Source organism: Adiantum capillus-veneris, chromosome 20, assembly GCF_014529385.1.
Source record: "Adiantum capillus-veneris isolate H3 chromosome 20, ASM1452938v2, whole genome shotgun sequence".
NCBI lineage: Eukaryota > Viridiplantae > Streptophyta > Polypodiopsida > Polypodiales > Pteridaceae > Adiantum > Adiantum capillus-veneris.
Genome location: NC_140950.1, coordinates 17119839 through 17264017, shown reverse-complemented (window position 1 = coordinate 17264017; position 144179 = coordinate 17119839). Strand labels below are relative to the sequence as shown.

At 42.6% G+C, this 144179-nt stretch overlaps 1 protein-coding gene across 2 annotated transcripts; it reads left to right on the top strand.

Moving 5' to 3' along the window:
- The first annotated feature begins 72592 nt into the window (after positions 1 to 72592).
- Positions 72593 to 122643, top strand: LOC147432174 (Transcriptional coactivator/pterin dehydratase). Of its 2 annotated transcripts, none has more exons than XM_086492162.1 (4): positions 72593 to 73057; positions 73654 to 73840; positions 74041 to 74133; positions 122625 to 122643. In XM_086492162.1, the coding sequence occupies exons 1-3, from the start codon at positions 72608 to 72610 to the stop codon at positions 74130 to 74132; spliced, it is 729 nt and encodes a 242-aa protein (XP_086348288.1). In that variant the 5' UTR covers positions 72593 to 72607; the 3' UTR covers position 74133; positions 122625 to 122643. The 2 variants fall into 2 exon arrangements, with proteins under 2 accessions (XP_086348288.1, XP_086348287.1); XM_086492161.1 differs by lacking the exon at positions 122625 to 122643 and adding an exon at positions 122190 to 122525.
- The last annotated feature ends 21536 nt before the right edge of the window (positions 122644 to 144179 follow it).

Sequence of the window (144179 nt, the reverse complement as noted above, 5' to 3'; positions counted from 1 at the left end):
TTATCGCGCTTGGAGAAGAAGTGAGATTTGTAGTTTGGGGCAATGTGTGTGGTGTAATGGTTGAAGCGAGAACCTCCGAATTTCTCCCAAGCCGTGATACATTGGCACTGTAAGAAGGCCTCATTAACTTGGGAGTCGATCGAGGCATCCTTCACCAAGTGACATGCATCCCATCTTCCAAACCATTTCTTGATGTCAAGCATCCACCCCGAACTTAGTATTTTGCTCTTGCATGTCTTTTGGACCTTTTGACTTGCTTTATATGCGATTCTAGGAAGTCGATACAAAGGGCTACGTTGTGTCTTAAGCATTGTTGAGCCAGCAGAGGATCACACCCACATTTTTTCTCACACTCATCATTTTGTAACCATTGATTGTAATAAATGTCTTTCCGACATTAATTTTGATTTGAGCCATTCATTAAGTAACGGGACTCAATTGAGTTTCCAGCTTGTAATCCCGAAGTAATTTCACTTGCTGATGTAATTAGTTAGAGATGTTCTCACCTCCAAGGCTGAGGTATATAAGCCAAAGTTTTTGTAATCTAAAGAGGAGATTATTAATCAAAGTGAGTTTTTGAGCGCCATGACTGTGTCTGAGAGAGAGAGAGAGAGAGAGAGAGAGAGAGAGAGAGAGAGTCAAAGAGAGTCTTATCTACTTGCTACGCGAGCTACGGAGCCGCCATTGGAGAAGCGACACCGCCATTGTGTTAGCAACGGCGAGAGCTACGCACAGATACCAAGAGTGCGCGCTATCGGCTTCTATGTGAGGTAAGTTCCTACGAGCTTCGGTGTGAGTTTTCTTCCAACTCGTGTGTCGGAATTGAGCGTGCAGCATATCTATAGAACCACAACGAGTAGAGCTACACATTAGTACCATCGGGGTCAAGTTTCGATCACCTGTATATTTCGGCCTGTCTTCGTTCGCGTTTACCGCATGGAGTGGTTATAGGTTGAGTTTGCAGTTCAAGTCTTTAGGGTGTTGTTCTTACCTAGTGTATAGACTTCCCCTTGAGTTTGAGATCGATTCAATGATTCTAGATCTTGTTTCGTATAGCATTCGTTCGTAGTACGGATTTCAGACACTTGCGTATTTTAGAACTTAGATTTGATTTCCTTAGTAGTGATTTTCATTAGAAGGTCGAGTAGGTGATTTGACACCCACCTAGTTGTTTCCATGCGCCTGTGGGTCAAGCTCCGTCCTCGTCTACAAATTCTGTTGTTGGTTGAGTTCTCGCTATTTAGCTTCCGCTAGCGGTGTAACTGCCTTAACAAGCATGTACTCCACAACCCTTTGCATGCGCAAGACCTCAATGGGAAGTGATCCGGATTCAAGAAGTAAGAGCATGTAGGGTGTTTGTGTCTTGACTTGGAGAAAGTTTGTCATAAAAACTAATATCTAACCAACCCAAATGATTTTCTCATATTAAACTGATCACTTAATGTGGGAGAATAAACGAAAACAAGGGTTAAGATATAGACATGAGCTTATAGATCTATCTTAACACGGGGCCAATGGTAAAGGAGCCCAAATGAGAGATGGTCTATCAAAGAGCAAGGCTAATCAATGGAGCATAAGACCTTAGGGTTAGCTTCATTGAAGACCTCCAATAATGTGTGTAAAAGTCCTTTGACCTTAGGTAAGCTAGGGCTGAGCTTGAGGCGCGGGAACCCGACCCAGCTCGAGGTGCTTGTCCTGCTTGATGACTAAGGTGCTTGAGGTGCTTGATGATTGAGGTGCTTGAGATGCTTGAGGTGCTTAAGGATTGAGATGCTTGAGGTGCTTGACATGCTTGAGATGTTAGGGTTGCACTTGAGGTGAGAATCCAGCCCAAGCTTAAAGTGCTTAAGGGCCAAGCTTGTGGTGGGAACTGGGCCTATGCATGAGGGGTTGAGGTGTCAAAAAGTCAAAGATTCAATCCCTACAAGGAGGGGGCGAGCCCTACATGAGGGGGGATAAGAGAGAACACCCACACACTCACACAAGGCATGCATGGTACAAAGAAAGCAAAAGGGACACTTTTCAGGTTCCTCCTCATGTTGCCCTCATGGTGTGCCTAAAACCTATTGGTTGGCCTCCCAAGGGGTCCAATGATAATTTAGGGGATTTAATTAATTGATTTAATTAGGGGATAGAAATCCTACCATGACCACTAATTTTTGATAGAGTCTCTATAAGAACTAGAGTAACCCTCTTATGTTGGCCTACTATTCCAACGGATGGCCAAAAGGAAAATCACAAAACTAATGATCCTTGATCTACTAAAAGCTTGTGATTCGAGGTAGATCAATGCTCAAAATGGGAGAAGTACTTACCCTAACAAGAGTATGTCTCTAATAACATGAACATACTTCTAAGGGGAAAGTACCTTTCGAGGCTAAAGACAGAAGATCCAAACGTCCCTTGTAGCTTAAGGTAGCTGGGAAGATCTTCATTGAAAAGGAGTATAGCCGAGATCAAAACGAATCTTTTTAGAAGATTAAACAGGCTATATCCATCTATTAGCTAGGGAAAAGAGGCTCCTGCCATTAGGCATAAAAGAGCCTTATCCTTTAAAGAAAAAGAAATCTTTCTTTGGGTCTTACTAAACAATTAAAGTTGCCCAACTATTGGCTCATATATATCATTTTTCATGAGAACCTATTCGAGCCTTATTAAGGAGAGCCACCAATAGAGGCTATAAATGTAGACCCATTAGAGATCGAGGATGAAGCAAACGAGCTCCAACCCAAGTTCATCCTTCGACAGGAACACAAGGTATTAAGAAATGGTAAGATTACTGACAGTATCTTATTTAAGTTAAGAATTATCCTTTCAAAGATGCTAAATGCATGCAAAGAACATAGCTTAAGGATAATATGAACCTTGTTAATGATGCTTACAATGACACAAAAGAGTAAGCAAATGTAAAAGAAATGCATTTTAAATAATCCATGTTTTTGTCTTATAAGACTCTCTTTTTATGTTTCGTGCACAAATTTTAAGAAGTATGAATACTTAGGATCATGTTTGTGGTCACTACGTCTCCCAAACACCAAGTAGAACTTGTCACTCTACTTTGGAAGTATGATATGGACTAAAAAGAGTAGATATGCTTGCGGCAGACAATGTCTCTCAATCACCAAGTGGATTAGTCATCCACTCTGGAATGATGTCGTAGGGTAAAAATGGATCCTCTACCCGCTAAGACCAATGGACTAACGGGTGAGACTTTACCATCTCTACCTCATAGTCGAGGACGACTATGATTTTAAGAGAGAGGTAATGTCATAAAAACTGATATCTAACCAACCCAAATGATTTTCTCATATTAAACTGATCACATAGTGTGGGAGAATAAACGGAAACAAGGGTTAAGATATAGACATGTGCTTATATATCTATCTCAACACTGGGCCAATGGTAAAGGAGCCCAAATGAGAGATGGTCTATCAAAGAGCAAGGCTAACCAATGGAGCATAAGACCTTAGGGTTAGCTTCATTGAAGACCTCCAATAATGTGTGTAAAAGTCCTTTGACCTTAGGTAAGCTAGGGCTGAGCTTGAGGCGCGGGAACCTGACCCAGCTCGAGGTGCTTGTTCTGCTTGATGATTGAGGTGCTTGATGATTGAGGTGCTTGAGGTGCTTAAGGATTGAGATGCTTGAGGTTCTTGATGATTGAGGTGCTTGAGGTGCTTAAGGATTGAGATGCTTGAGGTGCTTGACATGCTTGAGATGTTAGGGTTGCACTTGAGGTGAGAACCCAGCCCAAGCTTAAAGTGCTTAAGGGCCAAGCTTGTGGTGGGAACTGGGCCTATGCATGAGAGGTTGAGGTGTCAAAAAGTCAAAGATTCAATCCCTACAAGGAGGGGGCGAGCCCTACATGAGGGGGGATGAGAGAGAACACCCACACACTCACACAAGGCATGCATGGTACAAAGAAAGCAAAAGGGACACTTGTCAGGTTCCTCCTCATGTTGCCCTCATGGTGTGCCTAAAACCTATTGGTTGGCCACCCAAGGGGTCCAATGATAATTTAGGGGATTTAATTAATTGATTTTGCATTTATCAAGTCCTCTCTCTCAAAGGGGAAAGGGGGACACTTGTCTCAAGGCTACCCTTGCTGCTTGTAATGCCTCCTGCTTATGATTGGCTAGGCCTGGAGGGGTCCAATGAGCTTCAAGCATGAGCTACAAGGGGGGGTCAACCCAAGCAAGCTAGGGGGTTGCTTAGGGGGTATACTCACCCACACACACTCACAAACACTCTAATGGTGTGCTAGGCAAGGTGCAAGAGCTCCATCTCCTTCTCCAAGCTCCTTGAGAAGTTGAGAGCCTACACCAACACTCTTGGCTGTGGAATGCAAATCCAACCAAGAGCTATGATTCAATGCTTAAGCTTTCCATCTTCTCCATCTTCATTACTATGCTATCATGTATTCTAAGCAAGAAGAGTGATGATAAGTGAGGAATTATTTCTTTCTCCTATGGAATACTTCTTCTTCCTCTTCCCTACCCTCATTCCCTGCTAGCTCTCTCCACCTTCGAAGGTGTTTGAGGTCTTGGTACTGAGGCTTGGGATAGTTAATGCTTTCCACAAAGTGCATGTTATGCTTATTGCAAGAAGGCTAATGGTTTATTGCAAGTAGATTAGTTACTTAATGCAAGTAGATTAATTGTATTGCAAGGAAGATTAATTGTTGCTTTAGGTACAAGTTGATACATAAAAGTATACATCCTCATGCACTCAAATGATTTAGGGAACACAAAGACTAATGATGTTCACGAGTTCTTGATTGTTTTCAAGCTAAGATTGATTGTTGATATTATGCAAAAGCTTGGTGTATGAAGCTTCCATCTCCATACTGCCAAAGAGGTCTCAAGGAACACAAAGATTGTATTGTACCAAGTCTCTCTTAATGAGAGAATCTATAATACAAATGCCTTCTGGAGGGGGGACCGGCTCCACATAAATCCAGTCCTCAACTGTTGTCATATTCTCTAAAATCTCTCTCTCTCTCTCTCTCCCTCTTGCAAAGGTATTTCTCATGCCTAGTTAATTAAGTGTTATGATTAAGTTGCTACTACCAATTAAGTTCACCGTCTATGCTCTCAAAGTTGCTCACTCTAATTCTCTTAATTCCACTATTCTCTAAGTTCATAGGCCATTTCCATCACAAAGTTGGTGAGAAAACGCTTTTGGACATTCTCAAACTCTTTCCAAGTAGACTTCCCGATGCTACCACCCCACACCTCCACTCCATAAAGAAGCACCGGTGTCACCAATGTGTCAAAGAGGTACTTTTGAAGAGCCCAACACTTGATCTCTCTAGCATTGCACATGTTCTCAAATGCATAATAAGCCCTCTTTCTAGCTTCCAAGTGACGCATTGCGCAATCCTTCCATCTATGATTGGATGGAACCTCAAGGCCAAGGTACTTGAAGCTATCTACCACTTCAAGTTGCTCATTGTTGTATACAATGGATGGATTTTCATCATTGAGGGTCTTTACAAGCATAACCTTGGTTTTGGATCCATTCACGATCAGCCCGCTATGTAGGCAAAAGCGTTCCAAGACACTCATAAGCTTTTGTGCATCTTCTAAGGTATGTGCCAAGAGCACTACATCATCGGCATAAAGCAAAAGCATGATCACCGCATTTCCGATCTTAACCTCTTCTATGCCTTCTTGTTGCATAAAATCAAGAACCATGCATTCCAATTCATCAATGAGTAGCCCAAAGAGGGTTGGGGAAAGTGGGCATCCTTGTTTGACACCAATGGTGCTTGCAAAAAATTTTGAAATTCCATCTCCCGTACTTAGTCGACATATCACTTTCTCGTAGATGCGAAAGACTGCATGCATAAATTCTCTCGACACTTGAAGGCTTTGCATACGTTTCCAAATATTTCCTCGCGGTACCATGTCAAAAGCTTTCTTGAAATCTACAAAGTAACAATACAACTTTTTTCCTTTCAATCGAGATGCTTCCATAAGAACTCAAAGAGTGACAAGGTGATCAATAGTGCTATGACGCTTTCAAAAACCTGAACCAACCATTATAGTGCGATAGTTGTTCACATTGTATACATCTCCTCCTTTGTGCAAAGGTTTGATCCAATTTTCACTCTAATCATAAGGCATGCCATGCTGAAGTGCAAAGTTAAACATATCGCATATCCAATATCGTGTTTTCTTGCTTGTCCATTTAATCATTTCAGCCTTGACACCTTGAAGGTTCCCTGGCTTGCGGGTAGCAAGTTTCTCAAGCGTGCAACGTACATCTTCAATGGTAAAGAAGGGAGGCATAAACGGAAGGAAGCTACAACACTCCATCTTATCAACATTGGGTTGCTCATAGAGGTTCTTGCAATGCGTATACATATCCTCAAGAGTCAAGTCACCAAAGCTCTCAACACGCTTGCCTTTTAGATTTTGCCAAAACTTGCCACATGCATGTGCTTTCTCTTGCGCTAAAAGAAGTTTTTTTTTTGACTTCCCACCTTCTCCTCTTTTTTTGAACAAGTGCTTTGTATGTGTGTGAATGTTTCAAGTAACCTTCTTTGTCTTTGCTTGCATCCAACCTTAGCAAGTGTTTTCGGGCTTGACTACATTCCATGTCGAACCATTTCTTCTTGATGCTACCTTTCTTAGATCTTTTGCAAGACATGTGTTTCACCGAAAATCATTCCCTCGCACAAGAGCAAATTACTTCTTTGAAAACTTTCCACTTGCATTCTAATGTTGGGCTCTCTTGATTCTCTGTCATGCTTAACATTTGGTCCACCATATCAGCATATATAAGTGCTCGTTTGAAGTTTAGACGTGGTACGAATGATTCACATCATGATTGGAGGCTACATGCTCGCATCTTTTACCACACTTGAGGTCAATACATAGCATCCTATGATCCGATTTTGGATTCCATTCACCAAGTGTAAAGCTTTGTATGCATTCTAGAGTGGCTTCCGACAACAACATATAGTCGATCACACTATCACCATTGTGCTTTCTACATGTAAAGTCATTGGTGCCTTGCCATAAAGATATACCATTTGCAATGAGCATTTCGGTACTATTGCACAAATGTAGAAGTGACTTTCCATAGCGATCCAATTCTTTTGCATCATTAGAACTTCAATTATACATGTATGAGTCATCCATTCTTCTTGAGACATGCGGCATGTCAACTTGTTGTGTGCCATGTTGTAACGTATTTGTGCGAGTATTCATGTCTCCAAAGACAATGGCTTCACCTTGGTCCTTGTAAATGAGCAATATCTTCCTCTAGTTCAACAAAGGGAGAGAGAGAGAGAGGGTAAGGGGTTAGTGGAGGAGTGGGTAAAAGAGAGGGTAATAGGAGCAGGAGAGAGATAAAGAGAGAGAGAGAGAGAGAGAGAGAGAGAGAGAGAGAGAGAGAGGATTGGTGTGAAGTTGTTTTGTGGGTGGTGTTTCAAAGGCCGTTTGATTTCTTATAATTTTGTAAATGTGTACACTTCTAATTTGAATCATTGCTTGCTTTCAAAGTTGGCTAAAAAGGGAAGGATCCTTGCTAGAATCTTAGATAGATTAAGCTCCTTGGTGACTATGTTGATGTTCCTCAAGGGATTGATATCCCACCTCATGGAGATGTACTACACAGAGATATTGTTAAAGGGTAGAAAATCAACTAGTACCACATGGCATCTCGGCGACTAGTTTACTGATGATTGTTAAGTCATCTCTATCTTTCACTTGAGAGTTGTATATAATTTGTATACATGCAACCACGAATCACCTCTCCCAATGGAAGCTTGAGCATTGTCCTTGGTGGATCGATATGGATAGAGGTCAGGTTCTTGCAAGAGAGTGAGAGTTACATGATGCATAGTTTAGGGAGCGTCGTTTATAGACATCCCTTCGTCCATTCCTGTGTATGTCGTTGATTCAACTCTCACACTCTTGCATCTAGAAAACCTAAGTTGGCCTGTAAGTTTTGTTTACCCTTAAGAGGACAAGTAGTTGATTGATTTCTTTTAGTCTTTTTGACAATTGTTTTGTTTTTGAAGCAACAAGCTCTTTGGACAAGATCAAATAGATAGTTGTAGAGCATGTGATTGACAACATCGGTAACAAATGGTACAACAAGTAGTATGAAAATCTTTCTAATTCACAAATAACTTCATTAAGGACTCGCTTGCTTTTTTCAGACTAGGGGGGTGCAAACTAGGGATTGAGGTTAGACACAAGGATCTCACATACGTTAGGAGCATTAAGCCAAGATGATGGGTTTAGGAAGATGGGAAAGCTGAGGATCGGAAAGGAGGATCTTAGAAAGAGGATTGTTGATGGATTTGTCTAACCTAAGCATCAAGTGAGGAGTGAGAAAGGTATTTCTACAATAGAGGGGGAGGGCTTCAAAATTGTTTGCTTAAGAAGCACATATTTCTTGGAGCTATAAGAGACAAAGTTCAAGTAAGCCAAAAGGAGGGGTATGGGTAACCCTTTGGTTCTCAATCTAGATATTTGTCCATGCATTTTCTCACATCTTGGGCCTTGGATAAACCTGCCAAAACGTCATGCTCATGCGTGATGAGTTCCAACTACCAAGCTTCCATAGGTTTCGTTGACATGCTATACCCTTGCTATGCCACAATTTGATTCTATTTTGCTTCATTATTATGGTAATTGCTTGCATCGTTATTGCTAGGAAGAGATTTTATTTTGTCCAAGTTGTAATGACTGCATCGCTATAACAATTTACTTTACAATGGGTGTGTACCATATGGCTTGGATCCCCACTTATGAGAAAATGACTCACGCATGCTTTGATGGATCTTTGCGCATTCACGGAGGTAGGACCATTTTACACGTTAGTAACATCATCTCTCTGAATTTTCTCTTTGATAGATAACACTCCGCCTATTGCACATTCATGTTGGTAGGACCATTTTCTGATTTAATAACGTCATCTTTTTGAATTTTCTCTTTGATAGATAACACTCCACTATTGTGCCTCACTCGGACCTTTGCATAGAAGATCATGCTCAAGATGTCATCCATCTTGCGTACGCAACCTTGGGAGACTTTTGAATCTTGATGGCTCTTATTCATACCCTCTCTACAAAGATGACTCAAATACGTGTTCAAAACATGGAATGAAATGTAATTATGCAAAACATTAAGAGCGTGCATAACACAACATGGGTAGATGGCATTTAGATATTCGCTCGGGTTTTAGTTTGCTCGAGAAATCTCGCTGGGTCTATGGTAAGACTCTCACCAAACAACATAGAGGAACCCAAGGCAATGGAGTTTCATTTCTACCTACGTTGCTCAAATTATGTTAAAGCTCAAAATTTGCAGCATGTATTGCTTCTTTAAACTCAAATGCTCTCATGTACCTTCAAATTTCCAAGAAGTTTTGATAACATATCCTGACAAGCTGTAACATCTTCATTAATTGGAGATTCACCTCCGGCATTTGCCCATGCTATCATGTATACTTCTATTTCTCTATTATTGATCTCCTTGTCCGAGTTGACAACATCAATTACAAATTTGCATGATGCTCCTTCCTGCACTTTTGTTTTTTCTTTCGTTGCTTTGTCAAATTTCTTTGTTATCACTATAGGTGGAGAAGACATATCACTAACTTGTTTGCTCTTGGAGAGAGACACACTGGTAGATGGAGATATTTCTTGTGGTTCTTTCCTTGTTGTCTTGGTAACTCGCTATTAAACATACAATATAGCAAAGATCCTCTGGGGGTTCACCTCTTAGATATGTAAGTTACTATGTGAGTTCAAATGAACGAGTTATTTAATTGCCAAAACTCTAACATTTTAGCAAGATTATATTAACAAAAGGGGTTTTTAGTTTGATTTTAGGAAAGAAACCTATAAGATCTTGAAGAAAAAGGGGTCATTTTATTACCTTAAGCATGTAAATAAAGGGTTTTTTTTAATAACCTTTGAACGCACGTTATATGAATAGTTTCTTAAAGGTGCACCCCTCGAGCAATGATCATTCAACAAGTAAACTCACAATAGACATTTAACACTTTGCAATCAAAGAGAAACCAATTCAAAGCCTTTCTTGAAATGAACCCAAAAATCACTAGATCGCTTTTAGGCCAAGCAAGAAGACTTTTTTCCGCCAGCTTAAGAGTAGTCATTTCTTTGTTCGTGGAAGGAACATGAGGTAGAGCAGCGTCCTTGCCATCATCTACTTATAACACCGCAACAGAGAAGCATCCAAGTGGAAATCTACTCCCATGAAGCTTAGCCAAGTTTGATGTCTTGTCTATTTGACCTACACAGATCGCCTCTCCATTGTAATTGATCTCAACGTAAGTGCCAACATCAAGTCTGTTGGCCATCTTTAGTCTAAACTCGTGAATGCAAATCACAAATGTTATGATTGATCTACAAAAAAGAGGTAGAAAATTCATCCCTCTCTCTCTCTCTCTATCTCTCTCTATTTCTCTCCCTCTGACCCTTGCTCTAGCTCCCGTTATCTTCAACCCCATTCCGTCTCTCTATCCCCCCTCTCTTTTTGCTCTTTTTCCTCTATTTCTCCCCCCTATTCTCTAGTCCAACGCTTTATCGACTAGCTCCCTTTCTCTCTACCTCTCCCACCATCCCCCCCCCCCCCCCCCCCCCCCCCCTCTCTCTCTCTCTCTCTCTCTCTCTCTCTCTCTCTCTCTCTTCTTTCCTCATTCAAAAAACTTCTCCCTCTCACCCTCCCTTACTCTCTCCTTCATCCAACTATCTCTCTAAATTCTACTCCCTCGCTCTCTCTCACTTACTCTCTATCTTACTTCCCTCCCCCTCTCTCTCATGGCTCTTTCTTCCTCCACCTCTCTCTATTTCTCTCCCCCCCCGGATTTTCTCTCTATGCACCCTACCCCTTGACATTCTCTCTCTCTCTCTCTCTCTCTCTCTCTCTCTCTCTCTCTCTCTCTCTCTCTAAGGCCTATTATATTCATCCTGTTAAACATAACATCTTAAATTTGACAATATATTTTCCCTCCTTCTCTCTTGCTCTTCTCTTTCTCTCTCTCTCTCTCTCTCTCTCACGTAAATTTGAGCTCTCTCTCTCTCTCTCACGTAAATTTGAGAGAGAGAGACAGACAGAGAGAGAGAGAGGTTGAAATCAAAAGGGGATAATCTGATGGCCTTTTTTAGGTAATGTTTTTTTGGGTCATCTCTCTCTATCTATTGAACTAAGAGAGAGAGAGAGAGAGAGAGAGAGAGAGAGAGAGAGAGAGAGAGAGAGAGAGAGAGAGAGAGAGAGGTTGACAGTAAAAGTTGGTACAAATGGCTAGAAATCCAGAGAGGGAGCTTTCTTTAATGATATACCGCTTAAGCTTTGAGATAATTGTTACCATATACATGCGGTAGTGATGTGTGTGAACACACTTAGGACCGTTGGGGATTTTTTTCCCTCACTAGGAAATTTTTCCCTGATTCATTGTATTTACGCCCATCACTCTAGGGCTATCTTATCTTTCCATTGCACACTAAGTAATACTACTCTCTGTTGTGTGCCTTCCTTCATCTTCTCTAAGGTGTGTGTGTTTCCCTGTAACCCTATTTCCAATAATTGGTATCAGAGCCAGTTGCATCACATGCCTGCTCACTTTCTCAAAATTTAGTGAGTTTGGTGAGTATCAGCAAGTTGATAAATACTTCGGGCAAGCTTGTAGAGCTTGGTCTGCTCAAATGTTTGATTCAGACTCATTTTGACCTCCGTTTCCACTACAGGTAGTACTGTGTAGGCAATTTTGTCATTTGTACAGAATTTTTTATCAATGCCATTTTTTTTCATAACAAGTCCCTTATAGTTTTGTACGGGTTGTGCTATATAGCACGTGATAGTCCCCCTTTATTTCTCCTCTTTTTGGGCAGTTTTCACATATTAGGTGCAGGCATTCGCCATGGCTGACAACAACACAGATGTGTTCAAATTGTTTACTGCTGAGGATAAATTGGATGGGGACAATTACCCTATGTGGGCTTACACGATGCAACATGTCCTTTTGTCAAAGGGAATTTGGAATGTTGTGCAGGGAATTGATGTACGTCCTGGTTCTGAGGATGTCAACGATGTTGAAGATGTTGCAGATTTTGGTGGTGGCAGGGTTGTTGCCGCTAGAGCTGTTTTGCCTACGGCTAAGCAAGCTTGTTGGGATGTAAGAGATATGTATGTTCATGCATTGATTGTGTTGTTTGTGAAGCACACTATTACTCCTCACATTTGTTTAGCAAAATTTGCAAAACATGATTGGGATATTCTGGCTGGTCTTTATGCAAGTCGCAATGAGACTAAAATTCGATTGTTGCGTAAAGAGCTAGAATCAAAGATTATGCATGAGGAAAATGAAATGGAAACTTCTTGCTAGTATCAAGGATATAAATAGCAACTTATTTCTGCACGCAAAGTCATTTTTGAAAATTTCCTTGTGTAGACAGTTCTTGATGCATTGCTAAATTCTTACCAGACTTTTGATAGTACTTGGAGACTTATGGCCGTAAAAAACATGTAGTTGAATAGTCTTTTATTGATGCTCAAAGAAAAAATGGTAACAGCAATGTAGACACTTCTCATGGTCCTTCGACGAGTGGAAAATCACCTATTTCCAATGCTTCTACTAGCAACACCTCGTCTGGGAATTCTAGTGAAAAGGGCAAAAAGAAGATGCATTGACATGATTGTAAAGCTAATGATTACTTGATTGAGCAGTTTCCAAAATTGAAGGCAAAAGAGTCTAAGAAGAAAGAGTCTGGCTCCACTACAAATGCAGCTATTGTTGAGCCTTCTGTGAAAGGAGATTATGATGCCGATGTTGCTATAGAATGGGCTTTTAGTGCAAAATGCACTTATGATCCTTCTGTCCATGATGCATGTTTGTTAGTTGCTACAAATGCTCATGTGTGGTACTTTGACAGTGGTGCTACAAAGCACATCACCTCTCATTATGACTTGTTTACCCCTCTCGAGGATGTCCCTCATGGGAACTCAGTCACGTGTGCCAACAATGCCTCTTATCCGGTCAAGGGAGTTGGAAAGATTGTGCTAATTGTTGCAAATGGCAGTTCTTTCACACTTGTTGATGCACTTTATGTACCTAGGATCAAGAAGAACCTTTTGTCTATATCTAAACTTCCTAGACTTTGTCTTGCTGTGAACTTTGTGGATGACAGATGTACAGTTCACGATCACTTTGGTGATGGGATTGCTGCATCAGGCATTTTATGTCGTGGGATGTATAACTTGTATGACAAGTGTGGGCAGTTTTTGGAAAATGCAGTTGTGGATTCTTAGGCTATTTTAGATGCAAAAATTTGGCATGCACGTTTTGGGAATCTAAATTTTTCCAATTTGTTGCGTTTGCAGAAATCTAATATGGTTGCTTCTTTGCCGCCTCTTGAAGCACATGTTAAGCATATTTGTGAAGGTTGTATTTTGGGTAAGATGCAGCGTTCAAAGTTTCCAAAGGATGGTTCAGTTAGGGCTACATGCAACTTGCAACTTGTGCATAGTGATGTTGTGGGCCCATGAAAACTCCATCCTTGGGCAATTATGTGTACTTCGTGACTTTCATTGATTAATTACTCCAGGTATGCATGGGTATATCCGCTTAAAGCAAAGTCTGAAGTGTTTATGTGCTTCAAGAAATTTCAAGATATGGCTGAAAATGTCTCTAAATTATGGGCACCATCCGTTTTGATAAAGGGGGGGAGTATATGTCTCATGAATTTAATGCATTTCTGGCTAGTCGTGGGATAAAACACCAATGTAAAGTGTTGTATACACCTCAAGAAAAATGGTGGTGTTGAGAGTCAAAATAGGTCGCTTATGGAGATGGCACGATGTGTGGTCAAGAGTCAATCTTTGCCACATTCATTTTGGCTTGAGGCCATCATGTGTGCTATTTATGTACTTAACATGTATCCTACAAAAGCTTTGTAGTCTATAACTCCATATGAAGCATGGAATGATAGAAAGCCATCTATTGATCACATGCGCATTTTTGGCTGTTTGGCTTATGCTCTGGTGCCACAAACGCAACACAAAAAATTGGATGATAAGGCTATCAAGTGCACTTTTGTTGGTTATAGTGCTAAAAGCAAAGGTTACAAGTCATACCATCCTCACACAAAGTATATCTTGGTTTCACGGGATGTTGTGTTTGTGGAAGATTTTGTTCAGCCATTGTTGTCATGTACTAGAGACAATAACGTAAGCTCACAAGACATTTATGACAGTTTATTGCCTCTTTTCAGTGGTCGAAATTTGAATGTAAGTTCCAATGAGGCAAATGCACAACCTGTGAAGGTTTCTAAAAATGTTACAGATCATTTTGGTTGGGATGTACATCAACAAGACATTGTACCTACTTTCTTGAATGGTGACATATTTGAGGACGTTTATGTAATGCAGCCTTGCGGTTTTGTCAAGAAAAGACAAGAGGATAAAGTGTGCAAATGTAAGAAAGCTTTGTATGGGTTGAAGTAGTCTCCTCTTGCTTGGTATGAGAAAGCTGACACTCATTTGGTCAAATGAGGCTTTCATAGCAGTCCAACAAAAAGTACTTTGTATGTGAAGCGTGAAGGCGATGTACTTCTCATCGTTGTTCTATATGTGGATGATTTGCTGATCATTGGTCCGAATGAGGCACTGAATGCTAGTTTCAAGATGAAAGATTTGGGGCTATTGCATCACCACTTGGGCATACAATTTAAGCAGTGTGATGGTGGTATTGCCTTGTGTTAGACAAGTTATATAGAGACATTTCTATGTAAGTTTTGACTTGAGGATTGCAAACCTATTGGCACTCCCATGGAAACAAGTTTGAAATTGAGTCTTCATGATGCTGGTGATCTGTCGATGTCACTCTTTACCAAACTACTATTGGATGCCTTATTTATGTATGCAACACAAGGCCAAATATTCAATTTGCAGTCTCATAGCTCAGTAGATTTATGCATAGCCCAGGGTCTAAGCATTGGCAGACTGTTAAGCAGACCTTTTGCTACTTGATTGGCACTTTACATCTTGGGTTGTTTTATCCCAAGGGGGGACCATTGCTGTTAGATTTACATTCTTTTTTGGACTCAAATTGGGTTGGTTGTTTTGACATGCAAGTGTCCATGAGTGGCTTTTGTTTCTTGCTCATCCGTTCATGCATATCATGGTTGAGCAAGAAGCAACCTACTATGGCCACTTTTAGTTGTGAGGCTAAGTACATGGTAGTCTTCACAGCTATGGTTGAGGGTGTATGGCTCAGATGCCTAGTCAATGTGCATTGGTAGTTGCAAGGAATTCAGTTTTTCATGCTCGCACAAAGCACATTTAGGTGCATTATCATTATGTCAGAGAGAGGCTCTCAGCAGGAGAGATTAGCTTGGCTTATGTGCCAACACATGACAACCTTGCATACCGTTTCACAAAGGCATTGTCTCATGAGAAGTTTGAAGCTTTCTGCAATGCTTTATGCTTGCTACTGTCTGTGGACTAATCCTATCCTCAAGGCATGGCACTTCCGTATACTTTATGTGCCAGCTCTTGATCACGGCATCACTCCCAGGGGGTTGTTACCATATACATGTGGTAGTGATGTGTGTGAAGACACTTAGGACCATCGCGGCATTTTTTCCCTCACTAGGAGGTTTTTCCCCCATGTATTGTATATACACCCATCACTCTAGGGCTATCTTATCTTTCCATTGCACACTAAGTAATGATACTCTCCGTTGTGTGCCTTGAGCTTCCTTTGTCTTCTCCAAGTTGTGTGTGTTTTTCTGCAACCCTATTTCCAACAATAATGAAGGAAATCTTTTGATGCATGGGTGCCAGAAGCACCGAGGAATGTAGTTGTAGGAATTCAATGATTTTTGGTGGTAGTGGGAATCAAGGATACCCAAACTAGAAAAAGACTCCCCTTTGTAGATTTTTATATCAAGGATAGATGCTTTATGAGAGGAAACAGATGTGGTGATTTTAATGTGCTCCTATAGAGGATGCCCATACTTTGCAAGGAGATTGGTGAGGTCATTACGATAGCCCTGCTAGATACCAAAAGCATCATCCACATATCTTTTATAATATAGAAGAGGTGGAGTATCCAAAACATTGTTGCTATCTTCTAGATGACACAAAAATAGAGATGTGTAGACTGTCGCAAAACTAGAACCCATTGCAGCGCCTTTCACTTGGTGCCAACCTCTACCATTAAAAGATATGTAGTGGTGATTGCGGACAAGCAATGCCAAATCTAGGATGAGGTTGAGTTTGGGAGTGGGAAAGTGATTTTGGATGACACATTTTAGAGCAAAGAGACCCTTGGTGATAGAGATACAAGGACTCAACATCAAAAATAAAGAGGATGACACGAGATAAAAGGGAAGAGAGGAAATATCCACAATAAGGGATTGTGAATCCTTAAGGTGTTTCTTTTTGGATAAAAGGATAGGATAGAGTTGCATTCTCCATAACATAACCCTTATATGAGAAAATAGGGTGACCCTTTAGGTAAGACTTGTGGATCTTGGGAAGGAGGAAGAAAGGACAAGGCTTCAAGTTGATTTTGGGGGTGTTAAGATAAACTTCTTCTCATTCATGGGAAGGGTAGGGAATTGGGAAAGGATAAAGGAGAGGAGGGATTTCACAAACTTGAGGGTACCGAGGAGGTAGGGGTATAGTTAAGTGGGTCCGAGAGGTGGCAAGAAGCCTATTGTAGGTACCAATCCTTAGAGAGGATAATGGGTCCAAGATTCTTGTCTGCAAGTTCAATGATTTTTCTCTTATCGTGCTGCTCAAGTGATTGGAGATCTTTAGCCAAAGTGGGGTGGGTGAAAAAAGAGCTTGAGCCAGGAAAAAAAGGGAGGGACTCTAAGAGACAGAAATGGTTTTGAAAGATGTACCAAGAGCTAAGGATGGTGAAAGAGGGAACCAAGAGGGGTTAGGAATGTAAAGCTCTAGAGAAAAGATAGATTGTCTGCCCATTGCAAGGATCTTAAAAAGGTGAGGGTTGGCAAGTGAAAGCCAATATTTGGCTCTTCTTTTGGATCCATGAGAGAGGGGTATGGGGAGGAAGAGAGGCGAGTAGGAAGGAGGGGTCCAAATTTTAGGGAAAGAGATGCGGTGTAGTAAAGAGCAAGTGAACTCAAATCTGCATATATTACTCAACAACTCTTGCAACTACAAATACTAGGCACATTGCTCATGAATCTCCTTATATGAAACCCCTCAAATATAGCTTGGTCCCTACAAACTTTTTATAAGCTACCAACATTCATGCCTTAACCGTGTCGCATAACCCAACCTTTCCTTGCTCATTTCACAAAGCTATGCCATACAATGCAATGGTACCTCTTGGGACACTTCACTACATCTTTGACTTATTCTAGAGACTTTCTTTTCTAGAGAGGGGCTTTTGGACTCTCATAAATTTCAAGCAATAGAAGGCTTACAGGCCACTCTTTACCAAGGAGTTTGAAAACCCCCCAATCCTCCCAAGCCTAGTCATTTTTACCGAGTCATTTTTACCCAGTTCTTTGTTCGGCTAGATCCTTCATTCCTTCTTTGTTCGGCTAGATCCTTCATTCCTTCTATGTTGGGCCTTGACCAAAACACTTATTTCAAGGTGCACCCTCTCAAATGTGAGCCACTACATGTTTGATCCTACTTTTGAACTTGATTCACACCCACCCACCACATCTGAGTCTGAAACAATTTCCTCGGCAATTCCTTAAACCTTTTTGAACAATCCTATCTTAACATCCTAAATTTTTATCTTCCATTCTATATCTTTACAAAATCTAGGGGGGGCTCTAGGGACCCCTATGCTACTTGAGTATCTTTAGCATTGGGACTACCTATTAAGTCAGTTTGATTAGACTTCGTAGAACACCAATCCAAAAAGGATCTCAATCGCAACCCTAGTTATTCTTTGTTTTGTTTTTTTGGCAAAACTCACAATTGTGAGTGGATTATATTATCTCAACCGAAAAAATACAAATTTTTGCCATGCTCACGACGAGCCATGACAACTACAATGGGACATAACTACATCGGCTCATAAGGGAGCCACCCCAAGGAAAGGAACGAGTCCACCTCCTCACCCAAGCAAGTTAGTCATAGCTTTGTTCAAGGTCTTGTAGGCTGTTCTATTCAATAAATTTTGTTTGTTTCCCAATGGCGATGATCGCCCCCCTGCTTTCTTGGATTATCTCAGAGAATTCAGCTGTTATAATGGTGCTCTCAAAGATACAGCAATTCCTTGCCTTCCATACATGTTTGAAGTAGAAATATCTAACTATTTGAGTTACCATAAGAAGCGCTTGACTCTTAAATACTTTCCCTCCCAAGAAGAGATCGTTCTTGTAGAACCCAATTTTCCAAGTTTTTTGAACCCATTTGCAAATTTTCCAGCAAGGCCACTAATTGACGAGCAAAAACCCTAGTAATCCAAACACACACACACACACGCACCCCTCCCCCCCCCCATCTAAGTGAACCCTTATTTTTACCCAAGAACGTACTTTGATTTGGCTCCAAGCCATATTTTGTACTTGGCAGAAGGCTCTTTAGCCCTTTTATGCCTTGAAAAAACTAAAATTGCACCACCTCCTTTTTCACCATTTTGAGGGTAAGCTATTGATCCTCAAACAATTGTTTTCATGCTCATAAACATTTAAAACCTATCCTGCCCTCTTGTAGCCCCCCACCCTTTATCTTTTTCTTTTTTGTTTTTGTGAATCTCAAATTATGTGAGAGAATATACTATAGAAAGAAGGCTACAACTGCACCATACTCAATCTGAGCCATGACCTAAAAAAAAATACATCCAATTCATTGCCTTTTACAAGGAGGCATAGCCGACATAATTAACAAACACAAATATCGCACACGCCAAAATTGGGGAGGGCAATCCTGAGAAAAGGGAGTCATGGACCATAGCAAACAAGAAAGCATATTGGTCAATAGGGCGGGGCCCTAGTCCCCATCACTAGTAGGATTGTCTTGAGGTGTCACCATATAGTCACCTCTGCCACAACCAAACCACATGCCTAGAAAGGAGCTACAAATACTATTGAGCAAAGACCTCCGAGTACGATTATAAGATTTAAAAAAGCCAGCACTATCAGGACTAGCGGGGATTTCATCGACGTGATCATGATCATGATCATGTGATTACGTTAATAAATCTAGTAATTACACAAAAAAAACACGTGATCACGTTAATTGTTAATGTGACTTTGATTAATGACCTGCAAAAACCCATAGAGCTGGTCAGCCCGCCGGGTAAAAGAATATTCCCTGCGGGTCCTATCGGGGTTTTTTATTTTTTCGACGGGCTCGCTGTGCACTGCCTTTTACCTGGCGGGCCCGTCGGGAAAGTAAAAAATCCCAACGGGTGTAATTATATAAAGTATACAACATGCTTACTATGGTGCTTTGACTAGGCAAATCCCTGGGGAGTGTATCCGAGTGCCAGATATTGTCATCTCCTTGTGAATTGACCTAAGGTTACAGCGTCACATGTCATTTTTTTGGGCTGAACGTGATTCTTAATTTGGTAACCACTTCTAAAAATGTTTAATTCCTTTACCGAACATAAAGGTACGAAACCAAAACAAATAAAAATTTGGAGAGTCATGCTCATTGTGAGACGAAGCCATTGGTCCAAATGAGGATTGTAATTGGTTTTAGAAGATGAGCATATGCAAATAACGAGTCGATAGTCAAGGGTTGGATGCCCTGTGCTAGTGCATTGGGCATATAAAGATCCTTGAAGTCTTGCATTTTTCACCATTATAGATTTGAGTTGATATACATTGTCACTATACAATACAAGATCTAGAGTCCTTAATTAGGTGAAAATAGCTTTTATATATTGAATTTGTTGCATAAGGGGGCTACAATCCTTGGCTGGGTACAAGTAGTCCTCAATTGTGTGATTATATTGAAGATTTCTTTGCGTTATTTCATGCATTGGTTTACACAAAGAGTGCATTATGTATTATGAAAGATTATTAGTGTATGGCATGACCAGTCATAGATTTTTTTGCTTTCGTGTGTTTTTTGCAAACAATTGACATCGTTTAGTGTAGAAGTTGATTATTCTTTGTAGCATTTGAAATTAGATGTTTCTTATTGTTTGCAAATCAAAGAGGACGTATAAATAATCATCATAATAATAATTGCATTGAGAAATTCATAGCATCGTTGTATTTATTATGCCGTGCACAGAGTGCATTGCAATGTGTATGTCTGCTCACAACATAGGTGATCGATATGTGGATTGACTAGCGTGCATTGCAAATCTCATATTGTGTAGATTTGATTATTTTCCTAGTGAATGGTTCTTTAATATATATTTAAGAAAAGAAGAATGTTGTAAAACTAAACATCTAGTTCTTTTGTCTTCGGTTTTAATTTAAAAGCAATGGAGCAAAATGTTGGTACAAGTGGTACGAAGAAGCCAAAGAATAAAAAAGCTCCTGGCAAAGAGTGGGATTTTGCTCACAACATATGTTGTCGATATATGGAGTGGGACGGTGTAAAATTTGCTTCACACCAAAATCAGGCGGTGCACCACGTATTAGGGAACATTTTATGGGTAGCGTTAAAAAGAGTTGTAAGAAATGTGAACATCCTCAGGCACCTGCAATTGCAAAGCGTTTGAGAGAAGAGCTCGCCAAAAAAGGTGGCAAGAGGCAATAGATATATAGCTCTTTTATGGATGCAAGTCTTATGTCTTCAGTATTAAATTGAAAGCAATGGAGCAAAATGTAGCACAAGTGATACAAAGAAGGCAAAGAATAAAAAAGCCCGGAGCAAACATGGGTTTTGAATCTCAAATCAAAAAAATTATCTCTCAAATTTGGCATGGCAGACAGACGTAGTATTGGAATATAACTTGGCCTAAACAAGTTGAACGTTTAGCCACACAATTTCTATAGAAGCCTTACAAAGTTTTCATTGGTTTATAAGCTCTGAAAGCCAATCATTCAATTCTATAGATTGTAGAAGTTGTTTTTGAGAATGAGAAATACTCAAAATTGGCAGATTTACTGAAGCGAATGATGGATGGAAGTAAAGTGATCATATTTATGGAAACAAAAAGAGGTTGTGATCAAGTTACTAGACAACTTCGAATGGATGAATTTGCAGCTTTATCTATCCATGATGATAAGAGTCAAGCTGAACGAGATTGGCTTCTTTTTTAATTTAGATCTAGCAATAGCCCTATGTGAAGGACATAAAGCACAAGAAAGAAAAAAAACAACAAAGACCACACCGACATTGACAATGAGGTCATGTCAGGGACAAAATGAATTCGGAGGGGGGGAGTGTTGACCCATAGGTCAACAACACGAGATAACTCAATTTCAATACCAAAGTCTTATTTTTTGAGATTTATGAGATTATGGTTAAAAACATAATGTATAATGAGTAGTTATTCTAGTTGTAGAAGCCAGGGTGCAATGGAACTTCCAAATTGTAAATACAAATCCATTTGACCCCTTGAATTCTATTTTGATTTAGCCTATGGTAGCCTTAGTATATAAGGTACCTAGGTCATTCTGTAAACATAACTTAATCATAATCAAAGTTTTAACCTGTCATTGATCGTGTGTGAGAGAGAAAGAGAGAGAGTGTGAGCTTCATCCTTACGCTACTTCTTGCTCACTCATCGCATTGGAGATTCAACCACACCATCACAATTGGCTTGGAGAGAGCTACACAACAATGCCAAGCATTCCTCATGAACCGGAGCATGTGTGCTAATGCATCTACAAGCTATTTGTGGTTGTAAGTGTATCAAATGATGTCAGTTTTCTACGTGCAAGTAGTCATTACAATCTTGGCGACACTAGGTAGCTCTCGCAACAAAGGCATTCATTGATATATGAGTGTGTGTGTGTGTGTGTGTGTGTGTGTGTGTGGCTGAACAAAAAACACCCAGCGGGGCCGATTTGGGCCCTCTATATATTAAGCTGCATCCCACTGGTCTTTAGCGTTTTCTCGGCGGGCCTGCAGGTAAAATGCAAAAGCTTGCGGCCCCGTAGGGAAAACGCAAAGGCTTTTTGTGGGTTTTTAGGTCGCTGTGAACCGCCTTGTTTGTGATCATGTTAACTGTGATTATGTAAATATGTCAACAAGACCTTGTGATCACACAATTTTTTTGGTAATTACATAAATATTAAATCGGTGAGGACTAGAAATCTGCAGAAAACAACCATACCACCAACTATCCAATCAAGCCACACATAGACAAACTAGAAGTTGTCCCCATTGAAGTAGAACCATACTAAGAAGAGGGAGGGGTTGCCACCATGGGTCCCCCTACTGCCACCAGATGACCATGTGTCCATACTTATCTTTATCGTATTATAGTTCATAATATACAAGGTCATGCTTAGCTTTTGCTTAAAACCTATCCCCATCTATGCCTATCCCTTTGAAACAATCTTTGCTTATGCAGATGGAATTACGCATTGATTTGTCCCAACCATAATTTTTATAGGGTGCCTCCCCTCTATACAATATTGTTAACCCTCACGGCTCACGGACACCCATCACCTACGATGGACGCGTATTATGTATTTGGTAGAGTCAGGTACCGGGCTTGTCGGACCAATAGGGAAAGGTAGAGTGATCGCCGATGAGAGGCGCACTTTAACTTGGACATTCAAGGGATTAGTTGGTTAAGCATGGGCGCCCAAGTGTGAATGGGGTGAGCTCCTATAAAAGCCAACTAAACCTATTTTTTACTCATTCTCTCATTTGTGCAATAGAAGAGTGCTCTTGCTCCATCTCCATCTTCTTCTTCTTCACCTCCTTGTGTGTGTGTGTGTGAGAGAGAGAGAGAGAGGGAGAGTGTGTGTGCGATCGAGCATTACGAAGGCACGACGGCGGCGAAGCGGTTGAGCGCGGCACGACTGCAGTTTCTTCTTCATCGCGGCGAGGAATCCACCACGAAGGCGAGCGTAGAGCGGTGAGTGACACACCCTTTGTTCTCTTGAGCTTGCTAGTTTAGGCTTGTTGTGTGCTTGGAGCCGTTTGTGGCTCGCACACGGTGTATCGGCAAGTCCCTTGCTTCGACAGTGCGGCAAGGAGCGCACATTTTTGGCGCCGTTGCCGGGGATATGCCCTACACTAAGCTCGGTTAGCACTTTACGCTTCCTTGTGGTGCAATTTCTATCATAGGAAAGGCAGGGAAGGAGTGTGTGGAGATTTCTGTTTTTTGCGTTTTCTGCATTTTCTGTCAAGTTTCAATTTCTGCTATTGTCTGTGCTTTTTCAATTTTTTGCATATCTGCGTTTTTTCAATTTTCTGCATTTCTGCGATTTTTGCATATCTGCGTTTTTTCAATTTCTGCGTTTTAAATAAAATAAAAAACGTGACTCTTAAAACGGACGGGTTGGTTTGTATAAAAGATAGATCGGGATCGGGATCATTTTCCCAAGCCCAAGCCCAGGCCCAGGCCCAGGCCCAGGCCTCAGTCCTATGATATATACTAGACTCACTCTTATATATATACCCTACTCCCTCAAGAGAGAATGAGAGCATGTGGAACAAGTCCTCCACTCTCCTCCTTTCTCTTTCCACTTGCACCCTTAGACTTTCTAGTTTGGGCCTAGTTCCCTACTGGAAATTGACAGTTTTAGGAATTCCGAGGGCATAGAGTGACCAAACGGAGGGCTGTAAAGCACGGCACGACCCTCTGACCGATACGCTCGTTTCGAGCTATCACACGGCCCATTCCACGACACGCTCTAAAAAATCTAGCAAAAAAACAAACAAAAAACACGCTAAAAACTAGTCACAAGGCCTCCTAGAGCAGCTTTTTGACACCTTAGGGTATCAAAAGCACATGCACTTACGCTCTGGGCGGGTGCTAGAACACGAGCATATTGAGGGTGCCTCTGTTCATACGGACACCCATTACCCATCCACGATAAGCTCTAGACCCTCAGCGGGGACACAAGGTAGCACCACCCAAGACCCTAAAATAGCCGCTAGTGATTCCTCCTCCGACTCAGAAATCATGGAAGCATACCCTACCCAAAACACTGAGAGAGAAGGCCATGCACCTCCCGAAGCTCCACAGTCTAGTACTAGTATGTTTAGCCGTTTCATGGAAACATTAAGTAGAGCTACTCGCTCGGAACCTGATGCAAATGAAGCACACGAAGGGGGTGGGGAAGTGGACTCTCCTTTCACATCGCACGTGGACCCCACACCCCCAAAGAGTGTCCATGTGGATATCCTACCAACTTCTTACCAAGAAGGCCCTGTTGAGCTGCCTCCTTCAGAAGTTCCCTCTAGAGTACCGTTGGTGACAAGTAAAACCACGGGGAGCAACATTGCTTCTACCTCACAAGAAACCGTTAACACGTCGACTCTAGAAGGATTGTTCATTAATGATCATTGGACATACGACCTCCACACTGAAGTGTTGGCGGATCTACACTCTGGCCACGCCTACCATGTAGGATGGGTAGAGATTGTACAATCCACCTCTAGTGCCACGAGCATCGAAGATCAACAGAAAATGATCTGTAATGTTATCCATGGCATTATTCAATCAGAAAGGCAAAACCGAGGGGTAAATATACTCTCAACTGGCCCCATGAGATTTTTGGATACGAGTAAGGCTCAACAGCCTACTCTATCACAAATGGAGACTCCTCTAATGAGCCCCATGGACCCATCTTACGTCATTTCACCTGGGGTCTCTATGCAATCTGAGCCTCCGAGCGAAAACTTTAGCTTCCCTAACTTGGCTCAACCCTCTATTAAGGAAAACACAGTGCTCACTCCAGGGATAAGCCTGATAGAGAATGTACCGATGATATCTACGGTTAGCGCAGTGCCACTACCTAGTGTCGTAGTACCTAATATGAGGCCTCGACCATATGTGCCTCTAGCCCCTTATGCACACATGGCCCCCACACCTCCAATTGTACCACTTGCTTATGCTCCTCGAGTGCCGCTCCCTAGCTCTTATCCGAGTGGACCTATGCCCGGTTATGTTCCATATCCTGCATCATCCACACATATGCCAAGACCGGTACCCGTCCTTCTCCCACATATGATTCCAAGAGTACCTCCACCGGCCCTACCTCCTCACATAGGTGACTTGGCAGCGTTTGCTCAAACCATAGGTCGATCTATCGCGGAAAATATGCGTCATGCATCTGATAGAGAGCCTAGAAGTAAGGCAGTACAAATTGCCAAACTCACGCAAAAATTCAATGGGGACGAAGATGCTAGGAAACACATTGAAGTGTTTGAACAAGTATGTGATTTCTTAGGGGAACGCAACGAACTACATAAGTGCAATGCCTTAAGCTTGACATTAAGTGGGAAGGCTGGAGATTGGTATAGAACCCTAAGGGTGGACGAGAAAACAATCTACCCTACCCTTCGAAGGTTGTTTCTAAAGGAGTACATACGAGAAGGTGTACTTTGGGGTGTAGCATCTCAGCTACAGAAGGCCGAACGTAAGGAAGGAGAGTCGGTAAGGGACTTCATTAGTCGTCTAAAGCACTTAAACTCTCGTTGCCCTGTAAATGAGCGCTTCAACAATAACCAACTGCTTGATCGATTCATTCGAGGGTTGAGGAATGAAGGAATCTATAATGGACTAGTGATTAGAGGTATCACAACCTGGGAAGATGTCACTGCCAATGCAATCCAATTAGAGGACAACTTGATGATACCAGGCATGAGGGTGTCTACTGACACGAGATCCACTAGCTCACAAGCCATTGAGTATGAACCCATGACTGCAAAGCCCATTGCCAATGAGCCAAAGGTATTTGAGACATTCTTGACAGACCTCACCAAGGCAATCCAAGAGTCTCTTAAGGATAATCGACCCCCTCAAAATAGTCACATGTATCCAAGAAGGGAGCAACAATGGTGTTCCATTTGCTTAGGTCCACATAGCACTAGTGAGTGCCCTACGTTTAGAGTAAAATTTAATGGAACTTGCAACGCATGTGGTAGGTATGGTCACCAAGCTAAGGATTGTTTAATGATCAAACGTATGATGGCAAATAGACCACCTGTAGCCTGGACGGATGCGCCTCGAGCTCCTGTATTGATGCCTACTCCACCTGTTGAGCAACTACCGCAACACATGGTCCCTAGACCTCAAAATGTTGTACAAGCTACACCGCTACCACCTCCTGTGCTAGGACCGCAGCCCCCGCATCCAAGAGTCGCCCCTATGAACCAAGTGGGTTGCGAGCCATCAAATGCTTATCCAGATGGCTGTGAGGAGGAAATAGACACTAGTATTGCCTACGGACTTGATACATTGGAAGAGTGTCCTATATACTACATGGAAGATTGTTGGGGGCAAGTCAAGCCGGTTTATCAAGCTGCTGCTCTCGCATCCAGAGGTCAAAATATCAACACCCAGGCTAGGAGGCCACCTCTTCAATGCTACGAGTGTGGTGGACCACATCGGGCAGCGGAGTGCCCTATTAGGCTGCAAAAGAATGTTGCACAGATGCAAATGAATCAAGGGAGCACGTCTGCAATGCCAATGCTCACATGTAATCGTTGTGGCATAGATCACTTGATTGCCGAATGCCCCTATAACCCAAATGCGCCTAAAATCACACCCCTAAATTTGGTCGAAACTGTTAGTGTGACATCGCCAATACCACCCGTCGCACCCGCTTACGCGATTACACGGTCCATGCTTCAAGGGCCAGGACATATCCTCGAAGAGAGAGATACCGCGTCAGTTATCCAAGCAAAGAAAAAGAAGACACGAAGGAAGAAGTCGCAGAATACGGAAAATTCAAAGCCAAGTTCCAAAACAAACATAGGAACAGGAGATGACCCCGTGTATATGAATGACCTCGAGGATGATTCAGATTCAGTCGAGACAATGGAGACTAGAACCAATACCACAAAGGGAAAGACCGACAAAGAAAACCATAACATGGAACCAAATGAAAACCGAATAAGAGAAAACCATAAAGAGCCTCTGAAAACACCACAAGTGTTTCCAAATCCAATCCAAGACCCCCAAGATAAACCGCAGGGGCAAAAAGGGAAGAATCGTAAAAAGAAGATTGGGACGTACCCAAACCCTGTAGACGAGATTAAGCAGGTGAAACATCTAAGAGGTTTAGTGGAGGAGACTCAAAGGAAACTAGAACCAGAACCCATGCATATCAAAATTCATGACACAGTGTTTCCCACGCAAGTTCATCCACCCCACATGAACCATAGACCGTTAGCCATATCTAGTATCATCCAAGAAGGGAGTGAGGACAGGACATCAGAAAGTGAGCATACACCCTTCTTGTTGGAAAGGATGTTTAACAAAGGAATACCTGATCCCATTGAGGAATATGAGATTCCATCCTCACCAGTTCCTAGTCAAGGACCTACACCCTGCAAAACGCCAATGAATGTTGCCAAACTAATGGACTTCATGTCTTCTGAGGTTCGAACCACGATCATAGCAAAGCTGTATGGAGATCCTGAGTTATTCCTTGCACTTCGAGCATTCCTTAACAGAGAGCTACGAACGGGATTACCGCATTTTGCGCAACCAAATAGGCCTGACTCGATTATGATTGATGAGGAAAATCATGTGCAATCACTTGACTTAGATGGACACGAGTCTGTGATTGAGGTACCCATTAACGAATTAGGGCAGTATTTTGAAGGCGACGAGTCTAATGCGACCCTACCCATCACTACCAAGGGATTAACTATAAAGGGAATTCTTGATGGTGGTGCGGGAGTTAGCATCGTTACAAAAGATTGTTGGGAATCCATGGGAAAACCCCGCCTCAGTGTTACTAACATTGTGGTAAAGATGGCAAATGGTACCATAGCCAAACCTATGGGGATGCTCAAGGATCTTAAGATCAAAGTTCTAGGACACAAGGTACGACATACATTCATTGTAATGGATTTCTCTAAACACCTTATGTCATATGAAATGATTTTAGGACGACCATTCATGAGGGAAGCACAAATGGTTCATGATTGGTCTAAAAATCATGTCTATTTGCAATTCCAAGACTCTGTCCTTAGAGTGGATTTGGTGACTGGTAAGGTACACCCCTTAGGGAGTAAAACCATTATTGATCATCGCTCTGACACCACAGTTCACTCGGCCCCACTACAATATTGTTACACTTGTAAGAAGGATACAGACATTGGCCAAGATTCTCCTTACATGGATGTGTTACCGGGTATGACGGAATCAAACAATGTGGATTGGGTCCACCTAGCATCAACCATAGACACTTGGGGAAATAGGGGGACGACCTGGGTAACACCTGAGGGGGATGAAATGCCTATACCCTTAAATATGCTACAAGCAATGCGTATCGCTTCCGACAAGACTCATCCTAAGGTAACAAAGAAAACATACAAGTGGGTCCCTAAAGCTTCTTTAGTGACCATAGCTAGTGCTAAAAAACAGAAGCCTTGTAAGAAACGTACCACTCGCTCCAAGAAAAGTAAGAAAATGTTGCGATGGATCCCTAAACGACTATTGGAAGCCCAAGGCTACTATCAAGGAAATGATCAAATCTGGGTGCCAAAACGTAGATTGTGCTCTTACCTAACACCTGACCCAAGTGAGCCCAATCCCGTAGCTCCAAAACGAATCAATGATAGTGAAAAGAAAAAAATCAGAGAATGCTACACACCCGCTCCCGAGCTAGTTTGGGTACCAAAGAAAGAACGATTTGTTCCACCTAGCTCAGGAAGGGGGGAGTCCCATGAAGCTTCTAGCTCATCATGTAATACATCCATAGAGGTAAAAGCTTCTACACAGCCTCCATCTATAGTAGTGGACCTCCATGAAGCTACAAAAGAATCCACACCTCCCAGTGTTCAAGAATCACCTAATGAACCACTTCAAGTTCAATCCTGGGAGAGTACCTTACCACCCTTGCAGCTTGACAAGGCACCTAGGGTAATAGAAAACTACTGGCAAAAATCCTCACCTATTACCAACTGGAACAATTGGTTTCAAAGGGTGACAAGCTCATTTCAAACGGTATGATCTACCCAAGGAAGGGGGGAGTGTTTGCTGACAGTCATCATTCATTTGTTTCCCTCTCAACCTTTTTCCCTGACCTCTCAATTCCAATCTTAGGGAATGTACATATAAAGCTTTATACTCACAAAAAAAATAAAAATAAAGAGCAAGAGTAATTAGCAAACGAGTATGCACATTAAAGTCAAAACATTAACTCAGACCTACACATTCACATCTGGTACAGTGAAATAGAAACCTATGCCATAAAACACCTTCGATCCTCATCACTTGAGTGATGGAGGGTAAGGTAAGATTAGTACGATAGGAGTGTTTCTGTTTTAGAGTTGAGAGATTAGCGAAGTTCTCTTTTCCCACTGATGTGCCTCCTGGAGGTATTCCTTTTGTTTCCTAGTGTGTACAGGAGCGTGTTGCTATTGATAGGATTTGGACCTTCATGGAACCTTTCTCTCGTTCACACTTCAAATCAAGCGCGACCATCAACACAAACAGGTGTTTCTTGTCCATTAGCATTGCCCTTATCTTTTTTCATCCATGTTTGTCTGCTTTGATTGTGATTGGTAGCATAATATTCAGCGCATTGGCTTAGTATCAAACATTTAATTCAATGTAATGTTTTGTCATAATCACTTGTCTAGGTTTAAAAATCAAGCAGTCCGACTAAGCTAGTTTGACCAAGCTAGGTATTAAAAATCTTCTCTTAATACCATGGGGAATGCCTTCCTAATAAGAAATGGTTACTTAGGTTCTTAATCCGATTTAGGCAGCATTGTGTGAAATGTACTAGGGCTTTCTAGTGGGCTTAACCCTAGTGACCTTTAGCTTAAGTATTATAAAGGGAGTTTACTAATGTGATGAGCCTGGGGAGGGTAACAGTGTTATATGACCCCCCAAAGTTACAAAATTAAAATGCTGAAAATGAACAAACAAAAAATCAAAGTGCCACACTGTAAAATCTTAAGCTGGAAGAGAAATCTCGGCTTGATTTGGTACTTCACTCACATGTATTGCCTATGGTACTTGAGCCCTAGAGGTTCCCAGTGTGGGCGCTTTTCCTTGAAAAGCAAAAAACCCAAGGCATACAAAATAAGCACACACATCATAATTGAATCAATGTGAAAAGACTTTGGGGAGTCAAAGAAAAAGTAATCAGTCAGGCGATGATTTCATGAGAAATTCCTTTTATGGTAGCTTAACTACAAGGTTTTCTAGGTATAGCCTCTAGTCAGCCCTCGAACATGAATACTTGGCTCTCGCGATTAAACAACTTAATTGACCACAGAAAATTAAGAAGCTTACCCATGGTATTAATATTCGATCTCTAGTGCCTTTCGACCGTCAAATTAGCGACCCCAGACTTGTTTAATTTTCTACCTTTACATCTGTTTATGCATTTGATTACATTGCAATTTAATGTTCATTGCTACCAAATTGTTTGAAATTCTTTGACCAATCAATTTGTCTACCTAAAACTGCATATGCTTTTTAAGAGAATGCAATTACTGTGCCAATGTTGTTTGATTTTGCAGTGACTGAAGAAGGCTAAGGACATTCATCTCAAATGCTCTTCCACCTCGACGAACCAACTTCAACTCAATAGCTTCCGAGGACGAAATCTACATCAGGAAGGGGGGCATGTTAACCCTCACGGCTCACGGACACCCATCACCTACGATGGACGCGTATTATGTATTTGGTAGAGTCAGGTACCGGGCTTGTCGGACCAATAGGGAAAGGTAGAGTGATCGCCGATGAGAGGCGCACTTTAACTTGGACATTCAAGGGATTAGTTGGTTAAGCATGGGCACCCAAGTGTGAATGGGGTGAGCTCCTATAAAAGCCAACTAAACCTAATTTTTACTCATTCTCTCATTTGTGCAATAGAAGAGTGCTCTTGCTCCATCTCCATCTTCTTCTTCTTCACCTCCTTGTGTGTGTGTGTGTGTGAGAGAGAGAGAGAGGGAGAGTGTGTGTGCGATCGAGCATTACGAAGGCACGACAGCGGCGAAGCGGTTGAGCGCGGCACGACTGCAGCTTCTTTTTCATCGCGGCGAGGAATCCACCACGAAGGCGAGCGTAGAGCGGTGAGTGACACACCCTTTGTTCTCTTGAGCTTGCTAGTTTAGGCTTGTTGTGTGCTTGGAGCCGTTTGTGGCTCGCACACGGTGTATCGGCAAGTCCCTTGCTTTGACAGTGCGGCAAGGAGCGCACATTAGTGGGAAAAGAGATCTTTGCTAATCACTCAACTCTAAAACAGAAACACTCTATCGTACTAATCTTACCTACCCTCCATCACTCAAGTGATGAGGATCAAAGGTGTTTTATGGCATAGGTTTCTGTTTCACTGTACCAGATGTGACATGTGTTGGTCTGAGTCAATGTTTTGACTTTAATGTGCATACTCGTTTGCTAATTGCTCTTGCTCTTTATTTTTTTGTTTTTTGTGAGTATAAAGCTTTATATGTACATTCCCTAAGATCGGAGATATAGAGGTCAGGGAAAAAGGTTGAGAGGGAAGCAAGTGAATAATGGATGTCCACAAACACTCCCCCCTTCCTTGGGTAGATCATACCATTTGAAATGAGCTTGTCACCCTTTGGAACAAATCGTCAAAGAAAAAGTAATCAGTCAGGCGATGATTTCATGAGAAATTCCTTTTATGGTAGCTTAACTACAAGGTTTTCTAGATATAGCCTCTAGTGAGCCCTCGAACATGAATACTTGGCTCTCGCGATTAAACAACTTAATTGACCACAGATAATTAAGAAGCTTACCCATGGTATTAATATTCGATCTCTAGTGCTTTTCAACCGTTAAATTAGCGACCCCAGACTTGTTTAATTTTTTACCTTTACATCTGTTTATGCATTTGATTACATTGCAATTTAATGTTCATTGCTAACAAATTGTTTGAAATTCTTTGACCAATCAATGTGTCTACCTAAAACTGCATATGCTTTTTAAGAGAATGCAATTACTGTGCCAATGTTGTTTGATTTTGCAGTGACTGAAGAAGGCTAAGGACATTCATCTCAAATGCTCTTCCACCTCAACGACCCAGCTTCAACTCAATAGCTTCCGAGGACGGAATCTACATCAGGAAGGGGGGCATGTTAACCCTCACGGCTCAAGGACACCCCATCACCTACGATGGACGTGTATTATGTATTTGGTAGAGTCAGGTACCGGGCTTGTCGGACCAATAGGGAAAGGTAGAGTGATCGCCGATGAGAGGCGCACTTTAACTTGGACATTCAAGGGATTAGTTGGTTAAGCATGGGCGCCCAAGTGTGAATGGGGTGAGCTCCTATAAAAGCCAACTAAACCTATTTTTTACTCATTCTCTCATTTGTGCAATAGAAGAGTGCTCTTGCTCCATCTCCATCTTCTTCTTCTTCACCTCCTTGTGTGTGTGTGTGTGAGAGAGAGAGAGAGAGGGAGAGTGTGTGTGCGATCGAGCATTACGAAGGCACGACGGCGGCGAAGCGGTTGAGCGCGGCACGACTGCAGCTTCTTCTTCATCGCGGCGAGGAATCCACCACGAAGGCGAGCGTAGAGCGGTGAGTGACACACCCTTTGTTTTCTTGAGCTTGCTAGTTTAGGCTTGTTGTGTGCTTGGAGCCGTTTGTGGCTTGCATACGGTGTATTGGCAAGTCCCTTGCTTCGACAGTGCGGCAAGGAGCGCACATTTTTGGAAATCATTCACATTTCACACAATGCTGCCTAAATCGGATTAAGAACCTAAGTAACCATTTCTTATTAGGAAGGCATTACCCATGGTATTAATATTCGATCTCTAGTGATTTTCGACCGTCAAATTAGCGACCCCATACTTGTTTAATTTTCTACCTTTACATCTGTTTATGCATTTGATTACATTGCAATTTAATGTTCATTGCTATCAAATTGTTTGAAATTCTTTGACCAATCAATGTGTCTACCTAAAACTGCATATGCTTTTTAAGAGAATGCCATTACTGTGCCAATGTTGTTTGATTTTGCAGTGACTGAAGAAGGCTAAGGACATTCATCTCAAATGCTCTTCCACCTCGACGAACTAGCTTCAACTCAATAGCTTCCGAGGACGGAATCTACATCAGGAAGGGGGGCATGTTAACCCTCACGGCACACGGACACCCTATGATCTATAAACATTGTATTCTTTATTTAAGTAGAGTCAGGTACCGGGCTTGTCGGTCCAATAGGGAAAGGTAGAGTGATCGTCGATGAGAGGCGCACTTTAACTTGGACATTCAAGGGATTAGTTGGTTAAGCATGGGCGCCCAAGTGTGAATGGGGTGAGCTCCTATAAAAGCCAACTAAACCTAATTTTTACTCATTCTCTCATTTGTGCAATAGAAGAGTGCTCTTGCTCCATCTCCATCTTCTTCTTCTTCACCTCCTTGTGTGTGTGTGTGTGTGTGAGAGAGAGAGAGAGGGAGAGTGTGTGTGCGATCGAGCATTACGAAGGCACGATGGCGGCGAAGCGGTTGAGCGCGGCACGACTGCAGCTTCTTCTTCATCGCGGCGAGGAATCCACCACGAAGGCGAGCGTAGAGCGGTGAGTGACACACCCTTTGTTCTCTTGAGCTTGCTAGTTTAGGCTTGTTGTGTGCTTGGAGCCGTTTGTGGCTCGCACACGGTGTATCGGCAAGTCCCTTGCTTCGACAGTGCGGCAAGGAGCGCACAAATATTAAGCCTCACAATCCCCTCACCTTTTTGAATCACCCCACTCCCCCTTGGCCCTCTTGTATACCCCTTTGTGCCAACCTCTTGAAGTCAATCATCTTGGACCATATTCCTTTCTGAAAATGTATCAAGGTTCCACATGAGGGACTCCATGTTTTTGGGGCATCTAATTAAGTGTTGAACTCACTCTAAACCTAATAGATGCCCAATTCTAAGAGCATACCTCTCCATCGTAACCTAAAAAATCCTCCTCTTCTATGTATCCCCTATTAATATTATGGTCCCTAAGTTTCTCGTGGTATCCTCTCCTTTTTGTCCCTAACATGTGCCATAAAAAATCTAATCTTGGTGTACCTACAAACTCTCATCTAGGATTAAATTCCCTAAGAGTTTGTGCCCCACCCGTTGAGTGTGGATACCTCGCATATTCCATTGGTAAATTCCTATCCAACCTTGAAGTTTGAAAACTAGACGAGCTCAATCACCTATATAAGCAAGCTCGCTTAAAGAGAGAATGTATCAAGTGCCTTGATGAGACCCAATAAGGGTTGAAACCTGTTGGCCTCATTAATATATTTTCTCTTTGCAAAAGCTTCCCCCTCCCTTACCCCTATTTGTGGAATAGTTCGCTCATTGAAATTTTATTATGTGTTTACCTCACCTTATGTGCAATGTTCTATTGCTCTCCTAATGGTAAGGTTCACTCACTAGGTATTTCTTATGTTGCATGTAGGGTATTCTCTTTATGGAAAATCTTACAGGTTTTGGATAATTTTTTAACCAAGTTTCACTCTAAAAAATCATGACACTATGGATAGAGTGTGCAGTTTGTGCTAGCTTTTATGACTTGTGGGATCAAGTAGTCTTTCAAGTCTATATGAAGGACTACAAGGCAACATGGGCAAAGATCCTTGAAGTTTACATATGTAGATTTGAGAATTGTGCATGGCAATGCTATGAGGGAAAATACTCTTTTAGATATGTAAATATTTTCTTTTCTAGATTTACAAAGGTGAAAAATACCTTAACGACTACTTGATTACACTAACATAATGCCGCTACGGGCATGAGAGGGTTTGATCTGTGATGTTCACTGCCCATCCATGAGAAGAAAGAGGCTTGCCCCTCATTCCTGGGCCTTTTATAGTGTGGCCTACCTGTCCACATGGGTCTTGCCGCCTGGGCACTACGATGGGGCAGTCTCCCCCGAACCCTGCCTTCCCAACTCTACGATCCAAAGGTGGTCGATCGAGATGCAACCGTTACAAGCTAGTGACATTACCCCCTCTTATAAAAAGTTTTTATCCTAAAAAAAAACACAGGAAAATATCTTGGCAATCACACTTCGGTGTCACACTTCGACGTTCCCAAGTTGCAGTTTCCTCATCTAAGTCTATCCACTTCACTAGTACCTCTTGGTACACTTTATGATGTGTTTTATCTTGATACCCTAGAATCCTTTCCAGTTCATGCGGTACCTTTGGTGGCTCTATCAAGTCAACCAAAACCTCTGAAGAAACTATGTTCTGCAAATTGTGAGCTGATTTCTATTGTGGAAGACAGGGTGAATTTGAGAACTCTCGGATAACTCAAGTTTATGTACAACATCCCCAATTTTTTTAAGAACTTTAAAGGGACCATAATATCTAGCAGAAAATTTATCACACTTTCCCGTATTCGTGGTTTTTGACTTTGCAGGAACCTTAAGGAATACAAAGTCACATTTTGCAAAGGTAACCTTTCTTCATCCTTTATTAGTATATGCCTTAGGACGGTCCTGTGAACCACGAATGCTTTCCTTTGCTACTTTCAACATATCATTTTCATATCTTCAAGGAAATCCTTGACATATTGAATCTTTTCCTTCTCTATGCCTACAAGCATAGGAGATCTTGGTTGGAAACCATACATCAACATGAATGGTGTAAATCCAGTCGCTGCATGTTTGGAATTGCTATAAGAATATTCCAAATGGGTAAGTACTCTTCTCAATTAGATTGCTTCTTACTTACATAAGAGCGCAACATATCATTTGATTAACCCTTTCGATTTGATCATGAGACTGCAAATGATCTATTGTACTCATGCTCATAGTAGTATCTAGCTTTTTGAAGACCAAAAATGACTATTGAACTTCTTATCTCTATTAGACACTATATATGCGGGCAGGTCATATAGCTTGTAGAGATGTTCAGTAATTTTTTTTGCCAACTCTTGCATTTTAATCGTTTTCTTCGTGGCAATAAACTTTTCCATATTGGTTGACCTATCCAAGAACACTCTTGGGTAAATCGATAGTGAAATAAATATAGATGCTTTCTCATTTTCCTTGAGGAATCTCCAAAGGGTGGAGTAGCTCCCCAACCTTGAGAGGCTCATGTTTATTGACCTGACACTTATTGTATTCCAACACATAACTTTGGATGTCTCTAAAAAAAACTAGGAAAATAAAATTATCTTTTAACTAGTGCATAGGTCCTTTGAATCCGGTGATGATTGGAACTTGAACTATTCCAAATTTTTTTACGGATGCGAGCCCAAAAGTCATAAATAGCTGGTACACACACTCTACCCTTGTAGAGTAAGTACATGTCGTCAATGGAGTAGTTATCATATTTCTCCCCTCAATGAAGTTTATCACCCCCCTTTGAAGCTGAAGCTATCAAAGCTGATGAAGGGTCTACGTTAGAGTTCTCTCGGCCCAAACTATACTCAAAAGTCTTGGTTAGTCTCTCTGTAATAAGTCTCACTTCCCTACTTCTCGCACCTACGGTTGTCTCTTTGGACTAGCCCTACATGCCGATGAGGGAGGTGGTCGTGTCTATGAAGTAGTTCAATCGTGTACAATGTGCCAGACCTCTATAAAGGATGGATCATGCCCACATAAGCCACGTAGTGACTCCAAGAACCTTTTCTTAAAGACTATAAAGCTTAATTCATCATGCGACTAAGTGCATCTGCCATTACATTATACTTAGCTATGTGGTAACGTATTTGAATGTCAAACTCCTATAGGATCTCCATCCATCGAGCCTTTCTACCCTTCAATTCATTCTAACTTGAAAGCCAATGTAGACTTGGTCCATTTGGACCTCAAAAGTGGGACCATATCAATAGTGTCACCACTTTTTAAGTACATGTACTATAGCCAGTGACTCTCACTCATAGGCCACGTAGTTACACTGGGCACGATCTAACTTTTTGCTTTCAAATGCAGTCGTGCGTCCCCTTTGCATAAGCACGGTTCCTACAACCTGATTACTTGGGTCTGTCTCCAAGACAACGGCTCATTTGGATTTTCTATTGGGCTTCCCCCCAAATTATATTCTTGCTTTTTTATTTCAACTGGTCTATCAATGGGACTGCGATCTTTGCGTAGTCCTTTACATATTGTCAGTAGAAGCCCAACATACTGTTACCATATACATGTGGTAGTGATGTGTGTGAACACACTAGGACCGCTGCGGCATTTTTTCCCTCTTTTGGAGATTTTTCCCCCTGTGCATTGTATATATGCTCATCACTCTAGGGCTATCTATCTTTCCATTACACACCAAGTAACACACTCTCTATTGTGTGTGCCTTGAGTTTCCTTCGTCTTCTGTAGGCTGTGTGTGTTTTCGTGCAACCCTAATCCAACAATTGATATTAGAGCAGGTTACATCCTCCCGGGCTTAGTCGCCAGCTGCTCCAGCACATGCCTGCTCACTTTCTCCGATTTCAGTGAGTTTGGCATGCGTTCGCAGGTCGACAAATATTTTGGGAAAGCTCGTAGAGCTAAGTTTGCTCAGATTTCTGATTCGGGCATTTTGTGCAAATTTTTTGTCAGTGTCATTTTTTGCATAACAGGTGCCTTACAGTCTTCTACGGTTTGTACTATATAGAACATGTTGTTCCCGCTTTGTTTCTCCTCTTTTTGGTCAGTTTTCACATCAGGTGCAGCATTTACCATGGTTGACAATGACACAGATGTGTTTAAGATGTTTGCTGCTGAGGACGGGTTGGATGGGAAAATTACCCTATGAGGGCTTATATGATGCAACATGTTCTTGTGTCAAAAGGTGTCTGTAATATTGTGCAGGGCATTGATGTACGTCCTGGTTCTGAGGATGTAGGCGATGTTGAGGATGTTACAGGTCTTGCTGTAAGAATTACTGCTATTAGAGTTGTTTTGTCTATGCCAGAACAAGCTCGGTTGGATGTAAAGGATGCGCAGGCTCATGCATTGATTGCGTTGTCTATGAAGCGCACCATTACTCCTCACATTTGTTCAACGAAATCTACAAAGTGGCTTGGGATATTCTAGCAGATCTTTATGCAAGCCGCAATGAGGCTAAAATTGCTTTGCTGCATAAAGAGCTGGAATCGAAGATTATGCATGAGGAAGATGATATGGACACTTTCCTTGTTGGTGTCAAGGATATCAATGAAAAACTTATTTATGCAAGTGAAGTCATTTTAGAAAGTTCCCTTGTGCAGACTGTTTTTGATGCCTTACCAGAATTTTGCTAGTACTTGGAGACTTATGACCCAAGGAAATCCTGAAGTTGTCAAGTTTGATGCATTATGCACATTGCTGTTTCAAGAGTCACTTTCCAAAAAAAACAGGACTAGGCAGCGTGCAGTTCAACATGCTTTTATTGCTTCTCAAAGAAAGGGTGGTAACAGCAATGCAACCACTTCTTATGGTTTTGCTGCGAATGGCAAAATTTTTGTTCCTAATGCTTCTGCTCGCAGCAATTTGTCTAGAAATTCTGGTGATAAGGGCAAAATGAAGATGCGTTGCCACTATTGTAAAGCTAATGATCATTTGATCCAGCAGTGTCCTAAGTTGAAGGCCAAAGAGGCTAAAAAAAAAAGAGGGTGGTTCCACTACAAATGCTGGTTCCACTACAAATGCAGCCATTGTTGAGTCTTCTGTGAAAGGAGACTATGATGCTGATGTTGATGCAGAATGGGCTTTTAGTGCAGAGTGCACTTACAATCTTGTTGTCAATGATGCATCCATGTCAACTGCTGCAGATTCACATGTGTGGTATTTTGACAGTGGTGCTACAAAGCACATTATCTCACATCATGAATTGTTCACCTCTCTGGAGTCTGTCCCTCATGGAATACAGTCACTTGTGCCAACAATGCCTCTTATCCGATTCAGGGGGTTGGAAAGATTGTGCTTACTGCTGCAAATGGCAGTTCTTTCACACTTTTTGATGCACTTTATGTACCTGGGATCAAGAAGAATATTTTGTCTATATTTGCACTTGCTAGACTTGGACTTGTAGTCAAATTTGTGGATGACAGATGTACAGTTCATGATCTCAGTTTTGGTGATGAAATTGTTGCATATGTCCTTTTGTGCCGTGGCCTGTATAAGCTCACTTTGTATGACAAGTGTGGACAAAATTTTGCAAATGCAGAGCAAATTCAAGGGCTGTTTCAGATGCAAAATTGTGGCATGCATGTTTTGGGCATCTGAATTTTGCCAGTTTGCTATCTTTGCAGAAATCTGATATGGTTGCTTCTTTGTCATCTCTTGAAACACCTGTAAAACATGTTTGTGAAGGCTGTATTTTGGGTAAGATGCAGCGTTTGAAGTTTCCAAAGGATGGTTCAGTTAGGGCCACATGCAGGTTGTAGCTTGTGCATAGTGATGTTTGTGGGCCCATGCAAACTCTATCCTTGGGAAATTACCTTACTTCGTGACTTTGATTGATGATTACTCCAGGCATGCATGGGTATTTCCGCTTAAAGCGAAGTCTGAAGTTTTTATGTGCTTCAAACAATTTTTGGCTATGACTGAAAATGTATCACAATGTACTATGGACACCCTCTGTTCCAATCAACGCGGGAAGTATATGTCTCATGAATTTAATGCATTTCTGGCTAGTCATGGGATAAAACACCAATGTATAGTGCCTTATACACGTGAGCAAAATGGTGTTGCTGAGAGGAAAAACAAGTCACTTACGGAAATGGCACGATGTATGGTCAAAAGTCAAGCTTTGCCGCATTCTTTTTGGCATGAGGCCATTATGTGTGCCACTTATGTACTAAATAGGTGTCCTACGAAAGCTTTGTAGTCTATTACTCCATATGAAGCATGGCATGATAGAAAGCCTTCTATTGAGCACATGCGTGTTTTTGGCTATTTGGCATATACTTTGTTGCCACAAACACAACGTAGAAAGTTGGATGATAAGGCTGTCAAATGTATTTCTTTTGGTTATAATGCTGAAAGCAAAGGTTACAGGTTGTACATTTGCAAACAAAGCATATTCTGGTTTCAAGGGATGTAGTGTTTGTGGAAGATTCTGTTCAGCCCTTGTTGTCATGTACTAGAGACAATAATGTAAGCTCACAGGACTATGGGGGTTCGAACGTAAATTCCAATGAGGTAAATGTACAGCCTATGGGGGTTTCCAAAAATGTTACAGATCAGCCTATTACTGATGCTGATATACATGATGTACTTGATGAGGAAAGGGCTGAAAATGAGCAGGCTAGAGGTATGCCAAAAAGGCTGGTGCATACATTGCGTGACAGTGAATTGGATACACCTTTGTCTAGTCGTACTCGTTCAGGCTAGCCATGCATCTTATGCATCAAATTGTTATGCTTTGGCTGTGTCTAGCTTACATGATGTTGAGGAACCTCTGTCTTTTGATGAAGCACAGAATTCAAAAAATTGGATGGCTACCATGCAATCAGAATATGATGCACTTATAGAAGATGACACATGGACTTTATGTGATTTTCCTTATGGCAAAAAGGCCATTGGTACAAAGTGGGTTTACAAGTTGAAACGCAAGCCAGATGGTGAGGTTGATCGCCATAAGGCTCGACTTGTTTCAAAAGGCTATGCACAGCAAAAAGCCATAGATTATAAAGAAACTTTTGCTCCCACTTGTCGTATGACTACTGTTTGTTTTCTATGTGCATTGGCAACTCATTTTGGTTGGGATGTACATCAATCAGACATTGTTACTGCTTTCTTGAATGGTGACATATTTGAGGAAGTTTATGTAACGCACCCTCGCAGTTTTGTCGTGAAAGGACAAGAGGACAAAGTGTGCAGATGTAATAAGGCTTTGTATGGGTTGAAGCAATCTCCTCGTGCTTGGTATGAGAAAGCTGACACTCATTTGGTCAAACGAGGCTTTCATAACAGTCCAACAAAAAGCACATTGTATGTCAAGTGTGAGGGCGATGTACTTCTCATTGTTGTTCTTTATGTGGACGATTTTGCTGATTACTGGTCCCAATGAGGCACATACTGCTGAATCTAAGGTTGTTTTGAATGCTACTTTCAAGATGAAAGATTTGGGGCTGTTGCATCATTATTTGGGCATACAGTTTAAGCATTATGATGGTGGTATTGCCTCGTGTCAGAAAAGCTACATAGAAACATTGCTATGTAAGTTTGGACTTGAGGATTGCAAACCTATTGCCACTCCCATGGAAACAGGTTTGAAGTTGAGTCTACATGATGCTAGCGATCCTGCTGATGTCACTCTTTACCAAACTGTTGTTGGCTGCCTCATTTATGTATACAACATGAAGCCAGATATTCAGTTTGCAGTCTCACAGGTCAGCAGATTTATGCATAGCTGAGGGTCTAAGCATTGGCAGGCTGTCAAGAGGATTTTCCGCTACCTTAGGCACTTTACATCTTGGCTTGTTTTATCCCAAGGGGGGATCATTGCCGCCAGACTTACATGCTTTTTCGGACTTAGATTGGTATGGTTGTTTTGGCACGCGAGTGTCCACAAGTGGTTTTTGTTTCATGCTTGGCAGTTCATGTATATCATGGTTGAGAAAGAAGCAACCTACCGTGGCCACTTCTAGTTGTGAGGCTGAGAACAGGGCAGTCTTCACAGCTACGGTTGAGTGTGTATGGCTAAGACGCCTTATGGTTGATTTGGGTCTTGGACATGACACTGCCAACACTATCTACACTGACAGTAAGAGTGCATTGGCAGTTGCGAGGAACCAAGTTTTTCATGCTTGTACAAAGCACATTGAGGTGCATTACCACTATGTCAGGGAGAGGCTCTCAGCAGGAGAGATCAGCTTGGCTTATGTGCCAACACAGGAGGACAACCTTGCAGTTCTTTTCACAAAGGCATTGTCTCATGAAAAGCGCGAAGCTTTGCACAAAGCTTTGGGCTTACTACCCTTTGTGGACTGATCATGTCCTCAGGGCATGACACTTCCCTTTACTCATGTGCCAACTCTCGTTCACCTCATCACTCCAGGGGGAATTCGTTACCGTATACATGTGGTAGTGATGTGTGTGAACACACTACAATCGCCGGGGCATTTTTTCCCTCTTTAGGAGGTTTTTTTCCCTATGCATTGTATATATGCCCATCACTCTAGGGCTATCTATCTTTCCATTACACACAAGTAACACACTCTCTATTATGTGTGCCTTGAGCTTCCTTCGTCTTCTCCAAGCTCTGTATGTTTTCCTGCAACCCTAATTCCAACACATACGAAGAAAAAATTATAGTTCTTGGAGATATTTTGATGTTGGCCAAGTGAGAATAGCTTCCACTTTCTTAGGTTCCATTTGTGCTTCCTTTGTGGATATAATGTGAACCAAATAATGAATCTTGATCTCAAAGAAATCACATTTTCTTTCCTTCGCAAATAACTTATTTTTTCTCAATAACTCAAATACTAGATGCAGATGTTCTAAGCATTCTTTTTTTAGATTTACTATAGACTAGTATATCATCTAGGAAAACTACTATAAATTTTCCTAAGTATGAACGTAAAATGCTATCCATCAACATCATAAATGTTGCTGGTGCATTGGTTGGCCCAAATGGCATAACCAAGAACTCAAAATGGCCAAAACAAGTCCTAAATGTTGTCTTCACAACATCTTCTAGTCTAATTTTGACATGATGATAGTCAGATCTCATGTCAATTTTGAAAAAAATAATTTGACCCAAAGAGTTGATCAAACAACTCATCCAGACGCAACATCGGGTATTTTTTCTTAATCATTATCTTATTAAGAGCCCGATAATCTACTCACATTCTCATAGATCCGTCTTTCTTCTTTACCAGAAGAATAGGTGATGCCCATGGACTAGTACTAGGCGTAATGAAGCCTTTATTTAAATATTTCATTAACTATTTTTCCACCTCCTATGCTTCGGAGTGGCTTAGTCTATAAGCAAGTCTGCTTATAGGTTTTGACATTGGCATAACATCGATGCGATGGTCTACTTCTCGAGAGATGGCGGAAAACCATCCGATAAATCATCCAGGAAATACATCTTGGAACTCCTCTAATAAATTCATTAAAGCATCTAGGTACTTTTTCTTAAGTGTCTCTTTTGCCTTGTATTTTTTTGTTTTAGAATTGCATGCATGCCAAATAGGGTTCTCAAACAATGGGTCTCATCGAGGACCATGATTTTTATTGTGTTTGTCTATGCAAACATTATTGATAGTTTGAACTACGAAAACACTTTTATTAGTTTCACTTAAAATAATAGAATATAAAAGAGGGTAACAAGCATATACCTCTGCTATCTAGCCCCTAAGGACTGCTTTGTGAAGCTCCATGGAAGAGAGGGTATTCCATACCGTCTTATTATAACCATGGGCCAAGCCAACAATGTAGTCATGATCGCTCTCGCTGTCTCAGGCAACCTTAAGTTCTTGACCAACGAGTAGTTCAAGAAGTTATCGCTAGCTCCATCATCTATGAAAACAATGACTCTACGGCCACCTATGGTGCCATACATGCACACCATGTCATGCAGTCCTACGCTAGGCTACCAAGTAGTTGGTATCATCGAACAAGCATGGCGCTCGTCAAGTGGAACACTGTCACCTCCCTAAACTCTCTGAAACTGAGAGGAAGCGTCTGCATTGTGTGCAACTCCCTAAAGGAGTTACCGTCTCTCTTAGCCTCACTGCCACTCGTACTAGCTTTGAGCTTTGGGTGTTTGGCTTTGGTGTTCCTTACTTCATTGTAGCTAAAGCAACAATTTTCCTTTCGTGTCTTAAAACATCTCTCCTTTTTTTGCAATTGGGACTCTCATTTCTTTTTAAACGGCCGTGGTTTTTTCTTTCAACGACCATCCTAACTGCCCTAGCTAGTCCTCTCCCCTTGCCTCTCACTACGGAACCCCTTCCTTTTAGAGCTTGACCCCTTTTTCTCTTTTTTCCCATGTGGGAGAGGGATCCCAAAATTTCTTAGCTCCATATCCGTACGAATATTACATGATGCTTACGCATGTCTGTCAATTCCACGTAGCCTGTAATGGCTACATCTTGATTGACTGCCTTCTGATCGTAGAGTCCAGAAGGTAGGGTTCAAGGGGAGACCGCCCGATCGTAGTGCCCGAGCGGCCGGGCCAATAGGGACAAGCAAGCCACACTATAAAATGCCCGGCAATGAGGGGTAAGCTTCATTCTTCTCATGGATGGGCCTCATTCTAAACCCTGCCGTTGTGCACCCAAGGCCCGTCGTTCAGTATTTTTCTCACTCTCCGTAGTTCACTGATCAACCCACAAAGAGGCAGCATCGCCACTCGCTGGATAACTGTGGCAAGTTCGCCAACAAGCTTCTGCCGACCAATACTGCTCATGGCCAGCAGCAGAGCCGCATTCCATCGTGACGTTATCCAGTAAGGGGAGGGGTGCTCAGTCAATGCCTCTCTCCTCAGAATGCTATCCAGCAGGGAGAGGATCCACGGCTCCCGTCTGTGCTCTGTAACGCCACGACGCCACCCTCTCGCTTGCTCACCACCAACCGCCGCTGTTGTGAAGACTTCTGCCAGCTGCCCTCGTGCCATCTACTCGTCGTTGTGCTGCGGGCCTACTTTTTGCAGGTGTCCTCCGCGCTATAGCTTGCAGACACCGCCCACTACCCACAACACTGCCTGTTAAGCTTTCCATAGCCTGCTTACTCTACAGAGAGACAAAGATAAATTTATTTAAATAAATGGGCAATTGACAATGGAGGTTGTTCCCACAGGGTACAAAGGGATTTGATTGCAAAGGTGGTTCCCACTGAGCAGAATTTGAAGAAAAACAGCAAGTGTAATCTATCTCATTGACATCAACAAAACAACTACATGCTACGTGTTAATTATCGCTTGCTAAACATTCAAGCAACTATCTAAACGGTGTTCACAAGCGCAAGTAAAAGGGATTGTCCAAACTTTTAGAGGCCTCATTGGAAATTACTATGAGCTACCCAAAGTGGTTTTGAGTTTCATCGGATTGCACAATTTGCAGCATTCATCGCTACATCGGATTCGGTAATGACTACGAGCTTCATCAATTTTAGCACAACCAACTCTCGTAGTGGAACTTTTCGTCGTCAATTTCTACGCCGGTTTTTACTCTATCCTGTTTATTGCTTATTTCTTTTAGCATTTGTGTGCAAAAATTTTATTGTTTTTGAGTTTAGTGCATTTTGCTAAAACAAAAAAACAAAAGTTCTATTCGGTAGTGTGTCCCCACCACCTTCTACCTCTGTACGGTTTTCGGCCTTGTTGTCGATGGTTGTAGACTTAACCCTGACTGAACTATCTCGGCGTAGATGCTAGGTACTCTCCTCCTCTAAAGCGCTTTCATCGATTACTTCATATGATCCGTCAATGTGGTCATAGACCCTGCAGGCCTTTGGATCCAGTGCGCTCGTAGACGCTGCCGAACTTATTGACCCACATCTGGACGATGAGCCATAGTTTATAGAGATTGTCATCGTTGAGAGGGACGACAAGGAACACTTGGAGGATGATGATGACAAATATAACTTGGCCGATCTCGCCAATATCTTTATGAAGATGGAGCTCTCTAGTAAGATATTTCAAATATTTTAATGCAAAATTGACCACCTTAGAAAAATTACACGCTGATGTAGTCATGATGCTACAAAGCATCTCCACACGTCTAGATGCACTTACCGCCGCTTCAATGGCTTTTACTCTTCCTTGGAGTAGGAGGGCACCCGTAGCACGAGTGAGCGTAGCCTCGTCAGTGGTTACAGGGATTCAAGATGATGCACCTACAAGGCCGTCTGTGGAGACAACCTAGGCTTTGCTCAAGGATTTCATATTGTCGAGTTTTGGGGGTGAGCAAAGGGAGAGGAATAAAGATTGTGTTAACATGTTCTTAGCAAAGTGGTTGGATATCCATGCGCTACAGAAGCAGCTTAGCCATGTGCAACCCATAGATGCTAGTTTTCTATTGATTGGCAAGGCCTACAAGTGGTGGCAAACTATAGAGAGATAGTGCTTAAGGGGGATCGATGCATTCCAAACTTTGTGGGGCTTCAAGTGAGGCTTCACAAATGATTACCTTGAGTATGTTGAGCCTCTTCAGCCAAAGGACTTATCTGAGGGGATCAAGTATGCACATATATACGATCACATCACGCACCATGGTGCAAGAGATGGAGCATGTAGCCACAAATCACTCCATAGATTGCATTTCTTCTTAATGAGAACAACAATATTTATTACAGGAATTACTTTGGATGTGGAGAGTAATTGTACCTCTGGAGTGTCACATAGGGTGCAAAACTTCTGATTCGTACCACAAGTATGTGTCCCTAATTTTCAAAGCAGGTCTCATTAATAAGAATCTCTAGTGATGCTCCCTTTGGGAAGAGGCATGAAAGTTTTAAAAAAAAAGAAAGGCCTGGAGTCGGCACGTGGAGGGGGAGAGAGAGAGGGGGGGATTCCATGCGTACGCGAGATGCACGAGGAGTCGAGGACTGACGATATTTTTTTTTGTTGTTGTTCGTTCAAGAATCCTGGTTGTAGTGCAAGAGCGAAGGGCCAATGACTCTGAAGCATGCAAAGCCAAGACTGGAGCAAGAGCCTCTGCAAATGGAGACAGCAAATGGAGAGCAAGCCAGGGACGGTATCTCTGTCATCTGTGTGTCTCTCTCTCGGTTGAGCGCACATAGGTAGCACTCTCTGTGTGTGGGCATACTGCACGCATCAAGGATGGTGCAGACGGCAAAGCAAAGTCTGGGAGGTTTGTCTTATTTGAGAAGGGGAGTCTCTCTTCATTGCAAGTTTCTCTATGTCGTCTCAAGGACTGCAGGCAGGATTGCAGAGTAGGGTAGTGGCTTGAGCCGGTTCGATTGAAGAGCAGTCCCGAGAGAGTGGTTCTCTCTATTTTGGCAGGTGCAGAGGAATAGCACAGGCCTGTGTGTGTCTCTTTTCAAGTACGCACAAAAGGAAGATGGGAGCTTGTATGTAGGTGCTAGGGCGTTACAGGCAAGGGATGCTATCAGATTCCAAGTGGGAAGGAGAACAAAGCAAGCATGGAGGACCCTACAAGTCGGCGTAGGGCCAGACAAAGGCGTTCTTTACTCTGGGGAGTTTGTGTGTGTGTGTGTGTGTGTGTGTGAGAGTGTGTGAGTGTGAGAGAGAGAGAGAGAGAGTTCGATGAGCTGAACCAGGAGAGGTACGAGGTCAACGCCTTGCGGAGGGAGCGATGCGTGCAATGGCACATAGGCGCTAGTCATTCAAAAGATTATGGAAAAATTACCAAAATACCCCTCTAATTTGAGGAAATTCACAAATACCCCTCAAATTTCAAAAATTTCCGAAATACCGTTGTACCTATTTTGGTTGGATTGTTCAAGATTTTCTAATCTTCATTCGTTTTTGACAATTGAGATCTGTTTTTGAGTGCTCAGAATGTAATTTGTCACCAGTTACCATCGCAAAAAAGGCAATTATGCCTAAAAATAATGAAGCAATTCATCTCCAAAGCCTACATAACCAACTCAAATTTTAGTTTTAGCATCTTGTATGATAGACAATCACTCTTCTTGTGAAGGCCTACAAAAAAATTTATTTTTCGAGAAATTTACTCTCACAACTAGGGGTATTTTGGGAATTTTGGTAAATTTGAAGGGCATTTTGGGAATTTATGACAAAATATCGGGGGTATATTGGGAATTTCCTCAAATAAGAGGGGTATTTTGGTAATTTTCCCAAAGATTATTTACTAGTCAACGATCGGACTTGGTTTTGTTAGTTAGAATTTAGGTCAACCATTCCGTGTTTCAAGACAAAATTGCTTGGCACTTTAGATAATAGATCTTATTAAGATGATGGAGCACGTCAAAAGAGAATAGGCTTTTATATTCACATGATCTCATCCAAAAAAAAAGGCTCCAGAAAAGGAATCTCAAACGACATCTTTTTCTCGCAAAAAAACCATAAAAATGCGGAGTCTTTTGAAAGCGCTATCTTCTTTATAAAAACACCCTTGGTTTTTAAGGAGATAATGGTTTTTATTGATTTTAAAATTAGAATCACATCAAAAGTATTTGAAGGGCTTAAAAATCGGGTGATATGAGTCCTGCTCCTACTATCAGTCCTAAGGAGATAATGGTTTTTATTGATTCTAAAATTAGAATCACATCAAAAGTATTTGAAGGGCTTAAAAATCAGGTGATATTAGTCCTACTCTACTATTTGGCTCTACTTTCACTTTTTATTACACAGAATCTTGCCAAGATGCTTTTGGATCTCCAACCCACTCACAATTCAAAACCATTTCTAATTTCAACTCTAACTTTGTAGGATTTGACCTCATCACGTAGAGAATTAGGTTCAAGCTTAACCACTAGGCTACATACCTACGGTGTCCTTTGGGGTGCCTTTAACTATTAAAAAAAAACAATACTCCCGCACAAATTTATCATCCAATTTTCTATGTTGTTTCGAAGGCACTGAAGCATAAGGCAAGCAACCAAAGACATGCAAGCGACCATTAGCTAGCTTCTTGTCGTGCCAAGCCTCATACAAAGATATATATTGCAATGCTTTAGTGGGGCACCTATTTACTACATCTCCACAACACGCAACCTGAAGCAAAAACGAAGGTGTCAAGGTACATGGCATTGTAAATTCGTGTTGTATCCCATGACTTTCCAGGAATGCTTTGAACCGTTTATACATATGAGTGACACACCATCGCCTTCTTTGAGCTTACTAGTTTAGGCTTGTTGTGTGCTTGGAGCCATTTGTGGCTCGCATACGGTGTGTATCAGCAAGTTCCTTGCATTGACACGTGCGACATACGCGCACATTTTTGGCGCCGCTGTCGGGGAATGCCGTGCATTAAGCTCGAGTAGCACTCTGTGCTTCTCCGTGGTGCAATTTCAATTATAGGAAAGGTAGGGAAGGAGTGTGTGTGTGTTGAGAAGAGGGATTTGGTGTTATACTGTGTGTGTTTTTTGTTAATGGAGTTTTCAAAGGTACTGTGTTTATTCTGTGTGTATTAAGGTAGTTAGTTTTCTTTGTTAATGGAGATTTCAAAGGTACTGTGTTTATTCTCTGTGTATTAAGGTAGTTAGTTTTCTGTGTATAGTAAGTAGGAAGCAGATTAGTGAGAGTTAATAGAGTGTGTTAGTGTGTAACGAAAATGGCAAAAACGAGCTGCACACAGTCTTGAACCTGCTCCTGCTCCACTCTGCGTGATGCAATGTCCTCTCAATGCAAGCTCCAATGCAAGATCTCTGCCACAACAGCATCCAAGCACTCGAATGTCAAGCTCTCCTCCGCTGAGCACTTCTCTAACGAGCTCCACTGAGCTCAAAAGCTCCTCTCACCAAGGAAGCCGCAACCGCCTCCTCGACTAAGCTTGACCACACCAAGCTCCTAAGCTCCAAAGACAATGCTCCTCAAGCTAAAATTGCTCTCCGTGAAACTCCACGATCGAACTCCACCGTCGAGAGCGAGCGAGCTATCACCTCGAAGCTCTCAAAGCCGTCGTGCTCTCCGCGGTCACCATAGCTCTGATACCAATTGAAGGGGATCGGGGAGCACCACAGACGGAGAGTGAGAGAGAGAGAAGGAGACACACAACACGATGTGGGTGGGAAGACTCAAAAGAGTGAGCAGCCCCCTATACACTTATGCTATGTATAAGGTATACAAGTTAGTGGGCGCCCAGACTCTGGGCGGCCGGGCAAGGCACAGGCGCCTATACCCCAACACCATGGACCTCATTTGTTAGTAAAGCACCGCTACATGGTAGCTCAATGCCTGCAATAGTACCTACAAGTGTGTACCAATCGTTGCACCTATGGGTCATCGTACTCATGTAGTCTCTACTCCTCCCATTGTCTCAACTACCTATGCTCCACAACCACAACACCCAAGTTCTTATTTCCATGGGACTATACCGGCTAGCATTAGCATGTCACATCCGATGTCTGCTATGCCTAGGGCCACCCATATGAACTATGGACCACCACATGGCACAACATCGTACCCAACGTGGAACCCAAGGGCTTCCTATGCGCCAAGCCCGATGCCAATACCTACTCCACATGTAGTCTCTGGAGCGCCTTCACCCACGGTGCCTTCTCATTTAGGTGACTTGGCAACATTTGATCAAGCTATTGGTCGATCTATTGCTGAGAATATGCGTAACACGCCTGATAGAGAGCCTAGAAGTAAGGCAGTACAAATAGCCAAGCTCACACAAAAATTTAGTGGAGACGGGGATGTGAGAAAGCATATCGAAGTGTTTGAACAAATATGCGATTCTCTAGGAGAACACAATGACCTACATAAGAGCAATGCTTTAAGCCTAACCTTAAGTGGAAAGGCTGGGGATTGGTATAGAACCCTAAGGGTGGAAGAAAAAACGATTTACCCTACTCTTAGGAGACCGTTCTTAAAAGAATACATACGAGAGGGAGTGCTTTGGGGTGTAGCCTCTCAGCTCCAGAAAGCCCAACGAGAGGAAGGAGAGTCGGTAAGAGACTTTATAAGTCGCTTGAAGCATTTGAATTCTCGTGGTAATCCAAATGAGCGCTTCAACAATAACCAATTGCTTGATAGATTCATTAGGGGATTACGACATGAGGATATCTACAATGGCCTTGTCATTAGAGGTATCACCACTTGGGAAGCAGTCACCACCAATGCGATCCAATTGGAGGATAATTTAATGATTCAAGGAGAAAGAGTTTCTGTTGAGCCTAAATCTATTAGCTCACAAGCATCAGGGCATCAGCCAATGACCCTAAAGCCTATTGCTAAGGAGCCAAAGATATCTGAGATGACTTTAGCAGATCTCACCAAGGCTATTCAAGAGAGTCTTAGAGACAATCGTGCTCCGCAAAACAATCATATGTATCCAAGAAGGGAGGAACAATGGTACTCAGTATGCTATGGACCTCATAGTACCGGTGAATGCCCTACTTTTAGAGTAAAATTCAATGGGAACTGCAATGCATGTGGAAGGTATGGTCATCAAGCTAAGGATTGCATAGTATTTAAGCGTGCGATGGCCAATAGACCAACCTTAGCATGGACAGACACACCTCGAGTGCCTGCATTGATGCCAGCCCCACCTCTTGAACAAACAGCACAACACATGGTCCCTAGGGCCCAAAATGTTGTTCAAACAACACCCTTACCACCCCCAGTGCTAGGACCGCAACCACCACATCCGAGAATCACTTCTGTGAATCAAGTGGGTTGTGAGTCATCTATTTCTTGTTTGGAAGGCTATGAGGAAGATATAGATCCTAATATCGCCTATGGGATGGATGTGCTTGAAGAAAGTCCACAATACTACATGGAGGACTATTGGGGACCAGTCAAACCTGTATATCAAGTAGCTGCTCTTGCGGCAAGAGGCCAAAATATCAATTACACTGCTAAGAGACCACCTCTTCAATGCTATGAGTGTGGAGGTCCACATCGTGTAACCGAGTGTCCTATTAGGCTACAAAAGAACGCCACACTTATGCAAACCAATCAAGTGAGCACATCTACAATGCCGATACTCATGTGTAATCGGTGTGGCATAGATCATTTGATTGCCCAATGTCCAAATAATCCAACTGCACCGAAGATCACGCCATTAAACTTAATTGAAGTTACTGAGGAGCCATCACCAAGTACACCCGTGGTACCAGTAAACGTACTCACACGATCGATGCTCCAAAAACAAAATTATATTCTCGAGGAAAGAGACACGGCATCAATTGCCCAATCTTAGAAAAAGAAGAAAACACGAAGAAAGAGATCGCAAAAAGCAGCGACATCAGACCCCAGTTCAAAGACCAACATAGGGACTGGTGACGACCCCGTATATATGAACGACGCTGAAGAAGATTCTGATTCAGGTGAAACCATGGAGACCAAAATGACCACTAACATAGAAACCAACAAGGAAGACCCCAGTTCAAAGACAACATAGGGACTGGTGACGACCCCGTATATATGAACGACGCTGAAGAAGATTCTGATTCAGGTGAAACCATGGAGACCAAAATGACCACTAACATAGAAACCAACAAGGAAGATCTTCATGAGCCACAATGGCCAGGATCCAAAAAGAAGATAGGAACTTACCCAAACCCTATAGAGGAGATTGAGCGAGTCAAGCAATTAAGGAGTTTGGTAGAAGATACCCAAAGGGATCTAGAACCAACACCTAGGAAGATCTAGATTACAGACACCGTGTTCCCTACGCAACAACAACCTCACCAAGTCCATAGACCCTTGGACATACCTGAAGGGGATCGGGGAGCACCACAGACAGAGAGTGAGAGAGAGAGAGAGAAGGAGACACACACTATGTGGGTGGGGAGACTCAAAGAGTGAGCAGCCCCCTATACACTTATGCTATGTATAAGGTATACAAGTCAGTGGGCGCCCAGACTCTGGGCGGCCGGGCAAGGCACAGGCGCCTATACCCCAACAACCTCCCACTTAAAGGCGACTGTGCCTTTAAGCAAGGGAACCTAGTCTAAAGACTAAAAAAGGTGAGAGAAAACCGCTCTCAACCGATGCCCACTGGCTGGCTGTGATCGTGTGCATCCGGCTGTCCTGCTCCCGTGTAAGTCCATACACCACCAGACGTACCGCACACGTACTGCAAGTATGTACGCAATACCTGCATATCTCCCTCGTGCACTATGCCATCATCAGTCAACAAACGACTGACAACCCCAACTACATATGCTCCCACTGCAGCTGCGATATCCGGTCTCAAGATCAGCATCTCATACATGAGACCACCGAATGCCGATGCAATGCTAGCGGGCCCTGCTAGCTCTACGGAGCATGCATCAACATATATGTCCCTGGCAATAGGCATCTCTGACTGACAAGGCGTGTCAGCCACATGCATCTCCTGACTGTCCGCAAAAGACGCATCAACCTGTCGTGCAACCTCAGAGCAAACCAGCTGCTCTAGGTGTCTGCTGGAAGACATATCCTGCACAACTATATCCCCATGCTCACTGTCGAGCATAGAAAGGAATGACTGCATAATCGCTGACATCTCAGCCTCCTCTGCAATCATCCACTGCAAACATGACCACTCAATCTGCTGTGACTCACTAGAGCTCTCATGCTCTAACTCCGTATGCATAGACTCTTGCACAACGTCCTCCTGTCGTGACTCACTAGAGCAAGACCGCTCTACCTGTCTATCCTGCATAGAAGTATCTCGCACAACTGACTCTCTACTTTGCTCAGTCACTAGCAAAGCATGCGTGTCTGACTCTGTCACCTCTCTGTGTGACTGCTCAAGTCGTGCCCCAACTGTGTGCACAACGAGCTCACTACTCTGCACTCCATGCAAAGCATCCTGCAACCCACAAGCAAAAGAGACTCGCCTGCTCTCTCGCTCTCTACCTGGCTGCGTGATCACAGAGACAACACCGTCTCTCGCGTGATCCACATGCAATGGGTAACCTGTACCACTCCTGGCACCTCTCGCAATCACTAGCGAACCCAAATGCATCACAAAATCTCGCTCTCGTAGCGAAATCTGACATCCACAATCTCTAAGCTGACCAATCGAGATCAAACTCACTGTCAAATCTGGTACATAGCGCACATGTCGTAACAAGTAAGATGCACCACTCGGTAATGACAGTCTCACATCTCCTGCACCTGCTATCGCATGCACCGATCCATCGGTCAAACGTACACTGCCAAGCATCCCGCTAGAATAGCTACAAAACCATGCACGATGCGGCGTGACATGAAACATAGCATCTGCGTCTAGCAACCACTGCGAAGGGAGTGCACTATCCACATGTATAGCATCTCGTGCATAGCTCGAGGTAAAAGTGACATCCCCGTCACTAGTATACTCCGACACTACATGTGCCTCAACTGTCAAAGCAACTGAGTCCATGGCATCACTACATACATCTCTGAGACTGCCATGTCTCCTACGATGTCGCATACGACGAAAACAGCGCCGTCTAACGTGTCCAGAATGACCACAATACCAACATGTTACCTGTCGGCGTGCTCGTGAATGTACATGTCTCACACGAGTCCGTGATGACTCAGATCTATCATACATATCATGTAATCTGCGCCAAAGTGCTCTCGAAGTAGTCTCATACATAACAAGAGCATATACAGATTCCGCAAGGTGCAAAGAGAGCGTAGATAGTGCCATCTCCTCTAGCTCCTGCCACTGATCGTCAGACATGTTTGAAGGTCTACCTGCATCACCACTCAATGGTCGATGCAATCCTCGCTGTGTCAATGCATCAAGCATACACTCTCTCCATGCCGCAAAGTCTGACCCATCAAACACGCGCATCTGTGAGAGGTCACAATCTGATCGATCACCTGTCTCTGCCATGAGCACAATGTAGCAAACTAGAAAGCAAAACCACCTCACCAATAACACCTGGAAACTGTCTACCAATATGGCCAGAAACACAATGTAAAACCTGTGAGACACACTCCAAAATAGAGCTCCCGCAATGTCAATACAAGCCTCGCCTGCTCTAGTATCACACTGCAATCTGTGAGCTAATCACCAAGCCCACACTGTGCGGTATCGATGCATACACACGCACAAATCTCCCACCTGCAGAGAACACCGCACGCAAATGTTGAGTGCAACCCGCAATCTCTACCTAGATCGCATAAATGATGCGCATAAAACTCCTGGGAAAATTTCGCCAGAGTTTCGTCAGTAAAACGGCCACAAAAGCAGTAACCAAACTGACTGCACGCTCAAAACCATGAGCAACCAAAGCGCGTCAAATCACACTTCAAATGCATGCACCAATCTCCACATTTTGCATACATCATTGCAAACACCTGCAAATCTAGTACACAAATATCTGCTCTACCTGTGACTGCCAAAAAACATGCTCGAGGCATACATTGTCGAGCTCAAAATGCAATCACATTAGTCTCCCTGAGCATCAAACCACATAAGGCATACATCGTATCCTCCCACCTGTGAGGAAACTTGCAGCAAATATCACTCTCACATCTGAGAGCAAGCCATGTGTGAAATCCTCGACACACAATAAACAACTGCTGCTGCAGAAAATTCAACGTTCAGAATTTTAAAATTCTGATGTGACGAGCGCGTCGGGAGCATGCCAAAACCCCAAGGTAGACTCCTGGATCATATGTATTCGAGTTCGAGTGTGCAAAATATGCCAAAAACACTGTTTTCGGCCCAAAAACGCAGCAAAAACTTGCTGCTGCTGCAGAAATTTCAGAGGTCAAAATCAGCTCAAATGGACATCGCCATTGCGTCCGGAGCGTGCCAAAACCCCAGGTTACACCTTAACCTTGCATAAATCGCATTCCGTATGCAAAAGTTATGCAAAAAACACTGTTTTTGGGGCCCGAAAAATGACCTGCGGAAATGAGAATCTGCATTCTTCCTGCAAGTATGGCTGCAAATAACCATACACACTTGCAATACACTCTTCCCTCAACCTTGGGAATTCTCCTCAAGCTTCCATGAGCACAGATCTGGTGTTTGCTCACCGATCTCAAGCTTCCACCGAAAGCGAGCTCACCATAGCCGAAAGCTCACTTCTCTGTAGCACTCCATCTGTCGCGAAGCCAAAGCTCTGATACCAATTGAAGGGGATCGGGGAGCACCACAGACAGAGAGTGAGAGAGAGAGAGAGAAGGAGACACACACTATGTGGGTGGGGAGACTCAAAGAGTGAGCAGCCCCCTATACACTTATGCTATGTATAAGGTATACAAGTCAGTGGGCGCCCAGACTCTGGGCGGCCGGGCAAGGCACAGGCGCCTATACCCCAACAATACCTAGTGTCATCCAAGAAGAAAGTGACTTAAAGTCATGGGAAAGTGGGCGTACTCACTTCTTGATGGAAAGAATGTTTACAGAGGGACTACCTGATCCTATCGAAGAAATGGAGATCCCATCTTCCCCACGTCAAGGGACTCAAGGCCAAAAGGTGCCGTTAAACATTGCCAAACTGATGGATTTCATGTCTTCAGAAGTTAGAACCACCATTATGTCCAAACTATATAAAGACCCCGAGCTAGTCTCAGCTCTTCGAGCCTTCCTCAATGGAGAACTGAAGTTTGGGCTACCACAATTTGCACAGATGGATGGAGCTGGGGAGATGCCAATAGAGGAGGAACACATAGATCCACGACCCAACCTAGATGAGAACCTTGTTATAGAAATACCTGTTAACAAGTTGGGACAATACTTTGAGGGTGATGAATCCAATGCGACTATACCAATCACTACTAAGGGATTAACTGTGAAGGGAATCCTTGATGGTGGCGCTGGGGTTAGCATTGTGACTAAAAATTGATGGGAAACTATGGGAAGACCTCACCTTGCAACCACAACCATAGTAGTGAAGATGGCCAATGGGTCTATTGTTAAATCTATTGGGATGCTAGAAGATCTCAAGATCAAGGTCTTTGGACATAAAATAAGGGTTACCTTCATTGTTATGGATTTCTCCAAACACACTATGGCATTGGAGATGATCTTAGGACGTCCTTTCATGAGAGAAGCAAAAATGGTGCATGACTGGTCCAAAAACCATGTCTACCTGCAGTTCCAAGATTCTATCATTCGAGTGGATCTTGTGACGGGTCGAGCACATCCTCTAGGAAACATGTTTATAATTGATCATAGATGTGACACCACAGTTCACTCGGCCCCATTGCAGTATTGTTGGGGAAGATTCTCCTTATATGGATGTACTACCTGGGATGACTGAGTCAGACAATGTGGATTGGGTCCACCTAGCAACAACCATAGACACTTGGGGAAATAGGGGGACAACCTGGGTAACACCTGAGGGGGATGAAATGCCCGTACCCTTAAATATGCTACAAGCAATGCATATAGCTTATGACAAGACTCATCCTAATGTAACGAAGAAAACATATAAGTGGGTCCCTAAAGCTTCTTTAGCAACCATAGCTAGCGCTAAAAAACAGAAGCCTTGTAAGAAATGTCCCACTCGCTCCAAAAAATGTAAGGAAACGTGGCGTTGGATTCTTAAACAACTATTGGAAGCCCAAGGCTACTATCAAGGAAATGATCAAATCTAGGTGCCAAAACGTAGATTGTGTTCTTATCTATCACCTGACCCATGTGAGCCCAATCCTGTAGCTCCAAAACGAATCAATGATCGCGGAAAGAAAAAATGACAGAATGCTACACACCCGCTCCATAGCTAGTTTGGGTACTAAAGAAAGAACGATTTGTTCCACCTAGCTCAGGAAGGGAGGAGTCCCATGAAGCTTCTAGCTCCTCATGTAAGGCATCCATAGAGGTAAAAGCTTCTCCACCTACAATAGTGGACCTCCATGAAGATACAAAGGAATCCACACCTCCCAGTATTCAAGAATCACCTGATGGACCACTTCAAGTTCAATCCTAGGAGAGTACCTTACCACCCTTGCAACTCGACGAGGCACCTAAGGTAATAGAAAACTACTGGCAAAAATCCCCACCTATTACCAACTGGAACAATTGGCTTCAAAGGGTGACGAGCTCATTTCAAACGATATGATCTACCCAAGGAAGGGGGGAGTGTTTGCTGACAGTCATCATTCACTCATTTCTCTCTCAAGCTTCCTCCCTGACCTCTCAATCTCCCAATCGTAGGGAATGTACATATAAAGCTTTATACTCACAAAAAACAAAAAAAAAAAGAGCAAGAGCAATTAGCAAACGAGTATGCACAATAAAAGTCAAAACATTGACTCAGACCTACACATTCGCATCCGGTACACTGAAACAAAAACCTATGCCATAAAACACCTTTGATCCTCATCACTCGAGTGATGGAGGGTAGGTAGAATTAGTACGATAGGAGTGTTTCTGTTTGAGAGTTTAGTGATTAGCAAAGTTTCTTTTTCTCACTGATGTGCCTCCTAGAGGTATTCCTTGTGTTTCTTAGTGTGTACAGGAACATGTTGCTGTTTTTAGGATTTGGACCTTCATGGGATCTTTCTCTCATTCACACTTCAAATCAAGCGCGACCATCAACACAAACAGGTGTTTCTTGTCCATGAGTATTGGCCCTTATCTTTTTGCATCCACGTTTGTCTGCTTTGATTGTGATTGGTAGCATAATATTCAACGCATTTGCTTAGTACCAAACATTAAATTCGATGTAATTTTTTGTCATAATCACTTGTTTAGGTTTAAATATCAAGCAGTCCGACTAAGCTAGTTTGACTAAGCTAGGCGTTAGAGATCTTCTCTTAATACCATGGGGAATGCCTTCCTAATAATCAATGGTTACTTAGGTTCTTAATCCGATTTAGGCAGCATTGTGTGAAATGTACTAGGGCTTTCTAGTGGGCTTGACCCTATTGACCTTTAGCTTAAGTATTATAAAGGGAGTTTACTTGTGTGATAAGCCTGGGGAGGTGTATCAGTGTTATATGACCCCCCAAAGTTACAAAATTAAAATGCTGAAAATGAACAAACAAAAAATCAAAGTGCCACATTGTAAAATCTTAAGCTGGAAGAGAAATCTCAGCTTGATTGGGTACTTCACTCACATGTATCGCCTATGGTACTAGAGCCCTAGAGGTTCCCAGTGTGGGCGCTTTTCCTTGAAAAGCAAAAAACCCAAGCCATACAAAATAAGCACACACATCGAAATTGAATCACTGTGAAAAGACTTTGGGGGGTCAAAGAAAAGGTAATCAATCAGGCGACGATTTCATGAGAGATTCCTTTTATCGTAGCTTAACTACAAGGTCTTCTAGGTATAGCCTCTAGTCAGCCCTCGAACATGAAATACTTGGCTCTCGCGATTAAACAACTTAATGGACCAGAGAAAATTAAGAAGCTTACCCATGGTATTAATAGTCGATCTCTAGTGCCTTTCGACCGTTAAATTAGCGACCCCAGACTTGTTTAATTTTTTACCTTTACATCTGTTTATGCATTTGATTATATTGAAATTTAATGTTTATTGCTGACAAATTGTTTAAAATTCTGTTACCAATCAAATTGTCTGCTTACAACTGCATATGCTTTTTAATTGCTTATGAGAATGCAATTACTGTGCCAATGTTGTTTGCTTTTGCAGTGACTGAAGGAGGCTAAGGACATTCATCTCAGATGCTCTTCCACCTCGACGAACAAGCTTCAACTCAATAGCTTCCGAGGACGGAATCTACATCAGGAAGGGGGGGATGTTAACCCTCACGGCTCATGGACACCCTATCACCTACAACGGACGTTGTAACCTACGGCGGACATTGTATTATTTATTTGGTAGAGTCAGGTATCGGGCTTGTTGGTCCAATAGGAAAAGGGTAAGAGTGATCGCCGATGAGAGGCGCACTCTAACTGGAACATTCAAGGGATTAGTTGGCTAAGCATGGGCGCCCAAGTGTGAATGGGGCGAGCTCATATAAAAGTCAACTAAACCTAAAATTCACTTATTCTCTCATTTGTGCAATTGAAGAGTGCTCTTGCTCCATCTCCATCTTCTTCTTCTTCATCTCCTTGTGTGTGTGTATGTGTGAGAGAGTGAGAGAGGGAAAGAGAGGGAGTGTGTGCGCGATCGAGCATTACGAAGGCACGATGGCGGCGAAGCGATTGAGCGCAGCGTAGCGGCGTCTCCCTCTTCTTCGCGGCGAGGAATCCTCCATGAAGCAAGCGTAGAGCGGTGAGTGACACACCATCGCCTTCTTTGAGGTTACTAGGCTTGTTGTGTGCTTGGAGCCATTTGTGGCTCGCACATGGTGTATCGGCAAGTTCCTTGCATTGACACGTGCGACATACGCGCACAACTAGAAAAATACATTTTCTCCAACCGAAGAAAATAAGGACAAACTTGAAATTCTACCCGTTTTTAGGTCAAAATTTGAAGCTTTTACTGGCGATTACACTAAAACTTGTGTAAATTTGTCAATTTTCTTCAAGGCAAGCTCAAAATCTATCCAAGATTTTATGATTTTAGCCTATTAAAATACATTGTACCCTGGTTTTTTTATAACACTGGCCATGGCACTACCATATGAAACCGATCCCAGACTATGTAGAGAAGACGAGCATCAGGACAAAACCATTAAATATTTTGATGATAATGGGGATTGGGTATTCCCTATTGTAAGCCATTTCTCCACTAAAAACAAAATAAAGAAGTACGTTTATGCTTGATTTTCGTACAAAAAAGGGATAAAACTAATGAGGGTTCGCTCTCTAGTTTGGAAATTAAATGTTTTCAATTTATTGAAAGGTATAAGGATTGTTTCATGAACACTCTTTCGGGTAAGCTACCTCTGGAACGTCTAGAAGATCATCGCATTGATCTCGTACTGGGTAGCTCTCCTCCAAACCATTCCCCTTACAATGTAAGTCTTTCTCAGCAAGAGGAAATTTTGAAGCAAGTCAACGATCTTCTGGAAAAAGGTCTTACTACTCTCCAATTTTATTGATGCAAAAGAAAGATGACACTTTTGAATGTGCATAGACTACCGATCTTTAAACAAGATCACTATCAAGAATTGTTTCTTGATTCCTTGGATTGTTGATATTCTCAAGATAAGTTTCATGGTGCAAGAATCTTTAGTCGCATTGAATCAAAGAGCATGTATCACTAGATACACATAGCCTCTGAGGATGTCCATAATATTGCCTTTCACACTATCTTTGGTCTTTATGAATTTTTGGTAATGCCTTTTGGCTTCACCAATGCTCTTGCCACATTCAATTGAATGATGGATCAAATTTTCAGCCCACACCGAGTTTTCATATGAGTCTTCTTTGATGACAAACTCGTCTTTTCAAAGACAGAGAAGGAACATCGGAAGCACTTGGACATAGTGTTTTAGGAACTGCACAAGTATGAATTGCATGTAAATGCAACGAAAAGTGAATTCTTTCTCACAGAGATAAACTATCTCAGCCATATAGTCTCTCGCAACCAAGTGAGTATGGATCTTGCCAAGGTCCAGGTAATACAAGACTGGCAACTCCCACTATGGTACATGATGTACGTAGCTTTTGGGTTTTGTATCCCTATTATCGGAGGCTTTTCTCATGTAGCAAGACCACTTCAAAACCTAACAAGAAAGAAGGAGCATTTGATAACATGTATCCCTTTCAAATGGCGATTGAGATAACAAGGAGCGTTTGATAGGCTCAAGTATTTATCAAGCCATGGTCCTATCTTGATAGTGCCAAGAAACCATTCAAGGTTCACAGTGATGCTTTAGGTGATTGCATCGGTGTAGTGCTCAACCAAGAAGCCCATGCAATGGCATATGAAAGCAGACGACTTAAGGATGCAGAATTGTATGCCTCAATCTACAAGAAGGAACTTACGGCTGTGATTCATGTCTTGTCTACCTGGAAGTATTATCTTCTAGGAGTGGATCTTGTGATAAAAAACAATCAATAGAGTTTGCGGTATTTTCTCATGCAATGAAAACGATCTAAGAAGTAGATGAGATGGGACAAATTTTTTTTCCATGTTTCACTTCTAGATCCTTCATACACTTGGGAGTAAGAACATGGCTGCGGACACATTATCTAGACGGCCTAGGGTGAATGCAATTACTTCTATATATCATCAAGAACTAGAACCACTTCCGGATTTGTATCTAAATGACCATTTGAACCAAGTTACAGAATAAAGAAATTGAATATCCCTATTCCATTAAGGATGGTTACCTCTACCACCACTAAGTAATTTACATGGCCGGGCCATTGAGGAAGAAAATAATGGATGAAGCACATGCTTCACCTTATGTGGGTCACTAGGGTATTCTCCCTACGACTTTAGCATTGGAAAGATATTTCTTTTGGCCAAGCCTTAAACCATACAACAATCAGTATGTTAGGGAATGTTTGGTTTGCCAAAAAGTCAAGTGCAATCAGCATAAGACGCCTAGGTTACTCGAACCTTTGCTTGTGCCTGATCAACCTTGGGTGACTATTGCCATGGATTTATTATGGATCTCCCAAAGAATTAAATTGCAAATGATGCGATCTAAGCCATTGTGGAAAAATTTAGCAAGCAAAGCCCACTTTATTCTAGTCAGGAAAACGGTCCAAGTGGATCATATGGCTATGATTTTTCTAGCACACATTTTTAAGCATCATGGGATGCCAAGTCTATTGTGAGTGATTGAGATCCTCGCATGAAAGGAAATTTTGGCAATTATGGAATGTCTAAGATAATTGACCGCGTGAACGATGTGACATTTCAATTAGAGCTACCGCCTAATTGGAGGATCCATAATGCTTTCGATGTTAGTTTACTCCAGCCATATGTGGGTATGCCTCCAAGCCAGCCTATTGCTGAGGAACCTCCCGAGGTTGAGGAAACAAAAGAAATACTCCAATGGGAGCAGCTCATTCATCATCAGCAACGGCCACTAAAGTTCAAAAAGATTATCCGAAAGTATTGGGTAAAGTTCGAGAATTATTTTACTTTAGATGTTCACTGGATGACCGAGCAGGTATTAGCATCTTATCTTGAGATTCGGGAAGAGTATATACAAGCACTTTAGTTGGAGACGACTGTTTGGAAGCTAGTGGGATGTTGCTAAATGGACTATTTTCTTAGTTTTTGAGTGATTTCAATTTATTAAAATTAGGATATTTAAATGTGTACACTTGGAACTGTAAAGATTAAGAACTGTAGATCTACCAGAATTGATAAAAGCCATCAGGAACGAACAACTCTGATGTATCATATGATGAGTGACATTAAACATCACGAAGGAGTTGTACCGTTAGTTTGGTGGGAGAGATCGAGAAGTGGATTTTTTTGATGCGTCACATGATGGGTGACATGAGCATCTGAAAGAGAATATTCCATTGGTATGGTAAGAAATCCGAACTGAAAAAAGGAATATGTTACCATATACATGTGGTAGGGATGTGTGTGAACACACTAGGACCACCGGGGCATTTTTTCCCTCTTTAGGAGTTTTTTTCTCCCCGAGCATTGTATATACGTCCATCACTCTAGGGCTATCTATCTTTCCATTGCACACTAAGTGACACACTCTCTATTGTGTGCCTTGAGCTTCCTTCGTCTTCTCCAACTTGTGTGCGTTTCTCTGCAACCCTAATTCCAACAATTGGTATCACACCAGATTGCGTCCTCCCGAGTTTAGTCACCAGCATCTCCAGCACACGCCTGCTTACTTTCTCGAATTTTAGTGAGCTTTGGTGAGCGTTCGCAGGTCGACAAAATTTTTGGGTCAACTCGTAGAGTTGAATCTGCTCAGATTTCTGATTTGGGCTCGTTTCGGCCTCTGGTTCCACTACATGCAGCAATGCACAGGCTATTTTGTCATTTTGTGCAAAATTTTTGTCAGTGCCGTTTTCTGCATAACAAGTGCCTTACAATCTTCTACGGTTTGTGCTATAGAGTACGTGCTGTTCGCGCTTTGTTTCTCCTCTTTTCGGGCAGTTTTCACATCAGGTGCAACATTTACCATGGCTGACAACAACACAGATGTGTTCAAGATGTTTGCTGCTGAGGACAGGTTGGATCGGGACAATTCCCCTATGTGGGCTTACATGATGCAACATGTTCTTGTGTCAAAGGGTGTTTGGAATATTGTGCAGGGCATTGATGTACGTTCTAGTTCTGAGGATGTAGGCAATGTTCAGGATGTTGCGGGTCTTGCTGCAAGGATTGATGCTATTAGAGTTGTTTTGCCTACGACAGAACAAGCTCGTTGGGATATAAAGGATGCACAAGCTCATGCATTGATTGTGTTGTCTGTGAAGCACACCATTGTTCCTCACATTCGTTCAGCAAAATCTGCAAAACTGGCTCGGGATATTATAGCAGGTCTATGCAAGCCGCAATGAGGCTAAAATTGCTTTGCTGCGTAAAGAGCTGGAATCGAAGATTATGCATGAGGAAGATGATATAGACATTTTCCTTGCTTGTGTCAAGGATATCAATGAGCAACTTATTTCTGCAGGTGAAGTCATTTCAGACAGTTCCCTTGTGCAGACTGTTCTTGATGCCTTACCAGATTCATACCATACTTTTGCTAGTACTTGGAGAGTAATGACCCAAGGAAATCCTGAAGTTGTCAAGTTTGATGCATTATGCACATTGCTGTTGCAAGAGTCACTTTCCAGAAAAAATAGGACTAGGCAGCGTGCAGATGAACACGCTTTTATTGATTCTCAAAGAAAGGGTGGTAACAACAATGCAGCCACTTCTTATGGTTCTGTTGCGAGTGGCAAAACTTTTGTTCCTAATGCTTCTGCTGGCAACAATTCGTCTAGAAATTCTGGTGATAAGGGAAAAAACAAGATGCATTGCCATTATAGAGCTAATGATCATTTGATCAAGCAGTGTCCTAAGTTGAAGGCCAAAGAGGCTAAGAAGAAAGAGGGTGGTTCCACTGTAAATGCTGGTTCCACTACAAATGCAGCCATTGTTGAGTCTTTTGTGAAAGGAGACTGTGATGCTGATGTTGATGCAGAATGGGCTTTTAGCGCAGAGTGCACTTACAATCATGCTGTCCATGATTCATGCTTGTCAGTTGCTGCAGATTCACATGTGTGGTATTTCGACAGTGGTGCTACAAAGCACATTACCTCACATCGTGAATTGTTTACCTCTCTCGAGTCTGTCCCTCATGGGAATTCAGTCACTTGTGTCAAAAATGCCTCTTATCTTGTTCAGGGAGTTGGAAAGATTGTGCTTACTGCTGCAAATGGCAGTTCCTTTACACTTGTTGATGCACTTTATGTACCTGGGATCAAGAAGAATCTCTTGTCTGTATCCGCACTTGCTAGACTTGGACTTGTAATCAAATTTGTGGATGACAGATGTACAGTTCATGATCTCAGTTTTGGTGATGAAATTGTTGCATCTGGCCTTTTGTGCCATGGGCTGTATAAGCTCACTTTGGATGACAAGTGTGGATGAAATCTTACAAATGCAGTTGTAGATTTTCAAGGGCAGTTTCAGATGCAAAAATTTGGCATGCACATTTTGGTCATTTGAATTTTGCCAATTTGCTGCATTTGCAGAAATCTGATATGGTTGCTTCTTTGTAGCCTCTTGAAGCACCTGTCAAACATGTTTGTGAAGGTTGTATTTTGTGTAAAATGCAAGGTTCTAAGTTTCCAAAGGATGGTTGAGTTAGGGCCACATGCAAGTTGCAGCTTGTGCATAATGATGTTTGTGGACCCATGCAAACTCCGTCCTTGGGCAATTACCTATACTTCATGACTTTCATTGGTGATTACTCTAGGCATGCATGGGTATTTCCGCTTAAAGCAAAGTTCGAAGTTTTTATGTGCTCCGAACAATTTCTGGCTATGGATGAAAATGTCTCGAAATGTACTATGGGCACCCTCCATTCCGATCGAGGGGGGGAGTATATGTCTCATGAGTTTAATGCATTTCTGGCTAGTCGTGGGATAAAACACCAATGTACAGTGCCTTACACACCTCAGCAAAATGGTGTTACTGAGAGGAAAAACAGGTCACTTATGGAGATGGCACGATGTATGGGCAAAAGTCAAGCTTTGCTGCATTCTTTTTGGCTTGAGGCCATCATGTGTGCCACTTATGTACTAAATAGGTGTCCTACGAAAGCTTTGCAGTCTATTACTCCATATGAAGCATGGCATGATAGAAAGCCTTATATTGAGCACATGCGTGTGTTTGGCTGTTTGGCATATGCTTTGGTGCCACAAATACAGCACAGAAAATTGGATGATAGGGCTGTCATATGTATTTTTGTTGGTTATAGTGCTGAAAGCAAAGGTTACAGGTTGTATCATCCGCAAACAAAGCGTATTCTGGTTTCACGGGATGTAGTGTTTGTGGAAGGTTCTGTTCAACCCTTGTTGTCATGTACTAGAGACAGTAATGTAAGCTCACAGGACATTTATGACACTTTGTTGCCTCTTTTCAGTGGTGGAAGTTCGAATGTAAATTACAATGAGGCAAATGTACAGCCTACGGGGGTTTCCAAAAATGTTATAGATCAGCCTATTACTGATGCAGATGTACATGATGTACTTGATGAGGAAAGGTCTGAAAATGAGGAGGCTAGAGGTATGCCAAAATGACTGGTGCACACATTGTGTGACAGTAAATTGGATGCACTTTTGTCTAGTCGTACTCGTTCAGGCTCTCACCATGCATCTTATGCATCACATTGTTATGCTTTGGCTGTGTCTAGCTTACATGATGTTGAGGAACCTCTATCTTTTGATGAAGCACAAAATTCAGAAAATTGGATGGCTGCCATGCAATCAGAATATGATGCACTTATAGAAAATGACACATGGACTTTATGTGATAGCCTCCTGGCAAAAAGGCCATTGGTACGAAGTGGGTTTACAAGTTGAAACGTAAGCCGGATGGTGAGATGGATTGCCATAAGGCTCGACTTGTTGCAAAGGGTCATGCACAGCAAAAAGACATAGATTATGAAGAGACTTTTGCTCCCACTTGTCGTATGATTACTGTGCGATTTCTATGTGCATTGGCAACTCATTTTGGTTGGGATGTACATCAATCAGACATTGCTACTGCTTTCTTGAATGGTGACATATTTGAGGAAGTTTATGTAACGCAGCCTCGCGGTTTTGTCAAAAAAGGAGAAGAGAACAAAGTGTGCAAATGTAACAAGGCTTTGTATGGGTTGAAGCAATCTCCTCGTGCTTGGTATGAGAAAGCTGGCACTCATTTGGTCAAACAAGGATTTCTTAATAGTCCAACAGAAAGCACATTGTATGTAAAGCGTGGGGGTGATGTACTTCTCATTGTGGTTCTTTATGTAGATGATTTGCTGATCACTGGACCAAATGAGAGACATATTGCTGCATTTAAGGCTGATTTGAATGCTACTTTCAAGATGAAAGATTTGGGGCTGTTGCATCATTACTTGGCAATACAATTTAAGCAGTGCAATGATGGTATTGCCTTGTGTCAAAAAAGTTACATAGAGACATTGCTATGTAAGTTTGGACTTGAGGATTGCAAACCTATTGCCACTCGCATGGGAACAAGTTTGAAATTGAGTCTACATGATGCTGGTGATCCTGCAGATGTCACTCTTTACCAAATTGCTGTTGGATACCTCATTTATGTACGCAACACGAGGCCATATATTAAGTTTGCAACCTCACAGGTCATCAGATTTATGTATAGCCCAGGGTCTAAGCATTGGCAGGCTGTCAAGAGGATCTTTCGCTACCTTAGTGGCACTTTAAATCTTGGCTTGTTTTATCCCAAGGGGGGATCATTGCCGCCAAACTTACATGCTTTTTTGGACTCAGATTGGGCTGGTTGTTTTGACACGCGAGTGTCCACAAGTAGTTTTTGTATCATGCCTGGTAGTTCATGTATATCATGGTTGAGCAAGAAGCAACCTACTGTGGCCACTTCAAGTTGTGAGGATGAGGACAGGGCAGTCTTCACGGCTACGGTTGAGTATGTATGGCTCAGATGCCTTATGGCTGATTTAGGTGTTGGATAGGACACTGCCAATACTATCTACAGTGACAGTCAGAGCGCATTGGCAGTTACAAGGAACCCAGTTTTTCATGCTCTCACAAAGCACATTGAGGTGCATTACCACTATGTCAGGGAGAGGCTCTCAGCAGGAGAGATCAGCTTGGCTTATGTGCCAACACAGGACAACCTTGCAGATCTTTTCACAAAGGCATTGTCTCGTGAGAAGCTTGAAGTTTTTCGCAATGCTTTGGGCTTAATCCCCTTTGTGGACTGATCATGTCCTTAGGGCATGGAACTTTCCTTTAATCATGTGCCAGCTCTCATTCACCGCATCACTCCAGGGAGGATTTGTTACCATATACATGCGGTAGTGATGTGTGTGAACACATTAGGACTGCCGGGGCAATTTTTCCCTCTTTAGGACGTTTTTCCCCCCGAGCATTGTATATACGCCCATCACTCTAGGGCTATCTATCTTTCCATTGCACACTCAGTAACACACTCTCTATTGTGTGCCTTGAGCTTCCTTCATCTTCTCCAAGCTATGTGCGTTTCTCTGCAACCCTAATTCCAACAGAATATACGTAAAGATGCATGCACAAGAATGAAGATGGATTCTAAGAAGCTATTTTTAAACAGTGAAATATTTCTAAGCGCTTTTCTAGAAAAACAGATGCTTTATTGCGAGGAATCTATGTCTACATAGCATCTCTACCTGAGAACTATACTCTGGGGGGTCACTTAATAATTATGCGAGTATCATGTGAGTGCAACAAAAGGGCTTATTAAATATCACTTTTTCTCTCATTTTCACATAAAGAAGAGTCCCTAAAATGGAATTGAGAAAAAAAATTGCAGATTGAATTGGAAAATGATGTATTTTATTTGTAAAAAATTTAGAGTTAAGGAGTTTTAGAAATAGTCCTTGAACGCACACGATATACACAATTTATACATAGTGACTCCCTCAAGGAACTGTATCTAGGGACTCTTGGGAAGTGTTATGTAGCATCAGTTTTTAACTCACTGAGTTTTATTGAGTTTTTGAATTACTTTACATATTGTATTAAGTGAACGGCCGTCCACTTAATAAGTGTGCATCCACTTAATTAAAAATAAAGCAATGCTTCTAATTAAAAAAATCAGTGCTATCTCTTGGGCTGAAATTTCGCATGCAATCTCTCTCTCTCTCTCTCTCTCTCTCTCTCTCTCTCTCTCTCTCTCTCTCTCTCTCTCTCTCTCTCTCTCTCTCTCTCGCTGTGCCAAATTTGCTGCCTGTTCTCCTCTCCTCTAGCGTCCCCGCTATGGCTATTGTTGTCGGCACTGTATCGGCTATTCTTGCCAGTTCCAAGTGCTTATGAAATCAGTTGGCACCTCCTTCTCTGCTCTGAGAAACTGTCAGCGCTAGCAATTCGAAGCTTTGACTTCGAGAATCTGCAGGTGATCCTACGAAGGTCACTTTTTCATACTTGATGGACAATTATCGATTGTGAATACGCTCTATGAGTTGTTGTTTCGAATTTGTGTTTTTTGCAGGTACTCCATCACAGGGAAGGAGCGAGGAGGCCTTGGCCTAGCTCGAGAATTCAAAAAACAAAATCAGGAACATATTGTGAAGCTTCACGCGCCAAGCACAGATGGAAACAGAATTAAGAGCTCGCCTCTCATAATTTTCCGTATGAGAAGGAATTGACCATCGAGTCTAAGATTTAGAACGAAAGAGTTACTTCAATACTTGAGCTTTTAAAAAGATTCTCCCTAATAAACATTCTCTTTAAGGGGGAGACCAATCCATCTTCTGATCCCTAATACTTTGTCAATTTTCTCCCTCGTCTCTTTTGGTTGAAAGTTTATTCATTTTCAGCTTGTTGATTATTCGTGTGCTGACACGAATAATATCAAAATAAATGCGTGTCTAATTAAGATACACAAACGTTGATTGAAGATCGAGTGTATACTATTAAAAATAACATGTAGGTAAACTAAATTAAAGAAAGCACTGTGAAATTCTAAAACAAGCAAATACATAAAGCATGGATGGACTGTAATAAGAAATGAAGTGAATTACTGACCAGGCAATCGTATAGAGGTGTTTTCTAATTAAGCAAGGTATAAGGTGATGTTTATATCAAGCTACAAAAAGCAATGTGAATTATTAAAACATTTCGTCTTGATAGTTAGACAGAAAGTAAAAATACTAAATAGACAGTGAACGTCATGTAGAAGTGCCATACAAAAGTATGGAGAAGAGTTTGCATTGTGGTCTCTCCATAAATTATAAGAAATAAAAGTTGTGCCGTGCCCCATAGGCTTTATGTGTTAACCAAACAAATGCATTTGCATGCATTTGCCGTGCCCCGTAGGCTTTATGTGCTGACCAAGCATATGCATAAGCATGCATGGAGAATTGAATGCAGATATCGAACCTTCCACTGTTGTCGAGCTAGAGTCGTGATTGTGTAGTCAAAACATCCATTGTTGTGAATATATGTGCTTTCTGTGACACACAAAATAGGAGTCAATACAAATACAAAAGAAGTAAGAGACAAATTTAGCTTAAAGAGAAGCACATGTAAGTTTATATTCTACATCATAGATGGTGTAGGGTTTATACTAGTGATGAGTTCTCACCTCATAAACACCGATGCAATCACTACAGTAGAATGTCTCAATTAGTAGGCTACGTATACTGAGCTGGGAGGCAACTCATTTTGTTGATAACTTGTTTGGACTCTACACTATACTGTTTAAATAAAAAACTCAAATCGTTTTAAGCAATATTAACTTTGTATTCTACTAAAATCTATTAAACTAAGGCAAATGTGACAGTGGATTTGCTTGTAAGCAGTGGTAAGGTATCCTCACTTCTTTGCAAGCTAAATTTCTAGCTGCTTGTATTTACGGATCTTTAGTACAAGCTCTTTCAGTTGTCCCCTACATTTCTTTACCTGATATCTCATTATGCTCATAAGCATGATATCCCTTGTGGTGCTCCAGGTAGAGACCTAAGGCAGGTTTAACGGTCTTGCAAGGTCAAAACGCTCGAGCCTTGGGCAATATAGTTGAGGATGTATATTATTGAAGTCACACTCCCTCCCATCCTCCTATCATTGCTTTTCTCGACATCTCTATTTGTAGGCAAGATCAATTTCCTTGTTACAGGAATCAAGAAGTGGGAGAGTTATTTTGGAGATGGCTCGACTAGGTGACTAAAGAAGCTACCCGTTCACTAGTTTTGTCACATCTCAACAATAGCAGCAACAACAATTTCTCTCTGATGCATCCATGAAGTTCTCATATGGGGAACATGCACGAAGTACTCAACATTCTAGTACGGGCAGTGCCTTATAGCTCTGTCCAATCAAATTCAACTTCAGGCCCTCCTCGCGAGGGACAGAGGGCTCAACTTGGCATGATAGGCATGAACACCACCTTGATGGCCATTAGTGATTCTACACCAAATTGGATAAGCAGTCCAAGGTTGTCATTACCGTTGTCCAATGTCAAGTTCTCGAGGTTAGGGACAACCATGGAGATGACAATATATGAGTTTACAGCAAACAATGCATAACAAGATTTACATTCACATAGGTTGTCCTTGCTCAATTGAACTTGTAGAGATTGCACAGGGTTGAGAGAGAGAGAGAGAGAGAGAGAGAGAGAGAGAGAGAGAGAGAGAGAGAGAGAGAGAGAGAGATACCTATTGCACGATGCTTGTTGAGAAGCTGGTGCAGAGCGTAGCGAGGATGATAGGTTGACGGTTGACAAACATGCAAAAAACGTGCTATACTTACGGCTCTTTATTTTCAACGTTGTTTGCTTTTCAACGACGTTATCTTTGTTTTATTCATTGGCCTTGGTCATAACTACTGGCTTTTCAACTACGGCAACACCGTTTGCTTTTCAATGTGCTGTGCTTTCCAACGACGATTGTTTTTCAGCGCTGTTTGGCGATGTTAGATTGGGAGTAGCTTGGTTATGATTGACCTCAATTGCTGGCCGTGCGATTAGAATGAAGGGCAATGATCTAGATCATGCCAAGTAGCCACCTCCCGGCTCTAGAATGCAAAAAACCACATTAGGCTCACCAAGCGAACATCAAATCCTACCTCAATGAACATTGAATAGCTAAAGTTCTTATAGTTCATGCTTTTTTGAAAAGCTAGGGTTTCTATAATCTCGATCCCTCCTCCTGCAGTTTCAGTGTTCATCTCACCATCAATGCTAGAATATCTATTGTATCTAGCCTTGCGATCATCGATATCATGCTCTCTAAGAATCCTTTGATCACCATCCTTGTGTCTACAATCCCTTTTATATTCATCCTTTTTGTCATGGTCTCTTCATCTTTCATACCTTCTCTCATATTGATCATGTATATCACAATCTTCATCATCATGTTGATCATGTCTATTGCAATCTCCATCATCATCTCTAGTGAGGCCTGTAATATTACGTTGATTGTTGCGGTCACTTCAGCTATCATGGCTACCATGCTCCTCTTCTTTCAACTTAGCCTCATGCGCAAGTTCTTTTCTGAGATCATTACCTTGTTCATTCTCTCTGTTCTTTTTCTTCTGCTTTTTGTCAGTGTTGTGGTTATTTCTGGTCCTTGCACGCTCCCCTTTCTTCTCTCGCATTTGTCTAAAACTGATGAGTAGCGGCTTTATTTCTAGCGTCGTCCAAAAGTAGCAGCAACACTTTCTCTCGTGTTCACGTGATGTTCTGTCATGGTCTTTTCGTCTTTCATACCTTCTCTCACGTCGATCACGTCTACTGAGATCTCCATCATCATGTCAATGATGTTTATTGTGTCTCTATCTATCATCGTGCCAACTGTTGTGTTCATGTCGGCTATAATGGTCTTCTGTCAACTCAGCCTTATGCTCAAGCTCCTTTTCCGGATCGTTACCTTGTTCATTCTCCCGAGTCCCTCTCCTTCTGCGTTCCTCTGCTTCTCTGGTAATTATTTGTAGGCCGGTACACGCTCCCCGCTCCCCTGCCTTCTCTTGCGTCCATTGTAAAACTGACCAACAGCGCATCTCCAAAATCATCACGTTTTATTACTCGTTGACGTCCAAAAGCAGCAGCCGTAGACTCCACGTCGACGTCCAAAAGCAGCTCTCTCTCGTGCTCACGTGACGTGGAACGTTCATGTTCCATATTCTTTACAAAAGCATTCTAGTTAACTCACCTTATCCGAGTGAATACAGCAGTCCCAGCTCAAGAAAAGAAATGATGGCTGCGGCCCACAGCGTGGGAGGCTACACAGCCAGTAGAGCCTTCACAGAGAAGGCGTGCTCTCCATGGAGGATGTCGGGAAGCACGTGGGTGTGGATGAGCAAGAAGAGGTGGAGGTGCATGCATGATAGAAGGATAGTAGGAGCCAGAGCTGCAGGGGCAGAAATTGGTGCCCGCGACCCATTTCCTCAAGAGATTGAGAGCAACTTTGCAGATAAGGTTCTTGGTCACGGGGACACAGAGCATGTCATCCTTGTACCGAATTCCCCTGCTCTCAGCCTCGCCCAACGCTCTTGCGTCTTCCCTGTACCCCCTGGCACCTCCCCTTTTTCGCTTGACGAGGCCAAGGCTCTCCTTCGCAAGGTGTGGTTTCCTCCTGCTAATTTTCATCATCATGTGATTCTCATCGTGCTCATGCCATATGACCACGTGCATGTGTGTCTGCATCCTCTCAGTGTATGCTTGACACACAGAGAGAGAGAGAGAGAGAGAGAGAGAGAGAGAGAGAGAGAGAGAGAGAGAGGAGAGGAGAGGAGAAGAAGAAGAAGAGAGTTTTAACGTCATAGGAAACTATCCCAAGAGAGAGAGAGAGACTACCTCCCATAGACCATAGTTTCCCTAGTGTCCTTTTTCCACTTATCTGAGGAGTTATCTGTAAACTCTGTATGTAGTTTACTGTTAAGGATGGTTGTGTGGATGCATGTGCGTGTGCTGTGCATGTGAGCTTATTGTTGCAAACAGATGACAATGAGCCCTACCTTCTCTTTTGTTAGCACTGTTAGTCTTTTAGACAGCTTTTGCTTGCACCAAAGAATGAATATGCTACTTCTGCTTTCATGCTGCCTTATTGAAACATTTTCTCTGGCTATTTTCATATTCCTCTTTGATGGGGCAAAGCTTTTCCGCATTTCCAAAGTTTGCGAACATAAGTCTCATATGCTTTGAATTGGCTCCGACAGATAGTTGGATGGCGGCTTGCTGAGGAGCAATCAGGTTTGAAGCTACAATGTGAGTGGAAGCTGAAAGATCATGCAGCAGGGCTTGAGCTGCTAAGCCGCCTATCAAAAGTCACAGATGCAGAATTGGAGCTCAATTTGGACGAAGAAACTCACATTCTTCGAGCTGAACTATGGACAGAATCGATAGGTTATTATCTGCCCTTTGTTGTCCATACCAAATGCAGATGACATGCTTGTGTGGGCGGGTACATATTTGCATATGGGTGGTCTATTGGGGGCGAGATATGTATGTAGGAGAGTGCAGTTTTGTAAAGAGGGCTTGCTTGTGCACCACAAGCTAAGTGAGATGCACGGATGCATTCTAAAAGAAGCTCTTGTGCATTACAGGTGGTCTATGTGAGAATGATTTTATCCTGGCAGCCAGAATAGATCAAGTAAAAACTTCTGATCTGATTAAGAGGACCAGGTTCTGGGCTTGAGGTTAGTGCATTGCTATGCTCCATTTGGATTTGAGAATGTAGGTTTAGAATTTATTGATTATAAACATACATCTTATCCTTTCTTGGTTTTGCACCATACTATTCATGTCACAGCTATTGCTAGTAATGGGCTGCCCATTTTGGTAGGCTTGGATGGCTATGTTTGTTTGACTATTAGATTTGTTTGCGGTTTTACTTTTCACTTTCTTTGTAGCATGACAACATGTCCGCAAGGGTCTTTCATGGTAGAGAACTTGCATAGTTATAGGGAATGGCCATTTTCAGGTCTCAGTTCCCCCTTCCCATTCCAACTTCCTATCCCCGTTCCACGTTTCAACGTGCGTATCTGTAACAGGGAATGACATTTCATGCCCGTTGTCGTTCCCCGTTCCGTTTTGATTTCCCGTTCTGGGTGGCTATGTAGAGAAGAACAGGCTGTGTCAACACAGACCTTACAAGCTCTTTTCTACAAGCATAGTTTCCAATTCTGCAGGGTATAAATGTATCCCATCAAGGATTTGTGACAAGAAAACTAACATCTACTAGGCTTGTTCGCCCCTTGAAATCTATATTTAAGTGTGAGCCCAATATGGACTTCTCATGGTAAAACTTGCTTTATTTATTAGTTTGTAGCTTTGAACGTACAGTGAAAAATGTTCTCTTTTCTGGAAATAGTAGCTGGAGTAGATAAAAGAAATAGAACAGGAGACATCAGAAAAATTAGTATTGTTTTTTACTAGAAGGTACTTACCACTATTGTCAAATGTGATGGTCACTATAAAAACATAACTATTACTATTTTTGTTAGTTTTGCTTAAACGAAAGGACGCAGGTGTCCTAGCCATGGTTTCATAATGTTCTATGATGTCATTAAATTAAATAAAAAACTAGAATTTCTTGAAGTTCAAGTTTTGTCTGAGACACCGTTCTTTTAAAATCAGACTTAGCCTGCTCCTTGTTAGTTACTTGATCCAAGCATTCACATTGTACACTACGTGATAACAAATTTCTAGTGATTATAGAGTCTTCATTGAAAACACATAGAAGGAGTTTTTTGTGGGACAGATTAGGTCTAGTTTAGATACCGATTTGCAAAAAAAAAACTCCAATCATTTTTCAGCTCATTAAGCTAGCCATAAGCCATATGAATAGGAGTATATCTCACACTTATTCTAAACAGTTAGGGGGTCAATAAGACCTACAAGGGTGAGAATGGGCAGATGAAAAGGGAAAAAGTGAAGCAAAAAGCAAAGCTTCGGAAAGGGCAAGAAAAAGGCAAAGAAGTCTAAATCTCGCCCAGTTGCTGACAGATCTCCTTCAAAGAACAGATCAAGCGGTTTACCTTGGGACTTCCTACAGAGATCCGAGATCACTGCTTAGAGCAAAAGTCAGATTCCATTCATGAACTGATGAGTCATGCGAAACGGGGTTTTGCTATTCACTCTGGCAGTTTGACCTACCCCACAAATGAAATCATGACGCAAAGGGCCGAACAGACTTCGAACAATGAAAGTAATAAGAGGAAGAGCAACCCACAAAAGAAAGAAAAGGATGCACGACCCAAGCCCACCCGTTGAGAGAGAACTCTCTACATCAAAGAGGGAAAGTGCTTTGGATGCGAGGAAACTGGACATTATCTCCGCGAAGTGCCCTAAAAAGGCACCGAAAGAACATAGCGACAAGGATGAAGACATGCCTGAGGGTTCAAAAGCAGTTGAGGATTGTGGACGAAAAGGAAAGATGAAAGCAGGATTGATTCCAGATTGCATGGGTATTGACCCAAGCGCGATTTACGAGAGTATAGAACTTTGCCGAGCTTGGGGCAAAGTGAAAGACCAAGAAGCCCTGATTCTCTTTGATGGAGGAGCCAAGGCCAACTTCATTTCACTTGAATTGGCAGCGCGGCTCGAGATCACACCCGATCGGATGGGACCACTAGTAGAGGTAGTTCTAGCGACACCCGGTAGGGACGTAGCCATCACACCTCTCATTGGCAAACTTCAGTTGCATTGTCAAGGGTATTTGGGGCATGAGAACTTCTACATAATGCCCTTGGAAGGTTGTGATGTCCTCTTGGGAATCCTAGTACCATAAGAACAATGCCGTGGTCGACTATTGGGCAAGAAAAGCGACTTTGACTACAGAGAAGGGCCGAACTATTGTACTTATGTAAAACTTAAGGGCCGAACTATTGTATCGGCTTCGGCCGTTTCCAAATTAATGAAATCCAGTCTGTTTGTTTACTCGATCTTTTTGAAAGAGTTGAATGATGAGGATAGGACAAATATGTCTGAACATGATAAAGAATGCCAGGATTTTCTCCACACTCATGCCGATTGCTTTTCAGAGGGCCTGCAAGGCGAGTTACCATCCGCTCGTCCTGAGGATGATACCATTGGTTTGATACCTGGAAGCACACTACCAAACCGGCCACCTTACCGTGTGAGCCGAGCCCAGAACGAAGAAATTATGAACCAAGTGAAAGACCTCTTGGAAAAGGGACTTGTCCAGCCTAGTACTTCACCTTTTTGCTCTCCAGTGTTGTTGGTTTTGAAGAAGACCGATCTGGAGAATATGCATCGATTATAGAGCTCTCAACAAAATCACCATCAAGAATAGATTTTCGATTCCTAGGATCGATGATATTCTTGACCGACTACAGGGATCCTCGTGTTTTAGCTTGATCGACTTGAAGAGCGGATATCATCAGAGCCGAATGGCGCCGGGAGATGTCTACAAGACAGCTTTTCGGACGACTTTTGGGTTTGAGTTTTTGGTGATGCCTTTTGGCCTAACCAATGCTCCTGCGACATTTAATTGGGTGATGGACATTATTTTTTGAGAGTACGGAATATTTGTTGGCACTTTCTTTGACGACATCATTGTTTTCTTTAAGGGTGAATCTGGGCTTATCCTGGATTCATCTAGGTATATATATATATATTGTTTTCTCCAAGGATGAGGCAGAACATAGAGAACATCTACTACAAGTCTTTCAGGCATTACGAGATCACAAGTCGGTGATTAATGTGAAGAAAAGTGAATTTTTCCTACCCGAGATACACTTTTTGGGACACATTGTCTTAGTAGAAGGAGTGCAGATGGACCCCGCCAAGATAGAGACTATCCGTGATTGGCCTGATTTGAAGAATGTCCATGAAGTTAGAAGCTTCTTGGGCTTGTGTTCGTACTACAGGCGGTTCATTAGAAAGTTTGCAGAGGTTGCTTCCCCTCTGCATATGTCGATGCAGAAAGGAGTCCCTTTCTCGTGGGGACCCACAGAGGTGACTGCCTTTCAGACACTGAAAGAGAAATTGACTACAGGACGAGTGTTGACTTTGCCGGATTTGCAGAAGTCATTCAAAGTATGTCGTGATGCTTCTGGTCGTAGTCTGGGTGCGGTCTTAATGCAAGCCAATTGTTTTCAAGGCCAGAATTGACAGCACAGATTTATTAGAAAGAGCTTTTGGCGGTTATCCATGCTTTTACTCAGTGGCGACATTACCTACTCGGAGCGGATTTTACTGTCTTTACAGACCATCAGAGTTTACGCTACTTCTTGTCATAGAAGCAGCTATCGGAAAAGCAGATGCGATGGGCGAATATCTTGTCATAGTTTCACTTCCAGATTGTCCATGTGCAGGGACATAAGAACTTGGTGGCAGATGCTTTGTCTCGAAAGCTGTTGGTTTTGGCTATTTCCGCAATACATCATTGGATATGGTCGATCGGTATGCCATAGATACAGATTTTGCAGATATTTTCACTCAGAATCGGAATGGGGAGATGTCACAACTCGGTGACGTGGCTGCCTAGTACACACACACGCACCCTCTGGCAAGGACCCCCTTGCAAAAATGATGACGTGGCAGGCTGTGCTGAAATACTGACGTAGCAAATTGTACGGCAATCCCCAGAAATTGCGGCGCTTGGCTGACACGTAGCAGGCTATATGGACGTCCACGTTTTGCGGCAGGATTTGTCGCAGCAAAAAAAGCAAGGCAGATTTGCATGGGCGTTTGCTTTATTTGGCTATGCAATTGGAGAGAGAGAGAATTAAAAGCTCTGCTTTATTACTATTCAAAGGAGAGAGAGAGAGCTTGAGAGAAACAAAGAGCTTTTGCTTTATGTGGCAAGGCTTTTGATTTTCAGCTTTTGGGACTCTACTTTTGGTATCCCTTGTAAAATCATTAAATAAGTGGGCAGGCCTCCCACTCTGCAGAGCATTTGGACGCAGATTCTGAGAGTGAGAGCCTCCCACTCACTTGTACTTTTGCAACAAATTAATACAAATAGAAATACCGAAAGGGGCACCAGTCTTTGGGGCCAATATCTCTAGGCACGGAACTCCGCCGGGCCAATGTCGAGTCAATTGTGAACTGTTTTGAAGTGAACTTTTGTGGTGTCGCGGTAGAATCTCGACTTGGAGTGTCCAAGTCTGTTATAGTGGTATCAGAGCACGAACGATTTCTCTTCTATGGGAAATTCGATCCTTTTTACGCGGCACCTATGGCTTCTGACAGAGATCCATTGACTTCCTCTGCATCTGGAGATGCAGAAAGAGATCACAACGAAGATTCACGCGAGGAGTACAGCCTGCCTCCGCCTACTCAGGCGGAGATCGAAGAGATGGAGCGTCGACGATTCATCGGCGATGCAAGAAAGATGATGCTAAATTTTGCGAAGGACCCGAGATTTGCAAAATTTATGAGCTAGACCTCCTTGGACGAGGTGCACTCACACTGGCGTCAAACCATTGAACCAGCCCTCAAACCGGCACTGAAGAAACCTCCTACTCCAAGGATGTATACAGAGCAAGAATTAGAAGAGGTGGTTGATGTACGAATTGCTCATCTTTTTGACGCGCAGAACAAAGCTAAAAAGCACGACAAAAAGTAGAAGAAAGGCGCTGACTTCCCGGGTTATTTGGGTCGTCAGCCTACATTTGAGTTAGCAAGAAAACACATGAAGCGTGTTCGATTTGAAGGAGTACTCGGTTCTTCTTCTTCTTCTTCTGATAGTTCTTCTAGCTCCTCTGACTTGAGCGAAGAAGACAGAAAAGGCAAAGGCAAAACGCGAAGCAAAAAGCAAAGCTTCGGAAAGGGCAAGAAAAAGGCAAAGAAGCCTAAATCTTGCCCCGTGGTTGACAGTTCTACAAAGGACTCGTTTTGAGATAGTTTCGACTCTGATGACAACAGCTTCTACGGAAATAGGAAGAATTTTAATAAAGCCAACCAGTATGACTTTCTGGAAGATAAAAGCAAGAAAGTCAGAGAGTTTAAGGAAGGTGGACAGTCAATTAAATTTGACACGTTTTCTGGTTATAGAGATGCTTTGAAAGCTTTGTCTTTTATATAGCAGTTTGACATAGCTTTCTCTGGAGGGCGTTACTAAGAGCACTCCAAGATTCGGAGAGCTGCCTCTTACTTCAAGGGGAATGCTTGAACTTGGTGGTCCACGCTTCTATTAAACAAGACAGCGCTAGTTAAATGGCTGAAATTCAAAAGGCTTTTTATTTCTTCATGGCTGACTCGAGAGTATGAACGCGACATACGAACTGCTTGGAACCATCTTCGGATGACCAAGAAGGATACAGTGGACGCTTATTGCGAGAGATTCTGGAGCTCTTTTCTACCGACCTCTTCATTTAAGAAGATCTCGTTCAAAGAAAAGATTGAGCGGTTTACTCTTGGTATTTCTACAGAGATCCGAGATCAATGCTTAGAACAGAAATCATCTTCCATTTAGGAGCTGATGAGTCATGTGAAACAGGGTTTTGCCATTCACTCAGGCAGTTTGGCCTACCCCACAGATGAAATCATGACGCAAAGGGCCAAACAGACTTCGATAAATGAAAGTAGAAAATGGAAGAGCAACCCAGAGAAGAAAGAAAAGGATGCACGACCCAAGCTGACTCCTAAAGAGAGAGCTCTTTACATCAAAGAGGGGAAGTGCTTTGGATGCAGGGAAACTAGGCATATCTCCGCGAAGTGCCGTGTAAAGGCATAGAAAGAACAGAACGACAAGGACGAAGAAAGGCCTAAGAGTTTGAGAGCAGCTGAGGAACGTGAAAGAAAAAGCAAAATGAAAAACAAGACCGGTTCCAGATTGCATGGGTACTGACTCCAACACGATGGACGAGACTACAAAACTTTGCCGAGCTTGGGGCAAAGTGAAAGACCAAGAAGCCTTTTGATGGAGGATCCATGGCCAATTTCATTTCACCGGAATTGGCGGCGCGGCTCGAGATCACACCCAATTGGATGAGACCACTAGTAGAGGCAGTTCTAGCGGCACCCGGCAGGGACATAGCCATTACACCTGTCAGTGGCAAACTTCGGTTACATTGTCAGGGGTATTTGGGGCATGAGGACTTTTACATAATGCCTTTGGAAGGTTGTGATGTCCTCTTGGGAATTCCCTGGTACCACAAGAACAACGCTGTGGTCGACTATCGGGCTAGGAAAGCGACTCTGACCACAGAGAAGGGCAGAACCATTGTACTCGATGTAAAACCTAATGGGGAGTCTGTCCCTATTGTATCGGCTTCAGCCATTTCAAAATTAATGAAATCAAGTCTGTTTGTTTACTTGATCTTTTTGAAAGAGTTGAATGATGAGGATAGGACAAATATGTCTGAACTTGATAAAGAACGCCAAGATTTTCTCCACACTCATGCCGATTGCTTCTCTGAGGGTCTGCGAGGCGAGTTACCACCCGCTCGTCCTGAAGATCATACTATTGATCTGATACGTGGAAGCACACCACCGGACCGGTCACCTTATCGTGTGAGCCGAGCCCAGAATCAAGAAATTATGAACCAAGTGAAAGACCTCTTGGAAAAGAGTCTTGTCGAGCCAAATACTTCACCGTACTGCTCTCCAGTATTGTTGGTTTTGAAGAAAGATGGATCTTAGAGAATGTGCATCGATTATAGAGCTCTCAACAAAATCACCATCAAGAACAGATTTCCGATTCCTGGAATCGATGATTGGAATTCCCGATAATATGAAACTAATTTGTTCTTGACTTGTTTAAGTGTAGGAACTGATAGACGAAATGACTGCAGCATTTTGGTCTGAATGATCTCGATAGACATGGTTGCAATAGGGATTAGTCAATCAGGCATCTATGAGGTGCTTAGTGGATCTAGATGCGATTGTTAATTGCATTGCCGATAAACCATGGTCTAAGATTTGAATGAATGTTGGAAGTGATTTATCATGATGTCCTGTGATGTCAATTGATGTCCTATGATGTTGTGTGATGTGACTGTCGATTGGTACATGTGCTAGATGTGTGTTCCTAATGCGTCGGTACTAACAGTCAGTGTCTGCTAAGACAGTTTATGGCTTTTGTCTGTTTTGTAGGCGTAATCGAGGGCGATGACAATGCTTTCAAGAGGGGGGTATGTCACAACTCAGTGACGTGGCTGCCGAGTACACACACACCCTCTGGCAAGGACCCCTTGCAGAAATGATGTGGCAAATTGTACGGTAGTCCCTAGAAATTGTGGTGCTGTGGGCTGAAACGTGGCAGGCTGTACGGACGTCCGTGTCTTGCGGCGGGATTTGTGTAACAGACTTGGACACTCCAAGTCAAGAATCAACCGCGACAGCACCAAATAACCACTTCAAAACAATTCACAGATCACAATAGATTTGCACTGGCCCGGCGGAGTTCCGTGCCTAGAGATATTGGCCCCAAAGACTGGCGCCCCTTTCGGTATTTCTTTTTATATTAATCAATCATCAAAGTACAAGAGAGCGGTTAGGGTTTCACTCTCAGACTCTGCGTCCAGATGCTCTGAGAAGTGAGGCCCTCACCACTAATTTAAAGGTTACAAGGGATGCCCAAAAGCAGAGCCCCAAAAGCTTTTAAAATCAAAAGCATCAGTTCTCTCTCTCTCTTAGAGAGTCTTTTCTCTTTTTTTTATAAAAAAAAAGCAAAAGCAAAATTCGCGTCGCTCATCATTTTCCAAAAAAAAACAAAAAAATTTTTTAAAAAAATAATCCGCCTCCGTGATTTCCGGAAATTAGGGTTTTTGGCAAAATTTAGGGTTGCAGGAATTTTAGGGTTTCTGGCAGAAATTAGGGTTTTTGCTGTCCGCCACGTCATCACTTTGTGACATACCCCCCTCTTGAAAGCATTGTAATCAACCGCGATTACGCCTGCAAAACCGACAAAAGCCATAAACCGTCTTAGCAGACACTGACTGTTAGTACCTACGTACTAGGAACACACATCTAGCACATGCACAAAATCGACAGTCACATCACACGACATCACAGGACATCACCAGACATCACAGGACATCACATGACATTCAACATTCATTCGGATCTTAGACCATGATTTATCGGCAATGTAGCTAGCAATCACATCTAGGTCCAATCGGGACCTCATCGATGTCCGATTGACTAACCCCTATTGCAACCATGTCTATTCGAGATCAAGTAGACCAAAATGCTGCAGTCATTTCGTCTATCAGTTCCTGCACTCACAAGAAGTCAAGAACAAATCAGTATCATAATCAGGAATTCCATTTCATAAAGTCATCCAGCAGAATACTGTCAGCTCTCAGTATCCCTGAAGCTCATAGAGACATCAGTGACTTTAGTATCAAAATCGAGGCATCTGTTGACAAAGGAGTGGAGTGACTCTCCTCTTGTGCATCCCACTGCACCAGATCTCCGGCCAAGCTGAATTCTGGGTTCCGTTTGGAGTAGACTATGCTAAACCAAAACATCGAGGTAAAGTTTCACAATCCGAGGAGTATCTGCTAGGTCCTCCTCCTCCATCCACTTCGCATCAAATGCAGGAAAGTTCTTGAACTTAACCAAGAACCGCCTTCAGACTTTACCTTTCTTCGTATCATTATGTGCCAAAATCTGTTCAGGAACAAGGATCTCCGCGTTTTCTTCCACTTTGGGTTGCTCATCAGGCTCCCCATCATCAGGCACATCACCCTTAACAGGGTTCAAGAGACTCACATGCAATGCATTATGAATCCTCCAAGTATCTAGCAGTTCCAATCGGAAGGAGACATCATTTATCTTGTCAGTAATCTGGAAAGGTCTGTAGTATCACATACTAAGCTTTTGGAAAAAGCCTCTCCTTTCCCTGTTTCTTTCTTAGGCGTGCCTTCTCAAAAGTAAGAGCACCCAATCATCCTCCTTCAGTTTCCAGTCGCGACGATGGCGATCCGCTGCCTTTTTCTGTCGTTCTTGAGACTCCTGCAAAGTCTCGCGAACCTTGGCAAAAGCCGTATCCAAATCTCGCGAATATTCATCCGCTTCAAATTTCTAATCTTTCGTGCTCAGGAAGGATAGAACCTTCGCAGCAGTTTCAACAATCTCACATGGCATCTTCCCCGTCGAAGAGTGTATCGTGTTATTGTAGGCAAATTCCACCAAAGGTAAGTTCTTTTCCCATTGAGTCTTCTGATGCGAGATACAAGACTTCAATAAATCTAAAATCACTGAATTGGCAATCTCAGATTGCCCGTCAGTCTGCAAGTGGAACGATGACAAGAACTGCAACCGCGTGCCAATGTTCTCCCAAATTGCCTTCCAAAACAAACTCATAAATCTGGGGTCTCTGTCGGAGACAATCGTCTCAGGCGTGCCATGTAATCGGGATCATTCTGTATTCTCGGGAGATAAAAAAAAATGAAATCCATTTCAATATTTTCCCAGGGGCGGGTGGGTATGGGTAAAGGCTGTAACAATCCCTGTGCCTTATGCCTGTCAAACTTGACCTTCTGGCATACCAAGCAACTGCGCACAAACTCTTCCATATCCTTCTTCAGTCTCCGCCAAAAGAAATCTCTCTCTACCCCTTTCATGGTGGTAGCAATGCCGCGGTGACCCGTAAAAGGTGGACAATGGCATTTATTCATAACCTTTTCCCTCAACGGCTGTGTAACGCACACCATAGTCTTTTTCATCAAGTAGCCTTCCCGAAGGGAGTATCCAGCTACTGTCTCCCCATCCCGTATCTGTGTGAGAATATCTGCAAAACCTGTAACTGTGGCATACTGATCGACCATATCCTCGAAGCTCCTATGATGTATCGCGGAAATAGCCAGAACCAACGGTTTCCGAGACAAAGCATCTGCCACCACATTCTTCTGTCCCTGCACATGGACAATCTGGAAGTGGAACTGTGACAAGATGTTCACCCACCGCATCTGCTTTTCCGAAAGCTGCTTCTGTGACAAGAAGTAGCGCAAACTCTGATGGTCTGTAAAGACAGTAAAATCCGCTCCGAGTAGGTAATGCCGTCACTGAGTAAGAGCATGGATAACCGCCAAAAGCTCTTTCCCATAGATCTGTGCTGTCATCTCCGGCCTAGAGAACAAACGGCTCTCGTAAGCTATGACATGGCCTTCTTGCATCAAGACCGCACCCAGACTACGACCACAAGCATCACAAAATACTTCAAATGACTTCTGCAAGTCCGGCAAAGTCAAAATAGGTCCCGTAGTCAATTTCTCTTTCAACGTCTGAAAGGCAGTCACCTCTGGGGGTTCTCACGAAAAAGGTACTCCTTTCTGTGTCAAGATATGCAAAGGGGAAGCAACCTCTGCAAACTTTCGTATGAACCGCCTGTAGTACGAACACAGTCCCAAGAAGCTTCTAACTTCATGGACATTCCTCAAGTCGGGCCAATCACGGATAGTCTCTATCTTGGCCGGATCCATTTGCACTCCTACTGCTGACACAATGTGTCCCAAAAAGTGTATCTCTAGTAGGAAAAATTCACTTTTCTTTGCATTAATCACTAACGTGTGATCTCGTAATGCCTGAAAGACTCGAAGCAGATGATCTCTGTGTTCTGCCTCATTCTTGGAGAAAACAATGATGTCGTCAAAGAAAGTGTCAACAATAGCCTGTACTCTCGAAAAATCCTGTCCATCATCCGGTTAAATGTCGCAGGAGCATTGGTTAAGCCAAAAGGCATCACCAAAAACTCAAATAACCCAAAAGCCGTCCGAAAAGCTGTCTTGTAGACATCTCCTGGTGCTATCTTGATCTGATGATATCCACTCTTCAAGTCAATCCTGCTAAAGCACGAGGATCCCTGTAACCTGTCGAGTATATCATCGATCCTAGAAATCGGAAATCTGTTCTTGATGGTGATTTCGTTGAGAGTGCTATAATCGATGCACATTCTCCAAGATCCGTCTTTCTTCAAAACCAACAACACTGGAGAGCAATACGGTGAAGTACTAGGCTGGACAAGACCCTTTTCCAAGAGGTCTTTCACTGAGTTCATAATCTTTCATTCTGTACTCGGCTCACACGATAAGGTGGCCGATTCGGTGGCATGCTTCCAGATATCAGATCAATGGTATGATCTTCAAGCCCTCTCAAAAGCAATCGGCATGAGCGTGGAGAAAAAAAAAAAATCTTGGCGTTCTTTTCTTCAGGTCAAAACATATTCAACTTTTATCCATCGTTCAGTTCTCCCAAAAGAATGAGTAAGAAAACTGAAGTTCATGAAGTACAATCTCTAAGCCCTTCATTTATCAAAGTCGCTTTCTCGGCCCGGTAGTCAACCACGGCGTAGTTCTTGTGGTACCAAGGGATCCCGAGTAGAACGTCACTCACGTGCCCTGAACTCCCCTGTCATTGCAAACGAAGTTTGCCAATGCTCGGTGTAATGGCAACATCCCATCCGGGTGCCAGTCGAACTACCTTCGCCTGTGGCGTCAGTCTGTCGGGCGTAGTTCCAAATCGAGCCGCCAATTCCAAGTGAAAAGAAGTTGGCCTTGGCTCCTTCAAAAGAGCTTCGTGATCCTTCACTTTGCCCCGAAAGCGGCAAAGTTTGTACTTTCATTCATTAGATTCGGTGCTGGTCCCACGCCATGTGGTACCAGTTCTGCTTTTTCTATCTGCCTTTTCTGCCACATTCCTCAGCTGCTCTCGAACTCTCAGACCTGTCGTCGTCTTTATCATTCTGTTCTTTCGGTGCCTTTTTAGGGCACTTCGCGGAGATATGTCCAGTTTCCCCGCATCCAAAGCACTTCCCCTCCCTGATGTAGCGAGTTAGGGTTTCACTCTCAGACTCTGCGTCCAGATGCTCTGAGAAGTGAGGCCCTCACCACTAATTTAAAGGTTACAAGGGATGCCCAAAAGCAGAGCCCCAAAAGCTTTTAAAATCAAAAGCATCAGTTCTCTCTCTCTCTTAGAGAGTCTTTTCTCTTTTTTTTATAAAAAAAAAGCAAAAGCAAAATTCGCGTCGCTCATCATTTTCCAAAATTTTTTTTTTTTCCGGAAATTAGGGTTTTTGGCAAAATTTAGGGTTGCAAGAATTTTAGGGTTTCTGGCAGAAATTAGGGTTTCTGCTGTCCGCCACGTCATCACTTTGTGACAATTTGCGGCAGCAGAAAAAGCAGGGCAGATTTGTGTTGGCTTTTGCTTTATCTGGCTACGCAATTAGAGAGAGAGAGAGAGAGAGAGAGAGAGAGAGAGAGAGAGAGAGAGAGAGAGAATTAAAAGCTTTGCTTTATTACTACTCAAAGGAGAGAGGGAGAGCTTGAGAGAAGCTGAGAGCTCTTGCTTTATCTGGCAAGGCTTTTGATTTTCAGCTTTTGGGGCCCTGCATTTGGCATCCCTTGTAAACTCTTTAAATAAGTGGGCAGGCCTCCCACTCTGCAGAGCATCTGGACGTAGAGTCTGAGAGTGAGAACCTCCCACTCAGTTGTACTTTTGCAACAGATTAATACTAAAAGAAATACCGAAAGGGGCGTCAGTCTATGGGGCCAATATCTCTAGGCACGGAACTCCGCCGGGCCAATGTCGAATCAATTGTGAAGTGTGAACTGTTTTGAAGTGAACTTTTGTGGGGTCGCGATAGAATCTCGACTTGGAGTGTCCAAGTCTGTTACAGGAGATAGTGGCTGGATACTCTATTCGGGATGGCTACTTGATGAGGAAAACCATGTTGTGCGTTACACAGCCGTGGAGGAAAAGGTTATGACCGAATGCCAATATCCACCTTTTACGGGTCACCGCGGCATAGCTACTACCTTGAAAGGTGTGGAGAGATACTTCTTTTGGCCGGGACTCAAAAAGGATGTGGACAATTTTGTACGCAGTTGCTTGGTATGCCAGGAGGTCAAGTTTGAGAGGCATAAAGCACAGGGATTGTTACAGCCTTTACCCATATCCACCTGCCCCTGGGAAAGTATTGCAATGGATTTCATTTTTGATCTTCCGAGAACACAGAGTGGTCACGATGGTATCTGGACTGTTATTGACAAATTTAGCAAGCAAGCTCATTTCATTCCAGTGAAGAAAACAGTCAAGCCCGATCACTTAGCGAGATTGTTTGTGGCCCAGATCTTCAGATTACATGGCATGCCCGAGACGATTGTCTCCGACAGAGACCACAGATTCACGAGTTTGTTTTGGAAGGCTATTTGGGAGAACATTGACACGCGCTTGCAGTTCTCGTCATCTTTTCACCTCAGACTGACGGGCAATCTGAGATTGTCAATTCAGTGGTACTAGATTTATTGAAGTCTTACATCTCGGATCAGAAGACTCTATGGGAAAAGTATTTACCTTTGGTGGAATTTGCCTACAATAACACGATACACTCTTCGACGGGGAAGGCGCCATTTGAGATTATTGAAGGTGTTACGAAGGTTCCACCCTTCCTAAGCACGAAAGATAAGATTTTTGAAGGCGACGAGTACACGCTTGACTTGGACACGGCTTTTGCTAAGGTCCGCGAGGCTTTGCAAAAATCTCAAGAAATACAAAAAAAGGTAGCAGATCGCCATCGTCGTGATTTGAAATTGAAGGAGAACGATTGGGTGCTCTTATGTTTTGAGAAGGCACGCTTGAGAAAGAAAAAGGGAAAGGAGAGGGTTTTTCCAAAGCTTAGTATGCGGTACTACGGACCTTTCCAGATTTCGGAAAAGATAAGTAATGTCTCCTTTAGACTAAAGCTGCTCGAAACTTGGAGAATTCACAATGCTTTTCATGTGAGTCTCTTGAAGCCTTCTAAAGGCGATGTGCCCAAAGATGGGGAGCCTGATGAGCAACCCGAAATGGAAGAAAACGAGGATATCCTTGTTCCAAAACAGATATTGGCACATAAAGACAGAAAGATTAAGGGTAAAGTGATAAGGCGGGTCTTGGTTAAATTCAAGAACTATCCTACATTGGATGCGAAGTGGATGGAGGAGGAGGACCTAGCAGATACTCCTCATATTGTGAATCTTGCATTTGGATTAGCATAGTCTATTCTAAATCGAACCCCGAACTCAGCTTGGGCGGAATCTGGTGCAGCGGGTATGCTCATGAGGGGAGTTGCTCTGCTCCTTTGTCAACAGATTGGCTAGATTTTTGATATTAAAGTCACTAATGTCTCTTTTGAGTTTCAGAAATACTGTTAGCTGACAGTATTTTGCTGTATGACTTTATGAACTGGAATTCCGGATAATATCATATTGATTTGCCCTTGACTTGTTTGAGTGTAGGAACTGATAGATGAAATGACTGCAGCATTTTGGTCTTAACGATCTCGATAGACATAATGGCAATAAGGCTTAGTCAATCGGGCATCTGTGGGGTCCCGACTGGATCTAGATGCGATTGCTAAGTACATTGCCGATAAATCATGGTCTGAGATCCGATTGAATTTTTGAATGTGATTTGTCATGTGATATCCTGTGATGTCAAGTGATGTGACTAACGATTGATACATGTGCTAGATGTGTGTTCCTAGTGCATCGGTACTAACAGTCAGTGTCTGCTAAGACAGTTTATAGCTTCTGTCTGTTTTGCAGGCGTAATCGAGGGCGATTACAATGCTTTCAAGAGGGGGGTATGTCACAAACTGGTGACGTGGCTGCCCAGTACACACACAACACACCCACCCCGGGCTGGCAATAGACTGATCTCGAAAATTCCACCGGTTTTCGTGCTGCTAGGATTGACGTCGCATGACTATACGGAATCCCGCATTTTGCGGTGCATTTCACGGGAGTGCAAGCTGATTTTTGCTACGCAAGCCATGGCTGGATCCTATGCAAATTCAAGCTGCTTTATTTTACACAAGCTTGATAGAGAGAGAGGGATTTAAAAGATGCTTTTATTTAAGCCTATTTTAAAAGGGCTTTTGATTTATAGCTTTTGGGGCTCTGCTTTTAGCATCCCTTGTAAACTTATAAATTGGTTGGGCAGGGCTCCCACTTCTCACGGCATCTGCACGCAGAGTCTGAGAGTGAGACCCTCCCACTCCCTTGTACTTGGAGTTGCAGATTAATACGAAAAGAAATACCGAAAGGGGCGCCAGTCTTTGGGGCCAATATCTCTAGGCACGGAACCCCGCCGGGCCATGTCGACTCAATTATGAACTGTGAAATGTTTTGAAGTGAATTCCGGTCGTGTCGGGTTAGAATCTTGACTTGGAGTGTCCAAGTCTGTTACATGCTTGTGCTGCAGGTACTTGTACTGCGGGAACTGGATGTTTGGAGAGGTGACCCCTAAGGTCTCCTGTATAGGCGCAATGCAGAAGTTTGGGTCAAGCAGTGTCAGATTGAGCCCCCACAACTTTATAAAATGATGCTCTCAAGTGCCTGGACATGCACATCTTGCGTACAGGCTCACACAAGTGCCAGAACACTGCCTAGGCTGTCCTAAATCCTAGAAGTAGGAGTTAGCTCGTCCACATGCACATAGGGTTAGATGTGCACACGACACTCATCCTATTGGTCTCAACTAAGGCCCCCTCTAAAGGATAGTAAATTTTGTCACAATTACACCTTAGTTGATTGACTTCTCTATGAGGGGAAGCGTTTGTAGTTAGTACCGAGTACTCTAGAGATGATTGCAAGGGGGCAACATGGCGAAAGATATGACACTCATTGCCATTTTAGATGGAGTCTTGTTGAAGATATGGCAATTCAATTGAAAATGACGGCGTGACAGCTTTCGTGTGAAATCTAAGCGCCTGTATAATTAGGGCTTTGGTACAATTTTCTCTTATTGTACACCAAGTAAGAACATGCTAAATGTGATATAGAATGTTTGGAGTGATCTATAATTGTGCGTTCGGTCATAACCGCTATGCATATTAAATGACATACATAGAAGATAAGATTGGACACATGATTTTAGTTGTGCATGTGTAAAGACGGACTTAAAATTTAAAAATCCTTGTGGTCTACCTTTCCTTCACACAATTCCTACTTGTTCACTAGTACCGCATACTAAGCTTTGGAAAAAGCCTCTCCTTACCCGTGCGCTTCCATAGGCGAGCTTTCTCAAATTGGAGTAGCACCCAATCATTCTCCTTCAACTGCAAGTCATGACGATGCTTGTTTGCTGCCTTCTTATTCTTTAGCGTGAGACTTCTGCAAAGCCTCCCTTACCTTGGCAAAAGCAGTGTCTAGATCCTGCATATACTGATCTGCTTCATAAATCTTGTGGAACCTTTCTGACACCTTCGACAATCTCAAATGGCGCCTTCCCTGTAGACGGATGGATTGTGTTGTTGTAAGCAAACTCCGCAAGAGGCAAATACTTCTCCCTCGTGAGTCTTATGATCAAAGATATACGATTGCAACAAGTCCAAAACCACTGAACTGGCTATCTCTGATTGCCCATCTATTTGTGGGTGAAACGAGGACAAGTATTCTCCCATATTGCTCTCCAAAACAAGCTCGTAAATTGGGGATCTCTATCTGACACAGATTCAGGCATTCCATGTAATCAAAAAATCCTTGAGACAAACAGCTTGGCCAGATGATCAGGTGATCGGCTTTCCCTATCTTCTTTACCGGAATGAAGTGAGCGTGCTTCTAAATTTGTCGATGATTGTTAAAATGCCATCATGCCCACTCTGCGTCTGTGAAAGATCAAAGATGAAATCCATTGCTACACTTTCCCAAGGTCGGTGTGGAATAGGTAAAGGATGTAAGAGTCCTGGTGCTTTGTGTCTGTCAAACTTGACATTCTGACACACTAGAAAAGTGCGTACAAACTCATCCTTATCCATCCTTTCTGAGCTGAGGACTGTAGAAATACTTTTCCACCCTTTCAAAGTACTCGCGTTGCCTCTATGTCCCTCAAAAGGTGGAGTATTGCACTTTGTCAACACCTTTAAGTTTAAATCCTTAGCTACACATGACGTAGTATGTCAGGTTCAATGGCAGAAGGGTTCAAGGATTTTAGCTTAGATCTAGTACTTTGCATAAACACAATACAATCGAGAGAACTATACTGAACACTGTGTGTGTGTGTGTGTGTGTGTGTGTGAGAGAGAGAGAGAGAGAGAGAGAGAGAGAGAGAGAGAGAGAGATATGAAATGAAAATGAAATGTGATATTAACGTCTTCAAAAGGCCAAAATGACCTATGAGACCAAAAGGTTACATGTGGTGAATCTAATACCAGATCTGGGTACAAAAAGTACAAAGAACTGAAAAGAAAATAGTGGGTAGGGGTGGGGTGAAAGCTGGTACAAAGGGGAATACAAAGGGTGAGCTGATACAATGGAGCTCTCTGACAGTCGAGGCATCATATACATATACATCAGTATCTGGGACGGCTCCTATGTCGCGCTAGTATGGTATGGATCCTCTATCGCAATCTGCGATGATGTCAAGAGGGCCCCCTCATCAGTATGGGACGGGACCGCCCCAACTCTATCGCCTGATCAAGCAGTATGCCTCTGGTGTTCTTATGCTGTGGGGGTTGCTCAAACTCCTCTGTCTGTGATTGAAAGAAATCTGTAATCTTCCGCTGTTTGTGGATCTCTCTCATTATGCCCCTCTTCTCTGTGTATGCGAATCTCCAATAAGTATAATCCGGGGCATCTCTGATCCTGGCATCTCATGACTCTCGAAAGTGGCCCAAAACCCTCTCTGACTAGACAGTGAAAGCAGCCTCGTATCTCATAGTATACTGGGCAGTGACATATGTACTGTAGCTCTGTCTCTGGCTCTATTTGGCACACCTGACAAATCCTAGACTCAGTGGGTACTCCTCTAAATCTGCCTGTCTCGATCTCTAGCTGATGTGAGGATGTGTATCTGACCAATAGCACATCGTATCCTGTGGGATAGATGAGTATCCATGTATCCTGGTTTGATCACAAAACCATCCACCGTGAGTCGGAGAAGATGCTCTCCATAGAAAGTCATCTCCGTACCTAGCTCATGTGTAGGTTGTATCCATGTCCTCTTCGTATCCAACTAAATCAATTCCTGTTTGATGAGCCTGGTATTCTCTGCCCTAGTGAGGGAGATGGAAGGTGCATCCAAAGAGTACTGAAATAGGGGTAGCCGGTCCATACTAAAGCCATGTAAATGAAACCAAGATGCCATCTCTACATACCAACCTGATCTATCTCCTCGCAATGCTAGCTGTCGCGAAGACTCTAGTGCTAATCGAGCATATATGTCTCTAGGGAGAGCCCAAGTGAGTGAGTGCCTCCACTACCAATGGAGGAGCAGCGAGCTCCGCCCTAACAATGTCATGTGGTACTGAGGACACCGCATGTTGGGTCCAACCACCCTCAAGGGCCCCCTTGCTTTGTTGTCAGAGCAAGTACTTGCTTTAGATTACTTGCAAAAATGTGGATACAATGGCTAGAAAGTCATCTTCGTACCTAGCTCATGTGTAGGTTGTATCCATGTCCTCTTCGTATCCAACTGAATCAAGTCCTGTCTGATGAGCTTGGTAATCTCTGCCCTAGTGAGGGAGATGGAAGGTGCATCCAGAGAGTACTGAAATGGGGGTAGCCGGTCCATACTAAAGCCATGTAATTGAAACCAAGATGCCATCTCTACATACCAACATGATCTATCTCCCTGCAATGCTAGCTGTCGCGAAGACTCTAGTGCTAATCGAGCATATCTGTCTCTAGGGAGAGCCCAAGTTCTATGCATAAATGAAACTGATCGAGTGAGTGCCTCCACTACCAATGGAGGAGCAGCGAGCTCCGCCCTAACAATGTCATGTGGTACTGAGGACACCACTTGTTGGGTCCAACCACCCTCAAGGGCCCCCTTGCTTTGTTGCCAGAGCAAGTACTTGCTTTAGATTACTTGCACAAATGTGGATACAATGGCTAGATGCTGAATATTGAGTGCCGATGCTTTGTGCGGATGAACTGCAAAACGCTAGGGCTGATCTGATGCAAAATGCTAGGCTAAACGAATGCAAAAACATTGGGCCGAATTGATGCAAAAACAAAAGGTGGAATCTGATGCTGAGGACGTAGGTGTTGAAAATGCTCGATGTAAGGGTATTGATGGCGAAAATGCTGGATATGGCTGGTGTTAGGATGCTGGTTGCCCTTTGTGGGTACTGGGTTCTGAGATTCTTAACACTGAAGACCAAGTGACTCATTTATAGGTTTCTAGCCATTTGCCCCACCCACTTTTTGTAAATGTCCTGTCAAAGTTACTTATTAATAAATGACTTAAGTTACTGTTCATGTGTCTATATGCTTTAGTGTAATAGGCTTGGACACTCCAAGCCAAAGGAATATTTCAACACGTGAGAAACTTTAAAACTTGAGAGAGAGAGAGAGAGAGAGAGAGAGAGAGAGAGAGAGAGAGAGAGAGAGAGAGAGAGAGAGAGAGTCTGAAACCAGCTTGGAAACATAAGAAACCAATAGAGATTTTGGCAAATTTTCGGCGGGGAATCTAGACAGAGCGAAGTACAAACATCAACTGTAGGGTGACTCATGTGTGAAAAGATTGATCAAGTACTCCAAAGACCCGAAATATGTGAATCCCATAATGAATTACCTAATTGATGAGACACACTCAAGATGCGAGAGGCCGTCGATTCTCCTCTCAAGACGGTAAAGAAGTTGAAAGAAAAGCAGAGTGCAAAAAAGTTGAAACTGTACTCACAAAATTTTGACGAAGCTCTTGAGATGAAGATGAACCAGTTAATGAAAGGCTTAAAGCACTCTTCGAAGAAAAGGAAATCAGCAGATTTCCCTAGTTATTTGGACGAAAGTCGACTCTCGAGGTTTTAAGTAGATCGAAGAAGTATATTCGTTTCGAGGATGATCCAGATGTTTCTTTGTCTTCAGAGAGTTCTGACAGTTCATCGTCCTTTGGTCTAAGAGAGGATGAGAAAAGGCAGAAGAAGCGTAGAAAAAGCAAGAAAAGCAGATTTTCGAAAAAGTCTAGAAGGCATGGGGAGCCATCTAACAATTAGAGGAAGAGAATCCATCCTCTTCTGATAGTTCAGAAAGTGAACACATGGACAAGAAGACCAAGGAATTCGAGGATGGAGGTCAAGCAGTCAAGTTTGACACATTTTTAGGCCATCACGACACTCATCGAGCCCTTGAATTCGCACAGAAGTTCGACGTCGCCTTCTCGGGAGGTCGTTTCTCGTAACGCTCCAAGGTGCAAAGAGCGGTATCTTACTTGAAAGGAAATGCAGACATGGTCGTCTACTTTGTTGTCACGCAAAGAAGCACCTAAGAACTGGGTAAAATTTAAGAGAATTTTCACTTCTGCGTGGATAACGGTAGAATATGAAGAAGATGTCATCACAGCTTGGCATCATCTGAGAATGACTAAGAAGACACGCTGGATGACTATTGCCTGAGGTTTTGGGATACCTATCTGCCAGTGTGCTCATTTCAGAGGGTCACATTGAAGGACTAGATCTAGCGGTTTTGCTATGGATTGCCTAAAGAGATTCGACGGTATTATTTGCGATAGAAGTGTGACTCCATACAAAGGCTTATGGGACATGCCAAACAAGGTTTTGGTATGCATGCCGGCTCATTGATGTATCCTATGGACAAGCCATGGCAAGAGTCTTCAAGTGAAGAGAATGAACCAAGGGAACCAGATGAAAGCTCATTAGAGGATTCCAGAGAAATAATGGAATCGGATGATAGTGCATTCGAGGGTTCCGACGAAGCACGAAGCAAGGGAATCTACTGATGGTTCATCAGAGAATTTTGACGATTAAGGTTTTAGTGGAGAGGGGATGCTAGCAAGGCTACCAACAGGTCTCAGGGCACAAGAAAAGAATAGAAAGGTAAGCTAGGTCCGTCGGATAATTTGGTCAAGGGTACTTTTTGGCCCTCGTTGTTGCAAAGCGGATGGAGGAGGAGAACATCACAAAATTTCTTTTTAGAGAGCTGTACTTTGAAGCTTTGGAATATTAGTAGTGTCTATGCCAAAAGTTAAGTTTCAGCAGGCTGAATTTGGTGTGGTGCGGACTGCACAAGAGGGGAGCCAGTCCACTTCTTTGTCCCAGATTGCCTAGATTGAATAAAGTCACTAATTTCTCGTTGAGATATTAGGGATACTGACAGGCTGACAATATTGAGGAAAGATGAAATGTCTGCAACATTGCAACATTTTGTCTGATGAATGATTTCAACTTAGTGCATCTAGACATTCGTAAGAGATCAGCGAGATGCGGATGTGATGGCTAAGTGAGTGGGAACTAAATGAGATTCTAGTGCATCAAGCTTTCTATCTGGATGAGATGATTTGATACAATGTGAGTGCATCAAGAGTTCCGGAAGGATGAGATGGCTGCACAATGATCTAGGTGCATCAAGAGTTCTGGACGGGATGAGATGGCTAGATTGAATGATTAAAACACGGTGTTTAGTGCGAACTAAGGTTGTGATTGGTGAATTGCATGCTATCTGGATGTACTGTCTTGTGGGGGTGGTCATGGGCATGGTTTGCTTGATTGAAATGTGAAAAGAAAGGACATGAATCTGATAGTAACAAGATTTAGTAGATCAAGACATCGGGGAAAAGATCAGTGCGGTCCGGATAAATGGTTACAATGATCATGATTTGTATCTGAGACCCTCGACAAGAATGTGATTGATCAGTGAATGACTGATGTCTTTGTAGAAGTGCTGGATTGGTGTAGTCTGGTGCATGGATACGTCAGTGTCTACCGACGAAAGTATCTGTCCTTTGGCTGTCTTGCAGGCGGTAATTGAGGGCGATTACAATTCTTTTAGGAGGGGGGAATGTCACGGAGTGATGATGTGGCATGCCCAACTGGAAAGAAATGGCTAAGACAACAAGAGAAACTAAACCAAGAAGAATAGAAGAAGTTTTGAATCTTGAAGATTTAGGCAGGTTAGGAATTAAAAACCTAACTCCTACTTACTTGAAGAACTTATGGAGCATTGGCTAAGGGGTCTAAAACCTAGAAATTAAAAGCTTGGATCTTTGAGGTTGATTTTTGTAAATTGTGCTGGTTGCCACGTGGCACAGCTATATGGATTTTCGCAATTTGTGCTATTGGTTTTTGACAGTTTTTACGTGAGCTTTTGGTGGCTGAAGCTTTTGGGTGCAAGAGCTTTTGGATTTGATGCTTTTGGGGCTTTGTTTTTGGGCATCCCTTGTACGTTTATAAGTACCCAGAGGGCCCCACTCTTGTGTACAACATGTGGACACAGTGTCTCCGAGAGAGTTGGACCCTTGGGAGTTGTACTTTTAGTCTTTGGGGCAAGTGCGTCTTGGCTTGGAACTCCGCCATGCCATGTCGACTCTCTCTCTCTCTCTCTCTCTCTCTCTCTCTCTCTCTCTCTCTCTCTCTCTCTATTTAAGTTCAGTGATTTTGCAATTCGTGTTCGTGTGTTGCTTTTGATTTGTTGCTTGGAGTGTCCAAGCCTATAACAGATGTGTTTGCTGAATCGATCAAGGACTATCCAAATGCCATCATGCCTACTCTGAGTCTTCGGAAGATTTGAGATAAAGTCCATGGTTATACTCTTCAAAGGTGGGCTAGGAAAGAAGAGTAATTGTCACTCAAGTTAGATAAAAAATATGTGGAGGGTCATTCAGTTTTCTCATTTCAGATCAGAGCTCTTGCTATTCTGGCGTAGCAAAATTAGAGATCACAACCATACCATGCTGATCTTTAGAGGGGTGTCTCGATGCACTAAAGTTACATACCTAGGCAATCTCACCCAATTAGGAATATTCAATGGTTGACACATCTCGATGCAACATAAATGCTTCTAGATTGCTGTTACAAGACATAAAAACAAAGAGCGCCGGTGAGCACTCCTCCTAGATTCTCTTAGGCATGAAGATACTCAAGGACTATCTCCTTACTCCCCCCGCAAATAACCTAAAAAGGTCCGGGCCATGAGCTTAGTGGACTGATAGAACCAAATGTGCGTCGTTCAAAGGTTTCCATCTTACAACTTAACGCTCCTCACAACATCGGTCTGCGTCATTCAGAGGTTCCACATCAAACATGAACAGTCCTCTCATGGAAGCTTGAGCCGAAAATATGCAAAAAACGGCATTAAAAACAAGTTCAAAACAGATCATTTGTATTTTCAAACAATTTTTCAAACAGTATTGTCAAAAAAACTTCATAGAGTATCGTTACACAAATCAAAGTTAAAACCATTCGGAGTTGGTTACTATCAGCCGAACTTAAAGGACGACCGGTTTGTTGCTCTGCTGCAAAGTGATGCTGCGGTTCCGCATCAGGATGGTCGCATCGTTTCTGTTGTGCCAAGGCATGCCCAAACGAGCATCACAATTTCCCAATTGCATGACGTGAAAATGTGCTTTGCCCGATTATATAGCTCTTGCATTGGTCCATGCAAAGGTAATCAGCTTGAAGAAAGACTTCGGAAGGTAAACATCAAGGACCTTTCGGTTGTAGTCATCCATGGTTTCCGTGGCAAGCATTTTCAGGTTACCCCATTCTGCCAAAAGCTATACTTCAAACAAGGAGGTCATGTTGCTTTAGGCAAAGATATTCTTGAAAGCTTGCCAAGTCCTTGAAGCATGTGGCTGGGTAGCTATTCAATAGCATTATCTTTGAGAAATCTCGCGGCTCGAGAGATCTTTGATTCTTCTGTGTAGTTCACCAAGGCATAAATGTTGTCAAATTGCTGCTGGAACTGCAAGCTTTCTTCCTATCTTTCACTCCAGAAAAAGTGAAAAATTTTATCGCAATTTTCCCAACCTTGAAATCCCTTGGTTGATTGGTGCAATTCTAGGATATAGATAATAATAGGGGAAACCATATGGACTCCAACCATTGTATCTAGGTGAAGGTGGGGGAGGTGGCTACGATGACGGTGGAGGAGGCGGTGGCATTGGCCATACGTCAAGAGATTGAACCATATTCTTGAAAGCTCCCCTGATCGGAATCGAGTACTGAGTAGGTTGTCGGTTAGAACCTTTTGTGCTTTCCGGTGTCGTCGGAGGAGGAACAATTTGAGGCAACTGAAGCGGCAACATGTTATTCAAGTACCGCTGAAAGCTCTGCAGAACTAGGAGATTCTGTTGAGGATGCTTTGAGAGAATGTCGCGAAGCCCATCGAGGAGAAATTGTAAATACTCCGCGGAATGCTTTTAGAAAAGCACACGACGATTGAAGCTTTGATACCAGTGTAGCAAGATGGGCACCAGGTACCAATTGAAAGAACACTTGGAAAGACGTCTAGCACTTCAAACAACTGGACAAAAACAAAGAGAGGATCCGGACGAGACACGGAGTGACGGAGTTTCACTCCGAGACTGCAATGGCCCCAAACGATGGCATCCCTTTCGGTTTCTTTATATTGCCTCAACAGAGTATAATTCTGTGGCTGTGCTCTGCTTCTCTACGCGGTAGAATGCCAGAGAGAGAGAGAGAGTCCAGAACAGATTTTTAAAGGCCCTAGGCCCATCCAAAATTAATTATATGAAAAGTAGTAGGTCTTAAAAAAGGAAATGGTCTAATTGCTAGCACTTCGCGGGCTAGTCATTACAGCGCTGCCATGTCAATAGGATTCATGCTTCCGCAATTTACGGGCTGCCCTCACAGCTTCCTCGTCATTGTGCAGATTACGCAATTTTGTGTTTGTGTGTGCGCGCGCGTGCGCTTTTAGTAGCTTGGGCCCCTCGGCCAAGGTATTGTAAGTTGTTGAGGGTTGGGTTTTTAATCCTAACCCATTCTAATTTTGGGTCACTCAGCAAGTTTTTGTAAGTTGGTAAACTTTCCGTGCTTCTCCTTCTTCTGCTAGGGTTTAAAGCCCCTTGCCCAGATCTGCAGGTTGGCTAGGGTTAGGGTCAAGGAGTCCTAAGCCTCTAGGTCTTCAGTGACTTGACACGTTAGCAGTTTGTGACACCTTTTCTAGAAGTTCTCTCTCTTGATTAATGATTTCCCTCATTCTAGCCTTTGTATACTCTGTAAGGTGGCCAATTCGGTGGCGAATTGCAAGGGATCATATCAATTGTGTGATCTTCAGGTCTCTCAAGAGTTAGCTCTCCAAGCAAACCCTCAGAGAAATAGTCGACTTTGCTTTGAATTACAGCAGGTACAGCAGCAAGTTTATTTGTGCACTCTCGGGTCCCAAAAACACTGTTTTTGGCATAGGTTTCACACCCGGACTCGGATACATATGATCTCAGTTTTGGTGATGAAATTGTTGTTGGGGTATAGGCGTCTGTGCCTTGCCCGGCCGCCCAGAGTCTGGGCGCCCACTGATTTGTATACCTTATACATAGCATAAGTGTATAGGGGGCTGCTCACTCTTTAGAGTCTCCCCACCCACATCGTGTCTGAACTTGCAAGAATTCTGTCGTTCTTTTTTCAAGTCGGAAAGATTCGAGTTCTTAATTTCATTAAGTTTATTCAAGTAGATCGAGTAAACAAAAAGATTGGATTTTGTCTATTTTAAAAGGCCGAAGCCGATACAAGTGGGACAGACTTGCCTTTTATTTTACATCAAGAGCAATTTCTTAATGTTTCTCATTCTTCAAAGTGGCCTTTCTTGCCCGAATATCAACCACGACACCATTTGTGGAAACAAGGGATCTCCAAGAGGATGTCACACTCCTCCAAAGGCATGATGTAAAAGTCCTGGTGCCCTAGATACCCGTGGCAATGCAACTGAAGTTTGCCTATGACAGCGTTATGGCAACATTTCGCCGCGGTGCCGCTAGAATTGCCTCTCTCGGTGGTCTCATTTCTGCAGGCGTGATTCAAAGTCGAGCCGCCAATTCTATCAAAATGAAGCCGGCCTTGGCTTCTTCATCAAAGAATATAAGCACCTTTTGATCTTGAACTTTGCCCTTCGGTTTGCAGAGCTCCGTACTCTCTCTCTCTCTCTCTCTCTCTCTCTCTCTCTCTCTCTGACACACACACACACACACACACACACACACACAATACAAGAGGACATTGGAACCAGGGTAATGTGCATATTACTTTTCACTTATGCAAAAATCGGTCGGACAGGTACATACCCGGTCAGGCAAAGGTAGCAGTGGATGAATAATAAAGAACATCAATAGCAAGTTTTTTTAGTTTTGGGAAAGATTTTGTGCCATACTTGCGGAGATGGTTCTGCATATGGATGTAACCAGGGGAGTTTTTTGGCAATAATAAACATTTTCACCCTTGTGCCATAAGTATACTCGATGTCGTTGTGAGAATGGGTTCTAATGTGATATATTCTAGACACATGATAGCAGTCAATGAGCTCGTATGCTGGAGCTGAGTAGAATATGTTGGGTTAAAGGCTCAAATGGCCCCCTCTAATGTATATTTTAAAGGTTACTAACCTTTGGCCAAGTTCACATTGAACTTGGCCACTAACTTTAAATTGGTCCTATACAAATTAATAAAGGGAATGGGAGTTTTAACTCACTTACTTGTTCCCCCTTCCAATATTGTGTGCTATCTCTCTCTCTCTCTCCCTCTTTCGTTTTGCTAGCTCTCCCCTCCTGCAACACAGTGCCTCCTCTGCAAGGTACTCACCCTGCACTTCTTCGCGTGCTCTTTCACTTGCGCACACCGCCGCGCGCTCATCAACCGGTATCAGAGCTTAATTAGGGTTTGCTCCCAAACCTGCAAACGCTGATTTTCAGCCAAGGAGGTCTACTTTCACGCGAGATTTTGCAATTTCATCGCCAAAGGACTCGTTCTCGGACACTAGAGAGCTCCCGGTAAGTGAAATTGACCTGAAACAGGTTGAAATTAGGTCAAAATCAGCAAATTACAGGTTATGACAGCAAAATACAGGTTTTGCAAATGATGTATTAAAGTGTGGGAACACTTTTGCTAAGTCACCGCTACCCGAAAACACTGAAATCGCCGAAAAACAGGTCCTAAAACAGGTGTTTTCAGCAAATTTCAGATTTACGCAGGTTTTTGCAAATGTTTTTATGATGCGACTACATTGGGGAAAGTATAGGCCTTTTCCCAAATCGACCTATTTTGCCCCAAATTACTCCTATGACCATTTGGAGCTGTAGTGCACACCTTTGTGAGGCTATACTCCGGTTTTTGTGCATTTTGCCCAAAAATTCAGCGTATTCGTGCTACTATGGCCTCATCTTCTTCGGATGTGAAGAATCTCTTCGAGATTAGGAGATTCGATGGAATAGGTTTCGACCTTTGGAAAGACAGGATCCAGGGAATCCTATTTCTTAAGGATTGTGAAGGGGCACTCGAACAAGTCAAGCCACAAAATATGACGGATGAAGCATGGGTTAGCCTGAACAAAAAGGCTGTTACATACATTAAAATGGCCATGACCGATGAGACAGTCTTTGATGTGAAAGGTCTCACAACTGCTTTTGATGTGTGGGAGAAGTTAAAGGGAATGTATGAGAATACAACGCTTGTCAATCAAGTGCATTTGATGCGAAAACTTATTGGCATGCAACTAGATGAGTCCAAAAACGCTGCGGAGCACTTGTCGTTGTTCGCAGGTACTTTGTCACAGTTACAAGATTCAGGCTTGCCTCCTTTTGATGATAAGCTGAAAGCTATCTTCTTGCTTATGACCTTACTTGAGTCATGGGAAACATTGGTGGTTTCATTGATGAAACCCCAATTTGACCTTTGATGGTGTTAGGGGTTCTATCTTGAATGAGGAAATCAAGAGGAAAGCAAGTGGAGAGGGAGGCAGCTCTGCCAACATGGTTAGAGGCAGGACAGAAAAGAAGAATGCTTATGCACAAAGGAGTAAGAGTAAGAGTAAGGAAAGGGGAAAGGCAAGGGTGATGTGACTTGCTATCAGTGTGGCAGGAAAGGTCACAAGAAACCCGATTGTAGGTACTATAAAGTTGAGTTAGAACGGAAAAAGAATGGCGGAGACAAAAAGAAAGAGAGAAGGAAGTCAAGACTCGCACAGGATAGCTCAAAGGACAAAGAGAAGGCAAATGTGGCTTCTAGTATTGTGATTGAGGAGCTGTCAAATGTAGAGGACATCTTGTGTGCCACTTTGTGAGATGATGATGCTTATGACTTTGATGCCTCTCTTAATGTTCATTCACAGGACATGCAGATCACCAAGAGTGATCTTATTGATGCTTTGTTAACTGTCAATGATGCATTATCACAGACTTGGATTGTTGATTCCGGTGCTTCATTTCATGTGACTCCTATCAAGGAGTGTTTCTCTACTTTTGATGCAGGCAAGCGTGGCCATGTATACCTTGAAAACAATCATGCATGTTCCATTGAGGGTATTGGCAGTGTGCATCTCTCCATAGATGGCACAAATGAGCTTGTTTTGCATGATGTTAGATACGTGCCGGGAATCAAGAAGAGTGCTTTCTGTTGGTCAGATGGATATGCATGGTTACAGCATCTTGTTTGAGAGAGGATCATGGAAAATGACTAAAGGCTCAAGGCTGATTGTGAAGGGCACAAAGAAAGGGACACTTTACTGCATGCATGGAAAGGCAGTGTTGGGCAAGTTTATTGCATTGGCTGAAATTAACTCTCATATGGAGTTGTGGCATAAGAGGCTTGGCTATATGAGCCAAAAGGGTCTTTCTAAACTTTGTACTTTGAACAAGCTTGATGCTAAAGGCACAAAGCTTGACTTTTGTAATGAATGTCAATATGGCAAACAAGTAAAGCGTTCTTATTACTCTGGTGTCTCTCGTAAATCTTGTGTGCTTGATCTTGTACATTCTGATGTATGTAGCTTGCCTACGAAGTCTACGGGAGGTGCATGCTATTTTGTCTCCTTTGTTGATGATCATTCAAGGAAAATTTGGGTTTATTTGCTTAAGTCTAAGGATGAAGCCTTTGCTGCGTTTAAGAAATTTCATGCATTTGTGACCACCCAAACAGGCAAAAAGCTAAAATGCTTGCGTACGGACAATGGGGGGGAGTTCATAAGTGTTGAATTTAACAAATTTTGTGAAAATTTGGGCATTAAGAGGGAGCTTAGTGTGCCATATAGCCCCTCTTCTAATGGTGTGGCTGAAAGATTCAATAGGACACTTTGTGAGAGGGTGAGATGCATGCTCTCCACAGCTAATCTCTCTCATGGATTTTGGGGAGAAGCTTTGAAAACTGCAGTGCATATATGCAATCGATCCCCCCACATGTCTTTGAAAGGTGACATCCCTGAAGAGGTTTGGTTTGGCAAGCGTGCTTCATATGATCACTTACGTATTTTTGGTTGCGAAGCTTTTGTGCATGTTAGACCTGAGTTGATGAGTAAACTAGATGCGAAGTCCATTAAAGGCCTCTTCATGGGATATGGTGAAGAATGCGAAATGGGTTACAGGATTTGGTTACGTCAGCTCAAAAGGGTTGTACGTAGCCGGGATGCTGTTTTTAATGAGGCAAGGCTGCTTCAAAACAATTGTGCCTCAAAGCATGACCATAAAAGGGTCAAATTTCAGCATGACCAGCCACCTGTTACGCCTATTTTTGACCCTCAGGATGCACCACGTATGGCTGAAAATGTAGATGATCCAGTGATGTTTGAGCCAGATGATGTTGGACATCAAATTGAGGCTCCTGAAGGGCATTTGCAGCCAAGAAACAATGCTGAAAATGATGTACAACAGCCCATTGTTGATGATTTTATCATGCCACCTGATGTAAATCCATTGCCGGATAATGTGGATCATTGGGTGAGGCGGTCTACTCGTCAAAGACGGTCTATGAGTAGATTATGACCCCTCTTTGCATTACATTATATTGACAGATGAGGGAGAGCCTCTTACGTTGTGAGCGGGATGGAAACACACACAACGCCTCTATAATGACCCGACACACACTCTTGGGATGATACACACACATTATGGGGCACCACTCGGCTTACACAACCAGCCTGGCCGAGACAGGAAACTCACAGACAGAGTGAGAAGAGAGAGATTTCCCACTTGCCCACTCAACACTCACACATACACACTCACACACACACTCTCAATTCAGCTCAAAGGAGGCAAATTGCTGTTGTTTAGACTCAATGAAGCTCAGCCCAACACCAATGGGGCAAATAGTTTACACAGTATTGAGGAAATACACCAGATACAACCACAAAGTTAAGCAGAGGCTTCACTCATCGAAAAAGATTACACAGAAAAACAGCAGAAAATCTGTGAGGAATTTGGCAAAATGGACAGTGCCATTGCGTCCGGAACACCCAAAAACCTTACCCTACAATGTCACAGTGTTCAAATCCGACCTCGAATGAGCAGTTTAGGGCCAAAAAATGCTCCAAAAACAGCAAAAACACACTTGCGGCTGTTCCTCCTCTCTTCTCCACGTTTTTTCTGGTCTTCCCTCAGTTTTTTCAATTCCCACACTTAGCTTTATTAGTTGGGCACCCGTGGCCTTTTAGATGACCTCAAACGGACCCCGAACATGCCAAAAACTGACCTCGCAGTGCATAGTTGTCACCTTTTTGCATCATCCGCACACCTGGCACTCAGTTTTTTCAAATAATGCATCCCGCAACCACGTGAAGTGGCCCCAAAAAGTGGTCCTCATGATGACCTTTCTGCATAAGTATCACAAGAAAACACCCACGTCGTGTCCATTCTTCTCCGCGTGCAAGTATTGACCCCGTTCGACCTCCTGACGCCACTCGATGTCATCTGACGCACCTGCTTACCTCATGTCGTCGGCCCCCGGATAGCTTCCTCGGGAAGTTTTACGCGCTACCAACTCCTCCTTATTGTAGAAAAAACACAGTGGTACTGGTAATAGTGAAAATCGATGCACTATGTACACCCTGTCCTACCTGCACACATGTGGGCCCCACGTAACCACCTGGCTCTGGAAAATGGGCAATTCTTTATTTGATGCACCATGCATGTATATGTACATATGCGCAATCCCTTGCTCCAAAAAACTCCTGACATAATTTGCCCATCCCCTAGCCTGCTAGATTATTCATGATCAGTAGCAGTAAAGAGAGATATGAGACTCGCCGCATCACAGGTCTCCTCATCCTTCACCAACATTGCTTGCTCCACAGACAGCTCATCTTGCTCCACCATCATTAACCTGGCATGATATAATTTAAGACGCAATCCATTTACCCTTGACTTATGTAGAACACCATCCAGGTTAGCCAGCTGATATGTGCCATTTGGAAAACACTCCACTACCTTGAAAGGGCCTTCCCACTTAATTTGAAACTTCTTTTGGAAGATGTTGTCCAGCTTACTGTTGTAACGCAAAACTAAGTCATGCTTCTTGATACCCTTACTTTTGACCTTTTCATTTATCTTTGCCAAAGCCTTATCCTGCATCTGCCCTTAATGCTCCATTGCGCTCATCCTATCCAACTGAACCTCCTGTAACTGTAAGAGCCTCTCTTTGAATGCATCACTAGACGGCCCAAGTAGCTTCTCTAGCATCTTTACTGCAGGCAACTCTACTTCCACAGGCAATAGTGCTTCCTTTCCATATACCAAATGAAATGGAGTAAACCCTGTACCTGTCTTCACGGACATACGGTAAGCCCATAATGCACTAGGCAATTCCAAATCCCAATTCTTTCCTTGGTGCCCTGTCACTTTCGAAAGAATTTGTACCAACTCACCATTGAATCTTTCATTTAAGCCATTACACTGCGGGTAATAAGGAGTGGTATGTTGGTGCCTAATCTTCATCTATGTGCATAAGAAGTCTAGCAGTTTAGCTCTAAATCCCCGTTCCTTATCTGAAAGTAGCTCTAATGGCACCCCAAACTTGCAACATATTTCATCATACACAAATTTTGCCACATCCTTTGCAGTGATCTGTTTTACTGGTATAGCCTCTGCCCATCTAGAGAGATAGTCCACTGCCGTCAAGATATAGCATTTGCCCCTGCTTGTGATAGGTAACGAGCCTATTGCATCAATCCCCCACTTTTCAAACACATCAAACGCCATAATGGTTTTTCGTAGCTTTGGCTTCAACACTCTCTTCCCAAATGCTTGACACCTATTGCAAGACCTACACCAATGGTGAACATCCTTGTGCAAACTAGGCCATACATACCCCTCTTGCAAAATCTTATGCAAGGTGATCTTTAGAGCAAAATGGCCACCACATGCGCCTTCATGATTCTCTTCCAACACTCTGTAAAGCTCCTCCCGCCAAGGTACACGTCTCAATACGAGATCAGCCCCTTTCATGTATAAGACATCACCAATCAATTTGTAACTGTATGCTCTACGCACAAAGCCATACTTCTTAGACTTCTGAATCTCCTTTGGAATGATTCCTGTTAGCAAAAACTCCTCTTCTTGAGCCAAACTTTTCCGGCCATGATAAAGAGGTAAAGTGGTCCTCAACACAAATAGCTCCCGAATCATGCCTTGAGCTGCTTCATGTGCCTCTCCATTTAGAGCACGTTCAATGTGTCTGATGATCCATGCTTCGAACTTTTTTAACAACCTTTAATTCTGAAGCACATTTCCTTTAATGAGGTGTTCTTGCTCTTCTACACACCCAGCACTTGCTTCACCACTAACAAGGGATCACCTTTTATGCTCAACCTTCGAACCCCATGCTTCAAACAAATGTGTAATCCGGCTTCCAGAGTAGCATATTCAGCCTCATTGTTACTATGAGCATCCAATTTGAACCCTCTCTTGCATACTAGCTTCCCCTTGGATCATAAAGTGCTATACCTTCTGAAGCTGCATCATGGCTCTTTCTGTATGAACCATCAAAGAACAACACATGTGCATTGCTGATCTGTGGCACTTCTTCAACTACCTTTCTCACCACCTCTTCCTTAACAATAAGGGGATTCTCCTTGTAGGTCAACAAATCAGCTAGGGTAGCCCTTGTACTATCTTCCACTAGAAAAGAGAACTCAAACTCTTGCAGCTCAAGTACCCATTTCTTTACCACATTTAACATGTTAGTACCATTAATTAACTGTGGCAAAAAGGCATAACTCGTCAAGAAAACAAAAGGCCGTGGTAGCAAGTAATGACGAAATCGTCGACAAGCAAATATTACATTGGCCATCACTAGCTCTACTTCCGAGAACTTTCTCTCCGCTACCAACTTCACTCGGCTTGCACAATACACTAGCCTCATATAATGGCTGCCCTTCCCCTTTTGCAATAGCATGGCTCCAATGGCATCATCCCCTACTGATGGATTTACATAAAACACCTTCTCCCAATCAAGAGCCTGCATGGTTGACAACCCCCCTAACACCTCTTTCACCTCTTGAAACACTTCTTCACACTTGTCATCCCATTGCAATGGATCATGCTTTGCCACTTGCTGTAATGGATAAAGAAGCTGCGAAGACAATGGAATAAACCGTGCCATGTACTTCACTTTGTGTATAAAAGTTGCCAATTGCTTCATACTCGTAGGTGATGGAAGAAGAATAATAGACTTAACCTTATCTGGATCAGCCTCCTAGATCAGCCTCAATGCCATTTTCTGACACCATATGGCCCAATAACTTCACCCTTGGCTGTGCTAGATGACATTTCTTTGGATTTAGTTGTCCTCCACATTCATCATATCGAGCCAATACCATCTGCAGCTTTTTATGGTGTTCAGCCCTACTGCTATAAACACAGAAGTCATCCATAAAAGCTTTAACACAACTACCAATGAATGGTTCCAACACCTAATTTGCTCTCTCTTGATAGAAGGAAGGTCCATTTGACAACCCAAATGGCAATACTGTGTAGCAATAGAATCCCCATGGCGTAATAAAAGTGGTCTTTGTGCGGTCTTTAAGAGCAATCTTCAATTGAAAATAGCCTGAAAAACCATCACACACACTGTACCTCTCATAACCTGCCACTGAATCCAAGATCTGATCGATGAATGGAAGAGGATATGGGTTCTTCTTAGTGGCTGCGTTTAAGGGTTTAAAATCTACACAAATTCTCCACTTCCCATCCTTCTTTGGACTGACTACAACTGGACTCACCTATTCTGTGGTCTCCACAAGGACTATGAACCCTGCCTTCAACAACTTGTTTACCTCTTCTCGCAAGGCTTCCATTTGCTCTTGACCCATCCTTCTTAGCCTTTGCCGCACTGGCTTAGCACCTTCTTTCAGCTCTATATGCATCTCTTCGCCCTTGAACCCTCTGATCTCTTCATATGAAGTAATGAACAAATCAGGAAAACTAGCCAGCATGTGCAAATATATATCCTTCTCCATAGCTGAGAGGTCTCCAGTGATCATTTGTGTCATCAATTACTGCTTCTTTGACAACTCAACCTTGGTTTGCATCAGCCCTTCAATCACTTCATAAGGCCCTTCACTTTCATCTTCAACCTCATTCGCAAATGCAACTAAACCAAACTCCTGGATTTCTTTGTCCATCAAAAGAAATGCAACATCAGCATCCTCATCACTGCTGGTAGTGCTATCACTGTCCTCATCTGTCACCGTGGAAGAGTTTTCATCACTAGACTCATCCTCATCTTCAGAAAGCTCCTCTAATCGTTTCCTTGTGTCCATATTATAAAGCTTCTTGGTACCTGTCTTTCCATAGAGGCTAATCGTACCATGTCGCCAATCTTGAACAGCTCCCACTGCACGTAACCATGGTCTGCCCAGTATAATAGGATATGTTCCCAACCCTGCTGGCATCACATGAAAATCAACCACTGCCTTTGCATCATATGCCTGCACTTCTAAGCTCTTTACAACACCCAAGAATTTTATTTTTTGATGGTTTGCCAATCTGATCCGAAAACTTGACACCCCAGCCACTGTGAGACCCATCTTCTCAACGCATGAGTGTGTTATGACACATATTTGGGCTCCGCCATCCACATAACCTTGTCCCAAATTTTTCCTTTTATGCCACACATCTACTATTGGACAAATGTCTGGTAGCTCATCCATTGCCAACACCTTTACTGAACCTCTCTCTGGCTCTTTCTCCATTGGGTTAACCATCCTCTTCCACTGTCGCTTTAGCTTAGGCACCATCTCTATAAGCTGCCCAAAAGTAACATCTGCCTTCCTGCTCGTCAGATCCTCCTTCAAGTCATAGCTTAATTGCCCATCCCCTAGTGGAAAATCTAAAACATGAAACTTTCGACGAGCTCTCCTTTTCCTCTTGGCCTTGACATCCTCGCCTTCATGGCTCTTTCCTTTCTTCTTACTAGGACCTGGGGCACTTCTTCCTTCCTTATCCTCTGTGGTCCTCTTCCCAATAGGCATCACTAATGTATCCTCTAGCTTTGATGCCTTCTCCAAGGTGACTACACTTAGCACTTTTGTCTTTCCCTTTTCCTCCTGGGTCAGTCCACTGGTTCCTTCGTCTCCCTTAATTTCGATGCCATAATCATTTGACTTAGTTAGCACCTGTCTTGGCAATGGATACATGTCTCCCCCCATCCTTGGTGGTTTATCACATTGCGGGCTGATGTGACCCAACTCTCCACAATTATAACATGTGGGCGTTTGCCTCCAAAACCTACCATTGCTTTGTCCAACACCATTCCTAGGCCTTTCTTCACCTCCTGGCTGATTTGCAAACCTCCCTCGACCTCGATTATTTCCCACTTGACCTAGCATGTTTAGGCTGAGATTCTTCATCAAATCTACCACTTGCCTCATGTCTTGCCTTATCCCATCATCTTGCACTGTTGTAGTGACCACTGCTGGCATAACTTGAGCGGTAACAGGAACCACTGGTTCATGATGAACCCCTGACATGCGACCTTGTAAAGACTCTATAGGTTGAAATTCAGACCTCAAGGGCAAAGACTCCACCCCTAACTGGCTCATTTTCCTCAACTTCCACTCTTTGTTTCTTGCTATCTCTAGTGCATCTTCATATGTCCTAAGATTCTTTAGCTCCACTCTCCAACGTATATTCTCCCAAAGAGCAGCCAAGAACCTGTCCTTCTTCATCATGTCAGGCGGGGGTACCTGTGGTGCTAAGGCCTTGCACATCCGCTCCCATGCCAATGAGAACTTACGTATGTACGCATCTACTGGCTCACCTTCCTTTTGCACCAAACCTTGTACTTCTTGTCACACTTTGTCAGGATCTTCTATCTTCACAAACTCCACTTCCAACCCATGCCTTAGATTGTCCCAACTCAATCTTACAGGTGGATCCGCTGCACGCAACTCCTCTTCAAATGTTTTGGACCAGACTCGTGCATCACTCTTCAAACAAATTTGGAGAAGACGTAACATCTGCGCAGGGTCATGAATCTGGTTGCTAATGCAGGCAACCTCCATCTTTTCCAAAAAATCTTCCACATCTTCATCACTTCTTTCATGAAACTCCGGATAAGAGAAAGCCATGGCTACCCAAGTTACAATGCTTTGAGAACCCCTTTGAACACACGTGCAAGAATCCAAAACTTTTGACTACCCAATCCCCAGAAACTTCAATGGAGCTCAACTTTAGATAAGGACAAACACATGCACATCAAATGAGTTTTCATAGTTGATCATCGGAATTACAACAGGCAAAGGACATTCCAAGATCTCTCGTAATCTTCTTGGCCCGAACATAAAGACTGCGCTGCTGGAAAAAAATCTTCTTGGACACATGAACATTCATCTGGATTCTTTGAGTTAAATGAAATGGAGTGAATTGAGGGCCATTTTGATCATCCATTAAAGCCAACCATGAAGCTCCCAAGAAGGCACACCTGACTTAACCTCTGATTTTGCCAAAATTTCAGTAGCATAACAGCATAAATGGCTCAAAAGACCAAAAAACCAACCATCATAACTTGGAAAAAATTTTGCAGAGTTCCCCTAGAAATAGAGCAGTGTGAATCCAAAATATAGACTGTCTATGTATGCATAAACTGCCAACAATAGAACTCGAGCATTTATTAGGAATCACTAGTATATAGCCTATGGCGAGGTCACGAAAAGGGTGCTCCAGCTACTTGTATCACCGAAAGGATCTCCACATTTGAGAATCCCCCAACTCAATAAAAACCTCACACTATCGACCCTCACACGAAGGCTGATGCAAATCGCGTATAGTCAAGTCTCAGAAATGGCTATCTTCCATACCAAGTCTCAGAAATGGTTGGGACTGCCAAATACAACCAAGTATGGCTCCACAAATGCGTACAATGGCAGTTTCCACAAGTAACGTACAATCCAGCAGACAATGCGCTCAAATAGACGCCAAGTGATGCATACCGACAACAACTGCAAGTGACATAACTGCTAGTATATCACTGTACTCCAGCTACCTGTACCTGTGTGAATCACTTGTACCTGTACCTGTCCCTGTAACTTGTAACCTGTAAGCTGTAACCTTTAGCCCGGAATCTCGAAGCTTGAAGCTCGAAGCAGAAGGTACTCGAAGAAGATCCTCCGTGGAGACGCCAATAGAATGTGAGCGGGATGGAAACACACACAACGCCTCTATAATGACCCGACACATACTCTTGGGATGATACACACACACATTATGGGGCACCACTCGGCTTACACAACCAGCCTGGCCGAGACAGGAAACACACAGGACGGAGTGAGAAGAGAGAGATTTCCCACTTGCCCACTCAACACTCACACATACACACTCACACATACACTCTCAATTCAGCTCAAAGGAGGCAAATTGTTGTTGTTTAGACTCAATGAAACTCAACCCAACACCAATGGGGCAAATAGTTTACACAGTATTGAGGAAATACACCAGATACAACCACAAAGTTAAGCAGAGGCTTCACTCACCGGAGAAGATTACACAGAAAAACAACAGAAAATCTGTGAGAAATTTGGCAAAATGGACAGCGCCATTGCATCCGGAACGCCCAAAAACCCCACCTTGCAATGTCACAGTGCTCAAATCCGACCTTGGATAAGCAGTTTAGGGCCAAAAAATGCTCCAAAAACAGCAAAAACGCACTTGCGACTGTTCCTCCTCTCCTCTCCACGTTTTTTCTGGTCTTCTCTCAGTTTTTTCAGTTCCCACACTTAGCTTTATTAGTTGGGCACCCGTGGCCTTTTAGATGACCTCAAACAGACCCCGAACATGCCAAAATCTGACCTCGGAGTGCATAGTTGTCACCTTTTTGCATCATCCGCACACCTGGCACTCAATTTTTCCAAATAATGCATCCCGCAACCACGTGAAGTGGCCCCAAAAAGTGGTCCTCATGATGACCTTTCTGCATAAGTATCACAAGAAAACACCCACGTCGTGTCCATACTTCTCTGCGTGCAAGTATTGACCCCGTTCGACCTCCTGACGCCACTCGATGCCATCTGACGCACCTGCTTACCTCATGTCGTCGGCCCGCGGATAGCTTCCTCGAGAAGTTTTATGCGCTACCAACTCCTCCTTATTGTAGAAAAAACACAGTGGTACTGGTAATAGTGAAAATCGATGCACTATGTACACCCTGTCCTACCTGCACACATGTGGGCCCCACGTAACCACCTGTCTCTGGAAAATGGGCAATTCTTTATTTGATGCACCATGCATGTATATGTACATATGCACAATCCCTTGCTCCAAAAAACTCCTGACAACGTATAAAGAGGCAAAGACTTGAGCATAGCAACAAGTGGGAGCTTGCTATGCAGGAAGAGATTAAAGCTTTGCATGCTAATCTGAAAGGTGCAGCGGAATGAATGTTGTACTTTCTCGAGATGAGTGATCTATATTTGCTCAAGGTTCCTTTTAGTTCTTATGGAAGGGAGAGCCTTCCGTTCTTAATGGAGAGTGTTATGATCACGAACAAAGTGAGTGGACACTGTGCATGCAAGTGTATGAGACTATGAGATAGAGAGAAAGAAGAGAGATACGACACCAGAGACGTTGTAAAATCCCTCCTCAGAAGGCCCCACTCTCGTCGGCGAGAGTGGTCTACTATTGATTGCACAAAGTGGTACAATGATAATGCATGGAAACTGATGCAACTTGGGACTATGTCGGTGACGACGACGGGGATGGCGACAATGACCTAAGGGCTGAAATCTGCAGCCTTCTTACTGCTATCCACAAAACGCTATCTGTTGAATTTTCTGGCTGATTCGGAAAGCTAAAAAACGCAGATTTGGCTGCGTTTTTGAAGGCTAAAAATCTTCACAAATAACGCTGATCTGCTGCTTTTTCTGATGCTGAAAACGCTGCTGTACTTGACGCTGAAAACGCTGATTTGTCTGCTTCGAATGAAGGCTGAAAACGCTAGCTACTTTGCAGCTTTGATGGCGATAATTGAAAACGCTAGGTGCATGTGGCTGTTGCGGTCTAGCCAATGCTGAAAACGCCAAGCAGGATGGGGTGTTGGCAATGAGCAAAAACGTTGGGGCTGAAGGGGTGATGGGATCTCCAAGGGAAGCTTGGAGAGTCTGCTGAGAGAGGGGAGTACCTGCTGCCAAAGGCCTGTTGTGCTCCTTGCTCATCTACCAAAGAGTGCTAGCTTTGGTTTGCTTATATATTTTCTTACCCAAATTTCCCTACCTACTTTTGTTGGAAAGTCGCTAAAATTAATAAGTGAAAAATGTCAAAAATAGGAAAAATAGGCTAAATGCATTGGAAAATTCCCCTGATGGAATCTGATGGATTCTGATGGGAATACTGATGATCATGTTGTGTGCAACCAGAGGATATGCATCTACACTAAGTGACTGGGCATGCACGGTCTACGAATAGACTCACAAAAGTGGCAGAGCACTTTTAATCTAGACTGACTGGACTGACTGAACCTTGTTATGCTGTAGCTTGTCCACGGACACAAAGGGTTGGATTTGTCACGTGACATCCCCTCCTTTTCAAAGTGAGGTACTGGTACCGAACTGTATGGCGTCGAGGGAGATCGCCAATAGTATCCGGAATCTTGGAAGGGACTCTTTGCCGGCCCACTCTGATGTGTGAGTCGTGCGGTACTTGAACTTCATAAAGGTCTGCAACGCTTACTTCTTTGGGCCGCACCGAAAGCGACACGGAGTCTTTTGTGGCCTCTTGGATGCTTCAACTTTGTCGAGAGTCATGCTTCTTTCTTCTTCAAGAATCTCCATGGCTGAAAATTCCTGAAACCATTTCCAACACAAAACCATGAACATACCTATTCCATGTAAAGTGAGTGGAAAAAATCTTGTCTTCCTCAAAGACTGTGCATGCAAAGTAGATGAACAAAGAGACGGAGTGCTAACCCGTTCACCACACACACGCAAACAATGAGATCGAATCTTTCTCTTATGATCTGAAGCAATCAAGTGTGGCAATTCACAACGGAAATGCCCATGCTTGGTGCTCAGACTTTCATGTGCTCGTTCTACAAATGTGTCATGCCAAGGAAGAGACTTGGAATGTGACTTCCTTACATACATACTTTTCAGCTTATCATGAAAAATCCGCATACATTGGTGCTCATCCATGAGTGAAACGTACTCAACGTACAATATGTCATGCCTAGTAAAAGGGATCACATAAAGACGTTGACTAAAATACAGGAAACGATCATGAATGAAACACTCGAACAATGCGTGCGTATCAATCATGCGAACACATAATACTTCCTCTGAGGGTTCTTTGGACCTAGGCTCGAGAGCCAAGATCGGTTCTTCGTGATTGATCGAATCTACAACGAGGTTAGCTTCGCTAGAAAAAGCATCCACTAACACATCATCCTTGTGAACAATCACATCATCTTCATGCAACTCATCATGCTTGTGAGAAATCACCTCTTGATCATGCAAATCATCATGCTTGTGAGAAATTACCTCTTGATCATGCAAATCATCATGCTTGTGAGAAATCACATCTTGATCATGCAAATCATGATGCTCATCATTAACATCCAAATCATCATGCTTATCTTTGTCAATCAAATCATCATGCAAATCATTGTCATTCAATTCATCATGCTTGTCATTGTCATTCAAATTATCATGCTTCTCATAATCATGCAAATCCTGTGTGTCTTGCTTTGGAGAAGAAGAGACTAAGAGAGTCTCCTTTTCCCGATGCTGTGCAAAGTGCGCCTGCACTTGAGAAAAGAGTCGCAACATCTCTTTCATGCGTCGAGCGCTCTGTTCGGCCGCCAAGCGCGCTTGCTCACGCTCACGCTCCAAGTCGGCCTTTCTTTTTGCTTCTCTTTCTGCTTTTCTTACTTTGGCTTCCAAGCGGGCTTGCTCGCTCGCACGGGCTATGACTGCCATTCTTTCTTGGTACTTATGCTCTATGGCCGCGATTCGTTCTTCGCTTTCTAACTTCCTGTCCATCATCCTCTTGTTGAAAGCCTCCATATGAGTTAGTGTAATCCTTGTCGTAGATGGGGAAGGGGGAGGGTTGGAAAAACCTCGTGGTGGGGAAAATTCTTCTTCGCCTCTCTCATGCTCATCACCTCCAAGCGAAGTATCCATTCCGCTTCGAGTGATGACCTTTCTGAAGTGGTGGGTTCTTGTGGTCTTGGGTTCTTAAGTTCACGAAGAACTTGGGTTCTTGGGGGTCTTGGGTTCTTGGGTGTCTTGGGTTCTTGAGGGTCTTGAGGTTCTTGGGAGTCTTGAGGTTCTTGAGGTTTTCTTTCGCTTCCAAACTGTGTTTGAGAAGGATCTTCTCTTCACCCGAGTTCTACTCCTTTCTGCGGGCGCACCCCTTGGCGGCCTTGCGCTCATAGCAAGGTTGCTTTCCCACCTCACGCCGATTGGCCAGCCGCTAAGTGCACGGTCCGCTCTCAATGAGTGAAAAGAGACACAAGGGGAGGCTGGACAAGCCCTTCTTTCCTAGGATTCTTGTCACTCTTCAAAAACACGATTAGGAATCGACAAGCCCAAGCGAACTTGGGTTCGTGCGATGGCAACAAGCAAAAAAGATTCTTGTGATTCTTGTGGTTCTTTCCTTGAGTGATACAAAACATTGCCAAAGCTCTGATACCAATGTAAGGTGCAACGGAATGAATGTTGTACTTTCTCAAGATGAGTGATCCATATTTGCTCAAGGTTCCTTTTAGTTCTTATGGAAGGGAGAGCCTTCCGTTCTTAATGGAGAGTGCTATGATCATGAACAAAGTGAGTGGACACTCTGCGTGCAAGTGTATGAGACTGAGAGATAGAGAGAAGAGAGATACAACACCAGAGACGTTGTAAAACCCCTAGACCACTCTCGCCCAGGAGAGTGTGGCCTAAATGCACTGGAAAATAGGCTAAATGCACTGGAAAATTCCCCTAATGGAATCTGATGGATTCTGATGGGAATACTGATGATCATGCTGTGTACAACCAGAGGATATGCATCTACACTAAGTGACTGGGCATGCACGGTCTACGAATAGACTCACAAAAGTGTCAGATCACCTCTAATCTAGACTGGCTGAACCCACCCTGTTATGCTGTAGCTTGTCCACGGACACATAGGGTTCGATGTGTACGTGACATAATCATACTTGGGATTTGGTGGAATTGCCCAAAGGAAGGAAGGCTATTCCTAACAAATAGGTGTATAAAATCAAGACAGTTGATGCAAAACCCAAGTATAAGGCAAGGCTAGTTGCAAAGGGATATGTTCAAACCAAGGGCATAGACTTTCAGGAAGTGTTCTCTCCTGTTGTGAAGATGACCACTTTGCGTGTATTGTTTGCCATAGTGGCTGCTCTTGATTTGGAAATGGACCAAATGGATGTACATACCGCTTTCTTGCATGGTGATGTGGAAGAAGAGCTTTACATGAAGCAACACGAGGGTTTTGTTATTCCTGGCAAGGAACATTTGGTATGTATGCTCGATAGAAGCTTGTATGGGCTGAAACAATCATGTAGACAATGGTACAAGAAGTTTGATCGCTTCATGCTTAAACATGGTTACAAAAGAAGCCATGCAGACCATTGTTTGTATACCAAACGTGATGAGGATGGCAGCCCTATCATTCTCGTGCTCTATGTTGATGATATGTTGATAGCTGCAAAGAAAAGAAGCATTGTTGATGCTCTTAAAGGGCAGCTGAAATCTGCATTTTCAATGAAAGACCTTGGGGCAGCTGAACGTATACTTGGAGTGCGTGTTACAAGGCAAAGAGACAAGCGCCTATTGTATTTGTCGCAAGAAAAGTACATTGAAAAGGTGTTGGACAGATTTAACATGGCTGAAGCAAAGCCTCTTGGTGTGCCATTACAGCCATATGTCAAAATCTCTAAGGATGATTGTCCTAAGTCAAAGGAAGAAGCCAATGACATGCAAAGTGTGGCTTACGCTTCAGCTTGTGGTTCACTTATGTATGCTATGGTTGCTACTAGGCCTGACATAGCCCATGCAGTGGGAGTTGTGAGCCGGTTTATGGCTAATCCAGGCAGGTTGCACTGGGATGCAGTGAAGTCCATTATGAGGTACTTGAAAGGGACTAAAAACAAATGCCTCTGCTATGGTAAAGGACCAATGGAGTTGAAGGGATTTTGTGACTCTGACATGGCTGGTGATGTGGATACATGGATATTTACAAGTGGCTATGTATTTACTCTTGCGGGAGGTGCTGTTTCATAGTGTTCTAGATTGCAAAAGTTCGTTGCATTGTCTACTACAAAGGCTAAATATATTTCAGCCACTGAGGCTTCTAAAGAAGCGATTTGGTTAGCACGCCTATGCAGTGAGTTTGGTTTGCCTGCGAAGGCACCTATGCTTGGTTGTGATAGCCAGAGTGCCATACGTCTGGCAAAGAATGCCATGTTTCATGCACGCACAAAGCATATTGACGTGCGGTATCACTTCATACGAGAAGTGCTTGAGATTGGCCTTATTACATTGGTTAAGGTCCATACATCGCAAAATCCAGCATATGCTCTCACTAAGTGCTTATCCAAAGCACAACATCATCTATGTATAGAGATGGTGGAAGTCACGTAGCTTAAAGGCACCATTTATGCCTTTAAGTGGGAGGTTGTTGGGTTAAAGGCCCAAATGGCCTCCTTTAATGTAGAACTTAAAGGTTACTAACCTTTGGCCAAGTTCACATTGAACTTGGCCACTAACTTTAAATTGGTCCTATACAAATTAATAAAGGGAATGTGAGTTTTAACTCACTTATTCCCCCTTCCAATATCGTGCGCTATCTCCCTCTCTCCCTCTTTCGTTCTGCTAGCGCTCCCCTCCTGCAACACAGTGCCTCCTCTGCAAGGTACACACCCTGCACTTCTTCGCGTGCTCTTTCACTTGCACACACCGCCGCGCGCTCATCAGAATAAAGCCTAAGTTGGAATCTCTATAAAATTAGAATATATTGCTAAGCATGGGGGATAAGTCTCCGAGCCGGACAAAAATAAGGAGGGCACATGGGCTCACTTTAATTCAATCTCAGTGAGTTAGAGGGAAAGGGAATCACTTCTGATTGCGCATATAAGAGCACAGCGGAAACAGTAGCATGCATCAATCTTGCAGCCCTAACAATCACGCACACACATTCATCAGAGCACAAAGAAGTTTTGGTGTCTTGCCCCAACCAAGGAAGGCGGAGTATACTTGTGGAGGAAATTCCTCGACGCTACAACTTCCACAACAATACAGGAAGATGACGACCTTGCAGGTAGATCTACGCTTTGATCTACCGAGTATGGCACTCTGTTAAACACACACACATGATGAAATATGAGCACTGTCTTGATACTGTTTGGTGAGTGAAGTACAAACTAGGTTTTCATATATTTGGGTAGCAGGTGTTGATTGATAAAGCATAAAAGAATTTTCATATTTGAACCGATTGGATACGCGCACGTATTTGAATACTTATTGATGCATCTGTATCATACTAATTTGCATAGGAAATGAGCATAGCATGCGGTATTAAGGATTCATGAAGCCTTTGCAATCTGTAAATAACACAGGAATCAGTGAATAAAAACAGAATTTTGGGGTTGCAGTCCTATAGGCCTGGTATGATCGGAAAGTAAATCGCTCACCTAATCCGACGAACTTCAACCTGATAGATATGTTTTTGAGTATTAACGCAATTGCTTGATCAAAAATTCCATCTGTAGATTCATGTAGGTCCGATTTTCTTTCACGAAAAGGGAAAAAAATTTCTCTAGATTCCGGAAGCGCCATCTTGCTCTGTCTACTCTTGAGGGACCGGTATGCGTTTAGAAAAGCACATGCTGTAATGGGACGACATCACATGCCAATTGAAAAGAACAGATTGATTAGTCTTTTAGACAGTTCAAAACAAGTGAACTGAAAAAGAGACTTCACACGAGACACGGAGTGGTAGTTTCACCCCTAGAGTGCACTGGCCTCTAAATGTGGTGCCCTTTTCGGTATTTCTTTATATTGCTTCATATACAACACGTGCGGCTCTGCTCTACATCTCCACACAGTAGAATGCCAGAGAGTGAGCCCTTAGTACATATTTAAAGGCCCTTGGCCAGCCAAAAGCAGTTACACGAAAAGCAGTACGCTCTAAAAGCATCTGGTCCCCAAAAGCTAGCACCCACAGGGGCTGTCCGTAGCGCCACATCAGCAGCTTTTTGCAATTTGTGTGCCTTCCGTACAACATGCCACGTCATTATGTCTCTAATGTCTATGCCATCTTTGATTGTGTGTGTAGTGTCTTACTTTACTTAGATTTTAGGCCCCTTTGCCAATGTTCTGCAAGTTGATAGGGTTAGCATTTTAAAGTCCTAACCCCTTTTGTCTTTAGGCCACTCGGCAAGAACCTGTAAGTTGGCCAGTCCTTCTTCTTCTTCTTCTTCTTTTGTTTCTGCTAGGGTTTAGGCCCCTCGGCCGGAATATGCAAGTTGGCTAGGGTTAGGCTCGGGGAGTCCTAACCCTTTGGGTCTTCAGTGGCTTGACATAGGTAAGCAATTTGTCACAAAACATCTTCCAGTTTAGGCATGGCACATGATCAGTTTGTGACATGAACACTCAATGATTGTTGTCTTCTGGATGTGTGCACTCTAGCACATGAGTACTTAAGAGTCGGTGTCTACTAATCTAGTTTTTGTCCTTTGTCTCTTTTGCAAGCATAATCGAGGGCGATTACTATTCTTTCAAGTGTGGGGTTTGTCACAAGATTGTTATGTGGCACATTGGAGGGTTAAGGTTTTTAAATCTACCTGACCCTCCAACTTGCAAATTATAGCCGACCGGCCTTGAACTTTAAAAAGAATAAAGTGAACAAACTGTTGACGTGGCTATGGTACAGATGGGCCCGATAAACGGGGAACCCTTACTGATGCGGCATCTATACATACAAGCCGTAGAACATGGAACCAGATCATGGCGCTTGATTTCTGGTTTGGAGCTTTTGAGAGCATAGCTTTTCACTTTGTATGCTTTTAGGTGAAGGGCGTATAAAGAGACTGCTAGGGCCTCTCTTTGGCAGATTGGCTTGGAAGCACTATAGAGAGAGGACTATCTCGCTGTGCTCCCAAGCTCATCTGCCAGGAGAGGTGCCTTTGCTATCTATTTGAAGGTAGAAGAGGCCCAAAAACAGGCGCCCCAAAAGCTATGACCATGAAAAGTTGTGCCCCGAAAAGCTCACGCCCAAAGAGAGCTCTCTCCCCATTGGGATGTCCATAGAGCTATCGCCGCTTTATATATAAACCCCACAAAGGGGTCCTTCCATTATGCCTATCGGTTTATTGGCCCGCCACGTGGTAGCCTCACAGAAATTCTTAAAAAACTTCAAAAGAACTTTTTCTTAATCAAGTTCAAAAGAGCATAACTTTGTGCCTAGTACTCTGTTTCTGGAGCAGTGAAGTCCACCATGTAGACCTCCATCATGAGGACAAAGTCCAATACCCCATCTGCAATCAGAGCTTATTTTGGGGCTTTGCAACCATCAACTCTGATAAGCACATTAAGTACCATTATTAGCTTCAAAAACCCCCTCCTGTTCACCTTGTCTGGTACCAAATTGCATTTGTTTGTTCCTGGCTCTAGCATAAACCATACAGCTCCACCGAACTGGATGGCAAACCTTTGATTTACCTTTTATCTGATGTCGACACGCTATGGGTGCATCAATATTGCAAACATGTTTCATGTAAAGAGAGGGAATTCTCAATAGCTTTTGAAAGATCAGCAATAGAGAATCAGACAAGCAGGTATCTCCACCAATAATAACAGCTGAGCAAGAGAAGCCTCTGTGTCACTTATACATGAGGCTCTGAAAGCCATGTCTGATAACTAGGCTCCAACCAAAGAGACCACACCAAACATTTGAAGACGAGGATGGGTGAGAAGGAACCACTGGGAGCAAACCAGAGATTTGCAGATGATATCCAAGCTGGGAGAGCTAGGACTCAAGTTTTAAACAAGCCCAAGAGAAAAGAGCTCATAAGAGGTCAGTCCGCATGCATGCTCAAGGTTTCTGCTAGAAAGCGTGAGAGGAGAAGCTCAACCAAGCTGAACCAAGGGAGGCAAGGAGACATTTCCGGCAATAACACGAAAAGGTGAGGCTGACGGTGAGAGAAGGCAGCGAGCTAGCTTGCAGCAGCTGGGCTATCGCATAGTCTCTCTCTCTCTCTCCCTCCCCCCCCCCCCCCCCCCCCCCCCCCCCCCCCTCAAAATCCACAAAATACACCATCAAAAAACTAATTGTTGGCTCCCAGTCTCTTAGGTCTTGTAACATATACAATTTTATCATACCCAAGAGGTAGAAAATCCTCCTTGAACTGTGCCATAAGTACAGCAAGAGGAATCTCATCTCTGTTTGAACTCCATAAAGGAACAATGCCTGGAGGAGCCTTGACAGGCGCTGGGGAGTGTCCACTGAGAAGAAGAAATGTTTGCAGATGGTAGTCTATTGGCTTGTAAACCTGTGTAACGTGAGGAGCCTCTCTCTCTCTCTCTCTCTCTCTCTCTCTCTCTCTGTACATTTCTCGGCTTGATGGTGTTGGACTTCCCAAAGAATGAACCTTGAATAAAATTAAAGGTTTTCTATGCTTCTCTTGCAGATGCTTACTATTCATATCTAGTTGTGTCACAACTCCAACAGATCAACACCTATGCAGATATACCACTAACGGTGGCATTGTTTATAAGAAAATCAAATTGTTCCAGATGGGGCATTTTCTCATCGCAGCATGGTTCATTGAGAATGCTCTTCGCTTCATCTTAGTTGAGGGCACAAAGAAATCAATCAATGTGAAAGCTGTGCCTGAGATTTTGTATCTTTGTGGACATTGATGCTGGTCATGAGCCAGCATTTATGAGCATAAAATTTTCTGGAAATGGGGGAAGTGATATTATTTACCTGATGGTTGGTCAAATCCATGGTTCTTTTTCGTTTTTATGTGAATATAATTATGTGTGCATGTACTTCTGACATCACCAAGTGGTAACCCCTTAATACCACCTGAGTAAATTTTCTTACCTCAATAAAAACTCAGGTACTACTATTTTCTGTGGGCCCTTGTGTGGGTATTTGGTGGTATTTCGTACAGCTACACAGTAGTTCGGCAAGCCAGGAGAAATGCTAAAGGGAAGACTTGGAAAAAGATATTTTCTCTTCATATGCTGAAGGCAGGCTTGGGAAAAGCTATTTTCTCTTTATTCAAATCCTAAATCTCTCTCTCTCTCTCTCTCTCTCTCTCTCTCTCTCTCACCCAAGTGTTGTAGATTGGTTATTCCATTTCCCTCTTGAATAACAGGTCTTGAGTTCAACTCCTCGTCGGCCAGATTTTAAGGGCTCTTGGGATAGTTTCCTTCGATGTTAAAACTCTCTTCTTCTCAAGTGTGTGTGTGTGTGTGTGTGTGTGCGCGCGCGCGCGCGCTAATAAAAAGAGGAAAATGGTATAACCTTTCCATCACCCAAGTGTGGCAGTTTGGTTATGCCATTTCCCCCTAGAATAACAGGTCTTGAGTTCAACTCTTCGTCGGCTAGATCTCTAAGGTCTCTTGGGATAGTTTCCTACGATGTTAAAACTCTTCTTCTTCTTCTTCTTTTGCTTCTCTCTCTCTCTCTCTCTCTCTCAAAGACAAAGATCTAAATCCTACAAAAATTTGAAGAAATATAGGTATAAATCAAATTTCTTAATATAGATATGACATCCTTAAATGCTGCATTTCCTTTCCAAGAAGGATTTGAAAGCACTCTCCTTTACGTTTGGAATTTGGCGTACAAGCTCAATAACTTAATGCCAAGTCTTGGTTGAAGGCGGGGCATTCATACACCAATAAGTTTCAGCATATACCATTCTCGTTGTTTTATAGCACTCTACATGATTGGGATACTCACCTCTCCTGGGCCCATGAGTTTAAGTAGATTGTGAAATGATCGCATCATTCTTCAACACATCAAGTGTAAATGAAATGATCTTGGTAGTAGGGGTGTTGTGGATTGTGTGGTGGTCAAGCAACCCCATTCTCCCCCTAAGCCACTCCATTACACCGACAAAGTGGGGCTCCTTTGTCAAGTTTTTAGCTACTTTTTGGTGCATGCCAATTTGGATTGAAGAGGGCTAATCTCTCCACTTTGGGCTCCTCTCAAAGCTCTTCTCTTGTACTCCCTCTTCTCCAGTCTCCATAGCGATGAAGTTGCGATGCACTTTAGGCAAAACTATTTATCTGAACAGATTCTATATATGATCAAATATGAAAGTCACTTCAATCTTCACAGGTTTTAGAAGAGATTATTATCGACAAACGTTATGCTATCGAATATTGGAGTAGTCAATCTTCTTGATCCGGGATGTGCATGGCTAGTAACAAGTGCATTGGTTCCAAATCTCTCTAGTAGAGTGTTGAATTAATATAATTCTTTTGGAGGGTGGAGGGGGTGGGCTCCATAAATCCGGCCCTCCCTCCGTCTCTCTCTCTCTCTCTCTCTCTCTCTCTCTCTCTCCTCAAATACATGTGTGCATGTGAGATTAATGCAGACGTTATACTTTTTTTATTAGGCAAGACATTTTCCTAAGAGAAGAGGAAGAAGTCCTTTAAGACAATGGATATACATGCAGGCGCATAGAAATTCTTCAATCAATAGAGAGAGATCTCATGTGGATGAGACAATAGACTTGAGGGTGTAGATGAAGGGAATGTTCATCCAAGGGGACGCCATAAGAAGACATCTCCTTCCCCTCCTATGAAGAAGATGTCACCAAGTCCTGATTCTCCTCCTTATAATGAGGGAGATGAAAAGATATCATATCTCCTTCCTCTTCTCCTCCTCCTTTGTCTCCAAGTTTATATGGTTTAGAAAGTGAATCACCCCCAAGGAAATTGTCTTTAAAAGCACGGCAGACATTGTCATTCTCATGGTGCTTGAAGAAAGCTCGATATTTGGAGAAATTCAAGGAAGGAGCAAGAAGCATAACCTTCCGCTCCTATGCTGAAACTTTTGGCGACATTGGCAGGGTTCTAAGTTTCATCCAATAGTTTGATGCTACCTTTAGAGAGGAAGAATTCACAAAATCTCTACAGCTAAGGTACGTTCCTATGTAGCTCCATAAATTAGCTTGCCAATTTTGGATTGCTCTTCAATCCAAAGAAGAGGCTCCGAAACCTGGAAAGCATGTATAATTTCTAGTATGAAGCAATTTCTTTCTAATGTTCACACAACATGGAGAAGCCTCAAGCTAGGGCAACAAGTCTATTGAGAAAAATATAGCCAAGTTTTGGGGATGACATCTCAAATCCATTATCTACAAAAGAATAGACTTCTCTACCCTAAAGCAACAATTCCATGCAAGGCTTCTAGACGGCATGTGCATAGTCCCTCCACTCCTTGACTTAACCAAGAATCCCATTCAATATCAATGGACTCTTATGGATAAACAACTTTCCCTGTGATCAAAGAAAATGTCACATATCAATTGTGTTAGCGTTGTCTAACCTCTCGAAGCTATATGAGGTTCATTATGATACTTGCAATGATTACCTTGGAGTTGTTCTCCTTCAAGAAGAGCATACTATTTCATAATGAGAGTCTTGGTTTTCACCCTAAAGAGATTACCCTTGGCATTTAGGGAAAAGAGTTCTTAGCTATCTTACATGCCATGGATACATGGACACATTATCTTCTTGGGATGCTCTTCATCCTACAAATGCCTATGGGATGGTAGAAGAATACAAGTATTTTCCTCTTGTACATTACCAGTAAGATATCTTGTGAGATAATAGAAGGAAGATCAAAAGTCTCTCCAATTTTGAAAATGCATGGGAGGATGTTTGTTGTCATAGAAATGACTTTCACAATGCTCTCACATTGCACAACAAAAGCATAAGGTTGTAGCTGACAAGCATAGACGAACTCTTCATTTTGGAGAAGAGTTTCGGTACTCCTAAACTTTTCCAAATCTCATTTAAGGCATAATACGAACAAAATTTGGTAAGGAAAGCTAGACAGCTCATCAAAATTACTATGCTAAATTGGCACACAATGATTTTGTGTCCATGTCAAATTCAGATTTACATTGGCAGATTCCCCATGCATTACATGTCTGTTTGCTTAAGGCTTACAAAGGCACATAACCAACAGATTTTGTAGTGGAAGATCCTTCAACATTTGATTTTCGATTAAAAAGTACCTATGTCACGAAGGTAAAGTTCTACGAAATGGTAAGGTATCACATAAGTATCTCATTACGTTTAACTATAATCTTTTTGAAGATACTAAATGGATGCAAGAGGCTCATTTTCAAGAATAATATGAAGAATAATATGCCTCTTGTATATGCTTATGATGATTTCTCTCAAATGTATTAATCAAACTCCTTATGTCATTTGATTGTTCTCATGTATGTTTTCAAGGTTAACTTCACGCATACAAAAAGTTACAAACTTGTGACATAAGGTTTCTTCCAAGTATCAAGTTGATTTGTAACCTAATGTGAAATAGTGTTCATGGTGCAATGATACGATGTATGTGCCGCAATTTATCTCCCAAATATTGCATAGATTGGTCATCTACTTTAGAATGATGCCTAGTGCTAAAAGTGGATCCGTTAATGGACCTTGTTCCTTTCTATTGTATATAGCATAGTCGAGGACAATTATGATTTGGAAGGCAAGTTAATGTGTCCAATCTAACTTTTAGTCTACTTAAATTGACGTTGTCACACTACAATTAGCCATTTGAGAGAGACAAAGGACAAATAGTGAAAGGATTGAGCAATGCGAATGTGGCTAAGAAGGTGAATTTAGGGCTCAAAAGTGCCAAAAGAGTAATGCCACCTTCAAAAGTGCTTAGGGAATTTAGTTCCATATTCTGAACTTTCGTAGCAAGTTATCACATCTTTGTGCGCACACTTGGTAGGCTCTCTTTTACTGGAGTGTCCTTACACACTCTCTACACTTTGCCGTAAAAAAGGTATTCTCACTCAAAACCCTCCTAGTAAATTTGTGCGTACTATTGATGTTGCACTTCTTTCACACACTAATGCTTTATATTTGCATGGGATCAAGAAGAAGTTTTGTTTTGCATGTGTACTTCCCAACCTTGGTATTGTAGCCAAGTTTGTGGATGTCAAATATTTCATGTCTGATCTCAGTTTTGGTGATACAAATGTGGTAGTTGGCACTTTTTCAAGTTTGTGCTTACATAAGCTCAATGTTTACAAGAAATGTGTGGAAGTTTTACCAAAAAAAAATAAATTCTAAGGCTATTTCAGGTCAAAAACGAAGATATGTAGGTTTTGGTCATTTGAATTTGGCCAGTTTGAAATGTAATATGATTGGTTTGTTGCCACCTCTTTAGGCACCATGAAGACATGTAAATAAAAGGCTACGTTTTGGAATAAATGCAATGTTGTAAATTTCCCAAGGACGGTTCTATGCAAACTCTTTTAGGAACCAGTTTTACTTTGTGACTTTTATTAATGATTGCTCTAGGCAAGTGTGGGTATATCCAATTAAGGCCAAGTCACAAAGCGTTTATTTGCAGCAAGGAATATGTGCTTATGCTAGCCAAAAATATATCTATTTGTCGTGAGCACCCTTCACACATGAGCTATCCATGCTAGCACGAACGACTTTTTATTTTGTCCTTAAACAAATTGTCAATGTAACAAGCGGTACATTGGGAGACCCTTTCAGCAAGAAATGTGTTGTCTTGCTTGGTGACCTTGCCCAACTACCCCGAGTTTTTAATCATGCACAAGAACTTTGTTACACATGACATATTACAAGCTAAGTCCATTGGCTACACACAACTTTCTACAAGATGTTATGCTTTGTAAGAAATGTCAGAGACCCTGAACCACTTGAGTTATTGACCATGATTCATGACAAGAAACCGACCATACTGGAGATCGATTGTACCTTGGGTATATCTGTATTATAGATGACGCGCATGTACATGACTACATCAACAACTTCACTACGATAATATATACTTATAGATCAAATGTTTAGTACTGCAATACCCTTTCCTTGAATAATTTGTCTAGTCAAACTGACATTATACAGATCAAGATGAAGAAAAATGCGAGAGACATAAATGTACTTCAACAATGGCTCTTAGACCGGCCTAAGTTCAATGAGTTGGACTCAATCGCAATTGATGCTCATTGCATGGTCACTGAAAACATTGACTTGACAATCAGTGTAGTAAATGGTGCAACATAACACAAACTACAGAAGGTCAAGTTACATGTATTACTGTCCTCATTCATTGTACTAGAAAAAATATGTTGCTTTGTCAAACGCATAAGCGAGCTTCAGTGATGAACATAATACCATAAATCCACATTCTCCTTGACACTTGCATACGTCATGAATGGACACAAGGTACAAGGTGCAACAATTTCCAACAAAGTTCTTCTAATCTTCAGAGACGCATTTGCAGCAGGCCTTGTTTATGTGATGTTGTTACAAATCACAGACCGTCGAATCCTCGGAATTCTTAACCTAGCAATCCCTGATATATTTCATCCTATTCCACTAAAGATTGCCTACATAGTTCATTAGTAATATTTTAATAACTAAATATATATCTATATAATTCTTTCAATTCGTCCATGGCTTTGTTTTACAATGAAAGTGCTAATTTATGAAACAATTGTGCAACAATTACTATGTAACTAAGTGATGTTTTAATCTTTTCTTTATTTTTATTTTGCATTGTCATTAGCGTATATTAAAATCTCTCTAACCCTATTATGTATTTGTGTCTATTATTGTGACCACATGTTCTATTTTTTTACACCCTTCTACTATTGATTTCTCACTACAAAATCTAATAACGTCAACAATGCAAGCAACGTACACATCTAACAAAATGAGTAACTCGAAGGTATACTAGTGTATAAAACATAACATATGATGTTCCTTCAATTCATATCAATGTACATATTACCAATATTTGGATAGCCATGTAGAGACTTCGTTGCCTTTCCAAGAAAAACATTGCCTCAAAGAAATATCCCAGAGTTCAACCATCAGAGTATTCAACCGAGAGGCAAATGCAGTTGCTTAACATGGCTGGTTGCCACCTAGCCTCTTACATGAAAGGTTTTGCAAACTTTATGAAAATGGGATCATTCATTGACAGATCCGTAGAAAAACACAACCAAAACAAAGGCATAGATATGAAAAGAGAACAAGTAAATTCTATACATACATCAATATAATTGTAATTTTTTTCATATCGCTACTTTACTACATAGAGCAACACATTAAAATATTTCTTTATTCTTTCTAGGTTTGATCAAAGAAGTTATCAATAAGCTAAATGTTATAAAATCTAATATCTAGCTAACCCAAATGATTTGCTCATATTAAACTCATCATTTAATGTGGGAGAATAAACGGGAACAAGAGTTAGAATAGAGACATGTGCTTCTAGACCTATCTCTGCAGGGGACCAAAAGGAGAGATGGTGGCATCTCAATAGGGGTCCAAAAGCGTCTACCAAAGAGCAATGTGCAATAAGTGCTTCTAAACTTATCTCAATGGGGGACCAAGAGGAGAGATGGTTACATCTCAACACGGGTCCAAAAGGAGGTAGTCTATCAAAGAGCAACGTGCATCTAATGGAGCTTAAAAGACCTTAGGGTTAGCTTCATTAAAGACCTCCAATAGTTAGTGTTAAAAGTCCTTTGACCTTAGGCAAGCTAGGACTGAGCTTGAGGTGGGAACCCGACCTAAGCTTGAGGTGCTTGTCATGCTTGATGACTAAGGTGCTTGAGGTACTTGTCACGCTTGATGAGGAAGGTGCTTGAGAACTTCCTATGCATGGGGGGTAAGGTGCTTGAGTCAAAAAGGGACCCTACAAAGGAGGGGAAAAGCCCAAATCTAGGGGAATCTTTGACTTAACCTCCCACTCACCCAAAGGGCACCCTTTTCTCAAGGGGCACATGAGACACATGTCAGACTCTCCCTATGCTTAGCCACATGGTGTGCTTGAATGCTATTGACTGGGCTAAAGAGGGGTCCAATGAGTTTCAAATTCCATTCAACAATTATCTAGATATTTTCAAGCTCTCTCTCTCTCTAAGGGGTAAGGAGGACACTTGTCCAAAGACTACCCATGTACTTGAAATGCATGGTGCATATGATTGTCTAGGGGGAGAGGGGTCCAATGAGCTTGAGGCATGAGCAAAAAGTAGAACTCGCCCCAAGCAAGCAAGGGGTGTGCTGGGGGGGCATACACCTCTCACACACTCATTTTGTGGATGGATTCTCACTTGGTGAAAGTAGAGAATCTCCACCTCCTTCTCTAAGCTTGTGAGAAGTCAGAGCCTACACCAACACTCTTGGCTATTGTAATGGAATTAGCCTTTTAACTTGAGTTGGAGCGGAAAGTGAATAACATATATTGAGCATTTCCTTGAGCATTCCTTTGTGTGTAGATGTAGAATGAGAAAGAGAGTGTTTGGATGGAGAGAGAGCAACACTAACACATTACTTCATTAACATGGCCTCAACAATACTTATAAAAGAGAGTGCGAGTTTAGCGAAATTTGACACCAATAGAGGACCGGATTAGTTGGTGGAGCCGCCCCCCCCTCCAATAGGCATTTGTATTATAGATTCTTCCATGACGGAAGACTTGTTTACAATACAACTTATTGTGTTCCTTGAGACCTTCTTGACGAGGTGAAGATGGCAAGCTTCACTCACCAAGCATTAGCATAACAACAACAATGAACATGATTAGCATGAACTTGAAGAATGCCCAACATCAATCCCAAGACCTCAAACATCATGAAAGGTGAGGAGAGCTATCAAGGAGTGAGGAAGAAGAGAGAAGTAGAAGTATCTCTACGAGAAAGCAATACCACCTTACACATAATCACTCATAGCTCTTGTAGCATATCTTGGCATAGTGATAATGGAGATTAGAGAGATTGATAAGGAATCATAAGCATTCTCTTGTGTGGATTTGCATCCATAGCCAAGAGCTTGTTGTGGTAGGCACTCAACTTCTCAAGCTTGGAGAAGAATATGGAGTTCTTGCTTCACAAGGGTGTGTGAAGAGAATGAGAGAGTGAGAGGGCTCGTGGGAGGCTCAAATGTGTGTGTGTGTGTGTGTGTGTGTGTGTGTGTGTGTGTGTGTGTGTGTGTGAGAGAGAGAGAGAGAGAGAGAGAGAGGTAGCTTGGTCGACCCCCTTTCCTAGGCTTCCCTTCAAGCTCATTGGGCCATGTAGCCCTCTAGCCAATGAGAGCTTGGCTTCCTTTGGGGCAAGGTGTGTAGCCTCTTGACAAGTGTCGTTCTTTTCCTCTTGTGAGGCTCAGCTAGCACCCCCCTTGCTTAAGCACAGCCCCTGCTTGCTTGAGCAGTGTGCCTCTACACCTAATGTGGGACGTGTGTCTAGCCTCACTCTTATCGTATTGCAGACATAGCGAGAACCACCAAAAAATTTATCAATCCATGGATTGAATCTGACTCGGCTAGTGTATAGAGGACACAAGAGGTTGTCAATCTCTTGGAAAACAACAACAACTCGCATCTAACTCAGGCTACACTCAAGTGTCTGAAATCACCAAAAACCAATCACTCATCGCAAACAAATCACATCCGTTACAGCATCAAATGACATCCAAACGTAATGAAACTTTTAGAACGTGTTTATAAGACCTAAGCACACATGCTTATGGTCTCAAATCTCACTTTAGGTCAAGTGCAAAAATCGCGATTATTAATAGTAGTGGGATTTTGACCTAGTCGTTTTCGACCCAGAATGCATCTAAATGCTTAGCAATGATACCCCAATACCCCGGCTATACTTAGTTTTTGATTTTGAAGTGTAAATTCCTACCTATGATGAGATTAGGCCACGGGTCGGCGACGCCAAAAGCTACAAAATACTGTGAAATGCTTACATCAATGCATAGAGCTCTTACCTATGGTTGCAACACAACAAACGCGACTGGAATGTGACAACCGGGGAGGGAGTAGGAAGCGCGAGAAGGAGAGAAGTGAGCGTCGTTAGCTCACGTTGTATTTCATTATCCAAAACTTATGAAAAACTTACAAAAAATTGCCTTTTATACCTTAGCCAAGGTTTTTGGCGCTCAAAACTAAGAATCTGGAAGCTCTAATTAAAAACAGGTTGATACAATCTGGAAGCTTGTAGCCTTGGCTCATCAATTACAATATTTATCTGGAAAATAGGAGTTTCAATATTTCCGATTCATCAAAATAATAAACGTTTTTACAATGAGAGCTTCGAAAATGGTATCCAAGTTAGCTTGCTGCTAACATTCCCCCCCCCCCCCCCCCCCTCGCCTGTGTCGTCCCTTGACATAGCTTTATGGACTGAAGCAATCTTCGGGTTGATGGCTGGCAAGGCGGTCTTTAAGTGCATGCAAAGCTTTCTCATATCTGATCTTTCTTTCTTGTCTGGAACTTGCAAAAATTGCGTGATGACCCTGTTTTTTAGCTCAATGGTTGAGTAGCTTACAAATCTGGAGGTTAGGTTCTTGATCACTAGCCCAGAAATCTTCGTTCGTCAAGTGAAAAATCCTGTATAGAACGCTTCCTCAAACATATTGCTAGATGGCAAGAACATGCATCGGGCATAGAAGCCATAAAGAACTTCTTCGGAAGGTTGGCCGCTTAGGTCGTAGCAAAGACCCTTGTTGCCCTCAAGGAATGACATCCACGGTGCTCCTGCTTGCTCTGGCTCGTGAAATGCTTTAATGCATGTGAATAACATTCAACAAATCTTGTAGATCATAGCACATCAGAGATCAAGGAGACTTTTGAAGAGTGTCATGGCATCCGTTAGGGTTTTCACCATGTATTCCTCTGTCTGTGTTCCCTTTTTTGGAGCTGGCAATCTTGGATAATTCAGCCATGTAGGCCGCTTCTTTGTCATGGCTTCATGTGCTTGCCATGTCCTTACCGTTGGTACTACAGGAAAAAAGGTCGGGTCTTTCTGAAGTGCTGCACGTGCTCTTGTGAACAGAATTAAGTAACTGGGATTCTTGTTCAACCAGCTCTTTCTCCACTTGGGGTGGACTTCTTCTGCGCCTTCTACCTGCATGTCTTTGTGATCAAGGGATATGGCAGTGATTGTTGCTGTCATTGTGCATTGATTTGGTTGGGAGTGAGTTGAGTAACATTGACTGAATGGAGAACTCTCAACTTCCAATCCATCGTTGTTTTTCATTGTTTGTTTGTTTCTTGAGCGACCTGCTTCCTTAAGTGCGTCTTCTTCAGCTTTAGACAGCTAGACCATTGGCACTTGATCAGCATCTATTATTGTAACTTGGAAATCTTTCTCTCCACCTAGCCCTTCTGTTGACTGTGTTTCCATCTCAGCGAAAGAGACTGAGGGAATTCCAATGTGTGGTTGCTCTGATGTACCAGATTCTTCTTGTATCTCTGGCTAACCGTCTTGCAGGCAGCTGATTAACTCGCTTGAGCTCTGTTATCTCCTTGAGCAGCTGTTCTTCTCTTTGTACCCGCATCAATGCAAGGTCTCTTCCTTGTGATTGCTCTAACTTTAGCTCGAGTTCAAGATCTTTGTTGTTCTTTTCTAAAGCTTTGTATACTTCATCTGTACCTTTGATCGAGGCAACTGCGGAATTTTCCCTTATTTGTCGCAAAAAGGTTGCCTGATCATTGATCCTTTGCTCTGAATATTGCAGTAAAGCATTCGCTACGTCGAGCTGCACTTGGATCTTTTGTACTGATAGAGTTGTAGTTAAGAGTTCATTGGTAACCTCTGTCAGTTGTTCGTCTTTGGTCTTGCAGGCATCTGATAACTTCGTGAGAAGTTCACCTAGCTCTTCCATTTCCTTTTGTTGCTTCTCTTTTGCCAGCTGGTGTTGTTCAGCTTCAGCTCTCAGCTCTTAGATTTGTCCTTGCAAATCGGAGATGACATTCATTTTGTCCTCTAGCTGTCCTTGGAGAGCGTGGATGACCATCTCCACCTCTCTAGCCTTAGCACTTCGGCTAAGTGCTGCTGTTTGCATTTTCTCAGTCATCTCTTGCATTTGTTTTGCATATTCATTCACCTGTATGATGACTTCATCATTTGTTTGCCAATCTTCTTGCTTTGTGAGCTACCTAGATGTTTCAGCAGTCTCTGTGGGTGGCTCCTGGGGTGGGGCTGTGGAAGCTATTTGTGGTCGACAGGGTTGTACCTCTCCTTGTAGCTGTGTGGCTGCCTTGGCTGCTTTGTCTTCTTGAGGCTTCGTGGATGCCTCGATCATTTCCTGTTGGGTGGTTGTAGAGGGTGTGGTTTCTGTTTCTTTTTCCTTGGTTTGCTCAAACTTTGTTGCCTCCTCTAGTTCATATTCAGGCTCCTTTTCTTTGGCTTGCTCGCCCTCTGTGGGCTTGGCATAGGTTGGTCTTCCTGTTTCGTATATGGTGATGATGGTCTAGGAGACATCTCACCCTGTTCGTGTTGGCTTTTACTTTGTTGTGCCGCTTCAGCTTGTCTCTACTGCTCCACCGCATCTTCCCTTGCTTTTCTTTCTGCTTCTTGAGCTTCTTTTTGCTTTAAGGCTTCTGCTTCCTGGTACATGCGTTAAAGAGAATCCTTGGGTTCTCTCCTGGCAGGATTCTTGGTTCGAGGGCCTTTTATATCTCTTGGAACCCACCGTGCTGGGTCCTCATCTACAGCTTGGCAGCTTCTTTCGTAGGTTTCTTTTTCCCTTTCAAACCTCACCTTCTTTTGCTGAGGTTCTTGCGCAGCCACTACCTTCTTTTTCATCTCCTCTCTTTTGGCTCTCTTCTCTTCATTGTCTGAGCTTTCACTGCTATGTGCTTCATGAGATCTTTCTGCAGACTCTTCATCAGATTTGTAAACTCTTTTTGCCGACCTTGTGGTTCTTGGAGATGGCTGTGCTAACACAATCCATGTGTTTTAATCTGGGACAGGCGGCAAATTGTCTGCCATGCCGATACCATGGTATGCTAGTCTTGTTAGTATCTCAAGTGCACCCAGATATGTGATCTTACCCTCTTTCTTGGTACCTTTCAGCATTGATAGCACGTATTGCGCATGATCAATGGGTTGCCTGGTTGTCGACTTCAACACTTGTGTGAATGTAGTCGCAATTTGGTGTTGTGTACCTTGGCGGTCTTTTTGCTAGAAAATGGAAGTGCTGGTGATACAACCGTGATGGTTCTTCCACTTGCTTCTAGATGAGATCAGCAAAGGTGGCTGCAGCAGTCTCCTTGGTGAAAGTGTTTGTTGTCTTTCTGTCTCACGGGCCCTCATTGTCATCCCCTCTATTGGCAACTTCAAAGCCTCGGCCACAATCTCTTTTGTGATGACTACTTCAACTTTTTGCCCTTGCTGGTCAGTAATTTGGACTGATCCGTCTTCCTTGATTGTAGATAAGAGCTCATAGGCTTTCTGGAAGTCTACACCACATGGTTCTTGGTCATCGAATTCTCTGAGGCCGAGCCTTCTGTTGGCCTCCTTTCTGTCAGGCTTTGCCACGACATCATAGATTTTTTTAGGTAATAGTTGCAGCTCTACTTGATGTTCTTCTTCACTTTTAAACCTGCCTATGAAAATTGTGGTGTTTTTCTCTTCAAGATGTTCTCTTGATAGATATGTTGCTTTGGCCGTCTTTACTGAACTGGGGTCTAGTTGGTAGGGTGGCAGCTCTTGCAGCTTCTCTTTTTGGGAGACCCTATTCTTGGGCTTTTTCGCAGCTTGCATTGCTCCTGTTAAGTGAATAGAGTGCCAAAGAAAGAAATTTTTTGCAATTTCCACTCTGAAATGCTCTTTAGTCTGAATTGCTGACAAAATTGAGTCCAATTTGCTCCAAATTAATTTTTGAACATGCATAGATGCATAAAAACATGTAAAGATCAAATTCATAAAGTCCAAGCAAAATTTCAACAAAAGTAAATAATCGCGATTATTTACAGTTGATGGATTTTTTCAACTTCTTGCAATTTTGGCATCATAGGCTTGAAACATATATCAGATAGATACTCTGAGTGAAATATGGGCTTATTAGAGTACAAAGGGTGAAAATGTTGCCAGATTTGAGCTTTCAGTCTCTGAAACAGTAGATATAAAGAAATTTTGAGATTTTGAGCTCCAAATTTGGTCAAACTTGATCTATGAACTTTGGATATCATGTGCTTTGGTCCCATGAAGTCAAAGTTGCAATTTCCCCCCATCTTGGCAAAAAAGTCACGATTATTTACTTTTTCATCAAAATGAATATTTTTTGAAGCAACTTGGTTTTAAGCGTAATGTGGACTTTGTGTATGAGATTTGAGGCTATTTGGATTAAAAAAAAGTGACAGATAACTCAAAAATTGGTTTGAAAGGACTTCTTTGCGTTTTTTGGCAATTTCTCAAGTTATCATTGATCAATTTGGCTCATACTTGAAATGTGGCATGTAATAGGTGTGTACAAATGCTAGGTGATGTGAAGTACCATTTTCAAGCCAAAAAATTGTAAAAATAAATAATCACGACTATTTACAACAGTCAACTTTTTTTGCAAAACTTGACAAATTTTGTCCTAAATATATTCAATACACCTAAAACAAGTCCTAAACTGCATTTTGTAAAGTTTTGTCTTGTCGGCATCACTTCATGCATTGTCGACTCTGAATTTACCAATTTTTGTGACTACATGGCCTGTGGAGTTGGTTAGTCACTTTTGAATCTATGGACTTGTCCGCTACATAGTCCTAAAGCAACTCATCCATTTTTGGCCCATTTGGAGTCAGTTTGACTTCGTATGCCAAATTTGACCCTTTGTAGCCTTCGAGCTATTTTCATATTTTTGAGAGCTTGCCTTGATTGATTTTATGAAACCAACCATATACATTGTGTATAAACCCAGTCTATAACTTGTCTGTGGAGTCAGAATCCAATTCTGGCATTTGCCAAAAACCTAGCTTTTCTAGTTGGGACCCCCTCGACCCCTGCTGAATGGTGAATTGTTGATATAGAAGTGTTCTATTTTATGTAGGGACATGCTATAGTTCAAGTTTCGTCCGATTTGGTTTAGCTGACAGGCTACTATGGTCAATTTTTGGTCGTAGAACTTCATGCACTGCTCGGATTCTAAGGTTTTTTCCTAGGGTTTAGACTAGCCACCAGCCGGACACAATGGATCATTGATAAGTATAGAGCTTACCTCTCATGTCTCCTGTGAGACGGCACTGTAAACGGGCGACTGTGGACTCCGAAAATTGCACGCGAAGAAGGTAGAGAGCTCTCTCTCCAAGGGTGACAAGTGGAAATGAGGTGATTTTAGACTACCTTGGATATCTATACTCAGACTTTCCAAACCATTTTTTCCCAAATCCCTGTTAGTTTTACTAGGCCGTGAAATCTATGTTAGACTATAAAATTTCCCCAATCCAATTTCTATAGCTCATTCTACAAGAATTTTGCAAAAGTAGGCCTTGGCCGCCTAATTTAGGCTTCCCGCTTCCATCTGCCGATTTGATTGAAATTTTTTATGCTTGTCTGTCTTGTCCTTCTGATCATTAGCGTATCTTCAGTTTTTCCATCTGAGCTCAGGGAGATGTTATCAGTGAAATTTTCCCTATGGATGACTTGTAAGGGCATTATTAGGTAATTTTGTAAAACTCACACGTTAACATCAAACTTTTTCCTCCCTCTTCACACATTGCCCCTCCTAGATGGCATACTCCGAGGTAACTGTGTACATGGGTTGAACAATCGTGTCTATGCATAGCCTTGGTTGGCTCTACCATGCTTTAAAGGTCAATGCAATTCAAACCATTATGTTGTGCAAGAGTTGGGTCTTGAGTAATTAACTCAAGGGTTTCCGATGTCAAGGTTTTCTTTTGCTGTCTTCCCTATTGATGACTTGTAAGGGCATTATTAGGTAATTTTGTAAAAAATCACTGTTGGAATTAGATTTGTAGAGAAACGCACACAGCTTGGAGAAGACGAAGGAAGCTCAAGGCACACAATAGAGAGTGTGTTACTTAGTGTGTAATGGAAAGATAGGTAGCCCTACAGTGATGGGCGTATATACAATGCTCGGGGAAAAAACCTCCTAAAGAGGGAAAAAATGCCCCAGCGGTCCTAGTGTGTTTACACACATCACTACCACATGTATATGGTAACAAATCCCCCCTGGAGTGATGTGGTGAACAAGAGTTGGCACCTGAGTAAAGGGAAGTGCCATGCCCTGAGGACATGATCAGTCCACAAAGGGGAGTAAGCCCAAAGCTTTGCAGAAAGCTTCAAGCTTCTCACGAGACAATGCCTTTGTGAAAAGATCTGCAAGGTTGTCCTGTGTTGGCACATAAGCCAAGTTGATCTCTCCTAATGAGAGCCTCTCCCTGACATAATGGTAATGCACCTCCATATGCTTTATGCGAGCATGAAAAACTGGGTTCCTCGCAACTGCTAATGCGCTGTGACTGTCAGTGTAGATAGTGTTTTCAGTGTCATGTCCAACACCCAAATCATCCATAAGGCGTCTGAGCCATACACACTCAACCGTAGCTGTGAAGACTGCCCTATACTCAGCCTCACAACTCGAAGTGGCCACAGTAGGTTGCTTCTTGCTCAACCATGATATACATGAACTGCCAAGCATGAAACAAAAACCACTTGTGGAGACTCGCGTGTCAAAACAACCAGCCCAATCTGAGTCCCAAAAAGCATGTAAGTCTGGCGGCAATGATCCCCCCTTGGGATAAAACAAGCCAAGATGTAAAGTGCCACTAAGGTAGCGGAAAATCCTCTTGACAGCCTGCCAATGCTTAGGCCCTGGGCTATGCATAAATCTGTTGACCTGTGAGACTACAAACTGAATATCCGGCCTCGTGTTGCATACATCAATGAGGCAGTCAACAACAGTTTGGTAAAGAGTGACATCAGCAGGATCGCCAGCATCATGTAGACTCAACTTCAAACCTGTTTCCACGGGAGTGGCAATAGGTTTGCAATCCATTTTGTTGAGGTGTATAAGGCACTGTACATTGGTGTTTTATCCCACGACTAGCCAGAAATGCATTAAATTCATGAGACATACTCCCCCCCTCGATCGGAACGGAGGGTGCCCATAGTACATTTCGAGACATTTTCAGCCATAGCCAGAAATTGTTTGAAGCACATAAAAACTTCGGACTTTGCTTTAAGCGGAAATACCCATGCATGCCTAGAGTAATCATCAATGAAAGTCACGAAGTATAGGTAATTGCCCAAAGACGGAGTTTGCATGGGCCCACAAACATCATTATGCACAAGCTGCAACCTGCATTTGGCCGAACTGAACCATCCTTTGGAAACTTAGAACGCTACATCTTACCCAAAATACAGCCTTCACAAACATGTTTGATAGGTGCTTCAAGAGGCGGCAAAGAAGCAACCATATCAGATTTTTGCAAACGCAGCAAACTGGCAAAATTGAGATGACCAAAACGTGCATGCCAAAGTTTTGCATCTGAAATAGCCCTTGAATCTGCAACAGCATTTGCAAAATTTTGTCCACACTTGTCATACAAAGTGAGCTTATACAATCCACGGCACAAAAGGCTAGATGCAACAATTTCATCACCAAAACTGAGATCATGAACTGTACATCTATCATCCACAAATTTGATTACAAGTCCAAGTCTAGCAAGTGCGGATACAGACAAGAGATTCTTCTTGATCCCAGGTACATAAAGTGCATCAACAAGTGTGAAGGAAGTGCCATTTGCAGCAGTAAGCACAATCTTTCCAACTCCATGAACCGGATAAGAGGCATTGTTGACACAAGTGACTGAATTCCCATGAGGGACAGACTAGAGAGAGGTAAACAATTCACGATGTGAGGTAATGTGCTTTGTAGCGCCACTGTCGAAATACCACACATGTGAATCTGCATCAACTGACAAGCATGCATCATGGACAGCATGATTGTAAGTGCACTCTGCGCTAAAAGCCCATTCTGCATCAACATCAGCATCACAGTCTCCTTTCACACAAGACTCAACAATGGCTGCATTTGTAGTGGAACCAGCATTTGTAGTGGAACCACCCTCTTTCTTCTTAGCCTCTTTGGCCTTCAACTTAGGACACTGCTTGATCAAATGATCATTAGCTCTATAATGGAAATGCATCTTGTTTTTGCCCTTATCACGAGAATTTCTAGACGAATTGTTGCCTGCAGAAGCATTAGGAACAAAAGTTTTGCCACTCGCAGCAGAACCATAAGAAGTGGCTGCATTGCTGTTACCACCCTTTCTTTCAGAAGCAATAAAAGCATTGTTCATCTGCACGCTGCCTAGTCCTATTTTTTCTGGAAAGTGACTCTTCCAACAGCAATGTGCATAATGCATCAAACTTGACAACTTCAAGATTTCCTTGGGTCATAAGTCTCCAAGTACTAGCAAAAGTCTGGTAAGAATCTGGTAAGGCATCAAGAACAGTCTGCACTAGGGAGCTGTCTGAAATGACTTCACCTGCAGAAATGAGTTGCTCATTGATATCCTTGACACTAGCAAGGAAAGTGTCCATATCATCTTCATCATGCATAATCTTCGACTCCAGCTCTTTATGCAGCAAACCAATTTTAGCTTCATTGCGACTTGCATAAAGACCAGCCAAAATATCCCAAGCCTGTTTTGCAGATTTTGGTGAACGGATGTGAGGAACAATGATGCGCTTCACAGACAACGCAATCAATGCATGATCCTGCGCATCCTTTACATCCCAACGAGCTTGTTCTGCCGTAGGCAAAACAACTCTAATAGCTGCAATCCTTGCAGCAAGACCTGCAACATCCTCAACATCGCCTACATCCTCAGAACTAGGACGTACATCAACGCCGTGTACAATATTCTAGACGCCCTTTGACACAAGGACATGTTGCATCATATAATCCCACATAGGGTAGTTGTCCCCATCCAACCTGTCCTCAGCAACAAACATCTTGAACACATATGTGTTGTTGTCAGCCATGGTAAATACTGCACCTGATGTGAAAACTACCCGAAAATAGGAGAAACGGAGCGGGAACAACACGTGCTATATAGCACAAACCATAGAAGACTATAAGGCACCTATTATGCAGAAAACGGCACTGACAGAATTTCTGCACAAAATGACGAAATTGCCTGTGCAGACCTGCTTGTAGTGGAAACGGAGGCCGAGATGAGCCCAAATCAAAAATCTGAGCAGACCGAGCTCTACGAGATTGCCCAAAATTTTTGTCGACCTGCGAACGCTTGCCAAAGCTCACTAAAATCGTAGAAAGTGAGCAGGCGTGTGCTGGAGAAGCTAGAGACTAAGCTCGGGAGGACGCAACCTGCTCTAATACCAATTGTTAGAATTAGGGTTGCAGAGAAACGCACACAGCTTGGAGAAGACGAAGGAAGCTCAAGGCACACAATAGAGAGTGTGTTACTTAGTGTGTAATGGAAAGATAGGTAGCCCTAGAGTGATGGGAGTATATACAATGCTCGGGGGAAAAAACCTCCTAAAGAGGGAAAAAATGCCCCGGCGGTCCTAGTGTGTTCACACACATCACTACCACATGTATATGGTAACAATCACATGTTAACATCAAACTTTTTCCTCCCTCTTCAGACATTGCCCTTAATTATTTAGTTTCCTTCCACCCCTGCTAGATGGCATACTCCGGGGCGACTGTGTGCATGGGTTGAACAATCGTGTCTATGCATAGCCTTGGTTGGCTCTACCATGCTTTGAAGATCAATGAAGTTCAAACCATTATGTTGTGTAAGATTTGGGTCTTGAGTAATTAACTTAAGGGTTTCTGATGTCGAGGTTTTCTTTTGTTGTCTTCCACAGAGCAAATCTTGTAGCTTGTGTGCTCTTTGCTTTATTGTACCGTCGGGATGCTTTGGTATACTGATTTCTTGAGCTGTCGATATCAATAGTGATTGTTGTCGAGCTTTTACCCGACATTGGTATCTTGGTTTGCTTGGGTCAAAATGATGTGGTTGAGTCTTCTGAGACTTAACTCTCCATTGCTTGATTGGTTTTACACTTTGCTTAGAAGATAAGTGCTCCTTTTTCTTCCAAATCCATTTCGTGTTAGGTTCCCTGCTCGAAGATGCTCTTCTTTGTGTTTTGAACGTTGGAACCGTCTTTGGTATTGTAGATGATTTTTTGAGCACCCAGATTTGAATCGGCTTGTTCTTAAGCTGTGTCTTTGGTACCCAAATTTTCCTGACTCCTTGCATGCTACTTGTAGCATTTTCTTTTCTATAGGATGGAGAAGATTCATTACTTCGTATTGCTCTGTTGGTAACCTCCTTTCCATTCCTCTTTGCTTGGTGCAATTGGAACAATGACTGTTCCACCTTTAGGTGATAGCTTGAGTTGATTGGTATTCCAATCTAGTACTGCCGCATCCATGGGATTCCAAGAATCATTGTTTCATTCACGTGTTCATCTGGTAAGCATACAAATTGATGAGGGCATGAACATCCATGTACTATCACATTTAAGTTGACTACTCTCAACGTTGGTGTTGGGTTCTTGTTGCATCCTTTAATAGTCGATATTCCCATTGTTCAAGCTTGACTCGTGGCTTTCTTGTAGGTGGAATAATTGATTGCATTAACTCGAGCTCCTGTGTCAACCAATGCATTTGTGCTATGACTGTTCAGATGTACTTTGATAGGGAAATCCATTCCGTCTAACCATTCATCATCTGTTGACACTGCATCTTTCCGTTATATCCAGAGTGTTGATGGGAATAGGTATTTGTTGATTTTATAGAGCAGCTTTCTTCTTGGGTACTCGAAGTCGAGCTTCTCCTTGGGCTTCATCAATAACTTGCTGTTGTTGTATCTTTCTTTGCTTTGTTGGATGCATCCTTTCTAGCAATTCATTGGTTAGTAGCAAATTGTACTTCTTTAAATGACATCCACTAATCCAGTTAGCCATTGGTTCACCATCTAGGGTGGACAACTTAACAGCTCCACTTGGAGATACATCTTCAATGACAAACGATCCGTTTCCCTTTTTCTTAAACTTGGGAATGTGTTGCTTAAGGGAATAGATTAAAATTAAGGCCCCTTTTTTTCAGATTTTTGTAATAAGATGGGAATCAAAAAACAGTTTTTGTTTTCGCTTTTGTGCATAGATGTGAGCAACAGCAGTTAGCCTTTGCTCATCAAGCTTTTCTAAATCTTCAAGCCTCTCTGACAATTCATGTCCAGTCCACTCAAGATCCTTGGCTACCCTTTATGTCGGCAATAGAAATTCTATTGGCAGTATGGCATCAAGACCATAAACAAGATTAAAGGGTGTAGCATTTAAAGCTGTTTTGAACGAAACTCTATAAGCCCATAGAGCAGCTTGGAGATTCATTTCCCAATCTGTCCATCCTGAACGAACCACTTTAGTCAATACCGAGCTAATAATTTTATTCGTATGCTCACCTTGTCCATTTGCTCTTGGGTGATAAGGAGCTGATTTGTTATAGATGACCATAAATTCATTAAGCAAATACTCAATTACCTCATTGAGGAAATGAGTTCCCCTATCACTGACAATTTCTATTGGCAGTCCATATGTTGTGAACACATACTCATGTAGGAATGAGGCTGTGGTTCTGGCATCATTCTTTTGAGTTGCTTTAGCCTCGGCCCACTTGGTCAAATAGTCCGTAGCTACAATGATATATCGAACTTAGGTTCTATAAGCAAGTGGTTGTATTGGCCCAAATAAATCTATACCCCATTTTGGAAAAGCTCTAGCCCCCATCATTGGTCTTAAGGGCATGTTATCTACACATGTTGGCATTTTAGCTCCTTGACATGCATCACACCTTCGAACATATTTCTTGATATCTGCAAAAAGTGTTGGCCACCATATGCCTGCCATTAAGATTGTTGCTGCGATGGTTTCACTAGAAAAGTGACCTCTAGCTAATCCCACATGTGTTTGTTCTATAATAGGAATGTGTTCGTTTTTATTTGCACAAAAACGCAAATGTTGATCTTTACCTCTCCGATACAATTGGTTTCCAATAAGAGCATAGTCTCTTGCTTCAGTTTCAATTGCTCTTTGATGGCGTTTACTCATATCCTCAGGACATGTTCACCTTAATAAGTAAGTAACTACATGGTTACTCCACTTAGGAACATGCGACATTTGGAACAATGTTACATGAGATATGGGTGCTTGTTTTTTACATTGAGGACAATCTTTCACAAAAGAATGAACATCCCTCCGCATAGCTGGCCAAAATATTCCAAGTCTCAAGATTATTTGGATAGTTTAGTCTTCCGCAAAGTGAAGTCCTACTATGGTAATATGTGCTTGACTTAGGTTTTGGGTTTTCTCCTTGGAATTAATGTATAAACGCAATATTCCATCTTGATTTCTTTTGTATAACCTTCCAGCTAGTAACTGATACATAGCCGATTGCTCAATTAATCTAACTGTAATAGGAAGTGGTATTTGCAAATCCACTTGAGCTATGGTCATCAATGATACCATATTTTTCGACCATCGAGGTATCATTTCCACGGAGAATAGATATGCATATGGTAGATCATCATCTACTCCCTTAGGTGGTTCTCTTGAAACAATCCTTGACAAATGATCTGCTCTTTGATGAGT

Coding starts and splice junctions, on each gene's coding strand:
- LOC147432174 (XM_086492162.1), top strand. CDS start 72,608: ATGTTCCATATTCTTTACAAAAGCATTCTAGTTAACTCACCTTATCCG. Junction 73,058..73,653: donor CCAAGGCTCTCCTTCGCAAG/GTGTGGTTTCCT, acceptor TGGCTCCGACAG/ATAGTTGGATGGCGGCTTGC. Junction 73,841..74,040: donor ACTATGGACAGAATCGATAG/GTTATTATCTGC, acceptor TGTGCATTACAG/GTGGTCTATGTGAGAATGAT.